The following is a 144179-nucleotide window of genomic DNA, read 5'->3' as shown; positions in this document are numbered from 1 at the left end:
CGGGAGCGGCATTTGCAGCCAGCCAGCAGCGCAGGGGCAACACGTGAGGTGCACGGTGGACCGATGAGGGGCCAAATAATAACACACAGTTCATCAGTTTACTCATGGTTAGCAGATAGCCTCCCTGGCTGGCAGCACAGTGTTGAGGTGGACAGCACGAAATCCTCCGGGGCACGCTCTGTGTAGGGAAGCATCAGCCAAGATGGTGGTTAAGGTGCCCTTGATGTTAGGGGTGCTTGTTGCGGCTGAGTCCCTTGATGGTTTTTGTCGTGACGCCAGTACCGTTAATGGTGGTACAACCATTAGTAGTAATAATAAGGTAGACAGTGGTAAGGTGCAACTCACAACTTTTACTGATGTTGACTTTGGCTGCAGCAGTACAGAATACAGTCTCTTGTTGGTATTAGAGTTAATCTGCAAATCCACTGTTCCTAGGCTTTCTTAGGCCCCGATTCAGGCTGTGGTTATGGAGTACCTTATTCCTGTTGATGTGCTCGGTCCTATACCTTGTCCTTTCCCTCCAAGCTGAATATTGGGACAGGTAGCTAATCTGTTTCCCAGAATTATGGTGTGGCTGCCAGAAGCTAGAAGTCCTCCACCATGCGCAAAGGTGTCTGTGGTCCTAAATAATGGCTATTATCACCGATGAATCTTTCTGATGCTTGTTTCTATTCCAGGGAGGCAAACTCTCTCCAACGGTTCAGGGATGCAAGTATATAGTCCGGCCACAGAAGGAAAACACTCTTCTGCACCTCACACCTTGGTACTACCACATAGCAAAGTTGGCTCCACTCACTAATCTGTGGTGTGAAGTCTTCACTCTGCATTCTCATCTCTGTTTTGAATTTGAATCCTCTCCTAATCTCCACTCAACTGACTAACTAGGCCTGACCTAGGTATATATACAGTGGAATGCGAAAGTTTGGGCAACCTTGTTAATCGTCATGATTTTCCTGTATAAATCGTTGGTTGTTACGATAAAAAATGTCGGGTAAATATATCATATAGGAGACACACACAGTGATATTTGAGAAGTGAAATGAAGTTTATTGGATTTACAGAAAGTGTGCTATAATTGTTTAAACAAAATTAGGCAGGTGCATAAATTTGGGCACCACAAAAAAGAAATGAAATCAATATTTAGTAGATCCTCCTTTTGCAGAAATGACAGCCTCTAAACGCTTCCTGTAGGTTCCAATGAGAATCTGGATTCTGGTTGAAGGTATTTTGGACCATTCCTCTTTACAAAACATCTTTAGTTCATTCAGGTTTGATGGCTTCCGAGCATGGACAGCTCTCTTTAACCACCTCCGGACCGCCTAACGCAGGATCGCGTTCCGGAGGTGGCAGCCCTGCGCAGAGTCACGCATATATGCGTCATCTCGCGATGGCCGAGATTTCCTGTGAACGCGCGCACACAGGCGCGCGCGCTCACAGGAACGGAAGGTAAGAGAGTTGATCTCCAGCCTGCCAGCGGCGATCGTTCGCTGGCAGCCTGGAGATGTGTTTTTTTTAACCCCTAACAGGTATATTAGACGCTGTTTTGATAACAGCGTCTAATATACCTGCTACCTGGTCCTCTGGTGGTCCCATTTGTTTGGATCGACCACCAGAGGACACAGGTAGCTCAGTAAAGTCCCACCAAGCACCACTACACTACACTACACCCCCCCCCCGTCACTTATTAACCCCTTATTAGCCCCTGATCACCCCTGATCACCCCATATAGACTCCCTGATCACCCCCTGTCATTGATCACCCCCCTGTCATTGATTACCCCCCTGTAAAGCTCCATTCAGATGTCCGCATGATTTTTACGGATCCACTGATAGATGCATCGGATCCGCAAAACGCATCCGGACGTCTGAATGAAGCCTTACAGGGGCGTGATCAATGACTGTGGTTATCACCCCATATAGACTCCCTGATCACCCCCCCTGTCATTGATTACACCCCTGTCATTGATCAACCCCCTGTAAAGCTCCATTCAGACGTCCGCATGATTTTTACGGATCCACTGATAGATAGATCGGATCCGCAAAACGCATCCGGACGTCTGAATGAAGCCTTACAGGGGCGTGATCAATGACTGTGGTGATCACCCCATATAGACTCCCTGATCACCCCCCTGTAAAGCTCCATTCAGATGTCCGCATGATTTTTACGGATGCACTGATAGATGGATCCGATCCGCAAAACGCATCCGGACGTCTGAATGAAGCCTTACAGGGGCATGATCAATGACTGTGGTGATCACCCCATATAGACTCCCTGATCACCCCCCTGTAAAGCTCCATTCAGATGTCCGCATGATTTTTACGGATGCACTGATAGATGGATCCGATCCGCAAAACGCATCCGGACGTCTGAATGAAGCCTTACAGGGGCATGATCAATGACTGTGGTGATCACCCCATATAGACTCCCTGATCACCCCCCTGTCATTGATTACCCCCCTGTAAAGCTCCATTCAGATGTCCGCATGATTTTTACGGATGCACTGATAGATGGATCGGATCCGCAAAACGCATCCGGACGTCTGAATGAAGCCTTACAGGGGCGTGATCAATGACTGTGGTGATCACCCCATATAGACTCCCTGATCACCCCCCTGTCATTGATTACCCCCCTGTCATTGATTACCCCCCTGTAAAGCTCCATTCAGACGTCCGCATGATTTTTACGGATCCACTGATAGATGGATCGGATCCGCAAAACGCATCCGGACGTCTGAATGAAGCCTTACAGGGGCGTGATCAATGACTGTGGTGATCACCCCATATAGACTCCCTGATCAACCCCCCTGTCATTGATCAACCCCCCTGTCATTGATCAACCCCCCTGTCATTGATCAACCCCCCTGTCATTGATCACCCCTCTGTAAGGCTCCATTCAGATATTTTTTTGGCCCAAGTTAGCAGAATTTTTTTTTTTTTTTCTTACAAAGTCTCATATTCCACTAACTTGTGTCAAAAAATAAAATCTCACATGAACTCACCATACCCCTCACGGAATCCAAATGCGTAAAATTTTTTAGACATTTATATTCCAGACTTCTTCTCACGCTTTAGGGCCCCTAGAATGCCAGGGCAGTATAAATACCCCACATGTGACCCCATTTCGGAAAGAAGACACCCCCAGGTATTCCGTGAGGGGCATATTGAGTCCATGAAAGATTGAAATTTTTGTCCCAAGTTAGCGGAACGGGAGACTTTGTGAGAAAAAAATTAAAAATATCAATTTCCGCTAACTTGTGCCAAAAAAAAAAAATTTCTATGAACTCGCCATGCCCCTCATTGAATACCTTGGGGTGTCTTCTTTCCAAAATGGGGTCACATGTGGGGTATTTATACTGCCCTGGCATTCTAGGGGCCCCAAAGCGTGAGAAGAAGTCTGGTATCCAAATGTCTAAAAATGCCCTCCTAAAAGGAATTTGGGCACCTTTGCGCATCTAGGCTGCAAAAAAGTGTCACACATCTGGTATCGCCGTTCTCAGGAGAAGTTGGGGAAAGTGTTTTGGGGTGTCATTTTACATATACCCATGCTGGGTGAGAGAAATATCTTGGTCAAATGCCAACTTTGTATAAAAAAATGGGAAAAGTTGTCTTTTGCCAAGATATTTCTCTCACCCAGCATGGGTATATGTAAAATGACACCCCAAAACACATTCCCCAACTTCTCCTGAATACGGCGATACCACATGTGTGACACTTTTTTGCAGCCTAGGTGGGCAAAGGGGCCCATATTCCAAAGAGCACCTTTAGGATTTCACAGGTCATTTACCTACTTACCACACATTAGGGCCCCTGGAAAATGCCAGGGCAGTATAACTACCCCACAAGTGACCCCATTTTGGAAAGAAGACACCCCAAGGTATTCCGTGAGGGGCATGGCGAGTTCCTAGAATTTTTTATTTTTTGTCACAAGTTAGTGGAAAATGCTTATTTTTTTTTTATTTTTTTTTTCATACAAAGTCTCATATTCCACTAACTTGTGACAAAAAATAAAAAGTTCCATGAACTCACTATGCCCATCAGCGAATACCTTGGGGTCTCTTCTTTCCAAAATGGGGTCACTTGTGGGGTAGTTATACTGCCCTGGCATTCTAGGGGCCCAAATGTGTGGTAAGGAGTTTGAAATCAAATTCTGTAAAAAATGACCTGTGAAATCCGAAAGGTGCTCTTTTGAATATGGGCCCCTTTGCCCACCTAGGCTGCAAAAAAGTGTCACACATCTGGTATCTCCGTAATCGGGAGAAGTTGGGGAATGTGTTTTGGGGTGTCATTTTACATATACCTATGCTGGGTGAGAGAAATATCTTGGCAAAAGACAACTTTTCCCATTTTTTTATACAAAGTTGGCATTTGACCAAGATATTTATCTCACTCAGCATGGGTATATGTAAAAAGACACCCCAAAACACATTCCTCAACTTCTCCTGAATACAGAGATACCAGATGTGTGACACTTTTTTGCAGCCTAGGTGGGCAAAGGGGCCCACATTCCAAAGAGCACCTTTCGGATTTCACAGGTCATTTACCTACTTACCACACATTTGGGCCCCTAGAATGCCAGGGCAGTATAACTACCCCACAAGTGACCCCATTTTGGAAAGAAGAGACCCCAAGGTATTCGCTGATGGGCATAGTGAGTTCATGGAAGTTTTTATTTTTTGTCACAAGTTTGTGGAATATGAGACTTTGTATGAAATAAAAAAAAAAATCATCATTTTCCACTAACTTGTGACAAAAAATAAAAAATTCTAGGAACTCGCCATGCCCCTCACGGAATACCTTGGGGTGTCTTCTTTCCAAAATGGGGTCACTTGTGGGGTAGTTATACTGCCCTGGTATTCTAGGGGCCCAAATGTGTGGTAAGGAGTTTGAAATCAAATTCAGGAAAAAATGAGGAGTGAAATCCGAAAGGTGCTCTTTGGAATATGGGCCCCTTTGCCCACCTAGGCTGCAAAAAAGTGTCACACATCTGGTATCCCCGTACTCAGGAGAAGTTGAGGAATGTGTTTTGGGGTGTCTTTTTACATATACCCATGCTGGGTGAGATAAATATCTTGGTCAAATGACAACTTTGTATAAAAAAATGGGAAAAGTTGTCTTTTGCCAAGATATTTCTCTCACCCAGCATGGGTATATATAAAATGACACCCCAAAACACATTCCCCACCTTCTCCTGAGTACGGAGATACCAGATGTGTGACACTTTTTTGCAGCCTAGGTGGGCAAAGGGGCCCATATTCCAAAGAGCACCTTTTGGATTTCACTGGTCATTTTTTACAGAATTTGATTTCAAACTCCTTACCACACATTTGGGCCCCTAGAATGCCAGGGCAGTATAACTACCCCACAAGAGACCCCATTTTGGAAAGAAGAGACCCCAAGGTATTCGCTGATGGGCATAGTGAGTTCATAGAACTTTTTATTTTTTGTCACAAGTTAGTGGAATATGAGACTTTGTAAGAAAAAAAAAAAAAAAAATCATAATTTTCCGCTAACTTGTGACAAAAAATAAAAAGTTCTATGAACTCACTATGCCCATCAGCGAATACCTTAGGGTGTCTACTTTCAGAAATGGGGTCATTTGTGGGGTGTTTGTACTGTCTGGGCATTGTAGAACCTCAGGAAACATGACAGGTGCTCAGAAAGTCAGAGCTGCTTCAAAAAGCGGAAATTCACATTTTTGTACCATAGTTTGTAAACGCTATAACTTTTACCCAAACCATTTTTTTTTTACCCAAACATTTTTTTTTTATCAAAGACATGTAGAACTATAAATTTAGAGCAAAATTTCTATATGGATGTCGTTTTTTTTGCAAAATTTTACAACTGAAAGTGAAAAATGTCATTTTTTTGCAAAAAAATCGTTAAATTTCGATTAATAACAAAAAAAGTAAAAATGTCAGCAGCAATAAAATACCACCAAATGAAAGCTCTATTAGTGAGAAGAAAAGGAGGTAAAATTCATTTGGGTGGTAAGTTGCATGACCGAGCAATAAACGGTGAAAGTAGTGTAGGTCAGAAGTGTAAAAAGTGGCCTGGTCTTTCAGGGTGTTTAAGCACTGGGGGCTGAAGTGGTTAAGTCACACCACAGATTTTCAAATTATATTCGGGTCTTGGGACTGAGATGGCCATTCCAGAACGTTGTACTTGTTCCTCTGCATAAATGCCTTAGTGGATTTTGAGCAGTGTTTAGGGTCGTTGTCTTGTTGAAAGATCCAGCCCCGGCGCAGCTTCAGCTTTGTCACTGATTCCTGGACATTGGTCTCCAGAATCTGCTGATACTGAGTGGAATCCATGTGTCCCTCAACTTTGACAAGATTCCCAGTCCCTGCACTGGCCACACAGCCCCCAGCATGATGGAACCACCACCATATTTTACTGTAGGTAGCAGGTGTTTTTCTTGGAATGCTGTGCTCTTTTTCCTCCATGCATAACGCCCCTTGTTATGGCCAAATAACTCAATTTTAGTTTCTTCAGTCCACAGCACCTTATTCCAAAATGAAGCTGGCTTGTCCAAATGTGCTTTAGCCCACCTCAAGCGGCACTTTTTGTGCTGTGGGCGGAGAAAAGGCTTCCTCTGCATCACTCTCGCATACAGCATCTCCTTGTGTAAAGTGCGCCGAATGGTTGAACGATGCACAGTGACTCCATCTGCAGCAAGATGATGTTGTAGGTCTTTGGGGCTGGTCTGTGGGTTGACTCTGACTGTTCTCACCATTTGTCGCTTCTGTCTATCCGAGATTTTTCTCTGTCTGCCACTTCGAGCCTTAACTTGAACTGAGCCTGTGGTCTTCCATTTCCGCAATATGTTCCTAACTGTGGACACAGACAGCTGAAATCTCTGAGACAGCTTTCTGTATCCTTCCCCTAAACCATGATGGTGAACAATCTTTGTCTTCAGGTCATTTGAGAGTTGTTTTGAGACCCCCATGTTGCTACTCTTCAGAGAAAATTAAAAGAGGAGGGAAACTTACAATTGACCCCCTTAAATACTCTTTCTCATACTTGGATTCACCTGTGTATGTAGGTCACGGGTCACTGAGCTTACCAAGCCAATTTGAGTTCCAATAATTAGTTCTAAAGGTTTTGGAATCAATAAAATGACAACAGTGCCCAAATTTATGCACCTGCCTAATTTTGTTTAGACAATTATAGCACACTTTCTGTAAATCAAATAAACTTCATTTCACTTCTCAAATATCACTGGGTGTGTCTCCTATATGATATATTTAACTGACATTTTTTATGGTAACAATCAACGATTTATACAGGAAAATCATGACGATTAACAAGGTTGCCCAAACTTTCGCATCCCACTGTATATATATGACCTAAGTACTATCCCCATCTAGTGGTGGAATGTATAAATTACACCTAATCTGCCTGGTAACATTTTGCAGATAAGTTAGTACAAAGTCACATAACATAGCATAATACAATTTTAAGGGTAAAAAGTGCTTTTAAGCAGAGCCCACACACATGTAGTGGGACACTGCACATTTCCACCCAGCAAATTTAACATAATTTATAGCTCAAATCTATAAAATCTCATAGCTATCATAGATTTGGCTTTATGGCGCACTGATGCCCAGCAATTCGGTTCATTTATTAAAGGGTTTGCAGTTCTTAATAAAATAGTTCTTGCTGCAGTGCAAATCAAGGCTGGTATACGAAATGCCAATCTTGATAAATTCCCCCCATTGTTGTGAACAATTCCCTATTATACAGTATGTTCCTCAAATCGGTCCTGTGATAGATAGGGCTGATCTGTGCAAGAGGAAATCAAACTTTTATATTATGTTCTTCCCAACACTCTTAACAGACCACAGCCACAATTTGCAGCAGCTTGTATTGTGTGAACGAGAAGAGGTTGCCATGCTGCACCTGGCTGAAGCCTCTTTCCTGTTAATAGACCATAATCCCTCATGACTATATATGGATTATTGAATGGATTTTTCCTGGATGTAAAAATTATTAGGAAAGGCCTCAGAGTGGGTTAAAAAATAAATAAAAGAAACCGTACGCGCCCTCATTGATCCCCTCTGGTCCTGATGCCGTCCTGGTCCCGTTTCACACAGGAAATGCTTGGAGAAGCCTGATCAGCCACTCACTGCCGGAGGTGGTGCTGCAGTCAGTGATTGGCGTGTCAAGATTGGACTAGGAAGCAGAGGGCAATAGGGACCCAATAAGTATCTGAACAGGAGAGGCAGGTGATCAGTGAGGGGGAAGTATGATTTCCTTTTTATTTTTGTTTATCCCATCCTGAGGCATTTCCAAATATGATTTACACCCCACAATCATTCCCCCACCTTCCCAGCCAACCTCTTTAAATAAATTCTCCAGTAAAAAGTTGAAAATGACACTTTTGCCAGGAGAGAAGGCATCCACTCCTCCTCCCCCCCAAAGTTAGGTTCACCTTTTCCTTGATGATCCCAAGATCCATAAAGTTTTCATACATGTACCCCTTCAGCATAAAGGCTGCACTTTTGGGTCCCAAGCAGCAGATGCCATCCGCCACCCAGGAACCTATACTATCTATGGATCTGCCATCTAGCATAGCCAAGTAAAAACTGCTGGGGCACCTTCTTTCCAGGCAAAGGCGAGATTTTCAACTTCAGTTTACATTGCCTGTGAACCCTTCGTGCTGTGTAACATGGAGCGTCCTGGCACAAGGTGACACTTTCATGCAGTACATGCCACAAGAGAAAGATGCAAAGGCTAAATTATTTAAACCTATCAAATTGCATCTAAAATCACTAGTAGCCACGTTGTGCTGTGTTTTCTTCCTGTTACTGCCAGTTATGCTCCTGATCCTCTATTTACTTTTGTAACCAGTTCCAAGAAGCAGCTGCATAAGGCTGGAGCTACATGGCGATTGTCGTGTAGCCCTAGCTTTAAGATTGATAAGTGAATGAGTGATGATCTGGTGAACGATTATTACACAGACGGCCGCATAGGCAGGTTTTCTGATGCAGGTTTTTGAAGCCAAAACCAGGAGTGAATAAAAAAAGGAGAAACATCTGTCCTTTATAGGTTCTCTTCTTTTATGATCCATTCCTGATTTTGGCTTCCGAAACTGTGTCAACAATCCTGATGGTGCGGCTGAACCTGTAAATGTATTCTATTGGGAGAAATCTCCCGGGAGAACAAAAAGATCGGGCGAAAATATTTTTCACCTGATCCTTGTCTATCCTGACCAGTGGCATAACTAGAAATTACTGGGGCCCACTGCAAATTTTTTAACATATGGCTAGTCAAGATTGCTCTTTCAGACCGGACCAGGCCTGGTAGCCTCTCCTACGTTTCCTACGTATATACTGAATTTTATGTCATTGTATAATACTGATGAGGAGGCCATAACAATAAAATCTTTTAGTCGTCCTCCTGGGTGTGCCCCTTCTGAGTTCCTGCCCCATATTAGCTGTTTGCCTTGTTTCCACTATAGCTACGCCTCTGATCTTGACATCTGTCAGGGGAGGATCACGAGCTCCCCACATACATAAGAGTGTCGACCGAACCCATGATTCTCATGCGACCGACAAAAGACTAATCTGTATGGCCAGCTTTACAAATTTTAGTCCATTTTCAAAAGGTCAGTATTTTTCATCAGTATTTGTAAGCAAAAACCAGGAGCTGGGCCGAACCACAGAAGGGGGCTCATCTTTCCATACTTTTATTACACTATACTATTTCTCTGTAGGTTTCACTCCTGGTTTTGTTAAAGATGCCAAATATTGACCATCTGAAAATAGCCTCACAATTGATCAAACTGGCCATACATGTTCAAAGACCAAGAATGAACAATCTTTCTGGGAGCACTCATTCATTTTTAGGCAGTTTGAAAATAAAATGCTGCAAACTAATAAGAATGCTATCAAAAATAAAAGTGATAATAGTTTATTTTTATCAATTAAAGAAATACAAAGTGAATGAACAAGAGAAATGTTAAATCTAAATCAATATTTAGTGTGACCATCCTTTGCCTTCGAAACGGTATCAGTTCTTATAAGTACACTTGCACAATTTTTTTTGAAGGAACTCAACAGGGAGGTTGTTCCAAACATCTTGGAGAACTAATCACACGTCTTTTGTGGAAGTAGGCTTGCTCAAATCCTTTTGTCTCTCCATTTCAGCAAATGGATTTAGAAACATAGGACATAGAAACATAGAATGTGTCGGCAGATAAGAACCGTTTGGCCCATCTAGTCTGCCCAATATACTGTATACTATGAATAGCCCCTGGCCCTATCTTATATGAAGGATGGCCTTATGCCTATCCCATGCATGCTTAAACTCCTTCACTGTATTTGCATTTGGTCAGGATTGTGTCCTAAATGCTGATAAACAAAGGCAGATACTTATCCATCATGTAATATCATCTGGGAGTTGTCCGATTGTCTCCAAATTTATTCTGCAGCAGGACAATGACCCAAGCATACAGCCAATGCCATTAAGAATTATCTTCAGTCTAAAGAAGAACAAGGAGTCTTGTAAGTGATGATATGGCCTCCACAGAATCCTGATTTCAATATCATTGAGTCTGTCTGGGTTTACATGAAGAGACAGAAGGATTTGTGCAAGCCTACATCCACAGAGGATCTGTGGTTAGTTCTCCAAGATGTCTGGAACAACCTCCCTGCCAAGTTCCTTCAAAGGCTGTGTGCAAGTGTACCTAGTAGACCTGATGCTGTTTTGAAGGCAAAGGATAGTCACATCAAATACTGATTTGGATTTAGATTTCTCGTTTGTTCATTTACTTTGCATTTTGATAATTGCTAAAAATATTAACATTTCTATTTTTTTAAGTATTCTTCTGCAGCATTTTTCCCACACCTAACTTAAACTTTTGCACAGTACTGTAAGTGGAAATAAGGATTGGGCATGCTCAATCCTTTTGTTCTCAAGGAGCTGGCTGGAAGTGGCCCTAGCCCTGTTCGGGATGCATGCTGCTTGCCTTGGAAGTTTGGCTGACAGATTTTATCTAATATACAGTCCTGATCAAAAGTTTAAGAAAATCATATTTCGCATGGCTGGATCTTAACAAGGTTCCAAGTAGAGCTTCAACATGCAACAAGAAAAAATGGGAGTGAGACAAAACATTTTTTGAGCATTCAATTTAATGAAAACAACGAATAAACTGAAACAGGCTGTTTTTCAGCTGATCAAAAGTTTAGGACCACATCTCCAAAAAAAAAACTAAACCTCCCCAAAACAGAAATCCAACTTCCAAACATGAACTCAGTAATGAGTAGCTCCGCCGTTATTGTTTATCACTTCAAAAATTCGTTTCGGCATGCTTGATGCAAGCGTTTCCATGAGGTGAGTGGGAACATTTCTCCAAGTGGTGAAGACGGCCGCACAAAGGCCATCTACTGTCTGGAACTGTTGTCTATTTTTGTAAACTTCCCTTGCCATCGGCTGCAATATACTTGACTTTAGGAGTAGTAGTGTTTGCGAATTTTGCTCTATATTCGTTTTTTTTGAATATTCGCTATATTGCTATATATTCTTTTTTTAGAATATTACGAACATTCAAAAAAACTAAGTTATAGCAATATAGAGAATATTCGAAAAAAATCGAATAGAGCAATTTAGCTAATATAGTGCTATAATCTTCTTTGTCTAATAGTTGTAAGTTGAAAAATTTGCAATAAAAAATTAGAATCCGAAAATTTGCAAATTCAAAAATTCGCATATTACACAATCATTACCTTTCCGATTTTTTGAGTAAAAAAAAATCGCGAATTTTCGACAAATATTCTAAAAAATATTCGCGTAATATTGCGAATTCGAATATGACCCCTGCCGCTCATCACTAATCAGGACCATCAAGGTTACATTTTTTCTCATCAGAGAATAAAACTTTCTTCCACCTTTGAATGTCCCATGTTTGGTGCTCTTTTGCAAAGTCCAAACGAGCAGTTCTGTGGCGTTCAAGGAGACGAGGTCTTTGAAGAGGTTTTTTGTTTTTAAAGCCCTTCAGTCTCAGATGCCGTCTGATGGTTATGGGGCTGCAGTCAGCACCAGTAAGGGCCTTAATTTGGGTTGAGGATCGTCCAGTGTCTTGACGGACATCCAATTGGATCCTCCGGCTCAGTGCTGATGAAATTTTTTTGGGTCTTCCACTTGACTTTTTTGTTCCATAACCCTCAGGATCATTTAAGAAATTCCAAAAGACTGTCTTACTGCATCCCACCTCAGCAGCGATGGCGCGCTGTGAGAGACCCTGCTTATGCAGTTCAACAACCTGACCACGTTCAAAAAGGGAGAGTTTTTTTGCCTTTGCCATTACAACGTGTGACTACCTGACAGAAAATGACAATGAATCCACATCTTTGCGCAGCCTGTTTCAGTTTAATCGTTATTTTCAATTAATTGAATGCTCAAAAAATGTTTTGCCCCACTCTCATTTCTTCTTGTTGCATGTTGAAGCTCTACTTGGAACCTTGTTAAGATCCAACAATGTAAAATAAGATTTTTTGCCATTTTCCAAGTGGTCTTAAACTTTTGATCAGGACTGTATATGGTTTGCATTAGTCACAAGGTACCCATGGTTTCATAGAATTGTCTAGTTCCTGCTCTATCTTTCTCACTCTCAGCCCCTCCATGGTTTCTCCTTTTGGGGATGTCTTTATATAAAGAGAAAGAAGACAATGGAAGAATGGAACAACAAAAGGAATTATCCCCGGACTCTGGATATATTATGAAACCAAAATAACCGGATTTGGCTTTGTACAACAACTGATTCCCTCACTTTCCAGCTCCCTTTATCTTGTCTAATACCTGAGACCTCATTTGATCCTTAACCTAGTTTTACACATGCTTACACTCATGTCACTTCTCTGCATTTTTCATTCGCTTCTTGTAGCCTTGATAACTAGTCAAGCTTAGAATGATTTCAGTGATCTACATTCCCATCACACTGACTGGACAGCTCCTGTTTGTTACAAGCAAAGAGAGAAATATCATGATTACATGCTTGTAATTAACAGACCATAATGCTGACTTAAAGGACCACACACACCTATTTAGGTAAATGTGCCTGGACGTTCTCAGCTGTTATGGTGCCACATGCTATGCATCACATTTATTAGATGTTTTAGACATTTTTGCGTGCCTCTATATGCTGCAGAACAGTGTAGTACTAAATTCTGGTCTTAAAAAAACAACCAAGAGTTGTCATAGTTAAAAGTAAAGCATCTAAAAAGTTGCTTTAAATTTAGTTAGAGTGCAGGGACCAGTAAGTGTCAGAGGGGCCCCAAGTGACTGTTGAGAATTGTCGTAAACCTCAGCAAATAGTTGCACACAATAGTTTGTGCTGACGTGCAATTGTCATTTCTCTGGATGTTGGTCCCTGGGATAACCTTACTGCAATGAAAAAGTGTCCCGAAATACGTTGTTTGCCAATAAAGCATATCTACCGTACTGCTTTGTGGATTGAGGTAATGCCACTGTCAAGTCCCCGTTGTTCCCCTGTTTTCCCTTCAATGAGAATGTGAAAATTTTAGAATGGAAAATCAGCAATTTTAGACCATTCCTTTCTTTTTTAAATTAAATAAGGCAGTAATTTCAATATAGCTCCAAATAAGCATAGAAATAAAAGGGCAGGAGGGAGCAGGGGCTATGCATCCCTATGAAACCTGGGTGACTCCGTGACTAAATGACTATATCAAAACTGGTGCAAAGAAAAACTGGCTTAACTGCCCATAGCAACTAATCAGATGCCACCTTTCATTTTCCAAAGAAGCTTTGAAAAATGTAAGGAGGAATCTGATTGGTTGCAAGTTTACCTTTATAACCGTTTGGATAAATCTCCCCCTATAATTGTAAAGAAGGTGAAAGTGGCCTGTTCCTCAGGCAGTATACAAATTGACTTTGATTCAAGTGGGTTGCGATCTTCAGATGCTTGTCCTAGTAGTGTCTCCAGACAAAAGCAGGAATGGTTTCAATAGCCTAGGAAAAAGCACAAAGTTAAATTATCTCCGACTGAAAACAAGCCTTTTCTTTGAAGTTTTATCCAAACTGAGTTTTGGGGGAATAAAAATCAATTAAGGCAAAATAATGCTTACAAAGAGCTGCCTCTGCCGCTTACCTGAATCCTCGCCATTGCTTTGATGTGGAAGGAATAGTTTCGGCAGCGAGATCAGTGACCTGGAAATTTACAAAATGTGTGGGATACGTAGAAAACAGACTTAGGCGAGAAGGAAGGAAGACAAAACAAAAGGAGTCTGGCTGGTTTCCCTCAAGGATGGAGCATATGTCTGTTACGACACACCTGCCTCATCTGCCATTAATATGAACTGACAATTCTGACAACTTGCTTATGATAGATCTTTTCTCATTCTGTAAGTAAGCAGAGGGTGATACAAGGGACAGTAAGCAACAACGTAAAATTATTGAGATTTAGTCACCGGAGAATCAAGTCAACTCTGGGCAGAACCACGTCTCTCACACCACGTCAGTGCTTACCAATGGGGGGAAAAAGTTGTGACTCAATTTCAAGAATGTTACCATGGTTGGGGATGGGATTTTTGCTATCATGTCTGATCCCCATGACTATTTCTCTCATATCTCCCAACACTTGAATCCCCATTTGTAGGACATATTAAACCACAATCCCTATCCCCCCCAGGAACGCCCACAAAACCTTCCAGAAATGCTATATTTGCATAAGTCATTCACAATAATGTTGCAGTTTTAGCACAACTCATAACTATGGAGCCCTAAACTTATATGTAGGGCCAACATATTCTGAATAGCTTTACGTAGATTGTGAGCCCTGCAGCCCAATAGGGTTCACACAATCTAAATGTTCTATTTCAGGCTCATACTTGGGGGTGAATTTATTAACACAGTTGTCACAATTTTGGACGCATGACAATTGCATTGAAAGTTGTGATTCTTAAAGGGGTTGTGCCACAAAAAATATGCTACATTTTTCAAACCAGTACCTGGATCTCAATACTTTTGTGATTGCATGTAATTAAACATCAGTAGCCACTGATTTATTCAATAAAATGTACCTGTATAGTGCCACCTGCTGTTCTATTCCTTATCTTTCCCATACACTTCACTGAGGTGGTCACACGCGCTCAGTTTAAATCTTCAACTGCCACCAGCCATATCTTCTGGTAGAGGCTGTGACAGTTACAGTAACTTATCAAACATGGCAATGAAAGTGGGTGGAGTTTAACAGGAAAGGTGTGGCCCCCTGGGGATTGACAGATTTATTTGCACCAGAAATTGGCAAATCTAGGTGGCTCATAACTGGCATAGGTTTCGATATCTGGTGCACGGACAGCCAAAGATGTGCCAAACAATATGTGCCTCATAATAAATTAGGCGCACCTTGCTCCAATGTATTTTAGTTTAAGGTCTGTTTCACATGCCATTAGAGCATTCCATGGAATGCCGGTAGTAGGAGTGACTAAAACCGATGTGCACAGCGTTATTTGACCGATTCTAAGCATATTTGTCAGATTTCGGCCGGATCTCCACCGGACCCCGACGGATCTGGCAGGCTGTTCCCGAATGGAACAGCCTGCCATATCTGATAACAGTATATGAAACAATCTAATTAAATGTCCTTCACAGTATTGTACCCTAATATCAAAGTTAGCCCCCAGTATGTAGGCTTTGGCCTCCGCAATGGAATGGTCTGGTGTTTTTTTTCTCCACCAAGTCTATTCTACTGCCCTTAGACCAATTGCTCAACCCTTGCTTGTTAACATAAGGACTTGTAACCTAAAAGTAAAGGATGGGACCACTGAAGTCCAGTTCTGCAAGTGGCTTATGGCAGCCATATGATCTGCGTCTATAGTACATATATTATATCAGTATGTTTTTAATATGTAGTATAGGAGTCCCATCTGTGTCCCTGGTGCCTGAGGGGACCCAAAAGCACATGATAGGTGGAAGGGGGGCGGGGGTTAGATTTTGCAATGGGGCCTAGGAGCTTCAAGTTCCACCTCTGGATGTTGCCCTGTGCAAATTCAAATGCATGGCTTTAATGAACACTGGACAAAACTTATACTTGGTATTTTGCTTGGATAGACCTAGAGGTGTAGAGGTAGAAGTCGCTACTGGGGCCAGGAGCCTGAGGGGGCCCAAAGATCCTTGTGTTACATAAGACGACACTAGTATTATAGAAAGTGCATGTTGGTCAAGTTACACCTTTGGCTGGAGGGAAGGGATAAGGTCCAGAATTTAGCATGGGGGGTGGGGTGCAGTTTCAATTTTTGCCTCATGCAGCATGAAGGCTATGTGCTTCCCTGCCCCTGGCCACAAAGTACTGCGGGAAGCAGGGCCCAAAGCCAAACTCTTGCATCAGGGCCCATGAGCCTTTAGCTGCGCCCCTGGATAGACCATGACACAACACTAATTTTAGAATCCCTTTGGCATGCCCATCAGGTCCTGCACTACACGTAACTCATTTAGAGAGATTTATGGGCACCAGTGGAGCAATTGCCCAAAGCAGCCAATCAGACTCCAGATATCATTTCTCAGAGATCCTTTAGAAACTGAAAAAAACTCAATCTGATTGGTTGGTATGGCCAACTGCTCCACTTTTTTTTAGTACTACTTTTCCTCCATTGTATCATGCTCGGAGTGTCTTGATTTCATAAGTTTGCTTTATGCTTCTAAATAGACAGGAAGAGACAAGTCGCTAAGGTCTCTCATGTTTCCTGTAAAATAGTTCCTTGATTTCAAAAACTTCAAATTTTTACTAAGAAGGGAAACTTTTGTAAATCGAGTTCCCGTAAGGCGCATAGCAACTATACTGTAGAATGTATATTCCGTCATTTATATCTTGATATTTATATATTCCAGGAATTCTAATCAAATTACCTTGGCAACAAGGAATCATCGCTATTAATATTATTGGGAATTTTACCGCTTTCCATGGACCAAAACAACCATTAACCTATTCAGGATCAGACTAGAGAGGACTTATGGGTGTCAGCCTCTGTTGATGTCCTCCACATGTCATCTAAAGACCATTCAAAGAAGTTCTAGACATTCTTGATACTTTCCACCACTAACCCAATCATTTCTATGCCAGATTGTTGTTTTTCAATGCTGGCCTTGTTCATTAAGATATTAAGTTTCAACTCTAACCAAACAGTAACTGAGTTGGCCGCCAGTTTGAGGGGTTGGCAGAGTTGGGGTTGATTGCTGATGAAAGAATCATTGCCTATTCAACACCTATTATGCTGAGCCCCACAACTGAGGGAGAGTATTCAGAAAATTCTGCCTTGTAGACCAAGTGAGCTTCTTCCTGTCAAAAGTAGCAGTCATTTAGGAAATATATCTGCAGATAAGTAAACAAAAGCTGGGCACCAATGCAAAATATGTATCAAGGACTTACCACCTACCATTCATAATAATACCATTGCCTTCTTATGTGATAGAGGGACCTTTGTGCTCCCTGAGGCCTCAGGAACACCATATACAGTTGCAAGAAAAAGTATGTGAACCCTTTGGAATGATATGGATTTCTGCACAAATTGGTCATAAAATGTGATCTGATCTTCATCTAAGTCACAACAATAGACAATCACAGTCTGCTTAAACTAATAACACAAAAAGAATTAAATGTTACCATGTTTTTATTGAACACACCAAGTAAACATTCACAGTGCAGGTGGAAAAAGTATGTGAACCCGTAGACTAATGACATCTCCAAGAGCTAATTGGAGTGAGATGTCAGCCAACTGGAGTCCAATCAATGAGATGAGATTGGAGGTGTTGGTTACAGCTGCCCTGCCCTATAAAAAAACACACACCAGTTCTGGGTCTGCTATTAACAAGAAGCATTGCCTTAAGTGAATGATGCCTCGCACAAAAGAGCTCACAAAAGACCTACGATTAAGAATTGTTGACTTGCATAAAGCTGGAAAGGGTTATAAAAGTATCTCCAAAAGCCTTGCTGTTCATCAGTCCACGGTAATACAAATTGTCTATAAATGGAGAAAGTTCAGCACTGCTGCTACTCTCCCTAGGAGTGGCCGTCCTGTAAAGATGACTGCAAGAGCACAGCGCAAACTGCTCAATGAGGTGAAGAAGAATCCTAGAGTGTCAGCTAAAGATTTACAAAAGTCTCTGGCATATGCTAACATCACTGTTAGCGAATCTACTATACGTAAAACACTAAACAGGAATGGATTTCATGGGAGGATACCACAGAGGAAGCCACTGCTGTCCAAAAGAAAACATTGCTGCACGTTTACAGTTTGCACAAGAGCACCTGGATGTTCCACAGCAGTACTGGCAAAATATTCTGTGGACAGATGAAACCAAAGTTGAGTTGTTTGGAAGAAACACACAACACTATGTGTGGAGAAAAAGAGGCACAGAACACTAACATCAAAACCTCATCCCAACTGTGAAGTATGGTGGTGGGGGCAGCATGGTTTGGGGCTGCTTTGCTGCGTCAGGGCCTAGACTGGTTGCTATCATCGAAGGAAAAATGAATTCCCAAGTTTATCAAGACATTTTGCAGGAAAACTTAAGGCCAACTGTCCACCAGCTGAAGCTCAACAGGAGATGGGTGTTGCAACAGGACAACGACCCAAAGCATAGAAGTAAATTAACAACAGAATGGCTTAAACAGAAGAAAATACGCCTTCTGGAGTGGCCCAGTCAGAGTCCTGACCTCAACCCGATTGAGATGCTATGGCATGACCTCAAGAAAGCGATTCACACCGGACATCCCAAGAATATTGCTGAACTGAAACAGTTCTGTAAAGAGGAATGGTCAAGAATTACTCCTGACCGTTGTGCACGTCTGATCTGCAACTACAGGAAACATTTGGTTGAAGTTATTGCTGCCAAAGGAGGTTCAACCAGTTATGAAATCCAAGGGTTCACATACTTTTTCCACCTGCACTATGAATGTTTACATGGTGTGTTCAATAAAAACATGGTAACATTTAATTCTTTGTGTGTTATTAGTTTAAGCAGACTGATTGTCTATTGTTGTGACTTAGATGAAGATCAGATCACATTTTATGACCAATTTGTGCAGAAATCCATATCATTCCAAAAGGATTCACATACTTTTTCTTGCAACTGTAGTTACAACCTTGGCTATATAAATTCAAGGGCTCATGCCCAGGAACGTAAGGGCTCAGTGCCTGTATTGTGGACCCTAAATGGCCAGTCTGCAATATACGGGCACTGGCCATGTGCATTCCATGCTGCAGATGGAGACCCATTGACTTGAATGAGTCCGCAATCCTCCAGATACAGCCAAAGATTGGTAATCTCCTATCTTTTGCAGAGTGGAGGCATGTATCAGAAGCCAACAGTAGACATGTCCTATCTTTAGTCGTATTTTGCGAATCGCGGACCCATTCAAGTCAATGGGTCTGCATCCACACCAGGAGTGCACATGACCAGTGCCGTGCATTGCGGACCACTATTTGCGGTCCGCAGCATGGGCACAGATCCCTTATGTTTGTGGGCATGAGGCTTAAAATTGAGAAAGGGCTTAGAGACATATTGACCTTCTGCACTATAAGGGAAGGAATGTGAACAGATATCAAATCACAGAGTCCAGAGATGGACATTGAAGGCAAGAACCACTGCCAGTAAAGGAGGTAAGGGGCTGGGCAAACTGGAAATATATCCTCCTATCTGTATATTAATAGTGGTGCTGTTTCTGGAAGAAAAAAAATAATTCTAATCCTTGACAACATCTTTAATTCATATAGAAGCATAGTCAGATAGGTTAACTTCAAAGGAACGACTCCAGAACAAGACAGGCATGAAGTGATAATAGAAGGTTTTATGTGACTTTCTTCTGGTGAGTTGAAAGAGAAGTGCAGTTTTATGTAGCGGGCAGATGGTCGTATATGGTTTGCTGCATGCTCACAAGGGCCATAGCCATAGCTAACGTCTCATTACAGCCTAAAATATTGATGCAGCGCAAGTGATGTGGTAATTTGCTCATGTCTCTGCCCGATACACCACGCTCCTCAGAAACTCACATTGTAATGCGTCACTGGCCTGTGAACTGCAAACAGAGAACTGCAAATATCATCTCTAAGACAGGTAAAGGTTCAGATTTTTATAAAGTCATTTATATAGGTCAGAGACTAGGGAGATTAAAATAAAGTCAGTTTTACAATCTTGGTTGTTTCTGCCACCCAATTTCCATTCTTCCCATAGGCAATAGTATAGTTATGGGGGTTGCAGAAGAAGTAGTTGAACCAAGGCCCTGGTGCCTGAGGGGTCCAAAGGCTACACAAGACATACATATACATACATACACTCATATTATAAAAGTGCACATGGAAGGTGGGGTGGTCACTTATATATGGCAGAGAGGCATTGGTCATCCTGCACCCCCCTTAGCAATGCCCCTGCCCCATGAAATGCTGATATCCCAAGCTCTTTAAGGCTACTTTCACACTTGCGGCAGAGTGATTCGGCAAGCAGTTCCGTCGCCGGAACTGCCTGCCGGATCCGGCAATCTGCATGCAAACGGACAGCATTTGTAGATGCGTTGCAAGAACGGATCCGTCTCTCCGGATGTTATCAGGAGAAACGAATCTGTTATATATTTTTTTCACATTTTTCCTGGTCTACGCACACCGGAAGGATGGATCCGGCATTGTGGTATTTTTAATGCCGGATCTGTCACTAATACATTTCAATGTAAATTAATACCGGATCCGGCATTCCGGTAACTGATCCAGAATTTTGGACAGAGATAATATCGCAGCATGCTGCGGTATTTCCTCCATCCAAAACACCATTCAGTGACTGAACTGAAGACATCCTGATGCATCCTGAACGGATTTCTCTCCATTCACAATGCATCGGATCAGTTCTTTCCCGGTATTGAGCCCCTATGACAGAACTCAGTGCCGGAAAAAAGAAAAACGCTAGTGTGAAAGTACCCTAAGTGGAGTAATGGGGGTTAACATTTTTTGCACAATTCAACAGTCCTTTGTAAACCTACTCATTACAAAGCCTGACAGCCTAATCACTGTGTCACACCATCTGCTTCCACATTTAATGCTGCCAGCTAACCCTTCAGTCTGAATCATGTAACAGAGCAAATAAAGATAATCTGTGTCACAGAGCTTACAATCTAATTATCTTCTATTCTCAAGAAGACGCATTGCCTGCATCACTGAAACTGGGCTCAGCCTTTTCCATTGCTAAATATTTAATGAGCACTTTCTTATCTTACGTAAAATAACACTTTAACCATTATGAGACCGGGCGATGGCAGAGGCGTACACAGCCGCAGAGGGAAAATGAGAGCATGAAGGACAACGTGGGCAGCAGAGAATAGAGATTCTACACTCATCTGCAGACAGAGAGTCAAAGGTCTGCAGTCACCAAGACACGTATAAAATGGGGGGGGGGGGGGGGGGGGAGGGACTACTGGGGCTTATGGATCTCATTGTGGGTGGGTCCCCACTTCCCAATCTACAAGCCAGAGCAGGGAGTCACAATGTCAAGGGTTCCTTGTTTGTGGGCCGGATGCTTCTAAACTGTAGCGTCTTCAAAGTAAAAATACTGAGCAACTGATTAGAGACCGACATAAACTGCTAGAGCAGGAGTAGGCAACCTCCGGCACTCCAGCTATTGTGAAACTACAACTCCCAGCATGCATAATTGCTCTGCTCTTATCAGAACTCTGATAGAAATGAACAGAGCATGCTGGGAATTGCAGTTTCACAACAGCTGGAGTGCCAAAGGTTGCTGACCCCTGTGCTAGAGCTTATGGGCAGCTCACCACACCAGGGTTCTTTCACAAGTCTGAATGAGCAGAGAACGAGGCAACACTGAGCATGTGTGTCCACATTTACTGAGGTGGACACAGAAAGCCTGCTAAAACAAAAATAGCAGATGGCGCCGCCATACTAATATTATTCCTAGTTTTTTTGAGGATAAAAGCATTTTTTTGAAATGTAAATAAAAAAAATATTTATAATTATGGGCTGAACTTAATTGGATTCTGTCAGCAGTCTTGAATGCTAAACTGATGATATCACTAGGTAGGGGCTGGGGAGAGCAACACAAACATATCTTTTGTAGGGCTTTTATCATCAGGATCAGTGTGAATATGAACTTTTATGCAGCTAAATTCTGCTCCTGCAAGTGCACTGGAGGCAAAGTGCTCTCAGCATTCAGGAACTTCACAGTCCATCCCCTCTGCTCTGAGTGATCGATGTAGTGGTCTCCTGGTTCAATGCTACAGCTGTCACGCAGAGAAGAGAGTCTGTGAAGCCACTCAATGAAGGCAAGAAAGGGAACTTCAGAGAGGGCAGAAAGCTCCTCTTCCAGGGAACTTGCAGAATCAGAATCTAGCAGAATAAATGTTTATATTCTCACTACTCATGAAAAAAAAAACTCCACAAAACTTACGGGCATCGTCACCTGGACAGCTGCAGTCAATGACTGGCTTCAGCAGTGATGTATCCCTAAGCAGCACTTGCAGGTCACCATGTCCATAAGTGGAGCAGGACTAAACAAGCGGGGGATAATAAGATGACTGAACAGGAGGCAGGGCGCAGAATCGGAGTGGCGAGGAGCAAGTTGAGTTTTTTATTAGATCATACATGCTAGAGGCCATATGTAATAGGCCAGAAAAAACCCTTAAGCTTGCATAAAAACCCCTTTAGAATGTGGCACAGGCGATAAATACCAAGTGCCCTGTGTACTACATTGGTACAGTTGCTTCCTGTTGTCTGTAAGGGCAAAAATGTATTCCGAGAGTCTGCACAAACACTAAGTTGTGTGAGGATGCTCACCTATATTTATGGCACAGAATTGTTGATTGGATGGATTTAGCTGATTAGTGCGCCTGGAAACTGCAATCCCTACAGAGAACAGTGTGATTTCTGACTCATATCTTCCTGTGCTCCAGAATCCTTTCCAAAAACAGTCTGTACAAGGAGGGAGAAGATGTGCACAAAGCAACAGACATAGTACATTTACAGGTTTTAGCTGGTATCAGTAGTCAAAGATACAGTTTGGGGAATATGTTCTTTGTCTATATGGAGCAGTATAGTTTTTCTCGTATATAGGGGCAGTATTATTTGAAACATAGGAGGTAGTATTTTAGTAGTGATAGTTTTACATAGCGGTTGTGATATAGTAAATATATTCTTGTGGAGAGGGAGCAGTATTATACTAGATATTTTTGTACATTGGAGCAGTATTATAGTAGTTATATTCTTGTATATAGGAGGCAGTATTATAGTAGATATTCTTGTACACAGTAGGCAGTATTGTATTAGTTATATTCTTATACATAGGGTCAGTATTATAGTAGTTATATTCTTATACATAGCGGCAGTATTATAGTAGATATTCTTGTACATAGAAGGCAGTATTATACAAGTTAAATTTTTGTATATAGGAAGCAGTATTATAGTAGATATTCTTGTATATATTGTACATAAAGGCAGTATTAAAGTAGATATGTTTGTACATAGTAAGCAGTATTATAGTAGTTATATTCTTAGACATAGGGGACAATATTACAATAGTTATATTATTGTACATAGGGGGAAGTATTATAGTACTTATATTCTTGTACATAGGAGCAGTATTATAGTAGTTATATTGTTACACATATTGCAGAGGATTATCATGTGGAAAAGCCACAGCGTAATACAGTATGTGCAAAGTAAATGATATTAGAGAAATCTCAGGTACACTTTGCTTTTTTTCAATCATGTCAATTCTTTCTGCATATTTTTAGTGCAGAATTCCCCTTTGCAATGCATATTCACATGCGGATTTTGTGTGGATTTTGGAAACTGCCATGAAAATCCACACAAAATTTCTGTTTTGAAAGCCTCACAGGTACCCATATAGTAAACATATTTTTATGTATAGCATACAGCATTATCACAACTTCTATTCTTATACTGTACATAGTGGGCAGTATTATAGTTATATATAGTTATATTCTTGTATATAGTGGGCAGGACATCATGTGATCAGCTCTTTATCAGGGGAACTTCTAACAAATAGAGGTTGCTCAACAAAGACAATCCCTTTAACTGTTAGTTTATAGAGTCTATCAGTATAAAGCAACATAGCTCTATCAAGCTCGTTCAGTGGAGAGTGTTGTGTCCTACTTCTTGACAAATTTATCTGAACTATGTAAAACATAAAACAGCTTTTGTGCCAATCCCACCAAATTCTCGCTCTCATATCTCATTAAAAAAAAATGTCAGCGCATTTCAAACCATATTATCCAGGCATCCAGTTTCTGCAGAGGAAGCTTAAAATAGACTTATCGTCCTGTAATGCTTGAAGAGTTCAAATTTCCCCATCATTCTCTATTGTCAGGCTCATTAGATCTCCGATCCTGGATTCCCCCGCTTTATCGCCCATAGGTTGTAGGTCTGAAGGGTTCTGATTTAATCCTGAATGCTGCAGGCTACATTTACGTGTAGATGGACTTTGAACAGAATGACACCAATCATAAGAAAAGTGGCATGCATCACGTTAAAAACCATGATAGCCTGATCCTTCATGTGTAAGTGAATATATCTTAAGAATTATGACTAAAGGCTTTCCAATAGCTTTGTTCCTCTTCTTATCACCAAGAAACCATCTGTGAAATTAGATTAAAGTTTTTAAAAAAAATGGCTGCTTCCTTCCAGAACCGGCGTCGTTCTTCTCCTTAGGCTGTGTGTAGTATTGACACTCAGCCCCATTCTCAGCTAGACATAAATAATTGTAAATTAGAAGCTCACCTTTCCACATGGTCCATAGCTCCAAGTCAATGGAGCATGGAGGATAGTGGGTTCTCAGGCCCTACCTTTGCATCTAAGCCCTAGTGCCAGTTGATAGACTGGTTTGCAGTTGTAAAAGGGGTTGTCCAGGCTACAGATATTGATGACCTATCCTTAGTATAGGTTATCAATATCAGAAAGGCAGGGGTCTGACTCCTGGTCTGCCACTGATCAGCTGTTTGAAGGGGCTGTGGTGCTCAAGCTTCACCTGCACGTCATCCCTACTGTAGTGGTGGAGCTGTCCATCCCAATGAAGTGAAAGGGATAGGAAGGGGTAGTTACAGTGCAACACTACTACAATGTAGATGGTGTGCAGGAAGAAAATTAAAGCAGATGCAGCACTTGCACGAGCACCACGGCCCCTTCAAACAACTCATCTCCAGGGGTGCTGAGGGATGGACCCCTGCAAATCTGATGTTAAATGTGAAATGTGCTTAGAAGTACACTGATGCATTGCCTCTCTCCTACATGACTGAGACCATACTACTAGTATCATAGATAAGTGTAAATCAGGGTTTAAAAAGCATCTGCAGCCAACAATGATAAATTACCCATGCTCCCGGATCCTTATGTGCAGTCACTGTGTGTCATTGTAAGCTCAGCTTGACTCCTGTATTCAGATTTTAGAACAGCAAGTCATTGACAGCCATATTACCACTAATGGGTCTAATTTCTTGGTCACAAAATCACCCTAAGGTCCTAATATTTGTTTGTGAAAGGGATGTTTTTTTAAGGAGGGGTATCCTGATGGGCGTTTGTCAATTCTCTCCAGCTGAGAAGGCATGGAAAGGTGACCAAACTTACAAGTCCAAGGGAGTTGCTGGTTCGACTGTCTCCAATAGATTGCAGCATATGTGGTGAGCTCTCCTATGTAGTAGTGACAGGGGGTTGGGTGGGATCCAGGTCCCAGACATGGGATGTAGCTCTCTTGATTGGTTTTAGTGGTGTTCTGAGCATTTGCACAGGGCACGTCATTTGTCACATCTAAAAGAGGCACCACTAGACTTGATGGTCTGAGCACCTAAAACTTGCATCCCCAATCCCACAACTGATTCCCAAACTAAACCTATGGAAAGGCAGCTCTTCTGGATTCAACAGTTTTCTATTGTGTATTGATTTGGCAGTAGAGATGAATGACTCAATTTGTACAAATCGATTTAGCTCATCATCAGAGTTGTTCACCTGCGAGAGACTGACATCTTGCCCAGCCCTGACAATCTCTCGCCTGTGCCACTATTCTCAGTAATGGCGCAGAGGCTCTGCATTTGCTTCAGGAGCAGCGACTGTTCATGCGACGCTACCTGGAAGTGCGCAGGCATGTGATTGTCAGGGCCAGGTCGAGATGTCCGGTCCTTTCAATCAAGCAGTGGTGGAGCTACGTCTGCAGCGGAACAGTCCCACCCAGATGAAGAACTCACAAAGGCACAAATCAGTTCATACAAATTGAATTGCCCATGACTATTTGGCAGTGTTATCTAGGCAATTGTTCTGCATGTGTTATTTCACTACTGTACGGTATGCTTACCTGTGCACTGTATCATTATATTGCTACATAATACATCAGAAGGGGAAGTCAATAGAAGGTGTCACACAAGGCACCGTCCACCTAAGTTTGGCCAACGAAAAACCAACATCTGGCCTTGATGTAAGTTAATGGAGACATATATGAAGGAGAGGAGGAATCTAGCTTCTCCTTCTGCTTTGAAATCAGGAGAAATTGAATATAAGTGTCATTTTCCATGCAGTTAAAGGGGTTTTCTGAGATTTTTATACTGATGACCTTTCCTCCGGATAGTATCTGATCGGTGGGGGTACAACAACCAGGACCCCTGCCGATCAGCTGTTTTGATGCGAGAAGATCGGGCTGTTTGGGTGGGGATGAGCTGCTCTTAGGTCACATGACACATGAACGTGTCGTCATTTGGCTTAGGAAAAGCAGAGAGAAGGCTGCGGCGCTCACAGGAGCACCAGTGCCTTCTCAAACAGCTGGGGGTCCCGGATGTTGAACTCCCACCGAACAGATACTTATGACCTATCCAGAGGATAGCAAACCAAATATGGTAGCACACTGTTATACATGCAAACAATAGAATAGGGATTAGAGATTATTCTGGATTACAGTGGTACTATATTCACTATACAAGAAAAATGGAAACTCTTCACGCATGAATATTGTAGGCTAAAATTAGGCCCAGGAGAGGCAGTTCTGTTAGTGTTAGGTATCCATCTGCAGAAGCCACCTTGACACCAGTAGATGGGCCCGACATACGTTTGATCAAAAATGTGCCTTACATTTTTTTATGTATAGTGAATATAGTACCACTGTAATCCAGAATAATCTCTAATCCCTAATTCTATTGTTTGCATGTATAACTGTGTGCTGCCATATTTTATTTGCTGTTTGTATGTAAGCTTTATGGATGTGCACCTGTGAATTTTCTTGCACTAGCCAGAGCATAGGTCATCTGTATAAAAATCTCAGAAAACCCCTTTAACTGCATAGAAAATTTCATGGGATTTTTAATAAATGTGGAATTTTCCTTTTTACTGCACAGTTTTTCCAAAAATCTCAGACATCCAACATTTTGTCCAAACTGGAAAACCATAATAAATTATAACTATAATAAGTAACACCTGTCTATAGCTCAGTCTACTGCAGTAAACACACTACCAGCATTTAGTGTGAGCTATAAAATGAGGGTAATTACAATCATAGCGACCTTCTCAAGTGCCACCAGCCTCAAAAAATCAGACACATATTTTTTCATGGATACTTAAAAAAAAGTCCTCTATTTATACGGACTCTCCAAGAATTGTTGGATGGTTGGCAACCTTGTTCCACCCTCTGGCAATATGCAAAAGCCCATACACAACAATAACAGTATTGCTCCAAGGAGATCAACATTTCATTTATCGACAAGGTAGGACAAATGTTAAATCAGGAAGGCACTACGTTGATAGGAATCCAGGATGGCCTATATTTAGATCCAGGAAAACCGAGACTAAAATGATTTACATTACATTAATCCACCCAAGGGGAATTGGATCATTTCATCTCAGGTTCAAAACAGAATAAAAGAACAGTAGATTTTGTAAATGGAAAGGAGATGCTGGCAGAAATGTAGGATGAGGAGGTTAAATTAGCAGGGGCTTTGAAGGTGAATATGGTGCTTAGCTTAAGGCAGGGAAAAATTGCTGAAATAGATAGACCAAAGACAGATACAAGAAATGGGCTGTGTACAGAAGGACAGAGTGGGGTGAGTCTGAGCTAAAGACTGTGGACTTCTGAGGACCTTGGAGAGCAGGAGTAGACCTCAACATTGACCCTGTCCCAAAGAAGTGTAATACACTATCCAATGTGAAGACTATATGCAGGTCACAACTTTAAGGAGGAGGAGAATTATTGATAGCAGCCCCGAATTCTTGCTTTCCCTCCACGTACAAAGGGCTCTGGTATTTCCATGGGTAGATTTGAGAGTTATTAGATTTAAAGGTTTGAAGTTTAAGAGCAACAAGGATTATTAGTCCACAAATTGAGACATAGAACCTTTTGTCAAGCACACCAGGGCACAAAGGGTTAGGGCAGCAGAAATCTTTTTTTTTTTTTTTAATCAAATTTTATTAAAGGAGATCTCACTCAAGTACAGATAATGAATAATGTTCCATACATGTTGCTCATTACATATATGCATGTTTATCGGTATAGCATAACATCAATATTCAATTCGCCATCTCCCCATACATTTTTCTTATTATATAAGCCCCTTCCCTCCCCCTCCCTCAACCATAAACCAAACAATAAAAACAGAATACCTTTGGTTACAATCTATAAGCTTAGTAACAGATTTGGACTCAGTTTCAGTACCACCCTGCCTCCCATCCATTCGGTCTCCTCCACGTAACTCGTCATCTATCCTTTGAACTAGACAACATTACTCTAATACCAGTTTTCCCAGTGTCCCCTTCAGTTGTTCCTCCAGGTACCACTTGGTATTGAGAAAAGGGGTTATGGCTTCTTTTCTTTCAACCAATTCCAGAGAATTTTCTATAAACTGTCTCCACTTATGGAAGAACTGCTTGGTCGATTTCTCTTTATTATTCTCTGTGTCTAACCTATCCATATAAAGGACATGTTTCATCGTACCTATAGCTTCATCTAATGTGGGTATAGATGGCTTTATCCAGTGCCTAAGAATAGTTTTCTTAACTGCCAACAAAAATAAATGGACCCCCCTAACATGTGTAGAATGTGTAATTTCGCCCCTCTGATGGAAAGGCACATAGTGGAAGATACAATTAAGCGGGGTAAGCTGGGGTTCTATCCCCCAGACCAATTTTATATATTTAGTAGTTTCTTGCCACAGCGGCTGTAAGACAGGGCACTCCCATAATCCATGTAACAAACCTGCTTTTGGCAGGTGACATTTCGGGCACCACCTTAGGTAATGTTCTGGGGCATCTCTATATGGTAGGTCAATTGTGTATGTCGCCTTGTGCAATATTCTAGAACTTCCTGTAGTTTCCCCGACAAAGAAGTGTCTCCCAGTTCCTCCTCCCACTTTTTGAACACCTTTTCTCCAGTAGGGGACGAGTAAACATTTCTGACCTTTTTGTATAAATCCGACAGGGATGTCTCCTGGGATCCCACCAAGTGTTCAAACCATCCCATTGTTTCTGACTCTCCCATATTCACAGCAGAAATCTTTAAGGAGAACGTGTTGCTCTATTGAAAAGAAGAGTATGGCAGCTCTGAGTTACCTGTGGACCTTGAAGAACAGAACTAGAGCTACACAAAGACTTCCAAGCATGGCTGACAGCTTGGCCCTGCATTGTAAATTATAAGACTATAAAAGATCCTGGTCACAGCCTGAAGAAAAGGAAATGTGATTGACAACTGTGTCCCCTAGGATCTTCTGCAGCCACCACTGCAAACCATTCATGCCAGTTTCATTCAATCCTTTATAGTCCATACAATTTGCAATTTAACTGTGTGTATGAAAATCGAAGGATTAAAGGTGTTATCCAACACCTATAATGCCCAACAAAATGCCCAGGCACCTCATACAGGTTATATTTACCCCGCACCCCGACGTCAAGGTGGCTTCTGCAGATGGGTACCTAACACTAACAGAACTGACTCTTCTGGGCCTAATTTTAGCCTACAATATTCATGCGTGAAGAGTTTCCATTTTTCTTGTATAGTGAATATAGTACCACTGTAATCCAGAATAATCTCACTCCCAATGTCTGCACGGCCACCGCTGCATCTCCCTGTCATGTGGATCAAAACATTCGATGATGGGGGGGGGGGAATAGCCAATGGCAGGCTGCGTCAGGAACGAGCCTCCTTAGCGTCACGTGCACCCATCCCCTGTTGCCGGATGGTTTGATCTGTGCAACGGGAAGATGCAGCGGCGAACGCGCTGGGATCCGGAGCGATGCGGGTGCCGGGGAGCAGGTTAAGTGTAAACTATATGTGGTGCCTGGGCATTTTTTGAGGAGCATTATAGGTGTTGGATAACCCCTTTAATGCATGATGTGTCTGTAGCCAGATACAAAAGGATAACACAGTGTGAAAGGGTTAAAACAGCAGACACAGCAGGTGAACTTGGTGCAAGCAATACAGACCACACACACAAGTACTTCGGGACCTCTACCATGATGTCTACCAAACTGACCCTGCATCTTGGAGTGTGGATTTGAAGACCACTACAGGGTCATCAACCTAAATTTTAATTTCTTTGGACAATTTATCCCAAAATCACGGCCAGCCAACATTTTTACTGAAAAATTGGAAAATGATAAAGAACTATAAAGATAATGATGAGTAATATAAGTCTATAGGTCAGCTATTCATTACCAGCATTTACTGTGAGCTCTAAAATGCTGAGAATTGCAATCAAACTGCCCTGCTTATGTCCCACCAGCCTAAGATAAAATCAAGGACACATTTTATTTTTTACCATGGACACTGTAAAAAAAATTACAAAATTAAAAATAAAATAAATCCCTTTTTTTGACAGACAGGAATTTCTGGCCAGTTGGCAACCCTGGACCACTACAGGACCAGGAGCACAACTTTGAGGAGAGAAGATGATTGACAGCAGTGCCCTCCTTCTCCAGCCACCAGTGCATGCTATCCCGTGTAACCCTTTCTTTGCCTGTCCCCTATATCTAAATCTGGGCACTGTGGCATGCCTAGAAGATGTGCCCCAAGCAGAAGGAGTGTGGGAGGATGCAAGGACGTCCTGGCTAGAAATCTACACATCTGTAGGCAAAAAAATAAAAATAAAAATAAAAAAAAGTTGTCAGATTGCAATTTTCCATCTCCGGTGAAGAAGAAGGGGCTGCTGGAGGAAGCAGTGTGAAGCATGCGCCGTCTGCTGCCATCCTCTCAGACACACATCCAGCCCAAATGATGAAGTGAGGGCTGGGTTGGGAGCAATGACAGCAGAGAGGGAGAGGGAGCCCATTGTTTCGGGTGGGCTGAGGGGCTGCTCCTGCACAGCTCCACAAAGGGATCTCTCCAGACCTCGCCTGTCTGTGGCACAATGCTCACCCACGGGGGCTCGGGAAAGCATCGTGGGGTGACACTGCTGAGCCCCAGCAGCCTGCAAATTCACTTTGCGAGTGGAGAGCCTGCGATCGGATCCGCCGCCGATCTCCTGGGAGCTGGTATTTTGGTCCTTCTGCTTCCTGCCTGGGGACTCGGGGCTCTGCTATTTTAAGAAATGTTCCTCAAGATCGTGGGAATCACCATCCAGCAGGTAAGAAGGAGCTTTGACATCGCCAGGGCTGCATGCTTCTCTTCCAAATCTACCAAAGACCCCCCAGGGCGGAGAAAGGTAAAGTGGGGCTCCCGGTCTTTAAAAACAGGGTCAGGCTGAACAAAAGTAAAGGGCTACAAGGAGCATGAAGGATAAGGGTACAGGGTAGAGGGAGCCCCCTCCTCATCCTGATATGGAACAAAGGGTGAAGGGTTGCAAGGACAATAAATAAGGGTAGAGGGTGTAATGACCCACCACTAAATTATAGAAACTGTCTGCAGAAGACCTTGGGTGGAAGAAATGTAGGGGGTCCAGAATTTTCAGTGCTTCAGGAAGGTAAAGGGTTGCAGAAACCTCCTATATTTGGAAACAGCCTCCGGCTGCACAAAGGTAAAGGGGTTCAGGAACCCCTGTATGTAGGAACAGCCTCAGGCTGCACAAAGGTAAAGGGGTTCATGAACCCCCTGTATGTAGGAACAGCCTCAGGCTGCACAAAGGTAAAGGGGTTCAGAAACCCCCTGTATGTAGGAACAGCCTCAGGCTGCACAAAGGTAAAGGGGTTCATGAACCCCCTGTATGTAGGAACAGCCTCAGGCTGCACAAAGGTAAAGGGGTTCAGAAACCCCCTGTATGTAGGAACAGCCTCAGGCTGCACAAAGGTAAAGAGGTTCAGAAACCCCCTGTATGTAGGAACAGCCTCAGGCTGCACAAAGGTAAAGGGGTTCAGAAACCCCCTGTATGTAGGAACAGCCTCAGGCTGCACAAAGGTAAAGGGGTTCAGGAACCCCCTGTATGTAGGAACAGCCTCAGGCTGCACAAAGGTAAAGGGGTCCAGGAACCCCCTGTATGTAGGAACAGCCTCAGGCTGCACAAAGGTAAAGGGGTTCAGAAACCCCCTGTATGTAGGAACAGCCTCAGGCTGCACAGAGGTAAAAGGGTACAGGAACCCATGTATGTAGAAATAGCCTCAGGCTGCACAGAGGTAAAGGGGTACAGGAACCCCTGTATGTAGAAATAGCCTCAGGCTGCACAGAGGTAAAGGGGTACAGGAACCCCCCACTATTTAGAAAAAGCTACAAACTGAACAAAGGAAAAGGGGGGACAGGAACCCCTTATGACTGGGAACAGCCTCAGGCTACGCAAAGATAAAGGGGGACAGGAACCCATTATCTCTGGAAACAGCCTCAGGCTACACAAAGGTAAAGGGGTACATGCACCTCCTATGTCTGTAGACATCAGGTTCAGCAATGGTGGAAATGGGCAGTAATCCCCAACTTTTACAAATGGCCTTAGACTCAGAAGTGACAGACGAAGAGGGTGTCAGAACCATGACTGCATGAATAAAGAAGAGTAAATAGCAAATAAAGGGCTCAATGACCCCAATCTTTGTATGCAGTCTACTGAGGGTTCAACAAAGATTGGGAAACTAATGACCCCCAGTCCTTGGAAATCACCAGCTGAAAACCTTTAAGGTACAGCGTTTCCCTCATTTTCAGGTAAAAGGTGCAAGAACCCCCATTCCTTTAGAGAGATCTTCCTCATTTTGACAGAAATTCTGGAAAGTGTTTAAACAAAGAAACTTCACCTTAGACAGCAGACATTGGATCCCTGCCTTTGTCATGTGTTATGTAAGACGGGGAGGTGGGTGGATGGCTCATGCCTGGCTATATTATTAGGATAAGATACATTGCATTAGAATTACATCATGTCACATCTGATAAGAGGGCCTGAAAGACACATGCAATGCCACCCCACCCCTTATGCGTAGATAGTTTTTTTTTTTTGTAATGCCTCACAGCACACGTGTAGGCTGCAAGCTTGTAAGCGGGCAGCAATGAGTTAATGAAGAAGACACAATATGGGGTTTGCACGGAATACCCCCACGCAGTGCATGCTTGCAGGGGATGCCAAGCCCACGCTCTTCTAAACTGATATACTCTGAGCAGGGGAACCCCAACACTGTGACCAAGGTTAAATATTCAATGTTTGTGCTGTATCTCCCTCTGCTGTGCTATTTCTACATATAGGTACAACTCAGCACGTATGGCGGCCAATTGCCCTTTATTTCCAAGGACATGATTTACTGGAAGTCATACATGATTGCCTTATGTTTGCAGTCCCTGGAGATTCTTAGATATTGGCAGATTGTATGATGGGGATATGGTACTATGTGGTTACTGGAGGAAGTATCACACTTGGAAATAGATAGATTGGTTCCACAACACCCTGAAGATTGTAATGAAATCATAATAGAGTATCACACATGATTGGCTTAGATATCAACCCAACTACATATGATGGGTTTGGATACATCAGCTAGGCAGCACATGCTGTGTGGTTATCTGAAGAGGTATCACACATGATGGGCTTAGATGCTCAGCAGAACATAATGGAGGATGTAGTGCAGTGTTGTTTTCCAAGAAAGTATCACACAAGGTAGACTTAGATACATCAGGTCAGCAGGACATGAAGAAGAATGTAGTGTTGTAGGTTTCTCTCCAAGACAGCATCAAACAAGATAGATACATTAGCTCAGCATGATGGGAATGTAGTCTTGTGTTGCTCTTCGAGAAAGTATCACCCAAGATAGACATTGACACATCAGCTCAGCAGAACATGATGGAGAATGTGGTGCAGTGTTGTTCACCATAAAAGTATCAAACAAGGTACACATGATACACTTAGATACACTATCTCAGCAGCATATAATGGGCAGCATACATCAGCTGGGCAGCACATGTTGAGGAGAGTAGTTCTGTGTGGTTCTCTGAGATACACACGATGGGCTTAGATGTATCAGCTCAGCATATGATGGAGAATGTAGTGGTTCTGTGTGGTTCCCTGAGAGAGAATATCACATGACGGGCTTGGATACATCAGCTCAAGATGGAGAATGTAGTGGTACTGCGTGGGTCTCCCCCAACAGTATTTCAGAATAGGTACATTTTCTCAGCAGAACATGATGGGTATTGTAGTGCTGTGTTTTTCTAAACGAGTATCCTGTATAGTGGGCTTAGATACATTACAGAGTATATGCAATAACGATATATTATCGGGCAGACTATTAACCTGTATATGAAAGGACTGTTTTAGGGGTTGTCTGTTCGGTGTATTCGGTGGGACATTATTTACGATGGTTGAGGCAGCGCATCCGAGATTTTTTCTCCCGGCGCCTGTTCACATCAATTGTGATTTCCAAAAATAGACTGCAGGGACTGTAAATGGATAAGACTCCCAGGAAATGACCAGAAGTTCTACTGACCCAAAGAAGATCTTTTTGACCTCAAATTCCTTTCATTTCTATATATAGAGGCTTCTGTCACTACAGGTCATATACAGAGAATGAGCCGACTGTAGCTTCCACATCCAAAATTAGCAATGGAACATAACAGCGGTGGTTTAGGATGTCAACTTTAATCCAGAAGGTGCCAGATAGGCAAATGTTCTGCATTAGCAGGCATCAGGAAAAAAAAAAGTATTCAAATACATTCTTCAGAAGCTGGTGGGGCATGATGCCCAGGTGCCGGCTGCCACTCTGCCCGTGCAGGTAATTTAGATAAAACATCAACCTGACTGATCTGATATAAAGGCAAATTTTGTATTTGTATCTGTTACAAAAAATAGTTATTACTGGCAGATCATTTGTGTTTGTAAAAATGTTGGTGCACCTGGGCATGATGGGAGGCATATAGGCAATAAAATAGTGACTGGAATTGCACCAATGACATAGCTGATACTGGGCCATTGCTCTGGTATCACAGTATGGATATGCTACAGATGACCACACTCTAAGGGCTCAATCACACGTCAGTGTTTTGGTCAGTGATTTCCATCAGTGATTGTGAGCCAAAACCAGGATTGGAGCCTCAGCAGAGATAAGGTGTAATGGAAAGATCTGCACCGGTTTTGGGTTTAGACCCGCACCTGGTTTTGGCTCACAGTCACTGATGGAAATCACTGGGGCACATTTAGGGTGCCTTCACACACTGCTGATTTTGTTGCAGAATTTCCCGCAACAGAAAATCAGTTCCATTCACTTGAATGAGGCTTGCAGAACTCCATGTGCTTGCCGCCCAATTGAAATAAACGGAACAGATTTTCAGTCATGGAAAATTTTGCAACAACACCTGCAGCATGTGAAGGCGTAATTTTTCGCCATCATTTACACCTGTTTCCAGGTGTAAATAATAGTAAATTTGCCAGGGCTGGAGTCCCGGCCTCAGCACGGCCCCGCCCTCGTCACTCCTAAGTGGCGGACACTGTGTAAAACAGGCCGTGCAACCAAACATTGTTAAAAAAGGGGACTTGAAACTATTTTACGCCTAAAATATTCGCAAGTCCGTTAGTAAATGTACCCCATTGACCAAAGACTAACTGTGTGAATAAGGCCTCATGCACACGGCCGTTGTTTTAGTCCGCGTCCGAGCCGCAGTTTTGGCGGCTCGGATGCGGACCCATTCACTTCAATGGGGCCGCAAAAGATGCGGACAGCACTCTGTGTGCTGTCCGCATCCGTTGCTCCGTTCCGTGGTCCGCAAAAAAAATATAACCTGTCCTATTCTTGTCCTCGTTTTGCGGACAAGAATAGGCAGTTATATTAAAGGCTGTCCGTGCTGTTCCGCAAATTGCGGAACGCACACAGACGCCATCCGTGTTTTGCGGATCCGCTATTTGCGGACCACAAAACACACAACGGACGTGTGCATGCAGCCTAAGGGCTTATGCACACAAACATATTTTTTTCCTGCATCCATTCCATTTTTTTTTTGCAGCCTGTATGCAGAACCATTCACTTCACTTTCACGGAAATGACCCAGTGTGCATTTCGTGTCAGTACGTCCGCATGGCCATTCTGCAAAAAAAAAATAAACATTTCCTATTATTGTAAGGATAGGATTGTTCTATTAGGGGCCAGTCGTTCCGCAAAATGCAGAATGCACACGGCCGGTATCGGTGTTTCGCGGATCCGCAACAACAGTTGTGAACATGAGCCCTAAGGCTGGGGCAACATGACGATCTGTTGTGCTGCACTGAATGGGGTTGCCACGACCTTAGAATCGTAAAACATCCAGTAATGTTGGATTTTTTAGCGCTTAACATCGCAGCAGCTTGCTAATTACACTTCAACCCCATTCATTTCAATAGCTGCACTGCTACACAGCGATCTTTGGTCGTGCGACGGTCGTGGCCAAGTTCATCATCAGTAGCCCAAGCCTGGGGTTGCCGCACTGGAATAACTGGGATTACAATTCTCAAATCAGCTGCTGCCATGTATGTTCTGCAGTTTGCTGTCTGTATGCCATGCGTTAATTGGATACATATTACCAGGATATTTGTGTAGTAAACATAAACCAGAACAGATGGTGCGATGCACCAGGACTTTCTCATGTCTGCTCTCTGAAACCTATGAGATTTTATCTGACATGTAAGCTTCATGCATTAACTAGATGCATTTGCTGTAGACCAGGGATCAGCAACCTTCGACACTCCAGCTGTTGTGAAACTACCACTCTCAGCATGCTCTTCCCACTTGTGTGGGAGTTTAGAGAGCAGCCAAGCAAGTGTGCATGATGGGAGTTGTAGTTTCACAACACCTGGAGTGCCGGAGGTTGCTGACCCCTGCTGTAGACATGCTGGCTGGGCATGTACCTGTGAACTGATAAGCAGGGTCTTGGTTTTATGTATATAATATACGGAGAATAATATGCATAATATAGATTCTGTCGCCCACTGCTGAGTATTCTGTATAGATGAGCTGCCAAATGGAGTGGGGCTTCAATAGGGCTGAGCTGCGCCTAGACCAGGTTACTGATGAACGTGTCCTTACTGGCCTAGGAAAAGCTGCAAGAAGGCCACGGCACTACTGTAATGCCTTTGCAGACATCTGATTGGCGGTGGTCCCAGGTGTCGGACCCCCACTCATCAGATACTGATGACCTATCCTGAGGATAGGTCATCAGTTAAAAAAATTCTCAGAAAAAACATTTTAAATGAGAATAATGACCATTTTACATGGTCCGAAGATTGGGACAGTTATCGGGTTGAGAGTGCGTAGGATAATCGTCCTAGGTGCTGCCGATCAGAAACGCTCATCCATCAGATGATCACATCTTTTATGGAGCACCAAAAAATCATTATTTGCTGGCAGCCCATTGCCCAGTGCTGTCGAACAATGAATCTGTATGGGAACAAATGACCACAGTAACGATCATTCTTTCCCATACAGAGAGGGATGATTGCTGCTCAAAAATTGGCAGTTAACGCGGAAGGCATATTTCCTTCCCAATAATTGCCTGTCAATTAGTCCGTATAAAAGGGCCTTATGGGCAGTGATGGTCAGTTTGCAGTGTTCGGCAGCGAACACATGCGGGCTGCCATCTTTAGTAAGGTAGACTCGATGCACAGGTAAGCCTTTACCTGTGCCTGTGCCGCGAGCCAGTCTGAAATCAAATGCTGTCACCGGGAGCAGGCAGTTCCAGGAACAGCCCGATGAAGGCCCCCGGCGGCTGTTCTCGGAAATGCCTGCTCCCGGTGACTGCATTTGATTTCAGACCGGGTCGCGGCACAGGCACAGGTAAGGGCTTACCTGTGCATCGCAGGACCGGTGAGTCTACCTTACTAAAGATGGCAGCCCGCATGTGTTCGCTGGCGAACACTGCGAACTGACCATCACTGCTTATGGGAATGGGCGGTTTCCCACTAGTTAATTTTATTTATTTTTTTAAATGCTGCATTTTTAAAGCCCTTTTTTTAAGCTGAACAAACAGCAGCCAGAGATTACATGTTGGTAATTCGGAAATTATTTATTGCCCTACAAATACTGCGCAGGTCATTTACCATAGCTCTACTCCAGTTTTTCAGTGTAGAAAAGTCAAATTTTGTTGCAGGTGCCGTTTCCTACACAGTTTGCAGGTTTTTCTAACCTCCCTGCCACTTTTTCAAAAACTGGAAGCCCCGCGTCCAGACTTGTTTAACATGTGCGGCAGAAAACTGGTGAAAATTATACCAGAAATCTACTCCATCTCCTGGCTGGAGTAGATTTCATTTCTGGTGCATGAACAGTGAAAATAGGTGCGAGTCTCTTAATAAATTGGTTGGATCTTCCACCAGTGGGACTTTTACTGAAATGTGAAACGCCGGTCTTAGCAAATGACCCCTTGTTTCTGTTTGTAGTGGTGCTTTAAGTGGCATGCTCTGAGTGCAGCATTTTTCTGATGTTTTCCCATAGGTTTCTCTATAGGAAACCAAAAATGTCAGAAAAAGTGGTGTGACTAAAAAGAAACATTCCAAAAAATGTTGGTTAAAACCCCAGAATTTTCATGGAAGAGGATAAAACGTGGTGTGGCGGCAGCCTATGTCTCTGTAAGGCTAAAGCTTCACAACATGTGTTGAGCGACAAAAAACGGTACATCTACTCTTTTTGTAATGACAGCCTATGGTGTCTCACTAAAACCCATGGCAAATGTCGTTGTGTAGCCGTAGCCTAAACCATGGCATGACTGAGCTACGGGCCACTACTGGGTGTGAATTGCGGCATTACATAGTTGTTTTGTATCCTTCACCATTTGATGCTCTTATCTTGCTGTCAGTGAATGGAAATATTTGTGGTTTACATTCAAAGTGAAAACACATTAGTGTTTTGTCGGCTGAACCTACCAAGAATGGTGGGTACGATCGACACACTGAGAGCTCCCGACTCTCCCCCAGCAGATTATATATTCGGGTAGACAAGGATCAGGTGACATGAATATTTTCATTCGATCCTTTGGAGATAAGCCACCACTAGAAGTGTCTGGCAGCGGCTTTCTCCCCTATCCCCATAGAATCTACTTACATGTTCAGCCGAACCGTATGTTAATCGGGGAGCCAGGATGGAGTCAGGAGAGGTTGCTGTCTGCCGAAAAATTGTTTGGACAACAGCTATAAGATGTATATGGGCAGCTTTACACATGGTTCAGTGTCCTCTTCAGCGTGGACAATCCTCTGTAACCTACACAGCTGGGACCTTAGCTAGGACTTGCACTGATTCATAAAACTGATAGCTCATGAAACTCTTTACACTCATATCTTTTTCCAACTGATATGAATATGACTTAACTGAGTATTTATGAGCTGTCAGGAGTAAAAGCTGCAGAACGAGCCGTCAGAGCAGCTCCCTGATGGATTTACTGTGAAGCAGGGAGCAATAGACTGCAGATGTTGTAAAAGTGAAAGTTGTAGAAGAAAAAATGTGACAATTGTTTTTTAAAGGGGTTGTCCCACAAAAAATATTCTACAGTTTTCAAACCAGCATCTGGATCTGAATACTTTTGTAATTGCCTGTAATTAAAAATTTTGCATAGCCACTGAGTTATTCAATAAAACCTATCTGTATAGCGCCACCTGCTGGTTGTTTTTTTTCTTATTTCTTTGACCTGCTCACTGAGATGGCCGCACATGCTCAGTTTCATACTTCACCTTCCTCCTGAGCTGTGATAGGCAGAGCTTAGACACGCCCCCTTAGCTGCAGCAGAAAAGACACTCCCCTTGATCTGCCAGCTGGATATAAATCTAGCAGAGCAATGAATGTGGAGGTCTCTGGACCCATGTGAGGTACAGGGCTGGTTCTAGCTTTGTTAGAAAGAGGTTGTCATGTACTATATGATTTTCATTTTTCACATTTGTCATTGGATAACCCCTCCAACAGAGCAACTGAAAAAAAATTACTAAAATGCAATGATTAAAAAAATGCTCCCAAATGTGTCCATAACCTTTAAAGTACCTTGTAGTGTATCCCAGCTTCGAACTCTGAAGTATTGGTGATGTCAACACAGCAACCTGGAACCCTTTGCCTTCATGGAATGCAAGATGGCAGTGGTCATGTGACTTGTTCACGTGACAGTTTCCTTATGGTCATGTAGACAAGTTCCAACTTCAGAGCTGGGATAAAGTAGACAACCATTTTGCTGGTATAAAAGATTACTTTTTATCAGGGGCTGACTGGGAACAAAGTGGCCCTGGAAAAAATACTAAAAGTGGCCCCGTTTTGTAGTCGGGTCCAAATCGATGGAAGGCAGGGCCAGCAATACCATATTGTGGCACATTATACCATCCCAACAGAGCCAAATACCACAGTCAATCACAAAATACTGCCAGCAGCACAAAATACAGCCCCAAAAACTTCCACTGGCCGGCCGTGAGGAGGACTCAGACAGACCCCTGGGCATCGTCCCACCGGGAAATTTCCCTGTAAGGTCTATGGCCAATCTGTCCTTGCCGTTTATGGGCCTTTTACAATCTTTTTATATAGTTTGCCGAACTCTTTTAATCCTTTAAAAAGGCATCTGTCAGCAGATTTGTACCCATGAAACTGGCTGACCTGTTGCATGTGTGCTTGGCAGCTGAAGACATCTGTGTTGGTCCTATGTTCAAAAATGTTGCTTAAATACATGCAAAAGAACATCTAGGTGCAACGGTAGCGCTGCTGTTGCACCTAGAGGCTCTGCTTTCTGCAACTGCTGCACCCTCTCCAATTTGATTGAGAGGGCCTGGCAGTGTTAATGTGATCACGCCTGGCCCTGACTTCTCCTAATGTCAATCAAAGTGCAGAAGTCGTAGCAGTTGCAGAGAGAGCAGAGCCTCTAGGTGTAACGGCAACTCCCCATTGTCCCTAGAGGCTCATTTGCATCTATTAAAACTTAATTTTTCTCAGCAATGTGGACACATATGAACATGAGACCAACACAGATGTCTTCAGCTGCCAAGTGCACATGTAACAGGTCGGACAGTTTCATAGGTACAAATCTGACAGATGCCCTTTGATATAAAAACAGAGCAAATACAGATGAAAATACACATTTATAGCAAACCACAAAACAAAAACTTGATACAATATGGAACCAAAACCAGAACAAATAGTAAAAAAACAATCCCAGGTGCACCTTCATATTTGAGTGTGTAGGAGGCCTTAGGGCACATGCCCACGAACGTAAGTGCTCCGTACCCATGCTGCGGACCACAAATAGCAGTCCGCAATGCACGGGCACCGGCATGGTGTGGATGCAGATGCATTGACCCATTGACTTGGATGGGTCTGCGATCTGCAAAATACGACCAAAGATAGGACATGTCATATCTTTTGCTGTTCGGCGGCATGGACCCGAAGAGCTTCGAAGTGCTTCTGTGGGCTTTCGAGATGTCCTATCTTTGTTCGTATCTTGTGGATTGCAGACCCATTCAAGTCAATCGCTTATGGTCCGCAATACGAGCACCACGGCCATACGTTCGTGTGCATGAGCACTTATAGGCAGAGATTTGTGCTGCTGGTGTGATTAGCATTGCGGAGACTGGGCATAATTGTAGTAAATACTCTGTTCGGAGACATATTCGGTCTATACGGGATTTCAGCTGATGAACGAAAACATGAACGTTCCCATTTACAAACAGAAAATCAGAGAATGAGGCCTGGAGTACGGTGTATTACAAAAGTGTAGAACGCTTCCCATTTCCCAAGTGACTGATAGGCGGGGATCTATCATTCTGTGACCTTCTTTCCACCTTTCATTTTCCAAAGGAGCTGTCAAAAATGAAAGGTGGACTCTGATTGGTTGCTATGGGCAATTAGGCCAGTTTTCCTTTACGCCAGTTTTAAAGGGGTTATGTCATAAACTACTTTTCACCCTAAGGCCTCTTGCACACAAAGTTATTGTTTTCCGTTTCCGTTCCGTTTTTTTTGTGTTCCGTATACGGACCGTATACGGAACCATTCATTTTGAATGGATCCGCAAAAAAAAACGGAAGGTACTCCGTATGCCTTCCGTCTCCGTATTTCTCTTCCGTTCAAAGATAGAACATGTCCTATTATTGTACACATTACGGACAAGGATATTACTGTTCTATCAGGGGCCAGCTGTTCCGTTCCGCAAAAAACGGAATGCACACGGACGTCATCCATATTTTTTGCAGATCGCAAAATACTAAAAAAAAGCCATACAGTCGGGTGTAAGATGCCTAAAGTTTATTTCCATCAATTCCTGTAGCTCCCATTTCTCCTTGGATTTTTTTTTCATTTGCAGTTTTCTCTTATTCCCCATGCATAAACTCTGCTTCTTGGTTTGTCACATGACTGCTACCCCATTTCTTAGGGCAGTGAGGTGTGTCCTGACCTCAGCAGATCATGTGACACTAACCACACCCCTTGTTCTCACCAATGACACGTCCTACATCCTACATTACGAGCTCCATTGCAGGACGTAACCAATAGAAACAGAATATCAAAACAGATTTGCCACACGGTACAATGGTAGGTCAAAGCGGTTGTCCACTTTCTGGCTACTTGTGACCAATGTGTATGTAAATGACTATATTACAATTGCTAATATAGCCATTGTTGATACTCTGTGCCATTTGCTTTGTTTCATGCCCTCTTGTTAGGTAAATCTTCTGTGCTGTCCCCACAGACGTATAAGATGGCCGCTGATGGAGGGTCATGTGATCAGGCAAATTGCCTCCATGAGGTGTATTCTCTATTGTAACACACTGCAGTGTTTTTGAACACATGAAGGTGATTTGCCTGGTCACATGACCCTCCATCGGCAGCCATTTTATGGACAGGGCCTCTGTGTGGACAGCACAAAAGACTTGACCATCAAGGGGGAAGACCTTATAAAATATAGAAAATGGAGCAGAATTTCAACAAAGGCTATATTAGTAAGTGCCATATAATCACCTTGCAAATGCATTGGTCAATAATAACCAGAAAGTGGCTAACCCCTTTAATAACGTTAAAATAAGGCAGTTTTGATAAATGGTGATATTTGGAGAAGTGATATAACTGTGCAAGTTACATTTATATTAGTGGCACAAGCTCTTTACTAAATCTCCCCCATTCTCTTCTTACAACATGTAACTGGCAGGAATACATTGATAAATCTCCCCAAAATCCTCTCCTACCCTTTAGTCAGCCTGCAGCAACAATGGGGGAAGTTTAGTGCACAGGAATTTATACAGTTACCATTGAACTCATTGAAAACTGTGCAAATCTCTTTTCTCTGAGCTCCCCCCAGTGGTGGCTTCAGGAAATTGTGGGTGATTTATGACAGGAAGCAGAAGAAGGATCCCCTCACTGTGGCATGGTCTGCATCCATGGTCATAACTGTCTATGTGGTGTCTACCTCAGGAGGGTGGTCATGGCTCATACCCCTGTGCAGTAATAACCACATAGGTCATTATACATGATTATTTTCCATCCCTGATTATAATGAATTCAATGCCGATTGTTGACCCACACATCAGCCCATGGATTGATGTCTCAGCTAAGCGAACACGCTTCACAATCACTTGCAATCAACAAACAGATAGTAAGTGTCTTCAATCAAGTTTATCACATCTCAGAAGACTCTGAAGGGCCCTTTACACTGACGATGTTCAACCAGATTATCGCTAATGAGCGTTCGTACGAACACTCGTTAGCGATAATCAGCCTGTGTAAAGGTACCGCCAATGAATGAGCAAAACACTCGTTCATCAGGTAATAGGATTGTTGGTGGGGACACCTAAATCACCGTTTGTGGGCAGCAGTACGTACCGTCTAAACAGCCTCTGCTGACGGCAAGCAATGGTTCTGTATGGGGACGAGAAATGGTATTAGCGATCACTCCTCCCTATACTGTGGAGGGGATCGTTACATGTAAATACATCTTTCTCCTTCACTGACGAGCAGGCCATTTTTGGGAAGGAGCGCTTCCTTCTCGTCAATGGCTTGCTACATCGGGCCTTGAGTTTTTATGAGCTGTTTCCATATGAGGCTGATCTGTGTTAAAGAGGATCTTTCACCAGTTTTTACTTTATAAAAGCGATACCTCACACTGTAGCCCATGTTCCCTAGATGTCATATCGCGAATTTTTTTCATGATATGCTCCTCCGTTGCGCAGCTGTGCCTCGTTCTGTTTAGGTGCCCTGTATGCTAATTAATAGCATCGGAACAGGGAGGAGGAGACAATTCTCAGTGGGCGTCTCTTCTATCTGGCTGTAGCGCTGTCCAATCACAGTGCAGCGCGTCAAAACCATTGAGAAAAAACAGCTCTCCTTCTTCCTGGCTGTGACGCGCTCCTCTGTGATTGGACAGCGCCACAGCCAGATAGAAGAGACGTCCACTGAGAAAAGCTGATGTCTCCTCCTCCCTGTTCCAAAGCTATTAATTAGCTTACAGGGCGCCTAAACAGAACGAGGGGCACAGCGGGCCAACGGAGGAGCATATCATGAAAAAAAATATAGATATGACATCTAGGGAACATGGGCTACAGTGTGAGGTATCGCTTTTATAAAGTAAAAACTGGTGGAAGGTCCTCTTTAATGACTCGAGATGATCTTTATAGAGGTGTTTTGTGTCATAATCACAATCAATAAAAACTATATAGCTATAAGCTAAAATACTCAGGAACGGTATAAATACAGCTTTCGATTTGTGATATTTAAAGGGGATGTATAAAGTTAAAAAAAAAACATGGCTGATTTCTAGATAAAACAGTGGCACACTCCTCTCTACAGGTTGTGGAATTGCAGCTCAGATGAAGCAGATACAAGCTGTGGACTGGTGTGGTGCTGTTTATAGAAGGCAGACAAATGGTAAATTTAGTGGCACCGCCTGGTGTCTTGCAGGGAATGTCAACTCATGAACACCATTTGATTACTTAATTAAAATCCCCTACATAACCAAAGAGTTCAAGGGGAAACAAGCCATCAACATTCACCACCTATGCATGCAACAAGTAAAGAGTTAGATTGGTCATCAACTGACCACTGAGACCCCACCAATTGCTAGGACATTATTCCTCTGTCCCTTCTATTATGGGAGGCATGGAAAGAGCCGAGTGGGGGTATATAGAGGAGTAATGTAATAGATCAGCCAAAACTTAATACACATCCTCCACATCAAAGTCATCCTGTCCGTAAATAGTCCCCCATCCTATTTATTGGAGAGGGTCTCAACAGTTGTACACCACTGATGTAAAGGGAGTCTGTCGGTAGTTTTGACCATGTTAAGCTGCTGACAGGACTAGGTAAGGAGAGCTGTATAAACATACCTTTTGTAGAGCTTTTCTCATCAGGAGTAGTGAGCATATGATGTTTTATTCTGCCAGATTCTGCTCTCAAGTGCCCAGGAGGCGGGGCTTCTTTGTGAAGTGCTCTCTGTATTATGCTGCATCACAGCCCCACTCCACTGCTCTGTGGGCCAGCTGTAACACTCAACTAGGAGACCAGTACTCAACTAGGAGACCAGTACTCAACTAGGAGACTAGTACTCAACTAGGAGACTAGTACTCAACTAGGAGACCAGTACAGATTCCTGGACTTCTGTAATGACACAGGGTTAAAAGCTGGATATTCACTATAGAGAGGAATGTCCATATCCCCCCTTTTAATGGCAGTACGGTTACAGATGAACGCAGAAAAGAAGGTGGCTGTCAGGGGTCTTTATGCTGTTGATCTAGTACAACTTCTAATACAGCCGACTTTGCCTGCTCCGGGGATAAATGATCTAAGTACAATCACTATAGAGATAGTGAGTCACGACTCTGGAATTACTGTGATGGGCTGTCTGGTCAAGTCTGTCTGGTCATTTTCTCCTTGTAGCAGATAGAATCCGACACCGTGAAAATGAAAGAATTTTTAGATGAGCTGAAGACAGTAATGCCACTTAAATGGGTATTCCCATCTCAGCCATTTATGGCCAAAAACAGACCCATGGTTTGCCGCAGCCAGAGGTGGCTGGGGTTATGGAAACAACCAAGTGCGCTGTGTAAAAAAATTCCACTTTTAATCTTTTAATTAAAGCAAGCTTCCTTGATCATATACACACACCTTGAGATGTCCCTCAGAGCAGAGATTGGTAAGGGTGGACAGGAGATAGGAGCAGGTCCGTCAAACCTATCTGATATTAGTGGCATGTCCAGGCCATATGCTACCAATATCTAAGACGGGAATACCCCTTTAACGCGTAACATTATCAACAAAAGTGTTATGATGCGCAAAATTTATTAAACAGCGTGCAACGCTTGATAAATTTGCCTCAAATTACAGCAAAGCAGACTCAAAAGGAAAACTGACTTAAAAATTCTCCCCATGATAAATGTTCCTCCATACTTCCGTAGAAACATGTCTGATAGGTGCCTAACATTAGCTCCAGTGCTAACCCAAGTTTAGTGAAGGGGTTGTTTCAGATTATACAAAACAGTGCCCCTCTTATCTATGACTACCATATGTTTGGTACTGCAACATGCAAGTGAATCAGGCTGAGCTGCAATACAAGATACAGTCAAACGGACAAAGCGCAACCTTATTTCAATCTCAAACAACCTCTTCTTCCAGGATGCTAAACAAAGCTCTTCCTGCTAAACCCCAAGAGAGATCCTTCAAGTTATAGCACAATATGATATCCTTCTCCATGGACATATTAAAGGGAATGTGTCATCAGAAAATGACCGGTTATTTAAATCAAGCTTCATGTTAAACGTATTTTTAAAGAATTTTTGGTGATGTTATTTTTCATTTTCCATGTCAATATATTTTTAAAAGAAATCATAAAGTCCTGCAGTTTTCACACCGGCCACTAATCCTAATAATAAGCGCCACTTCTTGGTCTGTACAGAGCACTTTACTGCAGTTACCTGCTCATGATTGCAGGCAGGATTAGAGTGACAGGCATCACCTATGTACATATACATAGATAATAGAGATGAGTGAAGTTCTCAAAAATTTGATTCGGCTGCATCGCTGAACTTTATGAAAAAATTAGCTTTGTGACGAATTACTGCGTCACGAAGCACTTTTTTTGTAAATAGTAGGTACAATGACAGAGAGCGGCGATTGCGCTGCCCCCGTCGTCGAACCCCTCAGATGTTGCGTTCATCACTGATCACTGCAGCTGAGATGAACATTAAGGCCTTTCAGGGATCCATCAACAAAAAAATTTTTTTATTATCATACTTACCTCATCCATTTGAGTGCGAAGAGGCTACAGCGGCCACCTTGCTTGAAGATCCAGCACGAAATCTCACATGGCGCATGATGACGTCATCACATTGCCCGGCATGATCTTCAGCAGGGAAAATTGATTCGTTACCCACGAAGCACAAGTAAATTCGCCTTCGAGGCAAATCAAATTTTTCCTGAAATTTCGGATCGAAGTCCACTTTGTGAACTTAAGCTCAACACTAATAGATAACACAGAACTACTGTTCACAACAGGTGATATCCTCAGTTTCTCCACTGCCTCCTGACCTCGAAAACTTTCCCAAAGGAGTCATTGAGGGTACCCTCTGTCTATTTTTGTCTGTGGCCCAGGCAAGATGACTGATTCCATAATCATGTGCAGAAAATAAAATAAAATATCTACAATCAAAAAATAAAAACAGATTAAAAAAGGATATGTTTCACTATGTGGTTTTAACTGGAAGAAAAATGTTCAGTGACATTCCCTTTAACAGTCTGACGACTAGATAGATAGAGGGATAGATAGATAGATAGATAGATAGATAGATAGATGATAGATAGATATGAGAGATACATAGATAGATAGATAGATAGATAGATCAGTGATAGCTCTGTATACACAGTCATAGGAATTTAGGCTTTGTTCACATCTCCGTTTTGCTTTTCGTTCTTCTGATCTGGATGCAAAATGAGCATAACGGATGCTCAAAATAAAGGATCAGATTTTTTTTTTTTTTTCCGGTTCTTCTGGCATATCAGAACAGTGATGTGAAAGAAGCCTTAAAGAGGACCTTTCGTCACCGATTCTTACCTATGTAACTAACTATACATACATGTGGAGCGGCGCCCGGGATCTCACTGCACTTACTGTTATCCCTGGGCGCCGCTCCGTTCTGCCGCTATGGCCCTCCGGTATCTCCGTTCCCTAAGTTATGGTAGGCGGAGTCTGCCCTTGTTCTTCTGTAGCGCTGGCCAATCACATTGCATAGCTCACAGCCTGGGAGAAAATAACCTCCCAGGCTGTGAGCTCTGCGCTGCGATTGGCCAGCGCTAGAGCAGAACAAGGGGCAGACTCCGCCTACCATAACTTAGTGACTGGAATCTCCGCCTACTATAACTTAGTGAGCGGAGATACCGGAGGGCATAGCAGGAGAACGGAGCGGCGCCCGGGGATAATAGTAAGTGCAGAGAGATCCCCGGGCGCCGCTCCACATGTCTGTATAGTTAGTTCATAGGGTAAGAATCGGTGAAAGGTCCTCTTTAAAATTAAAAATACAAGTTATACTTTTCCCTTAAAAACAAATATATCAATCTGCTCAGCTCATCCGCTCTACATTATACTGCCTGCAACTCAGACAACCAAGTTTAATGTGAAAGATTTCCTTTAAAAATATAAACTAGTCTGGGATTTAAATTACCGACCAAATCTTGAGGTTTTCCTCCTGTGGGATTGGAGCTGCTAATGCATTCTTTGCCATCAGTAATGTCTTCAAGAAGACCATATTACAATTAGCTTTCTCCAGAAAGACAAATGGCTGCCTTGTGTCAGCCTGAAGATTATAAATGATAATGACCCGCAGTATAAAATCTAAAATGACAATAACATTGTTCTTGTTTTCTCAAAGATCCATCCAACAGTGTGAGCTATTACCATTAAAAGATGGGTTTTCAGTAGAATATGTAAACACTTTATGAAGCTCTGAGTCAACATTGGGGACCCTCAACAATCCTGAGGATGAAAGGCCTGCAGCTCTGGTTTAGTGCTACTCCCATCCATTCGGCTGTTCAGGGTAATGCTCCATTCACTTCAGCCAGAGGTGCAGCCCCTTCAGATTCAGATTGACGGCAGTCCCTGAGGTCTGGCGCACTGGTCAAAAAACAAGGAGCAGTCTTAGGAACATGCCATGAGAACACTTCTTTAATCCCCATTTTCACATATTTGCATTGTACAGAAAATTCCTCTATTCCAGCCCCCATAGATTTGAATGTTGTTTCTGTTTTGGTTATTTTCTTCTTATTATTTTTTTTCATTATATTTCAGTTCTACCCTGAAAACGAATGGTAGATTATCAATATTTCTGGATTTTCAGGTGCCTGTTTAAAGGAATTTTAAGTGTAGTTATAAAATGATATAACTCCAATCATAAGAAATCGTCCCCTGGGAAATTACACCGATCTGTGCTGGAAGAAAGTGATAGATTATCACACGTTCCAGATTTTCAAATGAGAAAATCATAGTGTGGCTTAGTTTTAAAAATTATTTTCATGAAGTCAAAAGGGAAAATATGTTTTCTATGTAAACTCCACTGACAATTGCAGACTTCACAGGCAGTGCTACCAGAAAGCACCATAAGGGTCTATTCACACGTCCGCAATTTCGTTCCGCATTTTGCAGAACGGAATTGCGGACCCATTCATTTCTATGGGGCTTGCACGATGTGCTGCCCGGATCCGGAATGCGGATCCGCACTTCTCCGGGTCCACAATTCCGATCCCGAAAAAAATAGAACATGTGACTATTCTTGTCCGCAATTGCGGACAAGAAAAGGCATTTTCTATGACAATGCCGGCGATGTGCGGTCCGCAAATGCGGAACGCACATCGCCGATGTCCGTGTTTTGCAGATCCACGGATCCATGATCCGCAAAACACACACGGACGTGTGAATGGACCTAAGAGTGTCTCCCATTACGGTGCCAGCATAGTGCATCGGAAAAAAATGGTGTCAGCAAATTGCCACATGTAACAAATACTAAGACCCCTGATAAATTCTGTATCGACTCTATAGAATTAATACATAGCATTCTGGCTTCTTGTGGCCATCACAAGAGGGAGCTCAACATATACAAAGTAGTAAGTTATATACAGCTTTGATGAAGCCATATAAACACTATTGCAAGCTTCCCCTGGTGGTAGATGCTAGCTCTGGGTCTCCCTAATTTCAGAGACTATTGGGGCCAATCTAGGAGAGTAGTATAGCAGGTGTGATACATACAGATATTTACTATATATTTGACATTCTGTTTTTTGCTATCTTTTCTGGTGGCACAATTTTATCTCTATATCTATTGTGGGGTTTCACTCTGGTAGACAGGATTAGCTGCCGCAGTATAGAGGCAACAACAAGTTCTTTGGATCAAACAGTTCAGTGTTTTATTCACACTTTAGGCAAGTGACAAAACAAGCAGTCATATTCAAACCAAAAGTCACCATGCGGTGTTGGTGATAATTCACACCATGCGGCAATTGTGCTTCAAAGAGTCCTTGCTGGTAGCAGCACCAACCTGTTTTCACGCCAAACAGGTAGCAAGCCTTCATCCAGACACAAGGCTCCCAGATCCCAACACAGGGACATGGCTTCTAAACCCAGCTGCCTATTTAAGGACAGCCAGGTGCTGCCAAAACCCGGACCGGCACTTAAAATCCGGTCCGGTATTTGACCTCACCTGGCTGTAAATCAGCCCAGCAGCACATGCTAGGAGGAAAATACCTGTTTTTCCAGACCAAACCTCTCACTGTGTCACACTATATATACTTATAGAATTGTACCACCAGAGGCAAAATAGCTTAAACAAAATTTCAGCCTTAAAGGGTTTCTGTCCCCTGAAAAATGGGTATTAAGCTGGCTGACATTAGCGATGTGCTAATGTCAGCTGAACATAACTATATTAGTGCCCTCTCACTGCCTAAAGCCTTTATTGAGAAAAAGGAACTTTTATAATATGCTAATTAGCCTCTAGGAGCAGGGGGGGCATTGCACCTGCTCCTAGAGGCTCCGTTTGCCCACCTCTTTTCCCCCCCTTCTTCTCTTGATTGACAGGACCAGGGCAGCGCTGCTTTCCACCCGCCGGCCGTGTCTACTAAGAAAATCTCACGCCTGCGCCGTCCCTTTCAGTATTCGGTGCAGGCGCAGTGAGGGCAGGACGCTCGACGGCTGCTGGCTTCCTCACTGCACTTGCGCTGAATACGTCACAGTGAGGAAGCCGGCTGCCGGAGAACGTCCTTCCCTCACTGCGCCTGCGCCGAATACTGAACGGGACAACGCAGGCGCGAGATTTTCTTAGTAGACATGGTCGGCGGGAGGAGAGCAGCGCTGCCCTGGCCCTGTCAATCAAGAGAAGAAGGGCGTAAAAAGAGGTGGGCAAACAGAGGCTCTAGGAGCAGGTGCAACGCCCCCCTGTTCTTAGAGGATAATTAGCATATTATAAAAGTTCCTTTTTCTCAATAAAGGCTTTAGGCAGTAAGATGGCACTAATACAGTTATGTTCAGCTGACATTAGCACATCGCTAATGTCAGCCAGCTTAATACCCATTTTTCAGGTGACAGAAACCCTTTAAATGTTTCTCTGCTAATCTAGTAGAAGATACTTCTCCATTTTGCTGTTGCTAGGCAACGTAACCTTTGCGGCAACTATAGAGACCAGCTACTCACACCTCCATCGCCCCCTCTGTCATATGATCTGGAGACACAAAACTTACTATTAATCAGTGAAGGCCATTATTTAGCTCTCAGGCATTTGAGACGCACATAAGACTTTTAGATTTTCTTATTCACATTCTTAATATGAGCTGTGCTAATATCAGTTGGTGGGGATGATATTTGCTCGCCATTCATTGTTTTGCAATGATCCTCATGATCCACATTCTATTTTAGTGTTTACTCCTGTAGCTACGATGAGGAATAGATGAGCACATAGCAACCACTGGAGTCAAGGAGGATTTCTCAGGGAGTTATTGTGCTCAGACACGGCCCGCTCTATTCATAGCATCAAGTGTGAAATGATCTATAAATAGAACAAGTGAAATAAATATATCTTGACTGTATATATATATATATATATATATATATATACACACACACACACACTTGTTCCAGTCACATTATTATGACCACTTCCTACTTTTGATATTGGCAGCATGTAGCTCATGGAGGATGTCAGGTGTGGTGAGCTGGCCTGGTTGGTATATAAGATGTGTGATAGGCTGCGTGCACACTGTAGGAAGGCGCAGAGGTCCGTCATTGACGGAAGGTACGTGTCACCGAGGTTCCTGGCCTCGGTGAGATAGGAACCGGTAGTTTAGTGTGTCAGCAGCAGCTAGGCTGGCTGACACGGTGTTTTAACTTAGTGTGGCTGTAATGCCGATCCGGGCCGGTTCTTATTGGGAGCAGCCAAAGAGCAGGGTGGGTGGCTGTTCCCCACGTTCCAGGCCAGGTTTTGGGCTGGGAATAAAAACCCAGCCAGCAGTCACAGCTGTGTGTGGATTACCCTGCATTTTCATAGTGGAGCTGTGAAGCACTGTGGTGTCGGGTTCCAACCAGTTATTAGAGTGCTGGAGAGCCGCACGCTGAACATCAGGCGCCCTAAAGCCTGCTGTGGACGGCTGTGGATTGCCATGGACAAAACAATCCGCCAGGTGACACGTTTGTTCTGTGGACTTTATGTGGCGTGAATTAACACCAGGACTCTGCACAGTGTTGTTTTTGCTTTATTGCTTTTTTGTGTGAATAAACACAGAACTTTTGCTTTAATACCGTGTTCTTGCCTCTGTACTGCGTCCACTTACCCTGCCTACCAGAGCAAATCCCTACAACACATATCCCTCATTGCTGTCATGGGTAAAAGGAGTGATTTATCTGAGATTTAAAAAGGGATGATTAATGGCTTTTGGGCCAAAGGTGACAGTATTTCTGAAACTGTGCGGTGTATGAACAGTGCAGGTGCTGCTGTGGTGAAAGTGTATAGTGAGTGGTCAACCATTGTGAATAAGCCACGTGGAAACTGTGGAGCACCACGTGCCATTCATGTGAGAGGTGAAGGTTGTCTATAGAGGTGCGTGAGGACGGACCAACACGCTACAGTGGAGCAGCTCACTGCCAAAATGAACCAGGGGGCTAACAGTTTAGAGAACTCTACTGCATATGGGGCTCCGAAGCAGACGGATGGTCACTGCACCTCTGCTAATGAAGTTTCATCAGTAGAAAAGGCATCAATTTTCGCAGCAGTATCAGAATTGGAACTCCACTCATTGGCAAAGGGTTACCTTCTACAATGAGTCACGTTTTCTGCTTCATCTAATGGATGGACGTTGGCATGTAAGGCGAGAAACATCAGAGAACAAACACCCTGCAACCATTGCTGGAAGAACACAAGCTGGTGGTGGAAGCATTATGGTCTGGAGAATGTTTTCATGGCTTTCTCTGGGCCCACCAGTCCATGTGGAAGGCACTCTCAACTAATTTGTGTATGAATCCTTCCTGGAGGATCACATACACCCATACATGGTGATTGCCTACCCTGGAGCGGATGGGATCTTTCAGTAAGACAATGCAACATGTCACACAGCTAGAAATGTCCAACATTAGTTGGAAGAGCATGACCGAGGCTTCCAAGTACTACCCTGGACCCCTAATTCCTCAGACTTATACCCAATTGAGCATCTGTGGGACCACCTCGATGTTGTGTTTGCTCTATAGATCCTCCCCACACACCCTCCAGCAGCTGTAGGATGCACTGCAGTCAGCATGGCTCCAAATACCTGTGACAACCTACCAGGACCTTACTGAGTCCCTCCTGGACGGTCTAGCTGCTGCCCATGCTGCACATGACGGTGACTGTGGATATTAGCTGGTGGTCATAATAATCTAAGCATGCCGCACAGTAACAATACTTTCACAAATAGAAGTGTTAGGCCCCTTTCACACAGGCGAGTATTCCGCGTGGGTGCAATGCGTGAGGTGAACACCTTGCACCCGCACTGAATCCGGCAATGTTTTTCACGCCTCACTTGTGCGTTGCGTGAAAATCGCAGCATGTTCTATATTCTGCGTTTTTCACGCAACGCAGGCCCCATAGAAGTGAATGGGGCCGCGTGAAAATCGCATCGCATCCACAAGCAAGTACGGATGTGGTGCGATTTTCACGCATGGTTGCTAGGAGATGATGTTACTAAATAGTGATGAGCAACCCTGGACCCCATTAAAGTAAATTCACTGTAATATTTTTCCTTATAACATGGTTATAAAGGAAAATAATAGCATTCTTAATACAGAATGCAAAGTCAAATGTCAATTGAGGAAGAAAAAAAAAGAATAAAAACATTACTTATCCTCCACTTGATCATGTAGCCAGGACCCTCTTCTTTGTTCTTCTTGAAGGACCTGCATAAGGGCCTTCGCTGACGTCATCACGTGGTGAGCGCGGTGACGTCAGCGCAGGTCCTGCTAAATGAAGATAGAAGGACCTTTTGACGCCAGCGAAGGTCCTTTTGCAGATCCTTCAAGAAGAACCATGTTAGAAGGGAAAATAATAAAATCAACAGAACACCTAACCCAAACCCAAACTTCAGTGAAGAAGTCCGGGTTCGGGTCTGGGTATCACATTCAGTTTTTTATCACGCGCATCCAAAACGCATTGCACTCGGAACGCAATCGCAGACAAAACTGACTGAAATTGCGTTACTACTCGCACCTACAATGCACCCTGAACGCATCTGGCCCTCACCCGCGATGCCCGTGTGAAAGAAGCCTTAATAGTTTATTTTTTATCAGTGAACAAAATGCAGAGTGAATGAAGAAAAGAGAAATGTGACCACCCTTGGCCTTCAAAACACCATCAATTCTTTTAGGTACACTTGTTCAGTGACCCGCAGGAAGAGGATGGGAGTGGTAGTGGCTTTTATGATGATAGTAGTACTTACAGTTCACAGTGGCAATCTTCCACCGGCATTCCCTTAAAGCAGTGCAGTGACTGGAGGGTGCACCCTTTCTTCCCTCTGGGAGCACCCTAGTATTAAGGCTCCTGCCTGGTGGTAGTTTGGTAGCCCTTGAATGAGTAGGTTTGGATGGGTGCAAGGCAGGAGTGTGCAGCCTCACCCCTTTAACGGCCGCCATTCACCATTAGCCTTCAGTTTCTGTAGCCTTATTTACTATTGTTCCTGGATGCATCAGTTTACACTTGGTGGCAGTAAATTGTCATGAAGTTGTCACACTGTCTTCTCCTCTAATTTACCGATATTATGTGTCATTTCGGCTAAAAGAGAGAAAAGAAATAGTGTGAGTGTATTTCGCAGCCAGCTTAATGGCGGCTGGAGCCAGACGTATTAATCCATAACAGGATGTGCTGTACAGACTCGGGAACTTGTCCCAATCGCCATTATTTTTTCTTCTTCTGTTAATTACTGCATTTGTGTAAGTGGCAATATTGTCAAGTGCTCAATCTGGATGCGGTTTATGCATGGTGATTAATGGACATGCTTATCTTCCTGGTGACTACTTTGTGGGTTTGTGTTTTTGACCTCATCTGTCCTGAATGAGCTAATGTATGAGGCTGAGGCGGACATGGTGTGGTTCTTGTGATGCTGTAGCTGAAGATATCCTGAAGTTACAAGTGTCTAAAATTTCCCTCTAAATCAAATGCTTCTGTGGAATACTGTATATTTTCATTCAGCATACCGGACAATAGTGACCACATCACCCATGCAAACCAGTCACAAGGTAGCGTTTATATTTCCAAAAATAAAAGCTAAGCTCTGATTGGTTGCAAAAAGCCCAGTTTTTCCATGATACAGCTTAAATTTAATAAGCTGGTTACATTATTTTCCACTGCTGGAATGAAATGTAATCTGTGGGAGCCTGGCAGCAAGTGTTGAGTTTCCCTGCAGCGCCTCCACAGGGGAGATGAAGTATTACACATTGCCTATTGAAATGCATTGATGTCTGTGTATACATGACCATGCTGGGTCCTCTACAGTTTGAGAAGCTTCTTGTAGCTGTTCCTCCTTAATGGAATTTATCATGTAGAGAAAGTTAATACAAGCCACTTACTAATGTATTGTGATTGTCCATATTACCTCCTTTGCTGGCTGGATTCATTTTTCCATCACATTATACACTGCTCATATCCAGGGGTTACGGCCACCGCTGCAGCGCAGATAAGAAGAGGCTGGGACAGTAGCTGTTGTGCATGTGTGCCTATGCACATTCCCACTTTCCCACCAACCGCACAGGCTGGTGCTTTTTCCCATAGTGTGCAAGCACGGCCACCGCTGATGGATCGCAGGGTGGTGATAGTCCCTGGATGAGAGCAGTGTATAATATGATGAAAAATGTATCAAACCAGCAATATGGACAATCACAATACATTAGTAAGTGCCTTGTATTAACTTTATATACATGATAAATGCCTTTTGCAGTGAGACAACCCCTTTAAAGAGGACCTTTCACGGGTCCGTACATTATCATATCACAAGCGGGTTGTGTAGGGCACAGTGAAGTCATGTTACAGCGCTTCCTAATTTCTCTATGCACCCCTCCATTCGCCTGCTGTGCCCCTCGTACTGGTTTTCCGCCTGGTATGTAAATTCATACCATTGGTTCAAGGAGTAGGAGACGGCCTTTAAGCGCTGTAACATGACTTCATTATGCCCTATACAACCCGCTAGTGATATGATGGGTATAAATGTCCGTACCCATAAAAGGTCCTATTTAAAGGGTTTCTGTCACCCCACAAAACACTTTTTTTTTTTTTTGGATAGTTATATTCCTTATAGCGCGATATAGGAGAATATAATAGTCTTACTTACTTTCATGCGGCCGATTCTTTAGAAAACGAAGTTTTATAATATGCAAATCAGGGCTCTACCAGCAAGTAGGGCGTCTACTTGCTGGTAGCCGCAGCAGAAATCCGCCCCCTCCTCTTGTTGATTGACAGGGCCAGCTGTGATCTCCTCCTCCGGCCGGCCCTGTCAGTATTTCAAAAATCGCGCGCCTCTGGTCATTCGGCGCAGGCGCTCTGAGATGAGGAGACTCGTCTCCTCAGCACTCCCTCAGTGCGCCTGCGCCGATGACGTCTTCTCTTTCGGTGATGTCATCGGCGCAGGCGCACTGAGGGAGTGCTGAGGAGACGAGCCTCCTCATTTTAGAGCGCCTGCGCCGAATGACCAGAGGCGCGCGATTTTTGAAATACTGACAGGGCCGGCCGGAGGAGGAGATCACAGCTGGCCCTGTCAATCAACAAGAGGAGGGGGCGGATTTCTGCTGCGGCTACCAGCAAGAAGACACCCTACTTGCTGTTAGAGCCCTGATTTGCATATTATAAAACTTCGTTTTCTAAAGAATCGGCCGCATGAAAGTAATTAAGACTATTATATTCTCCTATATCGCGCTATAAGGAATATAACTATCCAAAAAAAAATATATGAGTTTTGTGGGGTGACAGAAACCCTTTAAGCTAGAATTCCCTAAAAGGTAATATGAAGATAGGTTTTCTAAACCAGACAATCCCTTTAAGTAGTTCAAAAATCTGTTCAACTTTTATTTTAGCTATAAAGTTTTAGTTTAACAAAAATCATAGCCGACAGGAGGTTGTCACCCTAAGATTCTGAACAGAAAATATACCTGGTTACAAAGTATTAGATCCCTCATATCAGCTTAGGCTACTTTCACACTGGCGTTCGGTGCGGATCCGTCTTGTATCTGCACAGACGGATCCGCACCGATAATGCAAACGCTTGTATCCGTCCATAACGGATCCGTTTGCATTATTCATAAAAAAAAAGTCTAAGTCAAAACAGATCCGTCTTGACTTACATTGAAAGTCAATGGGGGGCGGATCCGTTTTCAATTGCACCATATTGTGTCAGTGAAAACGGATCCGTCCCCATTGACTTACATTGTAAGTCAGGACAGATCCGTTTGGCTCCGCATCGTCAGGCGGACACCAAAACGCTGCAAGCTGCATTTTAGTGACCGCCTAAAAAACACAACGGAGACCAAACGCAGCCAAATTGATATATTCTGAACAGATCCTTATCCATTCTGAATGCATTGGGTCTGAACTGATCCGTTTTGGGCCGCTTGTAAGAGCCCTGAAACGGATCTCACAAGCGGACCCAGAAACGCCAGTGTGAAAGTAGCCTTAGCTATGCGGAGTCACAGCAGCCATTTCCAGCTTTATTCTTTCTATAGCTCCCTCCATTCGGTTCCTCACAGATTTCATCTCAGGTTATTTATCACAGGTGGCCCAGGTGGTGAGATCAGGCTCTGATTTTGGCTGTCCATTGCATAGCCTTTGCTTTGGGGGCAGCAATGCACAACCAATTGGGTATGTGGAAGTTCTCATTTAGTGGACCCTTCCTTAGGGGAAGACTCTTTTAGTTTTGGAGCCCCACTTCCACATTGTATGCATGTGTAAAATTGACCTTAGAGATCAGTTTATCAGCTGAAAGACATCTTGTCTGACTTCCATTAACAAAGGCGATAAAGGCTCCATAGCACAGATGAAACAGAGCTCCCATTATGGTGCCTAGTGTTGCCACCCAGGACAGAAGAGTCTTATGTTTATGTCTGCCTTCATCCACTTTTTTTTTTTTAAACTAGAATTGAAGACCCCATTATTTCTTCAGTAGATGGTTAATCCAGACCAGGAATGGGACAGACTATGGACCTCTTATCTCCAAGGTTGTCATCGCAGCTGCATTGGCAGTCTGTATGGCATGTTACTTCTATGAAAAGAAGGAAATAAGTGACACTACTGGAGCCAAATATTTTAGACATAACAATAGTATCAGACTGAATGAAATCCAACTTATTTGGCCTAATGGAAAATGTCATTCATGAGTAAGGTCTATTAGAGGAATTTTACGGCAGTTTGAAATGGCAGTTTGAAATACATGGTCTATCGATCTCTAATCAGTGACCTCCAGCACCCCCGCTGGCCCCAGCTGAGGCCTCCTCGCAGTAAGCCAAGCACAGCACCGTACATTGTATAGTGGCTGTACTTGGTACTACAGCCCAGGCCCATTCACTTAAATGGGATTCAACCGCATATCGGCCTTGAACGTGACATCACTGGCCTAGGATGAGGCTCCCGTGGACATCACAGCTGCATCAAACAGATGATTGGCAGGGTGCCTGGAGTCAGACCCCCCAGTGATCTGATATTGATGAGTATCAAACTCCTGGAAAACCCCTTTAAAATCTGCAGAGGTCCAAGTCTATGAACCGGTTTAGATGGAGAAATTAGATTCTATGCCCCACTGGCGGTAGACCCTATGTGGTACAGTCTCTGCAGAATACATCTATAAAGGTAAAAAGTTATTAGGTGAACTTTTCAGCACTTTTTTTTTCTTGAGGAAACACGTCTTTCTACCCACTGACAAAAAGCATAATAAATCCATTATTTCTCAAGGTGATGTATTGAGCGTGTTAAAATACATTATTCAGAATCCCGTTCTCATATAGGGAGATAGACATTCAATCTTTTTCTCATTTGGAGCAGCATGTGGGCTGTATAAATTCTTAATCAGAATCATATTATATTAAGCGGCCCGGATAGCGTTAAATCCACTTTACGCGCCGCTATTATTAGAGACGAAGGTACTGAATCATTTATTTCTCACGTCTGATAAGACAAGCACCTCCAGAAATTCTCCAGATAAAAACTTTCCTTTTCCTCATTCTTAGGAGCCGATGCCATACAATGTGATATTATTATTTGTGGAAATCTGTTTTAATAATTACAGTCATTTTAATGAATGAGTTGATGAAGTTACATCATTTTTACTATTTGTTAGTCATTTTTTTACCCTGTACAGTGGTCCCTCAAGTTACAATATAAATTTTTCCAGGACGGCCAATGTACAGTCGTGGCCAAAAGTTTTGAGAATTACATAAATATTGGAAATTGGAAAAGTTGCTGCTTAAGTTTTTATAATAGCAATTTGCATATACTCCAGAATGTTATGAAGAGTGATCAGATGAATTGCATAGTCCTTCTTTGCCATGAAAATTAACTTAATCCCAAAAATACCTTTCCACTGCATTTCATTGCTGTCATTAAAGGACCTGCGGAGATCATTTCAGTAATCGTCTTGTTAACTCAGGTGAGAATGTTGACGAGCACAAGGCTGGAGATCATTATGTCCGGCTGATTGGGTTAAAATGGCAGACTTGACATGTTAAAAGGAGGGTGATGCTTGAAATCATTGTTCTTCCATTGTTAACCATGGTGACCTGCAAAGAAACGCGTGCAGCCATCATTGCGTTGCATAAAAATGGGTTCACAGGCAAGGATATTGTGGCTACTAAGATTGCACCTCAATCAACAATTTATAGGATCATCAAGAACTTCAAGGAAAGAGGTTCAATTCTTGTTAAGAAGGCTTCAGGGCGTCCAAGAAAGTCCAGCAAGCGCCAGGATCGTCTCCTAAAGAGGATTCAGCTGCGGGATCGGAGTGCCACCAGTGCAGAGCTTGCTCAGGAATGGCAGCAGGCAGGTGTGAGCGCATCTGCACGCACAGTGAGGCGAAGACTTTTGGAAGATGGCCTGGTGTCAAGAAGGGCAGCAAAGAAGCCACTTCTCTCCAAAAAAAACATCAGGGACAGATTGATCTTCTGCAGAAAGTATGGTGAATGGACTGCTGAGGACTGGGGCAAAGTCATATTCTCCAATGAAGCCTCTTTCCGATTGTTTGGGGCATCTGGAAAAAGGCTTGTCCGGAGAAGAAAAGGTGAGCGCTACCATCAGTCCTGTGTCATGCCAACAGTAAAGCATCCTGAGACCATTCATGTGTGGGGTTGCTTCTCATCCAAGGGAGTGGGCTCACTCACAGTTTTGCCCAAAAACACAGCCATGAATAAAGAATGGTACCAAAACACCCTCCAACAGCAACTTCTTCCAACAATCCAAAAACAGTTTGGTGAAGAACAATGCATTTTTCAGCACGATGGAGCACCGTGCCATAAGGCAAAAGTGATAACTAAGTTGCTCGGGGACCAAAACGTTGACATTTTGGGTCCATGGCCTGGAAACTCCCCAGATCTTAATCCCATTGAGAACTTGTTGTCAATCCTCAAGAGGCGGGTGGACAAACAAAAACCCACTAATTCTGACAAACTCCAAGAAGTGATTATGAAAGAATGGGTTGCTATCAGTCAGGAATTGGCCCAGAAGTTGATTGAGAGCATGCCCAGTCGAATTACAGAGGTCCTGAAAAAGAAGGGCCAACACTGCAAATACTGACTCTTTGCATAAATGTCATGTAATTGTCGATAAAAGCCTTTGAAACGCATGAAGTGCGTGTAATTATATTTCACTACATCACGGAAACAACTGAAACAAAGATCTAAAAGCAGTTTAGCAGCAAACTTTGTGAAAACTAATATTTGTGTCATTCTCAAAACTTTTGGCCACGACTGTATATTGAAACCATTGTAAGTTGAGTAATTGGTTCCTAAGCCCCATGTCATCCAAGATAAGAGAAAATTAAGTTTTAAGAAAAATAAGCAGATAACTAAGACAGATAAAACAAGTCCTTACATATAACAGTCAGGAATGGCTGCTAACTAGCAACTAATACAGCTATTATATCGGAGAAGTGGCCTTGATTGGTTGGATCTGAGTCGGAGACATTGTATGTTGAGTCTTGTTTCAACTTACGATGGGTCAGAAAAGACCATTATATGTTGAAAATGTATCCGAGGCTATTGTATCTTAAGGGATCACTGTATTTGTCACTGCTGCTGCAAATGATGAGGGGTGGTCCAGGAATGACAGGGACACAAATTTGCTGTTATTCTCTGTTATCAGCCATGAGAGACTGTTTGTCATGTCCTGTAAATGGATTAGTGATTGGAAGTCCCTATGTACATTACATGTAGGAGCAGTCATGTAGGAGGGTCACTAGTTTTCAAAAAAAGTTTTGATATGTCAGCATATGAAAAGTTTTGATCGCTAGGAGTCCGAGTCTTGAGACCCCCACCGATCACTAGAATGAGGAGAGAGAAACAGTCACATAGCGTGGGTAATATATGAGCGCTTCTCTCTCGCCTAGTTCTAGGGAACGTTGGAGGTCTCAGCTCCAGGTCTCCTGCCATTCAAAACTTTTGATATGTCTCTATGACATGTCAAAAAATATTTGGAAACTCATTTTTATAATGCTGCAGTTCTATGAACTACCACAATTTAAGGGGTTATCTGGGAGTAAGATATTCATGTCCTATCGTCAGGATAGGTCATCAATATCTGATCGTTGGGGGTCAGACTCCCAGCACCCCTGCTGATCAGCTTTTTGAAGAGGCCACAGCACTACAGTAAGCACTCCAGCCTCTTCCTAGGCAAGGGATGTCACTTTCATCGGTCACAAGGCCTAGGCGCAGCTTAGTCCCATTTAAGTGTATGGGGCTGAGCTGCAATACCAAGTGCTGCCACTATACACAGGAAGGCGCTGTGCTTGTGCCGCAGTGCTTACTGAAATTCCACAGCCTCTATAAAATGCTGATCAGTGGGGGTGCTGAGTGTCAAAACCTCATCAATATCTTACTCCGAGAAAATCCCTTTAAAGGGGGCATATAATTAGGATTTCTTCTGCCTCTGTTATCTTGATCCTCTATTTTGTCATAAAGATGATTGATGTGCTGTTGGTACTTTGAGGAAGCATCGGATGCTTGCTTAGTATAGTTAGTAAAGGCTGTCTGCGTGGTTTCTAGAGCTTCCACTCTGCTGCCAATCTGTCTCATTTCTCTTTTGATCTCAGACAATTCCTCCAATACTGGGTTTAGTGCGTCTGAGAGGGCCCGGGAGATGAAGGATCTGGATAACGGGAGTTCAGCCACGGATTCCGTGGTATCTTCATTCTCACTGTCTTTGTCTTGCGACCGTATCAATGGTTTGGATAATGCACCTTTAGGGGTGGAGACATGTGTACCTGAAGTAGCTTGAGATTTCTTCATAATTAATTTGTCCAAATCTGATTGAGACAGATGAGGGAGTTTCGTAAGATTTTGGGATTCTTGGCAGGTGCCTCGGTATCTGCCTACTTTTACCATGAGTGCTTGGGGTCTGAAACCACGGTGGAACGTTATGCCACCTGTATCTTGAGCATTAACGCGAGTAAGGATTAGGGCATATCGAGACCTTCACGGGCCGGTAGAAGTTAGAATCAGTGGGAGGCGAGAATGCGGCCTCTTCTGGGGAAAGTTGTCAGCCCGTGAAGGGGAAAATTATAAGGGACTCTGTAGAGGACTGGTTTGACTGTGAGAAGGTTGTGTTCCTGTGTCATGGTTTACATAAAAAAATTGGGACCATGGCCCTTTAAGAAGCGTCTGTGAGTTAGATATTCACACAAAAATCCGGAAAAATTATAGGAGACCTGATGTCGAAGCCTGAAGTTGTGAGGTTGTGGGGGGGACAAAGGGGAGTGATGATCCAGCTTTATACAGACCGCGTAATGTAAAATGGACAGGTTTGACCAAGGCTGCGCTGCAAATCTAACGTCCTGAGAGGGTTACAGGTAAGCCAAATATAAAGGCGAGTCAGTACTTCATGTGCCTCTGTCAGTTTCACTCGGATTTCCTTTGTTGTGGTGCACTTAGGGAGTATACATGGAAGCGTGTTTTTCGACTTACTGGTATACACGGTCTGTGTTACGACCCAGCTTCAGGCAAGTGTGCGACGTTAACAGTCTGGTAAGGCCAGGAAGTAATCGGGACTGCCGGAGGGTACTCTGCCTTCAGGTGAGAAGACAGAGGGTACCCAGCCCTGCCCTGAGGCTATTAAGAGCAGCTGCTGGTAATGTGCTGGCAAAGGGTCTTGCTAACAGAGTCCGGTGTGACTCTTAGGGTAGTCTGGTGCCTAGGCCGGTGGGGCGGAAGAGGGCAATCCCGTAGTTAGCAGCTCTAATGGTTACCTCCTCTCCGGAGTGCACCTCGATGTAGCTGGTCTCCGAAGAGAAGTCCCGACGTGGCGCGCTGGGTGGACTCTGTCGGTAGCTGGGGGCGAGGATTCGGCTCGCGATCTAGGCCGCAGATGTAGGCCGCAGATGTCAACTTCGGCTGCCGGGCACGGAGAAGCCCCAAAAACGGGTCAGAATGCTTCGGGTGGCGATGTTCGTCCAAAGGAGCAGGTTAGATGATCCTGCAGTCTTCGCTGGTGCCAGGATGTTGTAGGATAGACTTTAGGTTGCAGGAGCTCAGGCTAGACGCTTCCTCCCTGTTCGGCTGCTGGCCACGCCCCCATCATTAGGATTTCTTAGTTCCCTGTTGGTTGTGGTTTACACTGCTGTAGCAATGATGTCAGTTAGGTCAACATACCTTTTCAAGAACCACCAGGCATGTTATTTCTACAGCGATACAAAGATAAGTGACTGCCAGATACAACTGGCGCCGGTTATCTTTTGTAGAAAAACTAAGGCTTCTTTCACATCTGCATTTTTGCTGGATCTGGCAGGGATCAGCAAAAACTCTTCTGTTAGGATAATACAACGGATCCGTTTTCTTTTGTGTCCGAGAAAACAGATCCAGCACCATTGACTTATATTGTGTGTCAGGACCGATCCGCCTTGCTCCGCATCCCATGACACATGTTATCTTTTAAAGGAGTTTTTCAGTAGTACAATATTGATGACCTGTCCTCACATCAATGGGGATCTAACTCCGACTCCAGGCACCCCCTCGAATCAGCTTCCTAGGCCAATGATATCACGTTTATCAGTCACATGGCCTATGTGCAGCTCAGTCCCATTCAAGTGAATGGGCTTGGGCTGCAATACAAGAACAGCCCCAGTACAATGTATGGTGCTGTGCTTGCTATGCTGTAAGGAGTCCGCAGTGCTCACTGGAGCGCTGCTGCATCTTCAAACAGCTGCCGCCCACTGATCTGATGTTGACCTATCCTTAGGTAGGTCATCAATACTGTACTCCCAGAAAAACCCTTTAAATCTAGGTCTATGTAGGGGATTTTTATGTATTATAGAACTGACTTATTCCGCAGCGCTTTACAGACATCACGCTGATCCCAATGGAGCTCACAATCTAAGTTTCCTATCAGTGTGTCTTTAGAGTGTGGGAGGAAGCCCATGAAAACACGGGGAAAACATACAGACTCCATGCAGATGTCGTTTTTGGTCGGTAAAGATTAACGTCTGATCTCTATAAACATACTGAAGAAATTAATCTACTGAGAATTTTGAGCATATTCAGATTTTTTTTAAATGGTGTTATAGTATTGAAATTGTGTGTCAGGATCCCTTTAAAGTGGAAGCGATCATGAAAATAAATTTCCGAGCGATGTGGGTGACCTGCCTTTCTTTCAGAACAGATCTGCTTGCTCAGAAAATCAATCATGTATGCCTCGCTGCACACTGCTCTATCTCTCTGCAAATCCGCCTCGTATCCCAAGTCACTAAATAAAAACTTTTCTCGCTTCCCCACAGAGAACAGTAACACAAAAATAAGCCGGGCCCGTCCTCATCACACATCACTTCTGGCTTATGCAATGTGCAGCCTTTTGTATATTTTGCATTAACTCCTTGTGGTCAGAGTTTTTTCTCTAAAAGACAACGTATCATTTCGGCTGCATACTTTTGCATTCTAGCGAAATTAAGTTTCCTGCCTTTGGCCCAACTGGAAACCACTGAATCACATTTTCCATGAACGATCTAATTGGAAACGTTTTGTTTAACATGCCTGACGTAAGGAGACGTTGTCTGCAGATGGATTTTATAGACTTGCATTTTTATCATAATTGCCAGTTTTGGCCGCTCAGTACAGTGATGTGGATACTGTAATTTTTCCATGTATGGAATGCTGTTAAATTTGAATAGTTTGTGGCTTATATTTTCCATTGCAACCTTTAATCTGGCACAGAGAGTGCTATGGATCTTTTCCATTTCTAGGCCCTTAGACATCTCTGACTCCAAGACAAATTCTCCTATTTGTAAAATCCAATGTATACAAATATATCAATTCTATAATCAATAACAGGAGTGTTGCCTTACTTGTGTATATACTGTCCATTAGGGTCCTACATCAAGGAGAAAGCCCCACTGCAAAAATTTAAATGTCCCTCTTCATGGCACCAAACTACCCGTGCCACAATAGTATGTTCTGGGACTGTTTACCCTCCCTTGTGGAAAAGAAGTGTAGTCCATGACACCTTAGACAGTCCCCTCTTATTTATATTTACTATGACTGTGTCAAAGGATGGAGACAACTTGAGCTGTGGCTTCCTTCTCCATTCACCACATAGGCTATATATCTGCTATGTAAGCTTCCTACCATAATGAACTATAAAACCAGGAAGGAACAGTGAAATCATTTGCAAACCAAACATCCTATCATGGAAGGCTTTCTTCTTTCAAGGTCTGAGGAACCACGGAAATAAGACAGGTATCTGAGCTAGTCATATGAAATAGAGAGAAGAGGGCAGGACAGTGTTCTTCGTGTGATCCAACATCATATTGCCCACTATGTTCTACAGTCAAGCGGTCTAAAGTTACCCATTAATGTAGGAGTCTTCACTTGGTTCAGACATAGAAAGTACTGACATACTGATAATGCTTTTTCAATTCTGCATCCAAGGTGGGTGGATGAAATTTATTTGGTATATTTAGATAGTGAGAAAGACTCCACCAGGATTTCTGCACAATCAGTTGACTACAGGACTAGTCTGGCCATAGGACCTACAGGGAAATTCATCAGGGGGCCACCCAAGCCCTTCTCATGGTCACCGGTCAGGTACATAATGATCTGATGTTCTCAGCATTAATTAATGCTTGGAGCATCGGATACTAATGTTCCTGGCCAGCCTCTGCTCTCCTAAATACAATTGGACAGCAATATAGTTGAATACCGTGGCAAGGATGGAAACATTTTGTGCTACACTGTGCTATCTGGTGCTGCTTGGGTGTTATTTTGTCCTGCACTATGGTATTGCTGGTCATGCCTACTTATGTTGTCCCTGCCTACTTCTATGGTATTGCTCTCCCTGCCTACTTCTGTTGTCCCTGCCTACCTTCTTCCAAATTTGACCTGCCTACAACATGGGACCAGTTTTTGTTTTTTTTCCAAGGCCACTTTAGTTTCCCAGTCCGCCCCCGGCTGACTATCTTATGTGTATGGGGTGCTTCCAACCATCCCCGACAAATAATGTTGGAGGAAAGATGCATTGGACATTTTGAATTTCCCCTGCCAATCATTTTGTTCTCTGGGGAGGTAAGCCACCACCAGAGCTGTCTGTCAGTAGCTTGCTCTCCTGTCCCCAAACTGAGCCCACATGTGTATGAAGAAGTCAGGACTCGGGAGAAATAGCTGTTTTGTTCTGCCAAATTTAATGTAGGTGTAATGGAACCTTAACTAGTGACATGACTTTCTTGGCCCCTCTAATTTCTTAGAGGGATAATAGGTACTCAGTCACAATTTATAAACAGCTGAGGAACATTTGAAAAACCAAAGTCAGTGGTGACCTTGGTGAATGCAGTAATGGAAGACCTCAGAGGCTTCTCTCTTCATCTCGACCCACAACCTGTAGCAGTGATCCTATTGCATCACACCTCCTCCAGTCCCTCTCTCCACGGCTGTCATCAATCACCTAACTACATTTTTTAACCTCTCTCTCTCTTCTGGTACTTTCCCTCCTCTTTCAAACACTCTATTATAACCCCACTACTAAAAAAACCATCTCTTGACCCGACCTGTACTACTAACTACTGACCTGCTTCTAACCTCCCCTTCATCTCTAAACTCCTTGAACGTCTTGTCTACTCTCGCTTAATAAGCTATCTCTCTGCAAACTCTCTTCTTGACCCCTTACAATCTGCCTTTCGCCCTCTTTACTCTATAGAAACTGCCCTTTCTAAAGTGACTTTGCTGGATCTCTCTGCAGCGTTTGATACCATAAACTCCTCCTCACCATGCTCCACTCAATTGGCCTTAAGGACACTGCTCTCTCTTGGTTCTCTTCCTATCTCTCTGGCTGCTCCTTTAGTGTATCATTCGCTGGCTCTTCTTCTTCTCCTCTTCCTATTAATGTGGGCTCAGTACTAGGTCCTCTACTCTTCTCCCTCTATACAGCCCCCATTGGACAGACTATCAGTAGATTTGGCTTAAGATACCATCTCTATGCTGACGACACCCAACTATACACTTCATCCCCTGACATCACCCCTGCTTTACTCCAAAACACCAGTAATTGTCTGGCAGCTGTCTCTAACATCATGTCCTCTCTGTATCTAAAATTGAACCTCTCAAAAACTGAACTTATTGTCTTTCCCCCATCTACTAACCCACCTAAACTTGATATTTCAATTTCGGTCTGCAGCACTATCATAACTCCTATGCAACATGCCCACTGTCTTGGGGCCACATTTGACTCTGATCTTTCCTTTGTTCCCCATATTCAATCACTTACACGCTCTTGTCGTCTGCACCTCAAGAATATCGCCAGAATCTGCCCTTTTCTTACGGTGGAAATGGCAAAAACTCTTGTTGTTGCCTTGATTCATTATCGTATTGACTACTGCAACGCATTACTAATCGGTCTCCCTCTCACTAAACTCTCCCCTTTTCAGTCTGTCCTAAATGCTGCAGCCAGGCTCATCTATCCGTCCAACCGCTACATTGATGCTACTAGTCTGTGCCAGTCACTTCACTGGTTGCCTATTCACCACAGAATACAGTTTAAACTTCTCACCCTCACCCACAAAGCTCTGCACAGTGCTGCACCTCCATACATCTCCTCCCTTATTTCCGTCTACCACCCTACTCATGCTCTCCGTTCTGTTAGCGACCTAAGATTAATAACCTCCATAATTCGTACCTCTCTTAGGCTACTTTCACACCTGCGTTCGGGTGTCCGCTCGTGAGCTCCGTTTGAAGGGGCTCACAAGCGGCCCCGAACGCATCCGTCCAGCCCCAATGCATTCTGAGTGGACGTGGATCGGCTTAGAATGCATCCGCCTGCCAGCGCTCAGCCTCCGCTCCGCTCAGTGAGCGGACACCTGAACGCTGCTTGCAGCGTTCGGGTGTCCGCCTGGCCGTGCGGAGGCAAGCGGATCCGTCCAGACTTACAATGTAAGTCAATGGGGACGGATCCGTTTGAAGATGACACTATATGGCTCAATCTTCAAATGGATCCGCCCCCATTGACTTTCAATGTAAAGTCTGGACGGATCCGTTCAGGCTACTTTCACACTTAGAAATTTTTATAATGCAGACGGATCCGTTCTGAACGGATGCAAACGTCTGCATTATAGGAGCGGATCCGTCTGATGAAACATCAGACGGACCCGCTCCGAACGCTAGTGTGAAAGTAGCCTTAAGCTGCACCTACTCTCTGGAATACTCTGCCCTGGAATACTAGTTCAATTCACAACTTCACCTTCAAACGTGCCTTAAAAACACATCTTTTCAGGCAGGCTTATCAAGATACCTAAAATGACTTTTTCCAGACTAAACCTTTCCCAAAAGAACTCCTCTGGTCTAAACTCTATCCTCTAGTAGTCCCAAACCCGAAGCAGATTGGCCGGCACCACTCCTGTCAGTTCAATAATGGCTCAAATCCTACTTACAAATCACAGTGGTATTATAGGGTTTCGAAAAGTATCAATATAATATATCACAGAGAGAAATGACTTTTCATCTAAAACATAACTTTTACTATCATTGGTTAAAATATTACCCCATCTAAATATAATGTTAGGCTAAGTCAAATAAATAGACAAGGCCTTACTTTGGACGTATCCAGGATAGTACAGTCCGATATATAAAAAATAACGGCAACTTACAGTTAGATGACTGTGGACCTGGCCAGACGGTGAACGAGAGGTGAAGTCTGGGCCGGGGATAGATGAGGGAGTGGGAACAAAATCCCTAATACATCCCTCAATGTACCCCTGCCTACAGGCGGAGCACCCGCCCCGAAAGGGGCGATCCCACCTCTCGGTAGCTAAGCCCTCGCTGTCGCCTAGTATTACCCTGCCTGTAAGGATTGAAGATGTTCGTCCCTTCTTAGCAGCTTGTCCCGACGCGTTTCCCCAGTAATCGTAAAAACTGGTTCATCAGGGGACTGGGGATAGATGATCAGATCTTTGCAAACTTCAATTCTAATAGTTGTTGATTAGAAAATAATAAAATAATAAATTGTTGCAGGTTTCATTAATGGTAATTAATGGTAATTGCCCATCTGATATTATGGGGCAAAAATTCTGGTAATTATATAGCAGACCTCCTGGTGTAATAAGGTGTATTACACCAGGAGGTCTGCTATATAATTACCAGAATTTTTGCCCCATAATATCAGATGGGCAATTACCATTAATGAAACCTGCAACAATTTATTATTTTATTATTTTCTAATCAACAACTATTAGAATTGAAGTTTGTAAAGATCTGATCATCTATCCCCAGTCACCTGATGAACCAGTTTTACGATTACTGTAAACGCGTCGGGACAAGCTGCCAAGAGGTGGGGTCGCCCCCCTTTCGGGGCGGGTGCTCCGCCTGTAGGCAGGGGTACATTGAGGGATGTATTAGGGATTTTGTTCCCCCTCCCTCATCTATCCCCGGCCCAGACTTCACCGTCTGGCCAGGTCCACAGTCATCTAACTGTAAGTTGCCGTTATTTTTTATATATCGGACTGTACTATCCTGGATACGTCCAAAGTAAGGCCTTGTCTATTTATTTGACTTAGCCTAACATTATATTTAGATGGGGTAATATTTTAACCAATAATAGTAAAAGTTATGTTTTAGATGAAAAGTCAAATCCTACTTATCACAATCAACTACCTTATGTGTCACCCCCAATTCCTCATAGATTGTAAGCTCTTGCGAGCAGGGCCCTGACTCCTAGTGTTTCAGTTGCATATTAGCCAGTTACTTTTGTTTTGTACATAACCATATGAATTTGTAACGCGCTGCGGAATATGGTGGTGCTAATATTAATAAATTTTATTCTTATTATTAGAATGTCTTTTTATAGAGATATTTCATCTTGAAGTCTAAAGCCCTGAACATCAGTCTGAACACCTTTTTCTCCGCATACAGAATGTAATAAAGCGATGATTCACCAAAGTGTGGGCTTCAGAATGCAACAGACAAAAATAAACCGAGCACAGTGATACTTCTGTTAAGTGACCTTTACATCTTAATAATCACATTCTGGCATCACACAAATCTCCATACTAGGAGTAGTCTTTTAAACACCTTGTTTAAATGGAAGAAATACCCTGGGTTTCTAAGAGGTGTTTATAATCTAGTATTTGGAACTGATGGAGGCCAATATAAAATCTGAGCTAATGACCCAAATAAGCCTGCACCCCAATATTTCAGTCTTAGTCTTAGGGCATGCGACAAATGGTTATGTTAACATGGGTATGACAAAAAATATTTTGCCCAAGGAATGTATAGGTATAACTTGATGCTCTTGGTCTCAATGCAAAATCTGTAACATGGTCCTAACCTACAGCACCATGTGCCATTGATAATATCAGTAGCCTCCTAGGTAACATAGATGCCTTTGGGTCTCTCTGGATCCCTGGTAAATGCTACCGACCAGATGAAGACGGATATGGAATTGGAAAGTTAAAGTAATTCTGCTATTGTTATAGCACTGGTGGATGTTCCCCTCAGTGTACTGTAACTGTGATGGTTGCTCCTCATAGGTCAAACCTGGAGACTTCTTCCTCTGTTATAGGGTCAAAAGAGGAGAGAGAGCATGTGGAGGAATTGGAGGGAGGAGGATTGAAATTATTTGGGGACTGGGAGATTATTTCCTGCCGGATACTGCCAATCTTGTCTCTGAAGTAAGTGGCCATTACAGATGCATAGTTACAGATCAGAGTGAGAGCTGAAGGAAATGTCTAGAGCACTTGATGATAAGTAATAGCGCTTTCCTACAAGTGAAACTCGTGTCCTGAGAGAGAACTTCATCCCTGAGGACAGCAGCTGTTAGGTGCAGATAGGATGGAGCTGAATGAATGGCTACTAATGGACGTGTTTTACAGCATTGTGTTCCTTTCTGGGTTTGACACTGCATCCAAAAACATCCTTCTACCTGTACAGATCCACCTTCTTGATTCTAGGGCATAGAAGCATATCAGAGTAGATATATATTTTCCAACAGGAGGGTGAAATGTTATACCAGTTATATTCTTCCTCACAGTGAGCAGAATTATAGTAGTTATATTCTTGTACATAGAATCAGTGTTATACAGTAGCTGTTATATTCTTGACATAGGGGCAGTATTATAGTAGTTATATTTGTGTACATAGAAGACAGTATTATAGTAGTTATATTCATATGAATAGAAGGCAGTATTATAGAAGTTATATTCTTATACATAGGGGGCAGTATTATAGTAGTTATATTCTTGTACACAGAGAGCAGTATTATAGTAGTTATATTCTTGTACATAGGAGACAGTATTACAATAGTTATATTCTTGTACATAGGAGCAGTATTATAGTAGTTATATTATTGTACATAGGAGAGAGTATTATAATAATTATATTCTTGTACATAGGGAGCAGTATTATAGTAGTGATATACATGTGCATTCAGAGCAGTATTATAAAAATTATATGCTAATACATTGGGACAGTATTATAGTAGTTGCAGTCTTGTACATAAGGACAGTATTATAGTAGTTATATTCTTGTACATAGGAAGCAGTATTGTAGTAGCATAACAGCCCTAACTTTTTTTTGCATCAGGCAATTTTGCCATACACATCTGTATCTGTATGGCAAAATTGCCTGATGCAAATAAAATGATAGGGCTGTTATGCTACTTTTTTGCCATACACATCTGTAAGATTTTAATTTCTGTCAACTTTTGTTATGGGTTGCACAAAGGAGAAAAAATTGCGGCATTTTTATTTACGCAGCTTACAATAAATAATGAGTTCACTATATTGTACTGGTTATTATTATTACTGGAATACCAAATACTGTGTTGTGATATTTACTAGTAAATATACAAAAACACATTTATTGTTATGGGTTTTGTTCCTCTTTTTGAAGAAACCCTAACTTTGTAAAACATAAAAGAAAAAAGTAAAGTAAAAATTACATTTTTGTTCCATAACTTTTAGAAAAAATGATTCTTTCATGGGTCTATATTGTGTTTGACCCTTGACCTTCTGTACAGCAGGCAGTAGACGTACCAAAGGAATATAGAAACATAGAATGTGTCGGCAGATAAGAACCATTTGGCTCATCTAGTCTGCCTAATATACTGAGTACTATGAATAGCCCTTGGCCCTATCCTATATGAAGCATGGCTTTATGCCTATCCCATGCATGCTTAAACTCCTTCACTGTATTTGCAGCTACAGTTGTGTTCAAAATTATTCAACCCCCAATGCTGTAAAGGGTTTTAGGGAATTTAGTGTACATTTGTAATTGTGTTCAGAATGAAATCTTACAAGGACTTTTTAAAGAACCAAATGCAACTAAAATGACATCAATTGTTTTTGTAATACAGTATTGAATTTTTTTTTTTGTGATTTCTTTATTGACACAATTATTCAATCCTTAAAGACTACCACCTCTTAAGACAGAGGTTCATTCAAGTGTTTTCGATCAGGTATTGAAAACACCTGTGGATGTCAAGGAGCAGCAATCAAGCATAATAAGCACCAATTAGGCAGATGTAAAAGGACTGTGATACTCAGCTCCTTCTAGACATTTACTGGTGTGTTTACAAACATGGTGAAGTCAAGAGAATGGTCCAGGAAGACAAGAGAAGAGGTGATTTCTCTTCACAGGAAGGGCAATGGCTATAAGAAGATTGCAAAGATGTTAAACATACCAAGAGACACCATAGGAAGCATCATTCGCAAATTCAAGGCAAAGGGCACTGTTGAAACGCTACCTGGTCGTGGCAGAAAGAAGATGCTGACTTCGACTGCTGTGCGCTACCTGAAGCGCAAAGTGGAGAAAAGTCCCCGTGTGACTGCTGCGGAACTGAAAAAAGATTTGTCAGATGTGGGTACTGAAGTTTCAGCTCAGACAATAAGGCGCACACTGCGTAATGAAGGCCTCCATGCCAGAACTCCCAGCGCACCCCCTTGCTGTCTCAAAGAATAAGAAGAGTCGACTGCAGTATGCCAAAAGTCATGTGGACAAACCACAAAAGTGTTCTGTGGACTGATAAAACAAAATTAGAACTGTTTGGGCCCATGGATCAACGCTATGTTTGGAGGAGGAAGAACAAGGCCTATGAAGAAAAGAACACCTTGCCTACTGTGAAGCATGGCAGGGGGTCAATCATGCTTTGGGGCTGTTTTGCTTCTACAGGTACAGGGAAGCTTCAGCGTGTGCAAGGTACCATGAATTCTCTTCAGTACCAGGAGATATTGGATGAAAATGTGATGCAGTCCGTCACAAACCTGAGGCTTGGGAGACGTTGGACCTTTCAACAGGACAATGATCCCAAGCATACCTCCAAGTCCACTAGAGCATGGTTGCAGATTAAAGGCTGGAACATTTTGAAGTGGCCATCGCAGTCACCAGACTTAAATCCGATTTAGAACCTCTGGTGGGACTTAAAGAAAGCAGTTGCAGAGCGCAAGCCTAAGAATGTGACTGAACTGGAGGCTTTTGCCCATGAAGAATGGGCGAAGATACCCGTAGATCGCTGCAAGACACTTGTGTCAAGCTATGCTTCACGTTTAAAAGCTGTTATAACTGGAAAGGATGTTGTACTAAGTACTAAGATTGAATGTCACTTGGGGGTTGAATAAAACTGATAATGATGTGAGCACAGAAAAGACATTTGTGGTTATTTCATTATAAATGTTATGTTATATTTGTCTGACTTACAAGTGCCTCTTTGATTTAATTGTAAACAAGATGACTGAAATGATCAAAATCAATGTCAAACTGGCCAAAACACTCAATTTCAGTGGGGGTTGAATAATTTTGAACACAACTGTACCACTTCTGCAGGAAGGCTATTCCATGCATCCACTACTCTCTCAGTAAAGTAATACTTCCTGTTATTACTTTTAAACCTTTGCCCCTCTAATTTAAAACTATGTCCTCTTGTAGCAGTTTTTCTTCTTTTAAATATTCTCTCCTCTTTTACCTTGTTGATTCCCTTTATCTATTTAAAAGCTTCTATCATATCCCCTCTGTCTCGTTTTACCACTAGTCTACAGGACTACTCTGCTGTAAAGATGAAATTTTCTGTGCTTAAAAAGCTATAGTGTAACTATTTATAAAAAAAAAAAAAGAATATACAATACATTTGGGGGTCAAATCCCACCGAGACAGTAAAATAAAAATCTTTATAGTAAAAGTTACTATTGAATTTTTCCTTTCCAGCTTTTTTCTTTTATGTTAAAAGTTAAAACTTTCTGCAAAGTTATTGAAACATACTTAGTATGAAATATCACACATATAACAGTATTTGGCATCCCTGTAATCATAATTAGCTGTACAATATAGTGAACACATTATTCATGTTGGTTAGTAAATAGTGCATATTTTTTCCTTAATTTCAGTAATATAGTATTTATTTAATATTCTGCCTTTTGAAGGAAATAGATTTTTAAGCAAGGAAAATTCATCCATTCCAACATGGCAGGTCTGTAGTGAAATGGTAACTCTTCTGTCTGTCATACACAAGTTCTGGGGTTCAAATCACAATAAAAACCTGTCAAATAATTTCTTTACTTAAAGTCTATGTGCTGAAAGAGGGCACATTCCCCAACCTATAGTGTAAGCCCATAGCTTCTATGAGACGAATATTATAAATACAAATCCAAAATGTAGGGTTGTGTATGAAGCATAAATCTAATCTAGTTATTGTCATCAACGTTGTTGAGACCCCAATGTCCATTGATCAAAATGAAACCATACGTTGTTGAGACCCTAATGTCCATTGATCAAAATGAAACCATACGTTGTTGAGACCCTAATGTCCATTGATCAAAATGAAACCATACGTTGTTGAGACCCTAATGTCCATTGATCAAAATGAAACCATACACTATGATATAGCAATGATGCCTGCTCCACTATATTATGTTAATAGTCTCTCTACATATTTATATCTTACAGGTTGCCCAGACACAATGGACATATTGTTACTCTCCAGGTCATATTACCAGTAGCCTAACAACCTGCACCAGAAGATGCATTTAACGTTTTTGCTGTTCTCCATTTCTGATCCACTACTGTCTTCTCCTAATGGTGCCTTCACCCTCCACCATGAATGATGAGCAGAGACTGCACAACAACGCGGTAGCCTGGCTTATATGTTCAGGGATATCACTTTTAGCTAATGCCTGGGGGATTCTCAGTATAAGTGCCAAACAGAAGAAATGGAAGCCTTTGGAATTTCTAATCTGCACATTGGCCGGAACTCATATTCTTAATATGGCCATTCCCATCACCATGTACTCAGTGATCCAGCTAAGAAAACAGCACTCAGACTATGAGTGGAATGAAGGGGTCTGCAAAGTCTTTGTCTCTACGTTCTACACCTTAAGCCTTGTCACCTGCTTCTCTGTCACCTCTTTATCCTATCATCGTATGTGGATGGTACGCTGGCCGGTAAACTACAGGTAGGTCCCTAGAATCCCAGGAAAAGACCTAAATGTCATGTTCTAATGAAGAAATATTTGGATATCTCCAAGACAAGTAGTATTGTTGAAAATTAGATGTAAGGACCTCTAGCCTAAAGTCAGTAACCTTGACCATACATAGCATAAAACTACATATTGGAAATGTCAGAGCTCAATATAATATGTCAAAGAAAGTAAGCATCACAAAATCAATTCAAAAACGAGGGTGCTGCCCATGTGCACGAATACGTGCACTGAATTACAAGGAGCACTTGAAAAAATAAATGGCGGCACACCAAAAATCACACAATTAAATCACGAATTTTATTAATATCCAAAACATGATCACAAAAAAGTTAAAAACCATTAAAAACTAATATTTCATAACAGTTGTATAAAATATATATGTGCTTTTACCTCCCTACTTCCACATCATATACCCCTAATAAGGTCCTAAAGTGCCAAACCAGTAAAGTGACTAGTACATATAAGGCTACTTTCACATCTGCATTCGGGTGTCCGCTCGTGAGCTCCGTTTGAAGGGGCTCACAAGCGGCCCCAAACGCATCCGTACAGCCCTAATGCATTCTGAGTGGACGCGGATCCGCTCAGAATGCATCAGTCTGGCTCCGCTTGGCCTCCGTTCCGCTCAGCAAGCGGACACCTGAACGCTGCTTGCAGCATTTGGGTGTCCGCCTGGCCGTGCAGAGGCAAGCGGATCCGTCCAGACTTACAATGGAAGTCAATGGGGACGGATCCGCTTGAAGATGACACCATATGGCTCAATCTTTAAACGGATCCGTCCCCCATTGACTTTCAATGTAAAGTCTGGACGGATCCATTCAGGCTACTTTCAGAGTTTTTTTTTCAGAGTTTTTTTTTCAAACTATAATGCAGACGGATCCGTTCTGAACGGATACAAACGTCTGCATTATAGGAGCGCATCCGTCTGAGCAGACATCAGACGGACCCGCTCTGAACGCTAGTGTGAAAGTAGCCTAAAGTGCAAATAGTAAAAGTAAACGTGGCAACTTGAAAATCAACATCAATTAATGTCTATTGAAAATGGCAAATATCTGAAAAGAAAAATCTATAAACATACCCAAAAATTTTTGACTCATGAATAAAGCACAGAATATTCAACAAGATTATTTTAGTGAAAAAAAGAGTCTCACATATCGGTTGTTGTGGAAGGACCAAAGCCCCACCTGTATCGCCGTTTCTGTGGCTTTGTCATAATTCACTCATTTTTGTGTATGTTTATATATATCTTTTTCAGATATTTGCCATTTTCAATATACATTAATTGATGTCATTTCACAGTTGCCACATTCAGTTTGACTTTTTGCCCGTTATGTGCACCGGTCACTTTACTGGTTTGGCACTTTGTCTCACTTAGATATAGGACCTTGTTATCGGTAGATGATGTGCAAGGAGGAGCAACACCATAACCCTTACCATTTCCCATAGAAAATGGTAGGATGGTCTTCACCTGTCATGCAAAAGATCCAAAGTCATATACTGTAGCCAAAATCACATGGAAGGTAGTGTTTAGTGTCAGGAGGCTGCCAACATTCAGGATTCACCAAAGTATTTAGAAACTCTTTGTCCGTGTTTGAAGAAAGTCTGTAAAAAAATATCAAGCTTGTATATCTGTCATTGCTGGGAGGCCTATGTAGAAAAGAGGGTAGCTCTTGTTGGACTCATCTTTACACTCATTACCACACCTTTGTGAGGGGCAGGGAGTTGTTTGCAGTTATACCTGGGCTAAGATATTGATGGGGCCAAAATGTCTCTCTGCCTCTCATTAAATAACTGGTACTATAAAAGATGCCTAATACTTAAGGGTCCCTGTTAATGAATTTTCAGTTAGGCCCAGGATCTTAACGTTATACCTGAAGTATAGTGGGGAGGGGGTAAACCAACCCAAAAGTCATACTGTCCTTCTCTGTGTGGGGTAGAATGGCTGCCAGCATGCAACACTGGCCTTTCTATATTGCTAAGATAGAGGGAGAAGGGGTTGGTGGTATGCACAGCCCATGAGATGTCTGATTTTTCTGTATCTATTGTGAGGCCACTCCCCCTCTGTGCGGCATCTCCTGCTCTGTGAGGCCACTCCTCCACTATGAGACCACTCCTCCTCTATGAGGCTACTCCTGCTCTGTGACACCACTCCTCCTCTATGAGGCTAGTCCTGCTCTGTGAGGCTACTCCTGCTCTGTGAGGCCACTACTCCACTATGAGACCACTCCTCCTCTATGAGGCTACGCCTGCTCTGTGAGGCTACTCCTGCTCTGTGAGGCCACTCCTCCTCTATGAGGCCACTCCTCCTCTATGAGGCTACCCCTGCTGTGAGGCTACTCCTGCTTTGTGAGGCCACTACTCCACTATGAGACCACTCCTCCTCTATGAGGCTACGCCTGCTCTGTGAGGCTACTCCTGCTCTGTGAGGCCACTCCTCCTCTATGAGGCCACTCCTCCTCTATGAGGTTACTCCTGCTCTGTGAAGCCACTCCTCTTCTATGCGGTCACTTCTCCTCTATGAGGCTACCCCTGCTCTGTGAGGCTACTCCTGCTCTGTGAGGCCACTCCTCCTCTATGAGGGCACTTCTCTTCAATGAGGCTACCCCTGCTGTGAGGCTACTCCTGCTCTGTGAGGCCACTACTCCACTATGAGACCACTCCTCCTCTATGAGGCTACGCCTGCTCTGTGAGGCTACTCCTGCTCTGTGAGGCCACTCCTCCTCTATGAGGCCACTCCTCCTCTATGAGGTTACTCCTGCTCTGTGAAGCCACTCCTCTTCTATGCGGTCACTTCTCCTCTATGAGGCTACCCCTGCTCTGTGAGGCTACTCCTGCTCTGTGAGGCCACTCCTCCTCTATGAGGCCACTTCTCTTCAATGAGGCTAATATTTCTCTATGAGGCTTCTCCTGCTCTGTGAGTCTACTCCTCTGCCAATTGCACCAGGGCTCTAGTGAAAAGAAGACTCTGGGTTTATAAACAGCATTGTTTATAATAAGACGACATAAATACATTATAATTAAGAATAGATTGTTCCATTTTGATGATTCTTCCATTTCATATTGATTTTTGGCCCATAATGTGAGAATCATTAAATTACCCCATAAATTAAAATGGAACGGCCAGTGATAAATATTCATTGATCTGGACCTTCTGCTGTGGCTTTCATTAGCCCATGAGTAATTACATGTCATCAGTGTCTGAGTTTATATTTGTTATTGGAAGGACAATATTATGTTCCTGCTTTATGTTCGGGTAATGTGGAAAATCTAGATTAGGAATATGAGACTCGCCGCACATATAAGATTTCTCTATTGATTGTTCCAGGGGAATTGTTAATGTTATGTGGGTTACAACAAATAGTATATTAATGGATGTTCCGGGTATTTTATTAATAGTTACTATCACAAAATTCCAATTTGTAGTGGATTTCCATCTTTATGTATGAGTGCCAGTGACCTGGAAAGCTTGTATTTTTTCTCTGACCTTCAGATCTACAATAAATTCATTGCTCGATGCCTGAATATATTTTCTCCGTGAAAGTAGAGGGGAAATATATCAGGCAAGCAGTGGCGTAGCTATAGGGGTCGCAGCGGTCGCAATTGCGACCGGACCCCTAAGTCAGGGGGGCCCACGGGGCCCCCCAGGAGATAATGAGTAAAGCCCTGGCCCGGGTAGTTTACAATACTTGTGCGCTGCAGGTGGCGCCGGCCCTAACCCCCAGGCGTTCCCATGGTGACGGGGACGCTTGCCTGGGGGTTAGAATATACCATCGGATCTGAGTTTTACGAGCTCAGTGAGATCGTAAAACTCAAATCCGATGGTATATTCTAACCCCCAGGCGTTCCCATGGTGACAGGGACGATTGCCTGGGGGTTAGAATATACAGGGCCACGCCGCTCACAGCAGTATATTTATAAACTAATCAGTAACTACTTTAACTTTAATCATTGCTCATTGCTGAGCTCTTTACTTGGATTATTTGGATATCTTACTCTGTCTTAGCTCCGGTAATAGCAGGCAGTGCGGGGTCGCGGCGCTCACTCACTTACGTCACGCGCCTGCGCCGCCTAGTGGGAGGAGCACGCGCGTGATGTCAGTGAGTGAGCGCCGCCCCCCGCACTGCCTGCTATTACCGGAGCTAAGACAAAGTAAGATATCCAAATAATCCAAGTAAAGAGCTCAGCAATGAGCAATGATTAAAGTTAAAGTAGTTACTGATTAGTTTATAAATATACTGCTGTGAGCGTCAGGGAGGGGGATCTGTGGATGGCACTGTAGGGGGATCTGTGGATGGCAGTGCCATCCACAGATCCCCCTACAGTGCCATCCACAGATCCCCCCTCCCCTAAACAGTGCCATCCACAGATCTCCCCCCTAAACAGTGCCATCCACAGATCCCCCTAAACTGTGCCATCCACAGATCCCCCCTCCCCTAAACAGTGCCATCATGGCACTGTTAAGGGGGGGGGGGATCTGTAGATGGCACTGTTTAGGGGGGATCTGAGGATGGCACTGTTTAGGGGGGATCTGTGGATGGCATTGTTTAGGGGGGGATCTGTGGATGGCACTGTTTAGGGGGGGATCTGTGGATGGCACTGTTTAGGGGGGAGATCTGTGGATGGCACTGTTTAGGGGGGATCTGTGGATGGCACTGTTTAGGGGGGATCTGTGGATGACACTGTTTAGGGGGAGATCTGTGGATGGCACTGTTTAGGGGGATCTGTGGATGGCACTGTTTAGGGGGGATCTGTGGATGGCACTGTTTAGGGGGGATCTGTGGATGGCACTGTTTAGGGGGGATCTGTGGATGGCACTGTTTAGGGGGGATCTGTGGATGGCACTGTTTAGGGGGGATCTGTGGATGGCACTGTTTAGGGGGATCTGTGGATGGCACTGTTAGAGGGTGATCTGTGGATGGCACTGTTTAGGGGGGAGATCTGTGGATGGCACTGTTTAGGGGAGGGAGATCTGTGGATGGCACTGTTTAGGGTAGGGAGATCTGTGGATGACACTGTTTAGGGGAGGGGGGATCTGTGGATGGCACTGTTTAGAGGGGGATCTGTGGATGGCACTGTTTAGGGGGGGATCTGTGGATGGCACTGTTTAGGGGGATCTGTGGATGGCACTGTTTAGAGGGGGATCTGTGGATGGCACTGTTTAGGGGGAGATCTGTGGATGGCACTGTTTAGGGGAGGGAGATCTGTGGATGGCACTGTTTAGGGGAGGGGGGATCTGTGGATGGCACTGTTTAGGGGGGATCTGTGGATGGCACTGTTTAGGGGGGATCTGTGGATGGCACTGTTTAGGGGGGGGGGTCTGTGTATGGCACTGTTTAGGGGGGGGATCTGTGGATGGCACTGTTTAGGGGGGATCTGTGGATGGCACTGTTTAGGGGGGGATCTGTGGATGGCACTGTTTAGGGGGGATCTGTGGATGGCACTGTTTAGGGGGGGATCTGTGGATGGCACTGTTTAGAGGGGAGATCTGTGGATGGCACTGTTTAGGGGGGAGATCTGTGGATGGCACTGTTTAGGGGAGGGGGGATCTGTGGATGGCACTGTTTAGGGGGATCTGTGGATGGCACTGTTTAGGGGAGGGAGATCTGTGGATGGCACTGTTTAGGGGAGGGGGGATCTGTGGATGGCACTGTTTAGGGGGGGATCTGTGGATGGCACTGTTTAGGGGAGATCTGTGGATGGCACTGTTTAGGGGGGATCTGTGGATGGCACTGTTTAGGGGGGATATCTGTGGATGGCACTGTTTAGGGGAGGGGGATCTGTGGATGGCACGGGGGGGGGAGGCCCATAATTCTTTTTGCTATGGGGCCTATGCATTTCTAGCTACGCCACTGCAGGCGTGTAAAGAAGTGTATAGGATTTTATCAGAGAAGGTAAAATATAATGCTAGCTGCAGAGATGGAGTAAATCGCCCCCTGCAGGTAGATAGAGAATTACATGAGGAGTGGGACCTTTTTCATTACATCTTGCCAAGATGTACTGTATAAGCATCTGAGTGGGTCTAAATATACTCCACGGACTCATTTTTACTCCTGCATAAGAAAATACAAATAAAATACAGATGTGCAATACAGATTCTTTTTCTTACAAATTGTTCAGCTTTAGGTTCTGTATTGTATTTCATTGCTCCGTATTGCACCTTATCTGATTTGTCTCATTTTCATCTCTATGTGTTCCTTTTTTGCTAAGAGATTTACCTTTATGCTGTTTTTGTAATTTTGCAGAGATATCCTAGAAAAAAAACACAGAATGTGCATTTTAAAATTCACTCCATTAACTTCTATGAGCTAAAAACTGTGACAATATGGATCTGTTGGACCATGCTATGTGTAAGCCGTGTACCAGGGTGGGCTTCCCAGGATACAGCGAAGTTACAAACAAGAAAAGCGACACTGACACCAGCTTTATATGCAAGAACAGAAACTTTACTTTAACAATAGTAATAACACAACAATATGAATATACACAGACTAAGCTATGCCCCTGGCTCCCAGTCACTGTCCCTGTCCGAGGGACAGGCCTAACCTGGTGGTGTACACAGCAGAGCCTGCAAGTCGTGCTGTGCTGCTAAAGAGGACACACCTAGCTGGTGGCAAACGCAGCAGAGCCTGCAAGTCAAAATACAGCGCCGCAGAATAGTTCTGTCCGGCCTAGCAAAACATATAACCCTAACTATCTAACTATGTTCAGGCCTAGGCTTAGTCTCTGTTACTTCAGGCGCCACTCAGTATAAGACAATGAGTTACCAGGTGTACTGACCTGCGTCCGTTCTGAGCCCGAGGATGCCACTTACTCGGGATGGCCACCAAACTCTTAGCAACCGTGCGGCCTTGCTTGGTAATCAGACTTCTGCCCACACGCTGTACACTGTCTTCCTGGAACAATCTCTCTTTCAAAGAGCCGAATCCAAGTAAGGGACAACAACTAGTCTCCTTCCTCGGCGTGTCCGTTCACTCCTGGACACCTAGAAGCCAAAATAGAATTGGATTTAATCTTTCACAGAACATTGCTTCCACCATGTCAGATCAGCACTTCCTGGTTCACTCAGAAGCAGCCAGCATGAGTCATCACCTGCTTTACATATGCAAATCCCAGAGTGTGCTGATTGTAGTTGCAAAACAGTGGCCTCTAGTGCCCGGAATGCCAAATGACAGTTTCAATACAATTTAGGCACAAACATTATACAGGAAGATCTGTTCCACAATCTCACCTATGTGTTTAAAAAAAATCTCACATGTAAAAATAGAAATGGGTGTATGAATCTTCAAATTTATGGAGAATTCTTTCAATTAAAATGGAATTCAAGGAATATTCCCATCTGGACATTGATAGCATATCCACAGGGGTATGTCATATCAGGTCCCAGATGGGAAAATCCCTTTAATACAGACCCATAATATGCAAGCGTGAAAGAGCCCTAAAGCTGCTTTCAGATTGCAGTCTTTGACTGCATCATGTAAATGAACCCTTATACTATGAGCTGTAGATGCCGCCTGATGGTTCATAATTGGGGTGCAATAATCTGATAGTGGAATGTAATTAGGAAAGGGCATTCATATGGATGTATTTTTTATCCAAATATTTTTCTGAACACCTATGTATGGTGTATGAGTTTTACAGGGAAGTAGCTGGACGATTAAATCAGGGTTGCTAGGAATCAGTTCCCCATCAACTGCTTTAAATCTACATGTGCAAGAAAATTTAGACGAGCACATCCAAAGTCACAGGTGCACTTCCATAAGGCTAGCATGCAGACAGCAAACAAAAATCTGCATGTGAAATGCAAAATTATGTTCATGGGTGAACATACAAAGGGAATCTCACCAGTGTCTGCATACACACATAGCTGTGCTTCACTTGATTATAATGCTGTTTTTCTTTTGTTGTTTCGAGGTATAATAATTTTTTTTAAATATGCAAATCAGGCCTTTGGTGCAATGAGGGAGTCACTATTGTTCTTGTTGCACCAAAGCTTCACTCCTTTCTGTGGCAGCCCCTCCCTGGCTGCTTTTCCACTGCCTGGCCCTGTCAATTAAACCGGAGAGGGAGTGGCTGGTCACAGAAAGGAGTGAAGCTTTGGTGCATCAAGAACAATGGTGATGCCCTCATTGCGCCCAAGGCCTAATTTGCATATTAAGAAAAAATATCATTACTGAGGAACTGAGCCTTGGATTAACACAAGAAATACAGCGTTTTATTTAGGTGAACCACAGCTCTGTGTCTATGCAAACAGTTTGATAGGGAGGTCGTTAGTAACATTCACTTTAATACTATCATTGCAGTTAAGAGACATACAGGGAGTGCAGAATTATTAAGCAAGTTGTATTTTTGAGGATTCATTTTATTATTGAACAACAACCATGTTCTCAATGAACCCAAAAAACTCATTAATATCAAAGCTGAATATTTTTGGAAGTAGTTTTTAGTTTGTTTTTAGTTTTAGCTATTTTAGGGGGATATCTGTGTGTGCAGGTGACTATTACTGTGCATAATTATTAGGCAACTTATCAAAAAACTAATATATACCCATTTCAATTATTTATTTTTACCAGTGAAACCAATATAACATCTCAACATTCACAAATATACATTTCTGACATTCAAAAACAAAACAAAAACAAATCAGTGACCAATATAGCCACCTTTCTTTGCAAGGACACTCAAAAGCCTGCCATCCATGGATTCTGTCAGTGTTTTGATCTGTTCACCATCAACATTGCGTGCAGCAGCAACCACAGCCTCCCAGACACTGTTCAGAGAGGTGTACTGTTTTCCCTCCTTGTAAATCTCACATTTGATGATGGACCACAGGTTCTCAATGGGGTTCAGATCAGGTGAACAAGGAGGCCATGTCATTAGATTTTCTTCTTTTATACCCTTTCTTGCCAGCCACGCTGTGGAGTACTTGGACGCGTGTGATGGAGCATTGTCCTGCATGAAAATCATGTTTTTCTTGAAGGATGCAGACTTCTTCCTGTACCACTGCTTGGTAGGTGTCTTCCAGAAACTGGCAGTAGGACTGGGAGTTGAGCTTGACTCCATCCTCAACCCGAAAAGGCCCCACAAGCTCATCTTTGATGATACCAGCCCAAACCAGTACTCCACCTCCACCTTGCTGGCATCTGAGTCGGACTGGAGCTCTCTGCCCTTTACCAATCCAGCCATGGGCCCATCCATCTGGCCCATCAAGACTCACTCTCATTTCATCAGTCCATAAAACCTTAGAAAAATCAGTCTTGAGATATTTCTTGGCCCAGTCTTGACGTTTCAGCTTGTGTGTCAGCCTTTCTTACCTTGGCCATGTCTCTGAGTATTGCACACCTTGTGCTTTTGGGCACTCCAGTGATGTTGCAGCTCTGAAATATGGCCAAACTGGTGGCAAGTGGCATCTTGGCAGCTGCACGCTTGACTTTTCTCAGTTCATGGGCAGTTATTTTGCGCCTTGGTTTTTCCACACGCTTCTTGCGACCCTGTTGACTATTTTGAATAAAAAACGCTTGATTGTTCGATGATCACGCTTCAGAAGCTTTGCAATTTTAAGTGTGCTGCATCCCTCTGCAAGATATCTCACTATTTTTGACTTTTCTGAGCCTGTCAAGTCCTTCTTTTGACCCTATTTGCCAAAGGAAAGGAAGTTGCCTAATAATTATGCACACCTGATATAGGGTGTTGATGTCATTAGACCACACCCCTTCTCATTACAGAAATGCACATCACCTAATATGCTTAATTGGTAGTAGGCTTTCGAGCCTATACAGCTTGGAGTAAGAAAACATGCATAAAGAGGATGATGTGGTCAAAATACTCATTTGCCTAATAATTCTGCACGCAGTGTATATACTGTTTAATAGTCATTTTTGCCTTTATTATCCTTAGGTTAAGCAATACAAAGAAGCAAGCAGTGCACACAGTGATGGGAATATGGATGGTATCGTTCATTCTCTCCACCTTACCCGCCGTTGGATGGCACAATCCCACTCAGAGGTTTTATGCTGGAGACTGCCGCTTTATTGTTACAGAGATTGGCCTTGGCTTTGGGCTGTGTTTTCTCTTACTGATCAGCGGCAGCGTGGTGGTGGGGGTCGTCTGCATTGGAATCTCCCTTTTTCAGACCTTTTCCATACAAACTGGACAAAACGTTGACAAAAATAAATTCAACGTGCCCACTATTGTGGTCGAGGACGCTCATGGCAAACGACGGTCATCAATTGATGGATCAGAGCCCATTAAGACTTCACTGCAGATAACTTACTTGATATCTGGGATTGTATTTATATACGACTTCCTAATGGGGTTCCCTATATTGGTAAGTACAGCCTTACTCTTGTACGGTATATGTTTTACCAGTTGGCAATGTCTATCTAAAGTGTTTGATGTTTATATTGAATTTGTAGGTTGGCATAGGAAGTGGCACCAATGAGGTCAGTTGATGTGTGGAAACCTCATTTGGTTTATTGCTATGATAAGTAAGAAGTGCATATCGTTGCCAAAAGTCCTGGGAAATGGCTGGAAAGCGGGTGGAGAGGGGGGCAGGTTTTTAGCAAATTTTTCACAAAGTGGGTGGTTTGAGGACGATTCCTGGGTGTTTTCAGGGAAGTCTCAGCGGCAGAGTTTGAAAGACCTGAATTATGTTTGCAACTATGTATTTATGTAGATACAAACGGATTCCCAATATGCAGACTCTACGAGCCATTTATAAGACCAAGAAGGGCTGCCATTCATTCCCATTAGCTAATATGAGAGAGTATATCTACCTTATCTTAAAGTACAGTAAGAACCCTAAGTGTGGATTATTTAATTGCATATACAATCTCCATCTTGGACTTCAGCCTCATCTCTAAATAAACATGTCACTTTTAATTAAGAGAAGGAGTCCAAGATGCAGATTCTATATGCAGAGGGGAATGTGTGGAGAGGATAGGAGTGGTAGTGGTATGAACAGTAGTAGTTTTCACGATCCTCACAGTTGCTGGGTTTTCATGGTCCTCATTTCCAGGGCAGACAGAGTTGGGGCTGCAGATAGGAGTAGTAGTTGTTTCCTCCACATCCTGGTTGGAGTCTCCTGGCTGATGGAAGGTGGGGTGTTCTTGGTGTTGTGGTGCAGGTAAAAGACAGGAAGCCAGAGAGGCCTAAGTGCAGTGGAACAAGGTAACAAGAGTCTTCACTGAAGTGAAAAGCTACCTAATACTTCCACACAGGATGGAGGCCCAAATCATAGTAAAACTGTTACAAGAAGCTCAAGCTGAATGATGAGTTACCTCCAGAGTTCCTTTGAGATACAATCCCTTACATAGCAAATCCTACATAATATTCCAGCCAAGGGGTGCACTTAAATCCTATTTCTTCAGCAGCGTCTACAATTCCTAATTGTGTGGTGCAGAGTTAAAAAGCAGCAATGTGAGCTGCCAACTTGTATGTAAGGGCATGCTTTACCTTCACAGACTGAATCCCGCACTCCCTCTTTCAGCTGCCCCAAAGTCTCATGGGTTCTTCTGCTGCTTACAATCTTAGGGGTTCACTGAAGTCTTTTGGCCATCAAACAAGCTGGTGCTGACCTACAGAACTGGAAGTAGCGCCTTTAGCAGTTTCTCAGACTCAGGCTCAGACTGGATTAACTGAGTTAACAGAAGGAAGGCCAAGCCCAAGGGTTTAAGTTCCACCTTCTTTCTGGAAGCAGCATCTCAGGTTTAAACAATGATTTAGCTTACAGCCTATGTAGATATTATAAGACAGTGTAAAACATTGCAAAAGTGTATTCCCACTTGTGCTAAGAAGTTGAAGACGCAGCCTGTATAGCCCATTATAGGACCCGGGAGGTTGTCACCCAGGGGTCCTGGTCCCTCATATTAGAAACTCTGAGTAATCCATCTCCTCCTATGTGTCCTATAATGTCCTATACAGTGAGTATCTTTGTCTTTAGCTGGAAATGAAATGCATGAAATGCTGTGGACTCTCAAAGTCTTCCCGCTAAGGTGTCCCGGCCTTTCTCATGGCAGCCCAGTGTCCGCTGGCTTAAACAAAGACGACATATGATTTGTATAATAGTTCACCACATGCTAAAATGAGCAACCGCATTAAAATCAACATTACTTTCACTTGGAGTTAGACATAAAAGCTTTTCTGGCAAAGATTGTACAAACTTCCACCCACAGGAAAAGAACAATGAATATATATTATTGAATTCCGTCCAACTTCCTATGAAATGGGTGACATGTTTAATGCATTCACTTTTTACTCATTTTTTTCAGGGAGATAGATAGATAGATGGAAAGACAGAAAAACAGATAATTAGATACAGTAGATAATGAAATAGATAGATACAGTACATGTCTTCAGACCCTTTCACAGTTTTTCCCCGTTAACCTGCACTCAGTACTCCATAATGAGAAAGTGAAAGCAGAATGTTCATAATCTTTGCTGATTTATTGAAAAGGAAAAACTCAACTTTTGCATTGACATAAGTATTCATATCCTTTAGGGTACTTTCACACTATTGGCAAGGAACTCCAGCAGGCTGTTCCAGCGGGTGAACAGCCTGTCGGATCCGTGCTGCTGCTAGTGCATGCGTGCCCCCGGACTACTGCTCCGGCACCATTGACTATAATAGGGCAAACATGCCGAGAATCGGCCGTAATAAAACTTTTTTTTTTTAGCACAAGGCTGTACGATAACAAAATTTGAAAAAGTGAAAGGATCTGAAGACTTTCCAAATGCACTGTAGATAGGTAGATAGATAGATAGATAGATAGATAGATAGATAGATAGATAGATAGGTAGATAGATAGATCCACTTTGCCTGGTGGTCCCCTGGTTTTTACCATTTTACCCCTATACAGGGATCTTGCCTTTGCTGCAGGGGAGAAACCAGGTGGGTACTTCATGAAATAGTCCTGGTGTGTCGGCTGTTAACCCCAGTGCCAAGCACCAAAGGATCAGGCAATACACATAGTCAGGAAACAGACAGAGATCCATGAAGACAGAGTATGTGTCACGGCTGTGTCATGGTCTGGTGGTAGTGGACCGTGACACTTTTGTCGTGCATGCTTGTTGCTGGTTGCAACGTGTAGTTTGTAGCGTGTTTTGACACTTGCCCTTTAAGTCTGGTTCGCTTCCCATTTCTGGTGTATGGGGTAAAGGCGTGAGCAAGATGGAGCTGGATGTGGCCTCTTGGCTCTTCTAGTACTGATGTTTTGGAGTTCAGAGTTGACTTCAGCTTCTGGTGGAGCTGGAGTTATGCTGCCATCCTGGACCTTTCCATCTGTCCAGCTTGAGCGCCACCTTGTTGAACATAGTTTGTCTTCCCATTCTATCCTTCTTGTTCCCCTACCTTACCTGTGTGGTTGTTTGGTGTGGGTTTATGTTCAGGGTGTGGTGTCTCGTCTTGTTGTTACATGTCACAAATATAATGTCACGGTGGGGAGTGGGGGAAACCCCCCACCATACAATGATGATTGGTGGGACATGCTATTAGGCCTGGATACCAGGATAATGGGAGCAGGACACCTCCTAACGCCACCCTCATCATATTCCTGAACTCCTAAATGTATGAGCCGGCCTCGATGGTAGGGGGGGTCTCATACTCCGGAACCTCGGGCCCTACTAACCCTAAAGATCCCTGTAAATAATGTCAGGGCTAGGAGACAACCGGTTCATCCATGACACGGATACCCCACACTCTCCCACAGGCCTAGTAACCAGTAGCAACAGGGAAAACAACAACACTGCAATAGAACATCACCACAACTGTAGGAATACCCATTGAAACACAAAACAGAAAAGACAGCGAGAAACCGAGAGGGTCGGCAGGTAAGAACCCAGAGACAGGAATCCCACCTGGATAACAAGCTCTGGGTAACATAGCACTACCCTCCGCAGCAACAGGAAGAAAGACGCTCACTGGCTAGACATGTGGTTCACCCCTCTGGGAAACCATGGAGCCCACTTCCGCAGGCTGGTGGTCAACGCTGTTCCCCCTCCGAGGAACACAGAAGCCCCCTCACCGGAGGCACAACACCCAGGGTAACGTCTTGCATACAAGCCGGACATAAAACACCAACTGACCAGACATGTAACAACAACAAGATGAGACACCACACCCTGAACATAAACCCACACCAAACAACCACACAGGTAAGGTAGGGGAACAAAAAGGATGGCCCTCAAGATGGACAGATGGAAGAGACAGGAGGCCACACCCAGCTCCACTGTGTTCCTCGGAGGGGGAACAGCATTGACCACCAGCCTGCGGAAGTGGGCTCCATGGTTTCCCGGAGGGGTGAACCACATGTCTAGCCAATGAGTGTCTTTCTTCCCGTTGCTGTTGCGGGTAGTGCTATGTTTCCCAGAGCATGTTATCCAGGTGGGATTCCTGTCTCTGGGTTTCCCCCACTCCCCACCGTGACATTATGTTTGTGACCGTATGTGTGAAACAGTCCAGAGGTCAGAGCAGGCAGCTCAAGGTCAGTGTGGTGAACAGGCATGTGTCAGGTCAGGAAGCAGAGGGTCAAGATCAAGAAAACAGGCAGAAGTCAGTGCACAGACAAATAGATTATATCTCTTTTGCATGGCCTAGCATGCAACTGAAACCAAAATGAATCTAAAGGATTGCCCAGGCAAGTGGTGGACCAAACAGCCCATCATATATAGAAGAGCTAATGAGCTCATTAGTCAAACAGCTGGACACAGAGCAAAAAGGGGAATTAACCCTTGCAGTGCTGCAGGGTGAGGTTCAGTTAATAGGCACAGATACACACCCAGCAGCCAGGCTGCAGCCTGCATCATGGCACAGGAGTCGGTACTTCATAGAATAGTCCTGGCGTGGTCGGCTGCTAACCCCAGTGCCAAGCACTGAAGGATCAGGCAATAGACAGACAGTAAAATAGGTGCAGTAGATATGAGAAAGATTTTGCCCTTTTGTCAGTTCTAGGACTTAGAAAATGGGGGCTTACAGGCCATAAACATGAGCTAGTCTGAAGGGCATATGTCGTCTTTCAGTAGGTGTGCAGCTTCTCTTGTCAATAAAGAAATGTCACCAAGAGCCAAAAGGGTAGTATGCATCCTCAAGGAAACTGCTCAGTATAATAAGACATGTACTACTACACATAAGATGACCTCAACATTGTGTGCCTATAAAGGGAGTTCTTGTGAGTATCAGAAGTTCTTAAGATCGCTTAGAGGGAGATTTACCATATGTTTTAATTTCCTTCCCATCCCTGTCAAAAGCAATGGTATGTGCCGAAAATAAATCTGATGTCTACGGCCAGCTCTAGTCATACAGTCCCAGATTTATTGTTTTAGGCGCAACATTTGGAGCTGCTCTTATTTTTATTTTTTTACTTCATTATACGGGTTCTTTGCCAAGTACAGCACTTTTTACAGTTGCCAACTAGGAATGTAATTAACCTATTTTCATTCTTTATGTAAATGCCTGCTCCCGCTGTCATCATGTAATTCTCTTAAAGAGCTGTTTGGCACCCAGCGACTGAGAAATTATCATTCAAGAAAACATTGTGCATAAGTATGTCCTTTAATGTGGACAATATAACATTTTCACTACTGGTTTATGATGGTTAGGCGGGCTGCCATGTGCTTGTAAGATCAGAATAAATCACTTACCATTAAAGGGGTCATCCAATTTCTCAAACAGCCCCCCCCCCCCATGTGCCGGGCCCCTCACAGGTAATATACTTACCCTGTGCCGCTCCTGGTCCCCGCACCACCATTGCTGCTTCTCCCTGTACACGGATGAAAACATCCGGTGTGGGGGGGGAGCAGCCAATGAAACATAGAAACATAGAATGTGTCGGCAGATAAGAACCATTTGGCCCATCCAGTCTGCCCAATATACTGAGTACTATGGATAGCCCTGGCCCTATCTTATATGAAGGATGCCCTTATGCCTATCCCATGCATGCTTAAACTCCTTCACTGTATTTGCAGCTACCACTTCTGCAGGAAGGCTATTCCATGCATCCACTACTCTCTCAGTAAAGTAATAATGACAGGCGGAAACTGGGGCGAGCCTCTGTAGCATCGCGGGTGATGCTAGGGAAGCTCGTCCCGGCCTCCGCCTGCCATTGGCTGCTTCCCCCTGACACCGGATGTTTTCATCCGTGTACAGGGAGAAGCAGCAGCGGAGGTGCAAGGACCAGGAGCGGCGCAGGGAGTGGGGAGCGTGGTGAGTATATTACCTGTGATGGGTCCGGCACATGGGGGGGCTGTTTGTGAAATTGGATAATCCTTTAACATGTATATCTCCTTTGAATCTATGCTATTCACTAGGGTTATTCTTAATACATTTGCATTAATAAATAGGGTTCCTTTCTGAAATGATGCAGTAGCACTTTACATCTGCAGCATGCACTATGACAGGCATGCTCAACCTGTGGCCCTCTAGCTGTTGTAAAACTACAACTCCCATCATGCCCTGCTTTATGCTGATAGCTGTAGCCTGTTCAGGCATGCTGGGAGTTGTAGTTTTACAACAGCTGGAGGGCCGCAGGTTGGACATCCCTGCTCTATGATATGACATTCTACTAAGGGCTCATGCATACCACCGTATTTGTTTTCCGTTTCCATTCCGTTTATTTACAGGTCCGTATGCGGGACCATTCACTTCAATGTGTTCGCCAAAAAACGGAAATGACTCTGTTTGCATTCTGTTTCTGTATGTCTGCATATCCGTTCCGCAAAAAAATAGAACATACCCTATTCTTGTCCATTTTGCAGACAAGGACATGCATTGTTACAAAGGATCCGCAAAAAAAACTGATGCAATACGGATGTCACATGAATGTCATCCGTTTTTTTTTTTTTTGCGGATTCGTGTTTTGCGGTCCACAAAGTTAATATGGTTGTGTGCATGAGCCCTAAGACCTAGATGTCTCAGTGTATACTTTTTTAAATCTATTTTATTGCCCTATTGCATGTAAAATAAAAAGTGAGCAGTTTTGTAAGTAGTTTTCAGCTACATATGCTGCCATGTTTTGTGTTTACAGCTCCTATGCAGACCTATGTGTCTTCATGGTTACAAAACAGAAACAAAATCTAATCTTGCAGTTATATGTTACTCCCAGAGCTGTAGCCTAGCCGGAGAAAAGGTTCACTTTGGTAATCTGGCCAAGTATCAGAGGCAGATGATCAGAAATACCCCCTAATTATGCCCCAGGTTAGTTCAGGACATCTGTCCCTACTTCTACTGTCTGTTGGTTAGCAAGAATGAGGGAAGGAGGGACTGGAGTAGGGGACTGTAGTATCAGACTACAAAAAGTGTATTTGTAGTCTGTAACCATAGAGACACATACATTTATATAGGAGCTGTATGCACAACATGATAGTTTTTTTTTTGTGCAGTCTTATCAAGTGCAATCTTCAACAGTGGTGCAATCTACTTGGTGAGTGATCTTGGTCTTGTAGTTTTTGCTAGATTTGTATGTTTACTTGTGAACCAGGAAATATCAGATTACAGCTGTATGGTCAAGCGTATGTAGGCCACATTGCACGCCAGGTCACCCCTGCATGGAGCATTGATTGCAATCATCTTGTATATTTTTTCATAATTTATTTAGTTTTATCCATAAACATTTCCACAGGCAGGGAAGTTGTGTATGGAACTGACCCTGAACATCTGCTGTGCATGTGATATTTCTAGTCAGTCTCATGTACTGTGCAGATGTTATTCCATTTCCAAGCAAAATGGCCATTAAAGGGGTTAGCTCACAACAGACCCTTTCCTGTTAGGGTCTGCAGACATCATGGAGGGGGGATCCCATTATTGTGCATCGTTCTGTTATTTATTGCACGTACATGTTAATGTTTGCCAAGTAAGTTACTGCTGCAGAGGGACTGTAGAATCGGGAATCAGCTTATTGTTGTGGGACCTGCGCTCTGTCAAGGGGTTTCTCAAAATAGACATTCCCTTTAATCACTCACACTAAAACGTAAATAACTTTAAAGCATTTTTTCAATAGTTTTTTTTTTAGAAATTTTCAGCAGTTTTTGTATTACATTTATTTATTTTTTTGCCTAGCTGCAGATTATCTTAGTTTCAGTTTTAGGCCTCATGCACACGGCCGTTGTTTGGGTCCGCATCCGAGCCGCCGTTTTGGCGGCTCAGATGTGGACCCATTCACTTTGATGGGGCCGCAAAAGATGCAGACAGCACTCCGTGTGCTGTCCGCATCCGTTGCTCCTTTCCGTGGCCCCGCAAAAAAATAGAACATGTCCTATTCTTGTCCGTTTTGCGGACAAGAATAGGCATTTCTACAATGGGCCGCCCGTTCCGTTCCGCAAACTGCGGAAGGCACACAGGTGGCTTCTGTTTTTTGCGCATCTGCGGTTTGCTAACCGCAAAAAACGGAACGGTCGTGTGCATATGGCCTTACATTGAGTTTTGTCATATTGCTGTTCTAATGGCTAGGTATAGCACTTACTTATATCTGAACTCCTGACATCTCATAAGCACTGATTTAAGCCATATTCTTATCAGTTTAATATAAACTTAGCTTTGATTACTGTTTATGAGCTGCCAGGAATTCAGAGATAAGGGTTATACAAAAGGCCTCGATGGTAAGGTTTGTCTTTTTGCTGATGACACAAAGATATGTAACAGGGTTGATGTTCCTGGAGGGAAACGCCAAATGGAAAAGGATTTAGGAAAACTAGAAGAATGGTCAGAACTCTGGCAACTGAAATTTAATGTGGATAAGTGCAAGATAATGCACCTGGGGCGTAAAAACCCAAGGGCAGAATATAGAATATTTGACACAGTCCTGACCTCAGTATCTGAGGAAAGGGATTTAGGAGTAATTATTTCAGAAGACTTAAAGGTGGGAAGACAATGTAATAGAGCAGCACGAAATGCCAGCAGAATGCTTGGATGTATAGGGAGAGGTATAAGCAGTAGAAAGAGTGAAGTGCTTATGCCGCTGTACAGAACACTGGTGAGACCTCACTTGGAGTATTGTGCGCAGTACTGGAGACCATATCTCCAGAAGGATATAGATACTGTAGAGAGAGTTCAGAGAAGAGCTACTAAACTAGTACATGGATTGCAGGATAAAACTTACCAGGAAAGGTTAAAGGACCTTAATATGTATAGCTTGGAAGAAAGAAGAGACAGAGGGGATATGATAGAAACTTTTAAATACATAAAGGGAATCAACTCGGTAAAGGAGGAGAGCATATTTAAAAGAAGAAAAACTACCACAAGAGGACACAGTTTTAAATTAGAGGGGCAAAGGTTTAAAAGTAATATAAGGAAGTATTACTTTACTGAGAGAGTAGTGGATGCATGGAATAGCCTTCCTGCAGAAGTGGTAGCTGCAAATACAGTGAAGGGGTTTAAGCATGCATGGGATAGGCATAAGGCTATCCTTCATATAAGATAGGGCCAGGGACTATTCATAGGAGTCAGATATATTGGGCAGACTAGATGGGCCAAATGGTTCTTATCTGCCGACACATTCTATGTTTCTATGTTTCTAAAACCCCGGACATAGCATGACTCAGTGTAAAATGGAAATTAAGATAATCTGCAGCAAAGCTGAAACTTAACCCTATAGGACAAATGCTGCTGAAATTTTTTGATAAAGACCAGTTGAAAAATTATGTTTAGCCCAAAATGAGTAAAATGCAATCATGAAAAATCCCCAAAGGTGTTCATAACCTTTAATTAACATATTGGTCTCAACTGAGTCTGGTATGCAGAGGTGTTACAGTTGTATTGTATTTATAGGAGTATTTATTCACATTGTATTCACATGTGTATTTATTCACATTGGGAGAATGGATTTACATACGATGATAATAGTGAACTAATGGGCAGTAATTAATCCCCATTACTTGTGAAGTGTACAACCCCAATTCCAAAAATGTTGCCACACTGTGTAGAATGTAAATAAGTGTAGACAGAATGCAATGATTTGCAAATCTCATATTTTATTCACAGTAGATCATAGAACACGTATGAGATGTTGAAAGTGCGAAATTTTACCATTTCATGAAAAAAAATAACTAATTTAGAACTTGACGGCAGCAACGCATTTCAAAAAAGTTGGGACAGGGACAGGTCTACCATAGTGTAGCACCCCATCTTCTTTTATTAACAGTTTGTAAATGTCTGGGAAGTGAAGAGACCAATTACCGGAGTTTTGGGAGAGGAATGTTCTCCCATTCTTGTCTGATGTAGGATTTTAACTACTGAACAGTCCTGGGTCTTCTTTGCTAAGATTTTTTGTTGCATTAGGCGCCAAATATTTTCTATTGGTAAAAGGTCTGGACTGCCGGAAGACCAGTTTGGCAGCCAGACTCTTCTTCTGCAAAGCATTGTCTTGCTGAAATATGCAAGGCCTTCCCTAAAAGAGACCTCTGGATGGGAGCATATGCAGTTCTAAAACCTCTATATACTGTTCAGCATTTATAGTGTCTTTCCAGATGTGTAAGCTGCCCACACCATAGGCACTAATGCAACCCTATACCATCAGAGATGCACGTTTCTGAACTGTGTACTGATAACAAGCTGGAGGGTCCCTCTCTTCTTGAGTCTGCAGGACATGGCATCCATGGTTTGAAAAAAGAATTTAAAATCTTGATTCATTTGACCACAGAACAGTTTTCCATTTTGTCTCTGTCCATTTGAAATGAGATTTAGCACAGAGAAGATAGTGTAGTTTCTGGATTGTGTTGACATATGGCTTCTTCATTTCATGATACAGCTTTAACTCGCATTTGTGAACAGAAAGTGATTTCTGGAAATTTTCCTGAGTCTATGCAGTGATTTCCAGTACAGGATCATGCCTGTTTTTAATACATTGCCGTCTGAGGGCTCGTAGATTCTCGTAGAATCTTGTGATGATATCATGCACTGTAGATGGTGAGATATTCAGAGTCTTTGCAATTTTAGGTTGAGGAACATTTTTCTGAAATTGTTTCTTAATTTTAGATGCAGTTTTTCACGGATTGGTGAACTTCTGTCCATCTTTGCTTCTGGAAGACTGTGCCTCTCTAACATGCTCTTTTTCTACCCAGTTATATGACTTGTTGTAAATTGCTCTTCATTAGTACCACTTACTTTTCCAGCCTTATGTCGTCCCTGTCCCAACTTTTTTGAGATGTGTTGCTGCCATCAAGTTGTAAGTTAATTTTTTAAAGAAATGGTAAAATGTCTCATGTAGTATACGGGAGTTGTAATACCCGTTACTACCAAAGGTCACTTGGTGTGCTGTCGTCCCTCCTAATTATGGGAAGTTGCTTTATGTCAGTTTTATAAAATGTAATGTAATGTGTGTATTTTCCTGTCACTGAAACTTGCACTTACAGGCCTGCTAGGGGTGTCATTCCTACTTCTAGTCCATAGAGGGAGCTAGGGAGCCCTAGTTTATATAAGGCTAGACCAGGAAGTGCAAGGGAGACGGAGTCTAGTGTCTGTAACCTACAGATGGAGATTAGATAATGTCTGAGACCAGTCCAGGCCTGAAGCCTGCTGTTCAGGAGAAGATTCCCTCCTGAATCCCTACATGCAGAAGCAGGAATACCTTAGCCTGAGGAACCATTCAGAAGCTAGGAGAGACTGAGGCAAATATCAGAGGAGCCAGAGGTATTGAGGAAACAGAGGAGGTACTTATGAAAGCCATAATCAAGGATATAAAGCCAGACTTAGGTTAATGGGCCTTGGTGAAGAATTGCTACATTCCAGGATCAGACAGAATTAGAGTGCTAGCTCCTGTGCTGAGAATCCTGCGTTTTACACTCTGTAATTACCCTGCTGTACTGAATTGCCTGCATCGACCGAATTGCAAAATCGACTGTATGCTGAGGAACTGCGTTTCCAATATTGTCTCTGCCTGCAACCTACTAAAGTTGAAGTTCTGTTTAACACCGCGTTTCCTCAAATTATTTCCTGCATCCGCAAACGGCGTGCCACCGTTTACTTGGCACTGGCGTCACGAACTATTCCTACCTATACCTGCCCTTGCAGAGAGTCAGCTGTACCAGGTTAGTGTATATTGCACTACTACACCCAGAAACACCTACTACGCACAACTTGAGTACACTGCTCCTCTCTTTTGGCGTTCCACGAACAGGATACGCACGCTTTATAGTGCAAGAAGCGTGAACTTTGTGCCTTACACCGTTGCCCTGTGACCACAGTGACAATTTTCCTGTTTAATGAAAGTGGACTTTGTGGACTGAAAATCGTACCCAAAGTGTTCCAAAAACCTCTAAAAAGCGCTGTGCAGGGTTGCGCTACCCAGAGGAAGAAAATCGCCGCATTGGATTGTGGTTTTGTGGACTTTAAACATTCCTGCTTGCTGTCAGTGAACAGACAGCGTTTGTACCTAAAGATGGCCGCTGAGCTGGCTGAATTTACTGCTGCGTCACCTTCATCCCGGAAAGGCGGGAAAAATTGGCGCCTTTCTGAGGAAAAAGCGGGAAGAAGGTCAAGGGCAGGCGCCACGGCTTATCTGGACATTTGCATGTCTGCCAGCATGGACACCGCCCTCCATATACTGGAATACCTGGGGGGCGGCTCCCCAGTGCAGTGGGAGGAGCTGGCTACTCTAATTGACGCGACCCTATCGCTCTCCTCAGTAGGATCGAGCATGTTGGATTGTGAGCAGAGTGTTGCTGCAGCGTCCGCACCTATGATTGGAAAAATGACCGACACCGGTGTAGAGCCAGAGGAGGCTCCACCGGCCTACGCTCCGGGACCGGAGCAACCTGCCTGCCGCACCAGGGAGAAAGAACCCGAGCCCTACTATGGCTCATGGAGGGACTTTTTTCAGCCAACGTTCCAATGGTCTTCCCTGATGGCGGAGATTCGGGAGGCCGCTATCAAGCGAAATACCCAGACAAAGATCGTGTATGAGGAGCTAACTAAGACCATACATGAAAGACATACGCACACCCAACCCCGCCTGGAAAGGAGAAAGGGAGTGGTGCTGTCGTTTGACAAATCCCGTGGCTACGGGTTTATTCAGGACTATCTTACTGGCAGAGACCTCTATGTCAATCGAAGGTCTGTCAAGAGAGACTACCTCCCTTCGTACCAGCACAGCCTCCGCGAGGGAGAGGAAGTGGAGTACACCCCTGCCGAGGGCCTGCGAGGCCCCTATGCGACTGCTGTGACCCGTCCGAAGCGAGGACCTGAGGATTGGGAGGCAGAAGAAGAAGACCACTCTGGCTGCGAGCGAGAACCGGAACGCTCTCCAGAGCCGGCCCATCACGCCTTTCAGGAGCGGAGCTCCTTCATCGGGCCGAACGTCTTCTGGCAGCCAACCGTGTTGGAGAAATGGGTGAGCCCCTATCCTTCCCCCGAGCTGCCTCGTCGGGAGAAGACAATATCTGAGCTGGAGCAGTTGAAAGGACTGAGTGCTACCTTCCAGAACATCCGGATGGGACGGAGACCAGATGCAAGTCCAGAACCTGAAGAGGCCGAGTCTGCGTCATCGGTGACTGTACCTGCGCCGGCGGCGCCAGCGGAGAACAGCGACTCCGACACAGAGAGTATCGGTGAGCAGATCGTCCGGCTGGAGGAGAAGTTGCGGGAGTTGCGTAAGACCTACACCGCCAGGATCCAGACACCGCCGAGGAAGGATGAGGTAAGGGTGCCTGTCACCACCCGCCGACCGCCTTCTGTTGTCACCGCTCCGTCAGTGCCCCAGACCGGACCCGCGATTGCCGTGAATTGCTGCACCCAGAGCACCGGACCGCTTGCTGCGGCGGCGCCAAGCATGTCACACCCTGCAGTGATTATGCCAGGGCCGGCACGGTCCATCAGAGGGTTCACCCCTAGGCCTATGGGGCCAATACCTATTAGGGGCCCCTTTACCCTGCAGCTGCCCCCTGATACTGTTATGTGGGCACATCCTCCTGTAGAGGACTACTACAGACGATACCTGCCAGCAGAGCCAAGCAGCTACAATATGCCACTGTGATCAGTCTGCTAGGCCTTTGATTTATTTCTTCAGAAGGTGATGTTAACCCTTCCAGGACAGGAGTCCTATGTTGCTGGTCCTTTGTTGCAGCTGCCAGTTTGTCCACGGCTCAGTGGTAGGTGTTGACCACTGAAATCACAAAGTCAGCAAGGCCACGTTTGTTTCCAGGACCTCCTGCCTGCTTTTGTTACCCCACACCAAGTTGTGCCTGTTCCTTTGTTGCACCTTTTACCCTTCACCCCCTTTTCAGGTTGATCAGGGGTGTTACAGCACTTGTCTTTGCTGTCCATTTTATTGTGCAACCAGTTACCAAGGAACCGTGCCCGGAGACAGACTCAAAAGTACCTGAGCCTCTGAGATTCTTACTCTTTTAAAAGTATTGTGCCCAGAGATGGACTCCACCGCATGAGAGCCTCTGTGATTTAATAAGAAATAACCTGGGTACGGACTCATGTTTGTTATTTGAGCCTCCAAGAACTTTTATACCGTTTTCTACTGTTTTATCATGGACTTATTCATTGTCATGGACTATCCTGGTTCTAATGTTACGCTGTGCCAGGTCAGCGCCCCCGTTCCATTCACTATCCTGAGAGAAGAGAACGACGCCCCTTGTCACTACCCTTCACTTTTGCCAATTGGACCTGATGTAAATGTAAATGCAGATGAATTACATGTATGTATGCCTGCATGTCTCTATTTTCTATTTCAGGTAGAGATTCCAGTTGGGAGACCCATGATGGAGTACGAGGTCGTACTCAGCTTAAAGCAGTGGGGTATGTAGTATACGGGAGTTGTAATACCCGTTACTACCAAAGGTCACTTGGTGTGCTGTCGTCCCTCCTAATTATGGGAAGTTGCTTTATGTCAGTTTTATAAAATGTAATGTAATGTGTGTATTTTCCTGTCACTGAAACTTGCACTTACAGGCCTGCTAGGGGTGTCATTCCTACTTCTAGTCCATAGAGGGAGCTAGGGAGCCCTAGTTTATATAAGGCTAGACCAGGAAGTGCAAGGGAGACGGAGTCTAGTGTCTGTAACCTACAGATGGAGATTAGATAATGTCTGAGACCAGTCCAGGCCTGAAGCCTGCTGTTCAGGAGAAGATTCCCTCCTGAATCCCTACATGCAGAAGCAGGAATACCTTAGCCTGAGGAACCATTCAGAAGCTAGGAGAGACTGAGGCAAATATCAGAGGAGCCAGAGGTATTGAGGAAACAGAGGAGGTACTTATGAAAGCCATAATCAAGGATATAAAGCCAGACTTAGGTTAATGGGCCTTGGTGAAGAATTGCTACATTCCAGGATCAGACAGAATTAGAGTGCTAGCTCCTGTGCTGAGAATCCTGCGTTTTACACTCTGTAATTACCCTGCTGTACTGAATTGCCTGCATCGACCGAATTGCAAAATCGACTGTATGCTGAGGAACTGCGTTTCCAATATTGTCTCTGCCTGCAACCTACTAAAGTTGAAGTTCTGTTTAACACCGCGTTTCCTCAAATTATTTCCTGCATCCGCAAACGGCGTGCCACCGTTTACTTGGCACTGGCGTCACGAACTATTCCTACCTATACCTGCCCTTGCAGAGAGTCAGCTGTACCAGGTTAGTGTATATTGCACTACTACACCCAGAAACACCTACTACGCACAACTTGAGTACACTGCACTCACATTTAATGAAAGTACAACCTGTCCCGCAAAAAAACAAGCCCTCATACAGCCATGTGAACGGAAAAATAAAAACATTAAGGCTTTAGGGAGGCAGGTAGTAAAAAATGAAACCACAAAAAACTGAAAATGGCAAGGACCTGTTTGAGCTGTGGAACTACAACCCTCCAGGGACCATGACAATCAGCACAACAATGGGGGTTCTTTTGCCCCTTCAGTGCAATATTGGGTAAAAACATAAGAGGGTCTGCAGCCGTCCGAAGAGCATGGTAGCCCCTTTATTATGGTAACCACCCTCGGTCAACAGAACAATCACCGATGCTCCCTTCCAGAATTTAACAGGACCACAAGTTTCAAACCCTATAGACCTATTTTTAAATGACAGCTTCTGACCTTTCTGTTCCCTCGTCTCATCTAAGTTTCAGTGCTTCCAGTCGTTTTCTTCCAAGTAAACTATGTAGACTCCAGCATCACTCAACAAGGGATTACAGCACAATGGGTTTTATCGGATTTTAGGGAATCCCATTTAAAGTCCAGATTAACCTGTCAATATTATGAGAGGTTTCTTACGGTTTGTGACTGTGGCTCAGGGTTGCTAATCTTCCACTAAACTCTCTGATTAAATCAGCTGCGTTAGTGGATCAGGTCCCCCGTCAGTCATCCGCGTCTTGGCATCTGAGCCACCCATTTGCAGATGAGATGTTAGTGATAACATTAACCAAATTCAATTCCTGTCATATATATCATGTGCAGGCCTATAGTAGACAAACGGAATATAAAGGGCGGTGCTGTGGAGCACTTTCGCTTTTTTTCCTTCTTCTGACATCGTTTAAAGGGAACTTGTAGCATTAAACATGCTGCTCCACATGCTGCTCATATATTTTATCTAGATCGCAATTCGCTCTGGGCTTATGATTCCAGTAGGCGGTCCTACTGGTTGATTGACAGCCTGTCAATTAGGATAGACTGAGAAGAGAGTGCTGTGGATGTCACTATTATAGGAGAGTTATGAGACACAAGGCTGTCATCTTTATGGGGTATTATGGCGGACAATGTTTTCGAGGTCTGTGCCTGTCACCGTTTTTGAGGTCTATGGCAGTCACTGTTGTGAAGATCTGTGACTGTCACTGTTATGGAGGCCTTTTATTGCCTGTTTTATGGAGATCTATGGCAGTCACTGTTATTGGGATCTGTGGCTGTCACTGTTATGGAGGCCTTTGGTTGTCTGCTTTATGGAGATCTGTGGCTGTCACTGTTATTGGGATCTGTGGCTGTCACTGTTATTGAGATCTGTGACTGCTGGTATCCAGGGAAACAGGGGAGGGGGTACCACCTTTAACTCACCCTTGGCCCCTTTACCCAACCTTGACCCATAACAAAAGACACCGACAACTGTATTATTTTATTGCTGGGTGGTGATCGGCCACAGCTTCTTTATTAAAGCGGCAAACCTTAATAAACCATAATATCGGAGCGGTATGCCAAAGGCTGGACTCCCAGCGGGCAAGTTAAACCGTAATCATCAGAGCGGTCTGCCAACCGCTGGACTCCCAGCGGGCAGTTACGCCATCTGCTACCACCATATCTCCGCTGTACTCAAATGCCGCCAGCTGTGACTTCATAAACTCGACCAGAATTCGCAGCTCTCAAAAGCCGTAATAATCGGAGCGATATCCAAAACCACTGGACTCCCAGCGGGGGCTCTGAAGAATAGAAAAAACAAAACAGAATAACCAAGTATCCATAACTGCTCAGAACCGTGCACCTCGACCCGCCTACCAAGAATAACCGCAAAGGGAGGGAGGGCCAATCTGCTTCCACTTGCAAGAGGAAGTGACCAGAACAGAGAGGAGGTATATGTGACCTTCAGGATTTCCTGCACCGCCCCCATCCTGTCTAAGGAGGATCCTCAGTGAATTAACCCTTAATGACCCTAATCTGCAACCTACTTAACCATTACTGAGATGGGGCCAGCTCCCTGAACGTCCCTAAGGGGAAAAGGGGGGAGGACCATCAGTCCCTGAGCACCCTCCCTATACAGTCGGGCGCTTGCCAAGAGATCTGTGGCTGTCACTGTTATAGAGATCTGTGGCTGTCACTGTTATGGAGGTCTACGGCTGTCACCGTTATGCAGGTCTATGGCTGTCACTGTTATGGAGGTCTATGGCTGTCACTGTTATGCAGGTCTATGGCTGTCACTGTTATGGAGGTCTACGGCTGTCAATGTTATGGAGGTCTATGGCTGTCACTGTTATGGAGTTCTACGGCTGTCACTGTTATGGAGGTCTATGGCCTTCATTGTTATGGAAGTCTATGACTGTCACTGTTATGGAGGTCTATGGCTGTCACTCTTATGGAGGTCTATGGCTGTCACTGTTATGGAGGTGTATGGCTGTCACTGTTATGGAGGTCTACGGCTGTCACTGTTATGGAGGTCTGGTCTATGCATGTCACTGTTATGGAGGTCTATGGCTGTCACTGTTATGGAGGTCTATGGCTGTCACTCTTATGGAGGTCTATGGCTGTCACTGTTATGGAGGTCTATGGCTGTCACTGTTATAGAGGTCTATGCCTGTCACCGTTATGCAGGTCTATGGCTGTCACTGTTATGGAGGTCTATGGCTGTCACTGTTATGGAAGTCTATGGCTGTCACTGTTATGCAGGTCTATGGCTGTCACTGTTATGGAGGTCTATGGCTGTCACTGTTATGGAGGTCTATGGCTGTCACTGTTATGGAGGTCTATGGCTGTCACTGTTATGGAGGTCTGGTCTATGCATGTCACTGAGTATGGATGTCTATGGCTGTCACTGTTATGGAGGTCTATGGCTGTCACTCTTATGGAGGTCTATGGCTGTCACTGTTATGGAGGTCTATGACTGTCACTGTTATGGAGGTCTATGGCTGTCACTGTTATGGAGGTCTATGCCTGTCACTGTTATGGAGGTCTATGGCTGTCACTGTTATGGAGGTCTATGGCTGTCACTGTTATGGAGGTCTACGGCTGTCACTGTTATGGAGGTCTGGTCTATGCATGTCACTGTTATGGATGTCTATGGCTGTCACTGTTATGGAGGTCTATGGCTGTCACTCTTATGGAGGTCTATGGCTGTCACTGTTATGGAGGTCTATGACTGTCACTGTTATGGAGGTCTATGGCTGTCACTGTTATGGAGGTCTATGGCTGTCACTGTTATGGAGGTCTATGGCTGTCACTGTTATGGACGTCTATAGATGTCACTGTCATATTGACGTTGTGTGTCACTGATTTGGATGACCACCATGGTTTACTATGGAGATGATGTGGCTGTATCTTTTAGGGGCCTCTGTTTTAGTTGCTCTTGGAATGTTTCTGTTTCTGGGGTCTGTGGCTGGCAGTATGGGGGGCACATTTTATTTTGCTGGTTTTGGGCACCAAAAGAGCTTGTCCTTCCCCTGATGATAGTTCTTAAAAACTATTGATGGTTAGATTCTTGACAATAGCCATTATATCTGAGGTTTTAGGCCACATTCACAAGTGGTCACTAATGCCTTTCTAAAAAATGGCCTGTAAAATCGGCCCACTTATTTGTATGGGAGCTCTCAGGCCATGAAAATGGATACGATAGAAAATGTCTTATTTTTTGACAGCCAGTATTCACGGTTCGTTAAAAAAATGGACGTGTGAATACACTGATAACCTGTAATTTTTCTGAAAATGGCAGTGTGACAGCGGTTAAAAAAAACGGAGGTCACACAACTATTTTGATCGTGTGGATGTAGCCACAGAATCCCATTTTATTTAATGCTAACAAGATCACTTCTCACATTCTCCACAAAAGAAAGATAAAGATCATCAGCAATGTACTTAAAGGGGTCCGGGACACCACAGAGGCCGGCACTTTTCCCTATCGTGTGCAAGCACGGCCACCACTGCTGGATTACAGGGTGGTCATAACCCCTGGAAACGAGCAGTGTATAATGTCATGGAAAAAATGAATCCAGCCAGCAAAGGAAGCAATATGGACAATCACAATACATTAGTAAGTGCCTTGTATTCACTTTATCTACATGATAAATGCCATTTGCTTAAAGGGAACCTGTCATCAACTTTGTGCTGCCCATACTAACGGCAGAATAATGTAGAGACAGGTGAGTTGATTTCAGCGGTCTGTCATTTATAAGTTAACAGTAAGTGGTTGCCGAGAACCAACATCACAATCATTGCAGACTGGGCCTGGAAAAGAGTCCCGGCCACCTGAGAAGAGTCCTGGTTATTCATGAATTCCTGCTGATGACTGACCGTCTTCTACCTAGTTTTCTCCCTTTCTCTCTAGGAGAGAACTGCCAATCATCAGCAGATGGTGGGGGGAGCAGGAGATTATGGATAACCAGGACTCTTCTCAGGTAGATTTCACTCTTTTCTAGGTCTGGGCTGCAATGGTTATAATGCTGGTTCTCGGCAACCACTTACTTTTAGCTGATGAGTCACACACCGCTGACATCAGCATTTCTGTCAGTAATTTATGCTGCCGTCAGTGAGGTCAGCATAAAGATTATGACAGGTTCCCTTTAAGTGAGACATTAGATTCTACAAGTGTTTTTAGAAAAATGTTTATATTTTCACAATTTTTTATTTCCCACCATCCATTTCACCTTTCTATGAAAGTTCAGCCCTCCCTTCGGTAATGTTTAAAAAAGCCTCCCCCGCTCTGTGTCAGATCTATAAACCTATAGATAGAATTAATAGCGCTGCAAAGATAAGAAAATGTCAGGGCAGAAAGTTCATTCAAAACTCTACAGTCAGGATTTTCTGTACTTATAATCTAAAGATTTCTACCATTTGTCAGATTAATAAAAAAAATGAAGCCTGATCTAGATCTGAAGAAGATGGGGAGTGCATTCACCTGGAGCTGATCTTATAATAAAAGCTTACATCTATGATGTGAGTTACAGAATTTATCATCCACAGGCGTCAAGGAACAATGCCATCTATTGGCTCAAATCAGTATTACAACCAACTTAATTCACCTTAAAGGGGTGGTTCATCTTATTTTTTTATTAGTCAAAACTGCCGGGCAGCTGATAAAATACTAAAATCACTTACAATTACCTTTCCAGTGTCCTCCGATCCAGCGTCACCGCTCTGTCCTCTCTTAAGGCTGCAGCCTATGACATATTGTTGTAGCTACAACAGTTCAGTCAATTACTGGCCTCTACAGTGTATGACACATGACCACTGATGCCAGTTATCGGCTGCAGTGGTCATGTGTTGTCCACACAATGTCACCGCTGCAGCTGAGGAAAAAGTGGCCAGCTGTGAAAACCTGAGGTGCTGGATCTCCCTGAAACTTGACAACCCCTTTAAATGCAGAAATATCTTCTTTTCTTCCTGTGCCAGTCCAGTTCTTTCTCCTTGTGTAGCTTAAGCTAGAGCAGTCCTTAAAGGACCATACACAAGGATCAGACATGCTAGATTCAACATGGCTGGTCTTTCGTTCCTGCCTGAAGTAAGCTGCTGCAAGATGAGTCCGGCAGCGGATCTTCTCCACATTTTATAAATATGGTGTAGTCGGTGACAAATAGCTGTCGGCCAACAACACTCTATTGAGGATTGCCAGCTTTAGTGGTTAATGGAATGTCATTTGGTCACTAAGTCACCCAGGACTTATAGAAATGCACAGACCCTGCTGTCTCCTTCTCTTCCCCCTCTCTTTGGGCTTGACAGCCTGGGCAGGAAACTCACTGTATGTCAGGTAAGACATAGTATAAGGGCCATGCCGGATCACAGTAAAAACTGGAGACACAGTACCTGCTGGGACTCCCCCGTTTCTGCAGGCAATGAGCCCAATAAGACATTGAAATTAAGATATAAAGTTGATCTGTGATTACAATTACATTTTTTGGTTACTTGTCATTTGAAGCAGCTCGCAGCTTATTATGAAATATTGAATTATGATATGCTCTACTCTAGTCACATCCAAAGCTGCATTCAAAGTTCTGATTGTTGCCCTTAGAAACAGGTTGCGGCTTACTGGGCAGTGGTAACTAGAAATCAACAAAACAGTGGATGCAGCTCTGGCAGTGAATGGAGCATGTAATCTCACTTAGGTATGCTATGGGTACATGGCATAGTTGGAGAAGCGGGTGGCACTTTTATGGTGGCGGTCCAGCTGCTAAGTAAACCCAAGACTTTGTGGTGGGGAGGGACGTCTAAGGGCTGCAGTCAAAAAAGTAGGGGCAAACTAATTTTCCTACATCCATAGTCTTGTGGCTTACTTACCACAGAGGCAGGGCCCATGACTGCTATGGTCTATGGTCACTGAACTGCTATAGGGGAGATCAATGCTGGCTGTATAAGTACATATGCAGTTAGCTCCCCCTAGTGGTGGCAGCATGCAGCCATCATCCTCATGTAATGTGTCGAGTCAGTAAAACCGAGCTTTACTATACAGATACAAAAGATAAATCCCAGCAGCTGTGTCTTTCAAATAAGCTTCTTTTTTATTTTTTCTTCATAAAGCAGAAAGTCCTACAACCAGGACGCGTTTCGGCATGCAAGCCTTTTTCAACAGGTACATCCATAAAATAAATCAAAACTTATATATAAGGTCTAGTTCAGCCCATTCATGACGTCTCCACCCAGTGGGTGGTATTTTAAATGAATAATTAATCAATCAATTAATGATAGCAGGTGAAAAACAAAGCAACATATGTCATGGGTTATATTCTACCTTATTGGAGAATCTATATATCCTTTTCATCACATGGCAGCGGTCTAAAAAGAATACATGAAAATATAATAAATGTATCTATATATTTCAAATATTATGCAACAACAAAATCTCATAAATGTGCGACCTCATACTCCCTATTAAGTCCCCTTGGATGCAGTGTATCCAGGGTATGGATCCAAAAAGCCTCTCTTCTGAGGAGAAGCCTTTTGACATCCCCCCCTTCTCCTTGGTCTCTTTACCTGTTCTAATATTTGAAAACGTAACTGTGCGACAGTATGTTTGTATTCCTCAAAGTGACATGGAACCGGTAACATGAGTTTTTTTGTCCTGATATCAGATTTATGTTTACTGATGCGATCCTTCACTGCCTGCATTGTCTCACCCACATATAATAGGCCGCAAGGACATTTAATAAGGTATATAACATTTGCGGAATCACAGGTAAAAAAAACCTTTATTCCAAAACTTTTACCAGTATGAGGATGATGAAACGAAGGACCTTTAATTACATGTGAGCACTGGAGACAATGCAGGCAGGGAAATGTACCCATCCGCGGCGAGGATATCCGCTGTTGTTTCAACATTGCTTTTGTACTGCCTAAGTCTGCATGAACCAATTTGTCACGATAGTTCAAATTCTTTTTATTGCAGATGAGAGGTGAGTGTTTAAATTCATCAAGGGTACGCTTTATTTAACAGGTGCCAATGTTTCCTGACTATATTATCAATGCCTGTATTGAATGGATGGAATTTATGGATAAAAGCTATCCTGGATTTATCTCCATCTAATGAGGCCCTCACCCTAAACACTCACCTCTCATCTGCAATAAAAAGAATTTGAACTATCGTGACAAATTGGTTCATGCAGACTTAGGCAGTACAAAAGCAATGTTGAAACAACAGCGGATATCCTCGCCGCGGATGGGTACATTTCCCTGCCTGCATTGTCTCCAGTGCTCACATGTAATTAAAGGTCCTTCGTTTCATCATCCTCATACTGGTAAAAGTTTTGGAATAAAGGGTTTTTTTACCTGTGATTCCGCAAATGTTATATACCTTATTAAATGTCCTTGCGGCCTATTATATGTGGGTGAGACAATGCAGGCAGTGAAGGATCGCATCAGTAAACATAAATCTGATATCAGGACAAAAAAACTCATGTTACCGGTTCCATGTCACTTTGAGGAATACAAACATACTGTCGCACAGTTACGTTTTCAAATATTAGAACAGGTAAAGAGACCAAGGAGAAGGGGGGGATGTCAAAAGGCTTCTCCTCAGAAGAGAGGCTTTTTGGATCCATACCCTGGATACACTGCATCCAAGGGGACTTAATAGGGAGTATGAGGTCGCACATTTATGAGATTTTGTTGTTGCATAATATTTGAAATATATAGATACATTTATTATATTTTCATGTATTCTTTTTAGACCGCTGCCATGTGATGAAAAGGATATATAGATTCTCCAATAAGGTAGAATATAACCCATGACATATGTTGCTTTGTTTTTCACCTGCTATCATTAATTGATTGATTAATTATTCATTTAAAATACCACCCACTGGGTGGAGACGTCATGAATGGGCTGAACTAGACCTTATATATAAGTTTTGATTTATTTTATGGATGTACCTGTTGAAAAAGGCTTGCATGCCGAAACGCGTCCTGGTTGTAGGACTTTCTGCTTTATGAAGAAAAAATAAAAAAGAAGCTTATTTGAAAGACACAGCTGCTGGGATTTATCTTTTGTATCTACTGGAGATTGCTCCTTTCCCGTGCAGCGTGCACCTAAAGGTGAAGTGCCGACCTGTTTCCTTGAATTACTATACAGATACACTGACAGAATTTTGAACCTACAAACTTAATAGTGGACAGTAATGTTAATAAAGTGGTAGTCATTTGGGCGAGGCACTCCGTAGGGTCCATTCTGAGTTCCGCAAATGCCCTTTTTGCCAACCTGATTCCCGGAGTCGTTTCAGTATGTTGCGTTACTTTTAGGCTGCGGCCGCCATCATTTTGAGCAGCTGAGGTGATTGTAACACGAGTATCTGCATACTCTGACCTGGGGTCCTTAACCCTTTAATTATAACATGAAAAGTGCATGGTTATTTCTGAAATGAATATGGTACAAGATTCCAGGAAAAGGCTTTAATGGGCGTCTGTCTTCAGCTCTCCACACGGATCATTGTATGTCATATTTGTCTTTTACCTATGTTACTAATAATTTTCTGTAGCATTAAAAGTGAATTAGCAATGGGCTGTATCTCCTGTGCTAGGGATTGAGAAATAGAAGGTTGTGGCTACTAAAAAGCCAATGCTTCCCTCTACTGGTGGAGATTAGTATTGCATCAGGATCAAACACTTGGCACAGATTCCAACAAAACAAACTGTAAATAGGATTATAAGATATGGCCCTGCATTTATCAGAGGTAACAGAGCTGAATTATTCACTGACACTGCTTTGTTTATTACATGAGTCAGCAACCTCCTGTATTCTGCCATAAAACTACAACTCTCAGCATGTTCCATTCACTTTTATGGAAGTTCCAAAAACAGCTGAGCATATGTGCATGCTGGGATTTGTAGTTTTGCAACAGATGGAGTGCCAGAGGTTGCTGACCCCTGGCCTATGGATTTACATAGAACTGGCAGTGAACTTATTAAAGGGGTTGTCCAGCAGTGTTTGATATCGTACCCACCGCATCGTCATAAAGTTAAACAAAAAAATGGTCTGCCTGCAGCCACCACTAGAGGGAGCATGGGAAATGAAATACAACATGGTGTTAAGAAGTGCGGACTGAGTGGAAAGTATCTAAGTGCTAACAAAGGTCCAGTAAAACCATTGAACCGGCATGAGCTCAGAGTATTGGCTAATCCTGTGTTTATCCAATTGATTTCTTTTCTTTAATACACAGGTTGTAAGTTTTGCCAGTTTGAAGTTTGACAAGTCAGATGACTGGATGGTCCTGGGTGTCCTCTGGTGTTCTGTAATCCAAGCTCTTCTGCTGCCGATGTTCCTCTGGGCCTGTGACCGCTACCGGGCAGATGTCAAATCTGTCTGGGACAAATGTATAGCAATCATGTCCAATGATGATGAAAACGAAGGTGAGAAAATGACTAGTGTAAGATATAAAAATATAAAATGATATCTCCAAAGCCCTGGAGACATGTCTAGTAACCTGCATTCATGTTGATATAATTCCTTCTGGGGTATTTACGGCTTGGGTGGTGCTGGGAGATCAGGAGGGGTGCTCATGGGCGGTGATCATGGATTGCTTTCTTGGGTGGTGCTGGGAAGTTAGGAGTGGTACTCTTGGGTGATGCTCATCGGGGTGCTGGGAAGACAGGAGTGGTGCCAATGGGTGGTGCTTATTGATTGTGCTCATAGGTGGTGCTATGAAGTCAGGAGTGGTGCCAATGGGTGGTGCTTATTGATTGTGCTCATAGGTGGTGCTATGAAGTCAGGAGTGGTGCTCATAGGTGGTGCTTATGGATTGTGCTCATTGGTGGTGGTGGTAAGTTATGAGCGGTTGTTTTGGGTGGTGCTTCTGGATGGTGCTGGGAAGTCAAGAGTGGTACTCTTGGTTGGTGCTCATGGGTTGTGCCCATGTGTGGTGCTTGGAAGTCAGGACTGGTGCTCATGGATTGTGTTCATGGGTGGTACTGTGAAGTCAGAAGTGGTGCTCATGGCTGGTGCTTTTGGACTGTGCTAATGGGTGGTGCTGGGAAGTTATGAGTGGTACTTTTGGGTGGTACTCATGGATTATGCTCATTGATGCTGCTGGGAAGTCAGGAGTGGTACGCATGGTTGTTATTTATGAATTGTGCTCATGGGTGGTGCTAAGAAGTCATTTTTTTCATGAATGGTGCTGGGAAGTAACATGACATCTTCTATCTTATACAGACCACAGTCCTGATGGGGGCATTCACTCTGATCTCATATATGAAAGACCCTATGACTACAATTATGGGGGTGACATCATGGCCATGGAACGTATTACCAAGTATGACTTTTCAGCTTTAGAAAGGGGAATCCCTCAGATGTATCCTATGAAGGAGACTCAAGAAGATAAAATGCACTATCTCCAGGTATGGTGACCATCTTAGCAATAAAGTTATGCAGGCTAATTGACAGTGAATTGTGGGAGCGCAAATAATATCCAGACATATTCGAGACTCTCAGTTTTGAAGATTTTCTTCCAAGAAGATCTGGGGAGAGGTCATAATAGATCTTATTACCATTGCCCATCCTGAGGTACCCTTTAAAGGAGCTTTGTGCAAATGATGAAAAGTTCTGGAACTTAGTAACATGCTTTGAGTTTCAATTTGACACTATTTTCAAGTTCTCTGCTTCCTTTCAGTGAACATGCTTCTAAGGCTATCCTCACATTGGCATCGTAGTTTTCATTTATAAGAGAAGCTGCACCACTGTAACAGATCCATCACACAGCAGACACCAACAACATCCAAGGGACCTCAATGATTTGAGGTCCATTGGGTTTGCTCACGGTGTCTATAATTTTTCCTGGAAGAAATTGCACTGTATGCTGTGCTGTTTTTCAGCTGAATGGAATCTGTGACACAAATGTGAACTCATTAAGTAGAAGTTGCAAAACGTTTCATTACACGATGATCAGATTTCTTCTCTCTTGAGCACAAATAGCTGTGTCAATTAAGTTGGTTATATAATTTACACATGAATATAATACATTTCATTATAAAAATATTATACAGGCTTTCAGAAGTTATAGGTTCTCCTTGCCGAGATCCAGCTGGTAGGGGAGTTTTTTAGGGAAATACTTTTAGGGAAAAAGTTAACTTGCATGATAGCCACCTAGTGGGACAAGTAAAATATTACCGTGCTTTATGGGATATCCTACTTCTATATTAGTGAATCGACTGTGGTAACCAATGGTGTGAGGGGGCTAGAAAATACAGCATCATATTTTCTAATGAGCATGTGTGGAGTCTGTCAGCAGGAACATGCCTATGTAACACTGTCCACTGTCAGTTAGGGTCTGTTCACCTGAATAAACCTGAATAAAACACTGCCTTTTTCTAGTAAATCTTTGGCTTCATTGCCAATAATTTAAACTTTTAATCAGTATACAGATTAGTTAAGTGCACTGGGGGTGTTCTTTATGCTCTCAGTGCATCCAAACTCCTCTCTTTTCTCTGCCCAGCCACTCCCTCAGACCATTGGTTGACACGACCAGGCATTAAGTATGTCATCTTGCTTGACACTGTATTCTCGCGCACGTGCCATTTGAAATAATATCGTTGCTTGTGCAGTGCCCGTGTTCTAGACCACGCAGACACTTGTCGCTGTAGTGCGCATGCGCCAAGGTCGCCAATTTGCATATTAATTAATAGTTTAAATTCTTGGTAATGGAGCTACAGGTATACTAAAAGAAAAGGCTGTGTTTTATTCAGGTCAGTAAACCCTTCTTGGTAGTAGGCTGTGTTACATAGTCATGTTCCTGCTGACAGACTCCCGTTATGTTGACAGACTCCCTATAATGAGGCCTGTTGGCTCCTTAGTAGCAATACAATGTCTTAAACATCAAACCTCCCTCCCCTATGGCCCTTCAAAACAGAAATACTCCTCGGTGGGAGAGGGAACTATGTCCTGAGATGGAAGTGGGAAGAAGTAGAATAAGCCTTGTTAGCACCCCACGACCATCAAGAGTAGCTGATGTCATACACCTTGTTAGCACCACACGACCATCATGAGTAGCTGATGTCGTACACCTTGTTAGCACCACACGACCATCATGAGTAGCTGATGTCGTACACCTTGTTAGCACCACACGACCATCATGAGTAGCTGATGTCGTACACCTTGTTAGCACCACACGACCATCATGAGTAGCTGATGTCGTACACCTTGTTAGCACCACACGACCATCATGAGTAGCTGATGTCGTACACCTTGTTAGCACCACACGACCATCATGAGTAGCTGATGTCGTACACCTTGTTAGCACCACACGACTATCATGAATAGCTGATGTCGTACACCTTGTTAGCACCACACGACCATCATGAGTAGCTGATGTCGTACACCTTGTTAGCACCACACGACCATCATGAGTAGCTGATATCGTACACCTTGTTAGCACCACACGACCATCATGAATAGCTGATGTCGTACACCTTGTTAGCACCACACGACCATCATGAGTAGCTGATGTCGTACACCTTGTTAGCACCACACGACCATCATGAGTAGCTGATGTCGTACACCTTGACCTTTGTGGCTTGCCCTTAAATCTTGCCCAACAAATATTTAAAGGAACACTCCAGGAAATACTGATACTCTGTGTTATGCCTAGCGCAAGACCTGAAGGTCCGGTGCCAGGCTTCTCCTCTCTGACCATACACTAGGCATAACATAGAGCATCCGTTTTCCTGTGGTGTTCCTTTAAGGATTTGAATGCATAGTGAAAACATAAATCCAAAGACTAAACCATGATTCTATCATCTAATCCCAATAGAAGATTTCACATGATTATTTTTTTATTTGACCATGTCGGATTCTGCTTGAATTTTCATGTTGCATTCGGTCTTGAATTCTTAATCTTGAATGTCTCACCATTGTGTTCTTGTTGTTATTTTTAGTATACTTGATTATTATGCTGGGCAAAATGAAGAATGGCAGCACAGAGGGATTTAAGAATTTGCACGTAATATTTTTATGTTTTCAGAATTCTAGTTATTTCTACAATTATGTTGCTGATTTGGTTAAAAAAATGATATTTTTATTTATGCTTTGTTTTATCAAGGGAATGACATTTTTATGGACTATTTGCTTGCACTTTTGCTGCCTTATGTCTTGTGCTACTTCTTTTTTTTTTGGACACCATCTGTCAATCTTCAGTAACTCCTGCTTTCTAAATTTCTGATCTATTTCTAGTCTACTTCTTACACTTGATCTTTTTTATTACATGGAGTAGCTTCAAGTGCAAACAAACCCATACCCATCCATCTCTTTTGCGTACCTCATCCCCATCTACTGCAAAAAAAAATATATATATATGTATCCAGAGGCTTGAAAAATCTTGCTGATGGTGGGAACATTAACCAGAATTTTCTTTACCTTCAGGGCTCTTAAGCTTCAATTTATTAATTCAACATGTGCAACTTTTTTTTATTTTACTCTGCATGCATTGATGTGCCACTGTCTTATCATTTTACATCTGGCTTGAGTTACTTAAATAAAATGTGTATTTACGATTTAGCTAAAGCTCTAAACAAATGCATAAAAGTGGAAAAAAGTTACCTGCTTACATAAAATAAACTTCTGCTGGTTAGAATTACATTAAAAGGGTTTTCAGAGATTTATCTACTGATGACCTATCTTCAGGATAGGTCATCAGTATCTGATCGGTGGGGATTTGAAACCTGGGAACCCCAATGATCAGCTGTTTGAGAAGGCACCAGCACTCCTGTGAGCAAGGGTCCCTGGAAAATCTTGGAAAACGCCTTTAACAGAATAATGTATTTTGCTTACCATAGATGTGCACAGTCAGTGGGCGTAAGGCCTGCTAAAAATTTCACTAGAAATGTGTTAATAAATTTAAAACAAAATTTAACATATTCAGGGACAAATATTAACATATTCAGTATATCAGAGCAAAATCTTTGCTTAATGGATTATTCCAGGAGTTTCATATCAATTAATGGTCAGTGATTGATCAGAAATTTTCATCAGTGATTGCGAGTCAAAACCAGGAGTCAAGCCTACACAAACAGAAGGTATAATGGAAAGATTTGCACCTGTTCTGTGTTCTTGACTCACAATCACTGATGGAAATCACTAATCAAACACTGACTGTGTGAAGGCAACCTTACCCTGGCCGATCAGCTTTTTCAGGAGCTGCTGTGCCCAGATTCAGGCACCACCAGAACATCCCAGCTCTGTACACTGTGTAGAGGCCGAACCTGGTTACTGCAGTGGTGCTCCTATTCACTTGGTCTGAAATGATCTGATAGGTCATTGGGATTAAACTCCTGGAAAGCTCCTTTCCTGTTGAGCTGGTCTACCCCTCAGATTAAAAAAAATGTTGTCATAGGTTCTTATCTCTAGTCCATCAATGAGCGCTGCAGGATCTTCCAGACATAGGTCCTCCTCCCAAAAACACAAAATGTACCATTTACTCAATCCACTCTGCACTTTTCAAGGATTGGGGTTATACAAAAGTAACATACTTCCTCATTTCCTCTGTGTAATTAGTCACAGGTATACTTTCTTTGTGGTAGCAATTTCTTCACCTCGACTCAAAAACTCAAATTCATACGATACAAAAAAATAGGAATCTCTGATAGTGAAGCACTGCCACAACAGATAACCCAGTATACACTTAGTCCTGTTTACAGAACTGTGGTCCTAATCCCCTCCTACACATGCCAAGCAAATGTGTTCTCAGTAGGAAGAAGGGGAGAAAGCCGCTGCCAGAGGAGTCCGTCAGCGACTCATATGCAGAGAACAAAAGGATCGAGAAGTTGAAGTTCAGAATGGCCAATGTGCCATTGGGAGAGAGTCAAAAGGAAACACATTAGATGGTTGGTTGATCCTGCTGGAATTACCAAATTTGCCAAACTATTGCTAGATATTTATAGAAAAAAAAATATTGGCTGAATGATGTAGAATTTCAGGGGAGCAGTTTTTAGAATGTATAACTCTGTAACCCTTTCCTTCGTCTTAACGCCTTTCATGGTATTTTGTAGACAAAGGAGAGGACAACACTAATGTATACAGAGATCTGTCACATACTTTGAATTTGGATCAGGTGCTTAGAATATGGGTCTAACTCTGCAACAGGGCCTCCCACATACCCTGGGCCATTAATAATGCTGGTGTCTTCTTATGCAACAGAAGGGACTTTGGCCCACACAGGCACCAGGAGCTGGGGGTGACTACTACCCTGTACACCCCCTACAGCTGTGCTCCTGCTATGACCACATATATATTAATGCCAAGAATGGCCTAGACCTATCTTGACCCAGGTATAAAGTGTGTATTAAAACTTTAAAACTTCGCTTTTAATTCAACATAATGATAAAATGGCTGTGAACCATAACAAACAATTAAAACACTTTGTTTCCACCCCAAAGAGTTGACGACTTAGATGCTGCCAAGGTGAGGGAGATGTGCACTATCTCCTATTCACCACAACTATATCTACAGAGCTTGAACATAGGGGGGCAATGTGTGGATTGACTAATGTAAGCAAACAACCTGTAGTTGCCTGCAAAAACGGATTAAATGGAATAGGTGACTGTGCTCCTACACACAAACGTGCACAGATCAGCACACTTGTCTGACACTACGTCAGTAGCTGTCAAGACGCATTCACACACTGCACACACGCTGCTAGGCGCTCCACCTCGCTCAAAAAGCCTTGCTATATTGAATGAAATGTCCTACACAAGGACTTCTAAGCTAATAAGCAACGTTGGAGTGGACAACAATTGTTTAAAACAATCAACTGCCCCCCAACATGTTTTACCAGATCAATGGCTTCTTCAGGGGTTTGGGCAGCCTTTCTGCCCAAACCATTTTATCATTATGTCGAATTAAAAGTGAAGTTTTAATACACACTTTATACCTGGGTCAAGATAGGTCTAGGCCATTCTTGCCATTAATATATATGTGTATACAAATACCTTTACTCAGGGTAGGTACCCCCCCCCCCCCTTTTTTTGTAAACAACCTGCTATGACTAGGTAGCTATTCGTCTCTAACCTTACTAACATCTCCTGAAATACTTTGTGATTCTGTGGATGCCCACAGGGTCTGTCTAACTTTATGTCCCATTCCCATCTATATAAAATATCCCAATAACCAAAGGGCCATTTGACCACAATCTTATAGCATTATTTCATACTGGACTATGCTAATGTTAGTCAACATCCTTTCTACAAATACAAAAGTATTCATTATGATTCACACCAAGCCATGATGTTTTATGAAGACTGCTTGTTCTTTTACATTAATCGAAAGTGTACTTGTCCCAATGAAGTGACATGAAGGCCTATGTTAATCTCTCCTGCAATATTTACCCTAGGTCCCTCCAACGAGACGCTATTCCCATGATGAAACAGATATTTTTACAACAGGTCAGATACCGGCGTTCCTTCACGGCTGGGGATCCTCAGAAGACATTGCTGCTATTTCATTCTTTACACTGCCGAGACGTGAAAGACGCAGTAGCCTGATAATGTACCATGAAGACGCCAGCTTGCCCTATCGAAAGTGCCGAAAAGCCTCTGAGAGCCTCATTTCACTTAAACACTTTACCCTGGAAGAACTCTACAAAAATGACTTTAAGTGCTTTAGCAGAGAAGAAGTGGTCAGTTTTATCGATGACACTCCTCTGCCAAGTCCAAGGAAAGGTCCTATAAGGTCTTCTTCTATTGCTCTTATTCCTGATGCTCTACAACATCCCACACTTACTCATTTTACCCTGACAGACTTTGAAAGAGAGCCGCAGGTATTACAGAGATTCTCCCCTCATGGAAAAAGCTGTACTCTAAATGTACCTAGTCATCATAGACCTCATGATGACCATAAAAGGTTCTATACCGAAGGTCACCGAAGAACCCGTAATAGTCAAAGACGTGTTCAGAAGGCTGAATCTCAGAAACTGGAGGAGGTAGCCTCCAAAAATATCTCTGGTGACTCAAACAATTGCCAGACGGGGCTAAGCAATACCTGGACTGGACAGGACCAACCCAACAAAGTAGAAGATAAGGGGAGTACAAACAGCTTTTTAAGTTCACCTTCCGCATCATCTGGTTACATAACATTCCATTCAGATTCCATTGGATCTACGTCTTAGGGATTTACATTTTTTGAAGTTTTTAGACTTTTTGGTCAAGGACAGGTACTTTGTTTCAGGGTTTACAATTTCTCCTTTTCTTGTATTTTAATACCCGGAACTGGAAACAGCACCAAAGAAGAGAACTTGTATTTTAATAAGCTCAACGGAAACAACTTTTTAGCTTTTTCTGCTTTTCTTAGGGAAATAAATAAATAAATTCAGGAATACTGATTCACAGATCATAATTAGTTTGGGTTCTCCTGAGCAAAAACAGAAAATAAAAACATGGAAAACAAACTGCTAAATACATATATTTTGTAAGAAAAAATAATGCAAAAACAATAATGCATCCAATTCGTTGTACATGAAAAATGTGGCTTAAAATGCATTATCTCCTTACACGTCATCTTCAATAAATATATTATGCATGCTTAAGTACTTTCTCTGTCCGCGGTCTATAAGTGACTTTTGATATACATTTTACGATTTTGTATTTACTGAATGAACTTTGGTTTGTGTGGGTTATGCTAATGATTTGATGAAAAACTTTTCATTTGAAAGAAATTGAAAAAAATTGAAATATTGTACCTCTTATGTATTGTATTCTTTGTACTGTATCTTTTTTAAAGGGGAGAAAATAATTTGCTTTATATTGATTTTGTAATTCAAAAATTTGGCATTGTTTAAACAGTTTTTTTTTTAAATAAGTGGGTCAGCAAAGCTGAAGCCTGTCCATTTTCCTAGTTTCCAAAATATAATTTGCAAAAAAATTACTGACTTATGAGAGAAATCCACCAGGTGTGAATTATGATCTGCAATTATAAAAAGAAAAAAATTATACAGATGATTTACAGGAACATTGATGGAACGTAACCATGATTCATGTTCTTCTGTGACCTGGAAAATCTCTTCCTGAAGGTTCCTCTGGGTCCAGTTCAGAAAACAAATGTTGATCGTTTTCTCTTTTGTACTAGATTTAAAGGGTGTGAGCACTTTTGCAATCAACATTTTAATTTCTCTTAAAGCATCTAAATAAAAAAATAATTAATAAGCAATGTTGCAAAAGCCTTGATTAAAAATCTCCTGCATTTTTTGTGTACAGCTCCTGTACAGACCTATGTGTCTCCATGGTTACAGACAACAAACAAACTCTGTGTAATGTGACGTTGCTGCCATATGTTATCCTCTTTCACCTGCCTCCTCTTGTATTGTCTGTAGGTGAAGGAATAACTTGAAGCTCTTGGGCTCTAATGCAAAATCTTTTACAGGGCATCCACCTGCCATGCGCCATTTATAATACCGGCGTCTTCTTGTGTGGCAGAGGAGATTTTGGCCCCTTCAGGCTATAGAGCCTTTATGCAGCCACCATCTCTACAGCCCCTATAGCTATGACTCTGTCTATTGGTAAATAAGAAGAAGGGGCAGAGGAATGGGAGTAACATATGTCTGAATATCAGACTACACAGAATGTGTTTGTAGTCTGTAGCCATGGAGACACAGATCTGCATAAGGAGATGTGGTATGACATTCATATTTGAGATTATTTGCAGTGTTGCTTCTCTTTATGTCTGAGATGCATTGGTACAATAAAAACATTGGTTTAAATGTATACACACTCCTAAGAAGCCAGTGATTGGCTCAAGTTGTCAGGGATATTTCTTTGGATTGGGCTGCTTGTTTGTATAGCGGGATCTTAAATGGGTTGTCCGCACTAGAGCTATTGATGACTTATCCTCTATATAGGTCATGAATCAGATCAGTGGGGGTCTGACACCCAGCACCCCATCGACCAGCTGTTTCAGGAAGCCACAGCACCAGAAAGTATACAGTGTATGCAGCTGGAAGGCCACAGCGCAGTACACTGTGTAGTGGCCATGCTGCGTACTGCAGCTCATCTCCCACTACAAAGTAAAGCCTCATTCACACGTGTTTCACAGACGCTTGCTGTACCTGTTCTCCACATTCATTTTAATGTGTGCATTCAGACATCAGTGTTTTAGCACGGTCCGAGGGTCATTGTTTTTAGCACGGATGCATGCTCTATTTTGTCCGTGTTCACGGATCCATCACGTCCATTATAGTCTATGGGTCCGTGAAAGCCACGGATGCAACGCAGATGCCATCCGTGTTGCCTCCGTTTTTCACGGATCATTAGGAAAAGATGCTTTGAAAATTATTTTTCAGCTGTTCAGTGTCAGTGAAACACAGATGCAACATGGACAGCAAAAAACGGACACACTGACCCAACACGGATCCTTCACGGATGCATCACTGACCACCTGCTCACGGATTTGAGCACGGACACGGACGTGTGAATGAGGCTTAAACAGACACTTCTGCTTCTGCCAGTACCAGAGGATAAATATATGTAGCCCCTTTAAATCAAAGTAGAGCATAATGTCGAACTATACTAAACTGAGTCTACCTTAATGAGAAATAATATGTAACTTTTATTTTTCTCCTATTAAAATAAGTGAGACAGTGTGAGTTAAAATCTTTTGTACACACTTCCTTTGTTCGAGGGAAAAAGAGGATACTTATTTGCACTTATCCCTGTTCTCCTCTCGTTGGTTTGCGGGGGGGTCACCTAGCAGGGTTCTCTTTGCTGGAGTACTTCACAAACTAGGCTTAAGTCAATCAGCTTACTGACCCCTACCAACTGGTCTATAGTGGGGAAAGGCTAACAGGCTGTAGTCGGAGCACTCGCCCTAAAAAGAGCGACCCCCAGCCGCTGAAACCTCAGGCCTGGTCTAAAATTCCCTCTCTTCCCTATTGACTAAAAGCACCATCCAATGCGTTTCGCCATGATTAATGGCTCATCAGGGAGCGAATTTGTGCTTAGCAGAGCGTCTGTGCAGTGGCAGTGCTACAGTCGTCATAAAGGCAAAGGCCAGGTTTGTGGCACTAGCCCTGATACATTGCAAGTTACTGCCCTTTAGAAATAGGTTCCATTGAAAGCTGCATATACCTGCAGATTTCACTCCCGACCCAAATTCTAATAGCTGCGTTTCTCTGTGTGTCTCAGCTAGCACTATGATCTTGGTCCTGTTTAAAAGCTTAGATTGTCAGCTTTCAAACTAGAACAGACTCACATCTGTAGCTGTGATCTCAGCCTGCCTGGGGAAGGGGGACATTGGGGGAGTGCTGACAGACTACAGGAGGAAAGAAATAAGATTCTCCTTGTTTTACTTGCACATGACCACGGAGGTGAGTATCATGTGTGCATTTTATTAATCCCCTTTCACCCACCAATCCGAGATTTTACCTGCTCTCTGATTGTTTCATTTTGGGTGTTTTTTTCCCCCAGAAAAGAATTGTGAAGATAAGCACTTGTTCATCTAATCGCTCCTATGTGCTGTTCATCAGCATCATGACCCAGACCATTAAAGGGAACCTGTCATCAACTTTATGCTGCCCATACTAACGGCATCATAAAGTAGAGACAGGTGAGTTGATTTCAGCGGTCTGTCATTTATAAGTTTGAAATAAGTGGTTGCCGAGAACCAACATCACAATCATTGCAGACTGGGCCTGGAAAAGAGTCCCGTCCACCTGAGAAGAGTCCTGGTTATTCATGAATCCCTGCTCTCCCTGCCCACCTGCTGATGACTGACCGTCTTCTACCTTGTTTTCTCCCTTTCTCTCTAGGAGAGAACTGCCAATCATCAGCAGATAGACGGGGGAGCAGGAGATTATGTATAACCAGGACTCTTCTCAGGTAGATTTCACTCTTTTCAAGGCCTGTGCTGCAATGATTATGATGCTGGTTCTCAGCAACCACTGACTTTTAGCTCATGAGTGACACATCGCTGACATCAGCATTTCTGTCACTAATTTATGCTGCCGTCAGTGAGGTCAACATAAAGGTGATGACAGGTTCCCTTTAACAGTGTCCGGATCATGGCATCAAATAAGTTGCACCATATGTTTGTACCCCACACACACAAACATCAATATAGTTCCTACTTTCCACTGTCCCTATCCTGTCGATATCCTTTGTGTAGTGCAAAATTTGGCAACCGCTTCTCTAATGATACCTGTTACACACTACAGTAATAGCGAATATCACTACAGAGGAATATCTAATATATTTCTGACAGATGGGAAAGGTTTCCCTTATTCAGAAAATATTTTCTCTCACTGGTGATCGTTTTCAAATAGTTTTACAAAACAAGCCAGTATGACAAACCAGGCCAAACTGGGATCCTGCACAGGGCTGCATGGTTCAGGGGCAGCACTAAAATAGGTATAGGATATTTTTTATCCCCCCCCAAATAAATAAATAAATAAAAGTTGTGTATTCGATTGTATGTACCCCACAATGGTTTCTATAAAAATGTGTCCACCTAAATTCAAGATTTCATACAGCTAAATTTAAGGAAAAAAAATTATGACTAATGGAACACAAAGGGGAGGGGGAGGGGGGTGAAATGTTACCGATCCTTAAAGGGGTTGTCTCACTTCAGCAAATAGCATTTATCTAATAGATGAAGTTAATACAAGTGTATTAAATTCAGAATATTATTAAGGGTATTAGTGTGCAAGCACAAAGCACAGCCACCACTGTTGGATTAAAGGGTGGTTGTGCCATATTCTTTCCATTTTGTTATCATGGATTTAACAGTGCCCAGTGGGATGTTCCAAGTTTGGTTGTTTTTTGTAACCCAACCCTGATGTGTACTTCATAACTTTGTCTGGCCCATTGGAGAGCCCCTTGGTCTTCATGATGCTTGCTTAGTAGTGTAGACTGCACACAGGGGGACCTTATTTAACTAATTCTATGACTTTGGAAGTTAATGGCTTGGACTAGACCTTATTTAGGAGTTTCATAGGAGAGCGTATGAATACATATACATTCACAACTTTTCTGTTTTTATTATTTTTTATTTATTTTTTATTATATGGTAACTAGTTAGACTATTTTGTCAGGTCTGTTACATGGAATCTAAATTAAAATCCATTTTATTCCAGGCTGTAATGCAACAAAATGGGAAAAACATCAAAGGGAAGGGGGGGGGGTGAATACTTTCACAAGGCACATTGTATATTAAGTACAGTTCCTTCTGACAGGAGCTGGATTATCTGATTTTCTTAATTATTGTACTTATTATAGATCAAATACTTCATTTAAAATGTTCAACTTTTTTGCTTTTAATTGCAAATTATAATCTCATAAATGGATTCTGAGATGCCAACACGTTAAATGCTAAAGGGGATCTACATTAGTGACGCTGACATCATGTGCCCTGTACATTGTTGCGGGTTATTTATTTAGATTTGTCAAAGAGGTAGAAATCTGCAATAACATTTTACATGGATTCTTCTTGTAAATGTATTTGTAGGAAAATCTGTATGCAGCCATACATAGGAATGGCTGCTGCTGTCATGAAAGTGTCATCTCACCTTTAAAGGGGTACTCCACATTTATTTCTTTAAAAATATTTAAGAAATAGGTTGTTCCATCTAGACAGTTATTGGATGTGAACTCACAGAGATGGGTGCTGAGTAGAGGACCCCACCTGCTCTACTCAGCACCCATCTCTGGGAGTTCACTCTGAAGCAGAAGGCATTCACGTATTACATGGACGTCCATTTTCCTACAGCAGCAGGACCACGACAATCAGCTGATTTCCATCACAGCGCTTACATTCAAGGGGCTGTTTAATTGAGACAATCCCTTTAGGCCCCTTTCACCCTTTCATCCGCGCGGGTACAATGCGTGAGGTGAACGCATTGCACCCGCACTGAATCCGGACCCATTCATTTCTATGGGGCTGTTCACATGAGCAGTGATTTTCACGCATCACTTGTGCGTTGCGTGAAAATTGCAGCAAGCTCTATTTTGTGGATTTTTCACGCAACGCCGGCCCCATAGTAGTGAATGGGGCTGCGTGAAAATCGCAAGCATCCGCAAGCAAGTGCAAATGCGGTGCGATTTTCACGCACGGTTGCTAGGTGACGATCGGGATGGGGACCCGATCATTATTATTTTACCTTATAACATGGTTATAAGGGAAAATAATAGCATTCTGAATACAGAATGCATAGTACAATAGGGCTGGAGGGGTTAAAAAAAATTAAAAATAATTTAACTCACCTTAATCCACTTGCTCGCGCAGCCGGCATCTCTTCTTTGCTGTGTACAGGAAAAGGACCTGTGGTGACGTCACTCTGGTCATCACATGATCCATCACCATGGTAAAAGATCATGTGATGGACCATGTGATGACCGGAGTGACGTCACCACAGGTCCTTTTCCTGTACACAGCAAAGAAGAGATGCCGGCTGCGCGAGCAAGTGGATTAAGGTGAGTTAAATTATTTTAATTTTTTTTTAACCCCTCCAGCGCTATTGTACTATGCATTCTGTATTCAGAATGCTATTATTTTCCCTTATAACCATGTTATAAGGGAAAATAATACAATCTACAGAACACCTAACCCAAATCGGAACTTCTGTGAAGAAGTTCGGGTTTGGGTACCAAACATGCCAATTTTTCTCACGCGCGTGCAAAACGCATTACAATGTTTTGGACTCGCGCGGAAAAATCGTGCATGTTCCCGCAATGCACCCGCACCTTTTCCCGCAACGCCCGTGTGAAAGAGGCCTTAGTGCACAGACATAGAGAAAGGTATTACTACTCACACCCACTGAAGGACCCTCCCCACTAAACTGATACAACATTTTTAAAGGGGTTGTTCACCACGCAACCTTTTCTGCAGAACCCTTAGCATGGTTCCCAACCTCTTCTACTGGGTTCTCCCCCACCTCCACCTTAGCTTCTAGTTCTCCCTGTGTCAACATCTGTTTTGACAAGGGTCACACCGCCGCTGCGGCCAATGACTGGCTGCAGCAGTGAAATGTCACCATTGCTTCATATCACTGGGCCACATGTTAAAAGTTAGACCACATGAGCATGTAAAAAACCCTAGCACACTAAACATGCTGAGATCCAGTGCATACATGCTGTTGATGACAAAACGTGTTGACTGTTCCTAAGGACATCCAAAAGAATAGTGAGTGCAGCTCTAGAGTATAATACAGCCTGTGACTTGAGATCATTATAGGAAATGTAATGTATGTACATAGTGACTCCAGCTGTAAAATAGTGAGTGCAGCTCTGGAGTAAAATACAGCCTGTGTCTTGAGATCAGTATAGGAAAAGTAATGTATGTACACAGCGACTCCAGCTGTAAAATAGTGAGTGCAGCTTTGGAGTATTAGGGTAAAGCCAGACGGCGCGGCCATGCAAACCGTCCTAGAATCAAATTAACTTATTAGAACCAAAAGGTTTACTTAGGCTACTTTCACACTTGCGTTTAGGTCGGATCCGTCTGGTATTTGCCCAGACGGATCCGCACCTATAATGCAAACGCTTAGATCCGTTCAGAACGGATCAGTTTGCATTACCATGAACAAAAAAAAAAAAAATTTTTTTTTTTTTTTTTTTTTGTTCATGATAATGCAAACGGATCCGTTTTGACTTTACATTGAAAGTCAATGGGAGACGGATCCGTTTGAAAATTGAGCCATACTGTGTCAACTTCAAACGGATCCGTCCCCATTGACTTACATTGTAAGTCTGGACGGATCCGTTTGCCTCCGCACGGCCAGGCGGACACCCGAACACTGCAAGCTGCGTTCAGGTGTCCGCCTGCTGAGCGGAGCGGAGGACATACGGAGCCAGACTGATGCATTCTGAGCGGATCCGCATCCACTCAGAATGCATTAGGGCTGGACGGATCCGTTCGGGGCCGCTTGTGAGCCCCTTCAAACGGAACTCACAAGCGGAGCCCCGAACGCAAGTGTGAAAGTAGCCTTAGTGTTATATGATAATAGCCACAAAACTGTGCAACCATTAACAATGAAGAGTGAATAAACTATTTGGTTCTAATTAGTTAATTTGGTCCTGCTGTGGCTTGTAAGGCTGCATGGTACATCCCAGTCGCAGCATGACCACCCGTGTGGCTGTACTGTAGTACAGGCTGTAACTTAGGATCAATATAAAATATGTAATGTATGTACACATTGACTCCAACAGCAGAATAGTGAGTGCAGCTCTGGAGTATAATACCAGTTGTAATTCAGAATGAGTATAAAATTAGTAATGTAATGTATGTACACAATAACTCCCCCAGCAGAATCATGAGTACAGCTCTGGAGCATATTATGAGATGTAACTCAGGATCAGTACAAGATAAGTAATTTAATGTGAGTACAAAGTGACTCCACTGGTAGAACACCTTGAGGAAAGGACCGTCACTCACTTGGTAGTAAATTTTATTTCTTTTATTGTCACATGGATACAATATAGTATATTGTATATTACTATATTATAACTATCACTATTTTATATTACTATATTAGCACTGTATTGTATCCATGTGAGAATAAAAGAATTAAGATTTACTACCAAATGAGTGTTGGTTCTTTTCTCAAGATTATCCTGTGGGACGCCTCTCCCTGACACGTGCACCATGCCATCGAGACAGAGTGTCGGCTAAAACTTTTGGGATTCCACTGGTAGAACAGTGAGTGCAGCTCTGGAGTATAACACAGGTTATAAATCAGGATCAATACAAGATAAATAATGTAATGTACGTCCACAGTGACTCCACCAGCAGAATAGCGAGTGCATCTCTGCAATGTAACACAGAATCTAACTCAACCTTTTAATGTAAATTACATTTATATATAAACTGATGCTCACATGTGGACATTGCCTTTAAGTTCATATCAGATGGAACATCATGTATATTGCAGGTTGCATACACCATCAAGTCCTCACCACGTTAGAGTGGTTATATAATTCTACGTTATGCACCAGACATAGATGACTCTTTGGTTATACTGCAGAGAAGAACCTTTAATGAGTGTTAGTAAATAACCCCCCACCCCCCGTTCATGAAGACCAAGACATATGATAGTGTCCTCATATTTCTAACCTGTGCTATAAAGAAGCCTGTTGGCGGTTCATGGATCAAGTGCAATTTTATATGACACTTCACAATCTTTGCTGACTATATATTGTCCAATAGCTGTTTTTGCAAAAACATTGCCATTAGCCAGATGTAGCAGAGCTGAATTTGTTACTATGCTGTCTTTTCCTGTGCACCAGAATAAATCATGGACCTTGCAGATAGCACATGGTGAGCCAGATGACAAACTTTGCTCTGCTGCATGTGTAGTGTGATTGAATGTAACCCTATAAATCCATTGTTCAGCACAGAGCCCCTGCTATGTTAATGTAGGGATTTTCTTGATAAAGGACATACATGCTGTCTCTGATATTTCATGCATGACTATGAACTGATCACTTTGTATGACGCATGTGTGTGAATGTTATGTAAATATCAAGATTAAACGTTATTATTATGCATTTTCCAAGACGTGTTTCCAAGTGACTTCAGCCATTATATGGAGTTTTTTATGACTTTGATCATAAAGTAGCACTTTTTTTTTTTTGCCCCTATAGGGAACTTGAACCTGTGACCTGATTTGATCACTTGTATCATGCAATACGTCTCCATCACAGTATATAGGGATTTTTACTGGCACTCTATTACATGCTGCCAGAGGCAAGGTATAAAAATGGCAGATATAGTGCCTTCAGAAGCCCCCCGAGATGCCATGACAATTGCTTGACACCCTGAGAACACAATTGATCCGTCTAACCACTCAGATACCACATCTGCTATTGTCTGTGGCATCTGAGGAGTTTAACTACCAGGATGGGAATTATCTCCAACCCCAGTAGTGATAGCAGGGTGTCAGCTGTATTAGGCTACTTTCACATCTGCATTTTCCTTTCCGGTATAGAGATCCGTCATAGGATCTCAAAACTGGAGGAAAACGCTTCAGTTTGGTCCCCATTCATTGTCAATAGGGATAATACTGAACAAACCAGAATGCATTCCGTTCCATTTTGTTGCGTTCCCATGCCAGACACAAAATCGCTGCAAGCAGTGTTTCTGTGTGCGGCATGGGAAGCGGAAAAACCAATGGTGCCAGATCCATTTTATCAGACACAAAAAAAGGACCCAGCACCGACTGACTTGCAATGGTATTTGATGCCGGATCTGGCATGTTTATTTTCAATATAATACATCCGAATCCGATCTGAATGGATGCAGCTGGTTGTATTATTCAAACGGATGCGCTTTCCTTCGGTTTTGAGACCCTCTTCCGAATGTCAAACCCGTAAAAAAGGAAAACACAGATATGAAAGTAGCCTAATCGAGCTGGCACCCACAAATGAAGGTGCAGGCACAGCTCCTGTAATATTATGCTGTCAGGCAAAATTTCACACATTTTCCTTCCTGTTTTTATTTATACAGCTTGCTATCTGAAACGGTGCAGATTCTGACATAGAATTTTGTTGTGGTGATAAGGCCTCCCATTGATTTCAATGCCAATTTCCATATGGAAACTGCACCAAGAAAGAACATGTTGCTTTGCATTCCACAGCATGGATTATCAATCCACATGCAGAATAAAAATACTCTGTATAAACTATAGCACAGATTCCCTATTCAAAACAATTGGAGGAGGATTATAAGCAGATTCAGTGCAGATTTTGGTGCAGAAAATTGCATGGAATATCCTTTGTGTGAACATGGCCTAAAAAAGTCTGTGATGGGTAAATCTGTTATGTAAGCCTTTGGAAGCAATTTTGTTTATGATTGCATTTTACTCATTTTGGACTGAAATCATTTTTTCAATTAGTCTTTATTAGAGAAGAGCGAATTTTTCAAAAATTCCATTCGCCGGTTCGCCATTTTTTTTAGGAAAATCTGAATATATTTGCGGCAAATTACGTTAAAAAGCGGCTATTTCCTGGCTGCACAGAGCCTTTATAGAGGTGTAGAACACTGTGCTTTGCAGTAACACGCATAGGGAGTCTGCTTTGGTAGTGAAAAAATACTGTGAATCCGTATGACATGCAGATGACAGGCGTCGCTCTTGAGCAGTCACGGGCCAAAACTGACCAAATAACTCAAGTATGAACTCAGCCCTACAGGTCGATGTTAGCGTCAAGAAGAAGCGCACTCCTTTTACACCGTCGTCAGCTGATTCCACATAGATGTCTACAGAACTTGTTCTATTAAACGCTTATACAAGTAGAGCCCCCAAACAGAGTGGAGAGGGGGTCAGCAGTAAGTTTGTGTTGACGTCACTGATTATTTTGCCCTTCCTCTGACCTTTCAGAACAATAACCCCAGAAAAACTGATCCTGTCTGTGGAGCATCCGCCTACACTCGGTCAGCATTTGGTCAGTTATCCATCAGTATCGCTAATGCCAAAAAAAACAGGAGTGGATCCAAAACAGAGATGACACATGAATGGAATTTTGCATGTCTTCTGTGTTTTGTACCCACTCCTGCTTTTGGCAGCCAAATCACAAGCCAATTCTGATGGGACCATATAGGCCTTACAGCTGCTACACAGACAGGATCCGTTGTGCGTCTCATTTTTCCTTCCTTCTAACAGATCAGAAGAAGGGTCAAATAAATGATGATGTCATCATTAGTGGCCCAGGCATGAAGGAGGGAGGGTGGGAACAGCATGAGAAGTCCACAGAGTGGCCCTATGACATAGTGATGAGGTGGAAGCAGCATGAGGAGACCACAGAGTGGCCCAATGACAGAGTGTGGAGGTGGTGGTAGCAGCAGCATCAGGAGACCACAGAGTGGCAAGGTGACATAGTATGGAGGTGGCAGCAGCATAAGGAGACCACAGAGTGGCCCTATGACAGTGGTGAGGTGGAAGCAGCATGAGTAGACCACAGAGTGGCCCTATGACATAGTACTGAGGTGGAAGCAGCATGAGGAGACCACAGAGTGGCCCAATGACAGAGTCTGGAGGTGGCGGCAGCATCAGGAGGCCCCATAGTGGCACAATGACAGAGTGTGGAGGTGGCGGCAGCATCAGGAGGAGGCCACAAAGTGGCACAATGGCAGTGTAAAGGTGGCGGCAGCATCAGGATTCCACAGAGTGGCAAGGTGACATAGTGTGGAGGTGGCAGCAGCATAAGGTGACATAGTGTTGAGGTGGCGGCAGCAACAGGAGGCCACAGAGTGGCACAATGACAGAGTGTGGAGGTGGGTGGCAATGCCAGTATCAGCTGAAGATGGTGGATGAAAGAAGGAGCACTGGGCATCAGATGTGTTGCATCAGGCGGGTGGCAGCATCAGAATAGTAGCTGAGGCAGGTAGTCAGAAGAAACCGGTCTCTTTTATTAAAGTGTTGGTGTGGCACCATGAATGATCTAATCTGATGCATCAGGAATTGGTGGGTGGAAATCCTGGCTGATCCACGCTTGATTCATCTTGACAAAGGTCAGTCTCTCCATATTTTGGGTGGACAGGTGAGTTATTCTTGGGTTAACTATGGCCCCCGCCGCACTAAACACCCGCTCTGATGCCATGCATCAGGAATTGGTGGGAGGAAATCCTGGCTGATCCACGCCTGATTCATCTTGACAAAGGTCAGTCTCTCCATATTTTGTGTGGACAGGCGAGTTCTTCTTGGGTTAACTATGGCCCCCGCCACACTAAACACCCGCTCTGATGCCACACTACTGGCCGGGCAGGACAAAATCTGCCAGTTGGGGCCACAAATCCAGTTTGGCTGCCCAGTAGTCCAGCGGATCCTCAACGTCGGCTGGCAGGGTGCATTCCAAGTATGCCACCACCAGCTGGTTCAGGTTCTGCTGCAGGTCTAGATGCTACTGCTGGTGGTGAGTAGTTTCTTCACTCGGCGGGTGAAGAAAGCTGCTCATCAGTGACTGTAGACTTAGGCTGCTACTGATGGAGCTGGTACTGTTCCTGCCACCCCACCCCTCCCCAGCAGCCATGGCAGTGGAACGTGAGCGCAGAGGGCCCCCCCAGTCAGACCTGCGAGAGGATGGACGATGGCATAGATAGGCAGCGGCCAACTGACTACATAGGATGTCTCTATAGTAGTTCTGTTTGTCCTCTCTGTCAGCGGGTGTAAAAAAGGCCCCCATTTTGGACCGGTACCGAGGGTCCAGCAAGGTGGTGAGCCAGAAGTCATCCCTCTGACGAATGGTGACAATTCGGCTGTTACTACCCAAGCAAGTGAGCATGCAGCGGGCCATTTGCACAAGTGACTCGGAGGAACTCCCTGCCTCCATCTACACTACATACTGCCCCGGTGTGTTTGGGTCCTCTGTCTCGTCTTTCTCATCGCCCTGTAGCTCCTCTGGCTCCTCCTGCTCCTCCTCTCCTGTCACCTGTGTAGAAAAACCACCCATTTCGGTATACATTGCTTGTATACATTGCCTCCACTCAGGAACAGGAAAGGCAAATAAAGGGGTCTGGATCAATTGACACCTCACAGATTATTAACCTCTCAAAACGTATCCTTACCACCACTGAAATGACAGTCTTGAGTAAAGGCTTGTCTTTCGTACCTGAATGTAGATTCAATCCCTTTACATGGGTGAAAGATATCAATCTATTTATCAGAAAATTAAAATGGAAGAAGTTTTTCTACACCCATGATAGGGAAGAATGTGAGAAATTGGGTATAGATCAGGAGGATCTTCCTGATGTAAGATTGCTTGCAGATCTTCTGGTGGAAAGTGATAGAAATACAGGCGAAGGACCATTTACTGATCTAAAACCTGTATCCAAAAAGTTCCCCCCCGCTAGCTAATCATTCGCCCCTTGATGTCTTTCTCACTGTTGTCACGGAAAAACTACGTTCCCTACATGTCCAGAGTCCCTATCCAAGAAACCTGTCTGAGCAAGAGCAGTTGGCATTAGTACAACTACAGCAAGATTCAACCGTTATAATTAAGCCCTCAGATAAGGGGGGCAATATAGTTGTTCTTGATGTCAGCTGCTATGTTCAGATGTGCAAGAGGATTCTTGACGACAACACCTGTTACACTAAATTGGATCATAACCCTCTTGAGGCTTACAAAAAGGAATTAGGCCAAATTCTGAGTAGAGCAAAGTGGCGCAAATTGATAAGTGCAAATGAACTAGCTTACCTTTTGCCCACCTACCCGACACTACCAGCCTTTTATAGTCTACCCAAAATACACAAGGGGACTAACCCTTTAAAGGGAATGCCGATAGTGTCGGGCATTGGTAGCCTCACTGAAATAATTAGTATATATGTTGACAGGGTTTTGAGACCATTTGTATCTAGCCTACCATCTTTTGTTAGGGACTCTATGGATGTTCCTAAGAGACTGAACGACATCAGATGTGATAAAGATACCCTACTTGCCAGTTTGGATGTTGAAGCTTTATATAGCTCTATCCCACATCAGCAGGGCTGTGAGGCAGCCAATGCATTCTTACTGGAAAGAGGGTCACAATTCTATGAACATAATGAACTTGTGATCACACTGTTGAATTTTATTCTGCACCACAACATTTTCTTGTTTGACCGTTCTCTCTACCGCCAGCTCAGGGGGGTGGCAATGGGTAGTCCCTGTGCCCCTACCTTTGCTAACCTCTACCTGGGCTGGTGGGAGAGAGAGGTTGTCTTCAACGAGGAAATGGAACAATGGACCTCGTCCATATTATTATGGATGAGGTTCATTGATGACATTTTCATTCTATGGAAGGGCACAAAGGAGAGTTTCTTGGACTTTGTATCAAGATTGAACATTAACTCCCTGGGTCTGTATTTTACATCAGAAATGACAAACGGATCACCTTTTTGGATCTTGCAATTGAGATTGACCCCTCAGGTTATATCAAAACAAAAGTGTTCCGAAAACCAACGGCCACTAATGCCCTCTTGAGATGGGAGCGTGGACATCCTTACCCACTCAAGAGGGGCATTCCTAAGGGACAATACCTTAGAATGAGACGCAATTGTTCTTAATGGTCTGACTTTAAGGCCTCGGCTGATGACCTTAAAAAACGGTTTACAGAAAAGGGTTATCCGAAACCTATTTTGAAGGAAGCATACCAACATGCAGCAGCATGCAATAGAGAACAACTTTTGCATCCTAGAAATAGAACATCCAATGATGCACAGATACGGATAATTGGCACTTTTGACACAGCAAGTAGTGAGATACGTGCGTTGCTTACTGAGTATTGGGACATTTTAAAAACTGATCCGGATGTTGGTCATCTAGTAGGCAGTCGTCCCATAATTACATACTGACGTGGGGGTAATATCAGGGACAAACTGGTTCACAGTGCCTTTAATACCCCTAGGGATGTGACTTGGCTGGGGGCACAACAGACCTAATGGCACATACCAGTGTGGCAACTGCATAGCATGCAAAGCTATCTGGAAAAGCACGAAATTTAAGAGCTCAGCCACAGGACATGAATATTCCATCAAATCCTTCATTAAATGTAGGACAGTTGGGGTGGTATACCTGGCTACCTGTGTTTGTGGTATACAATACACAGGGAAAACGAAACGGGAATTTAGGAGGCGCATAGGTGAGCATCTCCTAAAAATTAAAAATTCTGGAGACACCCCTGTGGCACAACATGTGGCCATCTGTCATCCTGGCAATATGGATTGCTTCAAATTCCAAGGAATAGAACATGTCAGGCCACCACCCAGGGGAGGTGATATCGATACACTTCTCCTAAGAAAAGAGGCACAGTGGATGTTCACCCTCAATACTGTAAAGCCCAAGGGCCTTAATGATGCGATTTCATTTGCCTGTTTCATTGAATAAACTTCTAATAGCATATCTCACTCCTTGCTTTTGTATGATATACCGTTCTTTAATAAGAATATCACTCCCCTGTAGACTTTTGACATCTAATTTGAGCACCTATGGGTAGTGCATCTATCCACTTAGGAATTGTAGTGCTCCTCTCTAAGTATGTCCCTCGTACTCTTCTACTTGTCATTCCTTGTCACTTATCATGGGGGACCTGTATTGTTCTCCTGTGATGTCACAAGGAGTTCGGATTGTATGATAATGTATCTGTTTACCTTTTGTGTCCCCGCTTATTCAGAAACTCAAGCGTGCGTCACGGACCTTTCATTACTCCTCCCTCTTGTTGTACTGACCAATACATTGAGGGCAGACGAAGCACACGTCATCTTTTCATCCTCCCCCCTATGAGTGACGTTATGGGCGGAGCCAGGCTTTTGTCAGCCTTGGCTCGACGAGATGATGGATCGCCCGTCATCTGGTTGTGACGGAAAGAATGGGCGCAGTTAGGTGACGTGTTTCACTTTCTATTGGATACTCACTATGGGTCGGTCACACAGATGGGAGGAGTTTCCTCAATATAAACAAGTCCGCGCTACGCGCGGGTTACGGCCACATATGCCGGAGGCTCATTGCTGCACGCACGACATCAGTGGCATGCAGCATACTCTTAGTCAGACACTCCTAAGTTCTCTGCCACTTGTTGCACACCCAGTGTGAGGGGGCAATATTCAGCGTTAGCAGTGGACTTAGTGATTTGCTCCTGATGAACCAACCAACAGTTGGATAGGGAAACGCGTCAAGCAACATATTTCTGCAGTCACATATGCAGACTGACTCTCGTCGATATATCTGGAGCCTAGTGGTTCATTCCTGTCTAGAAAGCTACCAGTTTAGGGTTTAGCCATCCTTACAGTGTAACCTGATACTACATTCTGTGTATGTCCTCCTAGCAATAAGGAGGTTTTATACATTATATACCGTTGTTTATCCAGGTATACTGATATTGGATGGCCATACACCCCTATTTACTGGCAGAGGAATTACACCAACTTAGTACACTCCTTACATATAGGAGTCCTAGTGATAGGAGTGTTTTTAGGGATCAGCATCATCAGTCTGAGACATCCCTATTCACCCTATCAAGCCTATTTTGTGGAGATTTTTAATATAATAATAATAAACAGTTTTTAGCGTACTTTATATAGGCAGAAAATATACATTGCTTGTGCTCCAATGTCCTCCTCCTCCTCCAGTTCAGCCCCCATAGGGCTCATGTGGCCATGAGATCTTGGCGCCAAGTGTCCAGTCCCCTGACCAGCCATATTTACCAACATCTGTTCCAGGACATAAAGCAGTGGAATGACATCGTTCATCCCATAGTCCTGGCGACCGACAAATAACATGGCCTCCTCAAAGGGCCTGAGCAAACGTCAGGTGTCACACATGAGCTGCCACTGGCTGACATCGAAGTTACACAGTTGAGTACTCCTGTCCGCTTGGATCATCAGGAAATTGTTTATGGCCTTTCTCTGTTCGTACAGTCGGTCCAACATATAGAGGGTGAAATTCCAACGGGTGGAAACGTTGCATATCTGCCTGTGTAGGGGGGTGCCGTTCTGCCGCTGCAGCTGAAGGAGGGTGTGCTTTGCGGTGTACAAGTGAATGAAGTGCATGCAAGTTTCCTGGCCATTTTTAGGATGTCTTGCTGATGGGTGGAAGACTTCAGGAACCGCTTGACAACCAGATTGAACATGTGTGCCATGCAGGGCGCATGGCTCAGCCCTCCTTGACGCAGCGCTGACACAATGTTCTTCCCGTTGTCGGACACCATGGTTCTGATTTTGAGTTGTCGAGGAGAAAGCCAGGATTCTATTTCTTGATGAAGGACGTGGAGCAGTTCCTCCTCTGTGTGCAAACGAGTTGCAGAACAGCGTGACACCACCGTGCCCTGCACATGTGGTATGCTGGAGAGGCACTGTGAATTGTCCCTGCAATGGAGGCTGAGGATTTGGTGGAGGATGAGGAGGCAGAGGCGGACATTGTCGCAGGACCAACGGCGTGGCAACGTGGAGTGGGAAATGGCATTACCTGGCCAAGTTGCTGGTGTGGCTGTGCAGGAACCACATTTACCCAGTGGGCTGTAAAGGACATGTATTGTCCATGACCGTAGTTACAGCTCCACAAGTCGGTGCTGCCATGCACTTTGGCAGACACTGACAGGCTCAAGTACTGGCCCACCTTCCGTTCTACATGTGTGTGCAGGGCTGGTACTTCGTTTGTGGCAAAGAAAAGATGGCTTGGGACTCTCCACCTCAGCTTGGCACAAGCCATCAGTTCTCTGAAAGGTGCAGAGTCCGTCACTTGAAAAGGGAGGGACTGCAGCACCAGCAACTTGGACAGGAGCACGTTCGACTTCTGAGCCGTTGCATGAGTGCGCGCATACTGTTGTCTCTTCGGTGATCGATTGCTGAAGGAATGACTGATAAGGATTAGGAGGAGCAGGAGCATCAGGACCAGCAGATGATGGGAAGGACAGACAGCTCCCTTCGGCTGAGATGGTGGAGCCTTGACTGCCTGAAACCGGGTGCATGCCACTGGGTGATGCAGCGATTGCTGCAGCAGGCTGGACCACCACATCGGAGCCACGATTCTCCTAGGCCCCTTTATGGCGACGCTGCATATGTTGACTCAGGGCCGTAGTGCCAATATTGGCACCATGGCCACACTTAACCCACTGCCCAAAGATTCTACATATGGCCACGTTCACCTCCACCGGTGGCTTAAGAAAAAACTGCCACACCGCCGAGCAGGTGATTTTTCCCACAACACTACGCACTGACTGACTGCTACAACTGCTGCCTCCTTGAACACCTGCATCACTACATCCCGGGCAGGTAGGCTCCCACGAAGCTGGTGGTCTACCCCGGGCATGTTTGGCTCCCGACCTCCTACTGCTGCCACCCTGCTGACTCCCGACCACGCTAGCGACTTGCTGGCTCCTCCGCTGGCTCACGGGCAAGCTGCAACCCTCTTCTCCTGATGATGATGAAGCCCCTTTGTCACCCGGCTCCCAAGTGCGATCACCTACAGCATCATCATCATCATTATCGAGTTCTGTCTGCACGTCACTGTAACAAGGACTAGAATATCAAAGAGCCTGGCTGCACATGATTGACCGTCTCTTTTAGTTTCATTTTTCTCTGTTGTTGCTGGGGATGACCACACCTCTTGTCTCAGGTGTAGCTTAAGTGGTCATTACTTCTCCTCTATTTAGTCTGGTCTTACCCATTATGCTATGCGGTTGATAGCTCCTTGTTTGTGGAAGTCCTGGTGTTGGTTCTTTCTGAGTTTCTGCTCGTCCGCATACTTGTGGAAGTTAAGTATATCTTCTTTGTTGTTTGTTGTTTTCCCCTACCTCTTGATATTAGGCCTGAGAAGGTCTCCTATTCCTTCATCTGGGGAGGAATAGGCCACCCGTGTCCTAACACTATCTGCAGGGCCCTGTTAGGGTGAGCTTGGGCTTAGGTACCTGCGTATGAACATTCCTACCATCAAGGTCTGTTCATACTGATAGCAGTCAGGGCTTGGCGTAGGGACTCACTAGGTGTGACCTTTTCCCTTTCCCTAGATTCCAGGCCTAATACCTTTTCCCTTCCCTTCTGTGTTTAGTGTGGAATGTATTTACCGCACTGCGCCGTCACAGATGTCCTCCTCAACCGTCTCTGGGTCAGGAGACTGACCGGTCACAACCCCAGCTCCCATGCCACTCTCCTCATCACTACTTGCCCACCTAGCGGAACAAGCGGCGGATGTCTCCTCCAGATCTTGGCTGGGCAGTAGCTGCTGACTGCCCTCTAGTAGCTCCTCCTCACCGAAAACTGGAGCCGAGCCTATGGCATATAATACTTCTCGCGGTAAGGGAACTGAAAATGCCAGAGGAAGGATCAGGACAGGTGGGGGCACACGGCCTGCTCCTTGGCCATGCCAACTAAGCGTCGTGTCGGAGGAACTCACCGACTCTTGGCTGGGGGTGTCTGATGTCACTTGGGACGATGTGGATGACCGAGTCATCCATTCCAGAACCGCTGGGTTGCTGGTCAAGACACGACCACTAGATGACACCGGGAGCTCAGGCCTCTCGGTGCGACCCCTGCTGCCATGCCCCCTTACTCTGCTACGACCTGTGCCTACGCCAGAAACATTTAGGCCTCTGCCACTCCCTTGTGCAGGGCCTGGCACTTCTCTGTTTGACATACAGTACAGACCAAAAGTTTGGACACACCTTCTCATTTAAAGAGTTTTCTTTATTTTCATGACTATGAAGGCATCAAAACTATGAATTAACACATGTGGAATTATATACATAACAAACAAGTGTGAAACAACTGAAAATATGTCATATTCTAGGTTCTTCAAAGTAGCCACCTTTTGCTTTGATTACTGCTTTGCACACTCTTGGCATTCTCTTGATGAGCTTCAAGAGGTAGTCCTCTGAAATGGTCTTCCAACAGTCTTGAAGGAGTTCCCAGAGATGCTTAGCACTTGTTGGCCCTTTTGCCTTCACTCTGCGGTCCAGCTCACCCCAAACCATCTCGATTGGGTTCAGGTCCGGTGACTGTGGAGGCCAGGTCATCTGGCGCAGCACCCCATCACTCTCCTTCATCGTCAAATAGCCCTTACTTTCAACGTTTTCCCAATTTTTCGGATGACTGACTGATGGCCACTCGTTTTTCTTTCCTTAGCTGCTTTTTTCTTGCCATAATACAAATTCTAACAGTCTATTCAGTAGGACTATCAGCTGTGTATCCACCTGACTTCTCCTCAACGCCACTGATGGTCCCAACCCCATTTATAATGAGTGTGTATAATGTCAGAGAGCAGAGAAAAGGGGCCATCAGGTGAGCCAGCAGATGGAGCAGAGAGAAAAGTCTGATTTTTCTACTAGAGCATCTCAGACCTGTACAGAAAATAAATGGAGCAGACACCCACCCCAGGGGTTATCTATTAAGGAGACCCAATAATACAGAAGGGACTTTCCATGTGTGGCGTACACATGGTTCTCATACGTCAAGCAATATTATCTGACCAAGGCTACATTAATACAACTGTAACCTTTTTGCAGGCAGCACATTTCCCGCAGACCATTGTAAAATAATGTTTAAACTTGTCTGCAAAACGGATAAGAATAGGATATGTTCTATAATTTAAGGCATGGGCGCACAAAAGCACAGAACACATATGAAATCAGTGTGCTGTCCTCATGTTTTACGGACCCATACAAATGAATGGGTCCGCGTGCATATTTGATGCAGATTAAAAATACGATTGTATGAATATAGCCTAAGACTTATTTTGACACAGAATGAGTCAGGATCTGTTCAGGGAAAAATTTATGATATTGCAAGCAAGTTCAAAAGGGTTATCCAGCCCCCTATAACGACCCCCCTAATGCCGGGACCCTTGTCACGGCCTGCTATTGATCTGTGCGAAGGCGGGTGGCGTTCAATAGCAGGCAGCAATGCTGCGGAGATTCGCCCACGTCGCGGCCTGCTATTGGCTGACCAATCCCAAGACCCCATCCTCCCCGTCGCCGAAATTTTGATCTGCACGACGGGGAGATGGAGTGGTGGCCGTGTGGGCATCTGAGGCGTCCGTGTATTTGGGGGGTCATTATAGTTGTTGGATAACTCCTTTAATCAGTTTTGTCTGTGATTGTGTTCAGTGTTTCAGTTTTTTCCATGCGGATACAATCAGTTTTTGATACATTTTTCACATACATTAAGGAAAACTGAAGAATAAAGGTACGGCCACAAGGAGCGGCCGTGATCCAGTTGGTTGCAGTCATGATGCGGTCAGGAACCACGTGGCCAATTAGCCCGTATCTCCTTTCATTTAAGTAATGAAGACTGCACTGTATAGTCGGTCTTCATTGTTAGTGGCCGCTTGGTATTGAAGGATCCTGCATGTCCATTAACAATGCATACTGGCTATACAGTGCGGTCTTCATTAGTTAAATGAAGGACAGCTGCAGCTAACTGGCCTTGCGGTTATTGACCACAGCACGGCCGCAACCCAACCTTATCACGGCCACTCTGTGTCACCGTACCCTAAGGCCTCTTGCACACAAACATGTTTGCGTTCCATTTTTTGCGTTCCGTATACGGAACCATTCATTTCAATGGGCTCGCAAAAAAAGAACGGAATGTACTCCGTATGCATTCCTTTTTTCGTATTTCCGTTTTTCCGTTCCATTGAAAGATAGAACATGTCCTATTATTGCCCGCAAATCATGTTCAGTGGCTCCTTTCAAGTCAATGGGTCCGCAAAAAAAACGGAACACATACGGAATGTACAATCCAAGAAAGAGAAGAAATGATAATAGCGGCACTCACCAATTGCAGCAATATTCTTCTTTATTTTCAATAGAAGTTGAAGTTACAAAGGGCTGGGGCGGACATAAGCGTAAGAACACTGAGTGATCAGCTGGCGACGTCCGTTTCGTGCACCTGCGCTTCCTCTGGCCTCTGACCTAGTCGCGCTACCCATGCGCTCATTTAAATGCGTCCACGTTGCCTCAGCAACCAAGGACGCTAAAAAACATACCTCATCCAATTCGGAACGAGGGGGGTAAAGACATAACATTTCCTGACAATGGATGTACATATATCGCGTGCATAGCCCTCTAGCTGTGTAGACAAACACTTAGATCGTTTCGATCATTTAGTCCCAGAGGACCCATGGCAGCATTTAGTATTGCAATCATGTCTATTATGGACATGGTCAATCAGCCTGGGACAACCCTTGCCTGACCTTACTGAGTTGATGTGCTCCCTGAATCTCTCATACATAGGGCGGATAGTCTTCCCTATGTAGAAAAACCCACAGGAGCATAGCACCAGGTATACCACATATTTTGTCCTACATGTGGTGAATTGCCTTACCCTATGCCTAATACCTGCAAAAAAAAAATATTTGCCCTGTAAAGCATATTGGCAGAAAGAACAGTCCCCACATTTGTAATTTCCTATTGGTAAACGTTCAGTGAGCCAATTACTAGTTCTATTCTCCTTAAGCCTGCTTCTCACCAGCTTGTCCTTAAGGCTGGTTTCACACGGGCGTTGCGGGAAAAGGTGCGGGTGCGTTGCGGGAACATGAGCGATTTTTCCGCGTGAGTGCAAAACATTGTAATGCGTTTTGCACTCGCGTGAGAAAAATCGCGCATGTTTGGTACCCAAACCCGAACTTCTTCACAGAAGTTCGGGTTTAGTATCGGTGTTCTGTAGATTGTATTATTTCCCCTTATAACATGGTTATAAGGGAAAATAATAGCATTCTGAATACAGAATGCATAGTACAATAGCGCTGAAGGGGTTAAAAAAATTAAATTAAATTTAACTCACCTAAATCCACTTCTGTCTTTAACTGTGAGCAATAGGACCTTTGATGGCGTCACTGCGTTCATCACATGGTCCATCACATGATTCATCACCATTCTGTATTCAGAATGCTATTATTTTCCCTTATAACCATGTTATAATAAGGAAAAATAATAATGATCGGGTCCCCATCCCGATCGTCTCCTAGCAACCGTGCGTGAAAATCGCACCGCATCCGCACTTGCTTGTGGATGCGATGCGATTTTCACGCAGCCCCATTCACTTCTATGGGGCCTGCGTTGCGTGAAAAACACAGAATATAGAACATGCTGCGATTTTCACGCAACACACAAGTGATGCGTGAAAATCACAGCTCGTGTGCACAGCCCCATAGAAATGAATGGGTCAGGATTCAGTGCGGGTCCAATGCGTTCACCTCACGCATCGCATGCGCGCGGAAAACTCGCCCGTGTGAAAGGGGCCTAATAGTGTGGCACCTTTTGAAAGTAATGAGGTTTATTATGTATTAAATCCTGGAGCCCCTCTTCATTCTTGAGGATGTCCCAGTTTTTAAGTATAACCTGTTTAATGGTGTCCGCTAAGGGACTGTATTTGAAGGCAAATGCAAACCTATTTAACACTTTTTTTTAAATTGTTTTTCTTCTTTAGTAGTTCACCCTGTGTAAGTTGGCCTGCTCTCTCTAAAGCTGCATTTTATTTTGATTCCGGGTATCCTCTATGTAGGAGTCTCTCCTTTAATTCCTGAGCCTGCGTTATATACCCTGCTTCTGTGCTATTGATACGTTACAAGCGTATAAATTGTCCATACGGGACCGCCTGTTTTACGCTACGTGGATGATAACTGTCATAATGGAGCAATGAATTAGTGGCGGTGGGTTTACGGAAGCCGGTGGTGACAAGGGTGCCCTCGTCAATTGTCACACGTACATCGAGGAAATCCAATATGGTACCCCCGAAGTTTATTGTGAATTTCATATTCATTTTATTATGATCATTTAAGAACCGGACAAACTCCTCACACACCTGCTTCGTACCTTGCCAGA

The 144179-nt window shown here is 43.4% G+C and overlaps 1 protein-coding gene across 1 annotated transcript; it reads left to right on the top strand.

Annotated features, from left to right (window-relative positions):
• Window positions 1-31206: 31206 nt before the first annotated feature.
• On the top strand, window positions 31207-121722 carry GPR153 (G protein-coupled receptor 153). Its single transcript, XM_040429637.1, has 6 exons — window positions 31207-31554; window positions 76371-76876; window positions 86795-87224; window positions 112153-112342; window positions 113142-113326; window positions 119308-121722. The coding sequence occupies exons 2-6, from the start codon at window positions 76500-76502 to the stop codon at window positions 120079-120081; spliced, it is 1956 nt and encodes a 651-aa protein (XP_040285571.1). The 5' UTR covers window positions 31207-31554; window positions 76371-76499; the 3' UTR covers window positions 120082-121722.
• The last annotated feature ends 22457 nt before the right edge of the window (window positions 121723-144179 follow it).

The sequence above is a fragment of the Bufo bufo genome, chromosome 1 (genome assembly GCF_905171765.1).
Source record: "Bufo bufo chromosome 1, aBufBuf1.1, whole genome shotgun sequence".
NCBI classification, from domain to species: Eukaryota; Metazoa; Chordata; class Amphibia; order Anura; family Bufonidae; genus Bufo; species Bufo bufo.
The sequence above is the reverse complement of the archived record's forward strand: the minus strand, read 5'-3'. Positions and strand labels throughout refer to the sequence as shown.

What these genes read in the sequence shown, in the direction of transcription:
- GPR153 (XM_040429637.1), top strand. Translation starts at nt 76,500, where the DNA reads ATGGTGCCTTCACCCTCCACCATGAATGATGAGCAGAGACTGCACAAC. An exon ending in TAATGGGGTTCCCTATATTG is followed by an intron (nt 87,225 to 112,152) that starts GTAAGTACAGCC and finishes TTTAATACACAG; the next exon opens with GTTGTAAGTTTTGCCAGTTT. An exon ending in ATAAAATGCACTATCTCCAG is followed by an intron (nt 113,327 to 119,307) that starts GTATGGTGACCA and finishes TATTTACCCTAG; the next exon opens with GTCCCTCCAACGAGACGCTA.